General features: G+C 45.4%; 7 protein-coding genes across 7 annotated transcripts in view; 1 reads left to right on the top strand and 6 right to left on the bottom strand.

Annotated features, from left to right (window-relative positions):
• The window catches only part of ZNF830 (zinc finger protein 830), a 19910-nt gene extending 14332 nt beyond the window's left edge, over positions 1 to 5578 (bottom strand). The window contains exons 1-4 of the mRNA XM_056857259.1: positions 5448 to 5578; positions 4170 to 4269; positions 1962 to 2079; positions 1024 to 1057 (exon numbers count right to left, since the gene is read on the bottom strand). Of these exons, the coding sequence (XP_056713237.1) occupies positions 1024 to 1057; positions 1962 to 2079; positions 4170 to 4269; positions 5448 to 5578 (383 nt within the window). The remainder of the gene's footprint in view (positions 1 to 1023; positions 1058 to 1961; positions 2080 to 4169; positions 4270 to 5447) is intronic.
• Positions 5579 to 8862: 3284 nt separating this feature from the next.
• BAG1 (BAG cochaperone 1) lies at positions 8863 to 25418 on the bottom strand. Its single transcript, XM_056857633.1, has 7 exons — positions 25370 to 25418; positions 21905 to 22033; positions 18608 to 18690; positions 17642 to 17755; positions 15603 to 15710; positions 11644 to 11706; positions 8863 to 9257 (listed from the first exon to the last, which is right to left on the bottom strand). The coding sequence occupies exons 1-7, from the start codon at positions 25416 to 25418 to the stop codon at positions 9168 to 9170; spliced, it is 636 nt and encodes a 211-aa protein (XP_056713611.1). The 3' UTR covers positions 8863 to 9167.
• A 3500-nt stretch (positions 25419 to 28918) lies between these two features.
• CHMP5 (charged multivesicular body protein 5) lies at positions 28919 to 50161 on the bottom strand. The gene is made up of 8 exons (XM_056857324.1): positions 50067 to 50161; positions 36563 to 36667; positions 35643 to 35689; positions 32619 to 32712; positions 32461 to 32532; positions 31949 to 32057; positions 30713 to 30825; positions 28919 to 29431 (listed from the first exon to the last, which is right to left on the bottom strand). The coding sequence occupies exons 1-8, from the start codon at positions 50133 to 50135 to the stop codon at positions 29381 to 29383; spliced, it is 660 nt and encodes a 219-aa protein (XP_056713302.1). The 5' UTR covers positions 50136 to 50161; the 3' UTR covers positions 28919 to 29380.
• A 2229-nt stretch (positions 50162 to 52390) lies between these two features.
• On the bottom strand, positions 52391 to 68977 carry FH (fumarate hydratase). Its single transcript, XM_056857330.1, has 9 exons — positions 68848 to 68977; positions 67697 to 67807; positions 65885 to 66061; positions 63234 to 63416; positions 62841 to 63006; positions 58762 to 58965; positions 56998 to 57125; positions 53759 to 53912; positions 52391 to 52553 (listed from the first exon to the last, which is right to left on the bottom strand). The coding sequence occupies exons 1-9, from the start codon at positions 68884 to 68886 to the stop codon at positions 52411 to 52413; spliced, it is 1305 nt and encodes a 434-aa protein (XP_056713308.1). The 5' UTR covers positions 68887 to 68977; the 3' UTR covers positions 52391 to 52410.
• Positions 68978 to 85859: 16882 nt separating this feature from the next.
• On the bottom strand, positions 85860 to 113097 carry SDHA (succinate dehydrogenase complex flavoprotein subunit A). The gene is made up of 15 exons (XM_056857858.1): positions 113056 to 113097; positions 106966 to 107055; positions 106069 to 106230; positions 102738 to 102881; positions 101542 to 101706; positions 98112 to 98260; positions 96022 to 96146; positions 95156 to 95324; positions 94440 to 94635; positions 93784 to 93955; positions 92464 to 92582; positions 91126 to 91237; positions 89247 to 89377; positions 86807 to 86920; positions 85860 to 86004 (listed from the first exon to the last, which is right to left on the bottom strand). The coding sequence occupies exons 1-15, from the start codon at positions 113095 to 113097 to the stop codon at positions 85918 to 85920; spliced, it is 1977 nt and encodes a 658-aa protein (XP_056713836.1). The 3' UTR covers positions 85860 to 85917.
• Positions 113098 to 118103: 5006 nt separating this feature from the next.
• Positions 118104 to 120683, top strand: CCDC127 (coiled-coil domain containing 127). Its single transcript, XM_056857773.1, has 2 exons — positions 118104 to 118264; positions 119973 to 120683. Exons 1-2 carry the CDS (start codon positions 118144 to 118146, stop codon positions 120641 to 120643), a joined length of 792 nt encoding a protein of 263 aa, XP_056713751.1. The 5' UTR covers positions 118104 to 118143; the 3' UTR covers positions 120644 to 120683.
• A 15363-nt stretch (positions 120684 to 136046) lies between these two features.
• Positions 136047 to 139641, bottom strand: LRRC14B (leucine rich repeat containing 14B). Its single transcript, XM_056857795.1, has 2 exons — positions 138719 to 139641; positions 136047 to 136761 (listed from the first exon to the last, which is right to left on the bottom strand). The coding sequence occupies exons 1-2, from the start codon at positions 139621 to 139623 to the stop codon at positions 136116 to 136118; spliced, it is 1551 nt and encodes a 516-aa protein (XP_056713773.1). The 5' UTR covers positions 139624 to 139641; the 3' UTR covers positions 136047 to 136115.
• Between the last annotated feature and the right edge of the window lie 3598 nt (positions 139642 to 143239).

Genomic DNA, 143239 nt, shown 5'->3' on the forward strand with positions numbered 1-143239 from the left:
GCAAAATGGGACAGTCCTGACCTGTCTTTCAGGACTACTGCGAGGCTTAGTGAAATAACGTCCAGGAAAGTTCAACAGAACCTTAGCCATCTTTAAGTGCCGCATGCAACTAAGGGCTCATTTCTGAGCCTGGTGCCGAATGGGCTGAGGAGGCGACCAGCCCCCTACGCTGGTGTAATGACACTTGTGGTGGTGCCCCATGGACACCGGCTCAACCTCCCACCGGCATCCTGCCAGCGCAAGTACTTGCGCCGGCATCCTGGGAAGTGTTCCTGGGGCATTCCAGGGGTGGGGCTGTTGGTAAGCTGCCTCCTAACCCCTTCCAGCCCAGGAACGCCCCCCTCCGAAATAGCGTTGCTGCACCAGGTTTTTCCTGGCGCAGCCTTGCTGTTCTCTATGGGGGAAAATACCCCATTTTGAATTTTTAAATTTAAAAAGGCTTTTTTTAGCCTTTCGGCAGCCGGGAAACCTCTTTGGAGGTGCTGCAGCAGTGCCATGGCTATGTTGTCCCTGGCCGCCGCAAAGCTCAGGAATGAGCTGCCCGGGCTCCAGCTAGGGTTGCCAACCTCCAGGTGGGGCCTGACTCCAGTACACCAAACGACAACATGGAGGGGGTGTGAAATGGCTCCCCTATGGCGGTCACCTCCAGGCAATGAGCTGCTTCTACACAGGGGCTCACCATGAGACAAAGACACTTTATCCAAAAGCTTAACTGTAGAACAGAAGCAATGTCCCAAAAGCCTCTAGCACACACACCATCAGAGAGTATCATTCAAACCGCCTGTTTTGCACCCTGCCTGCAGGCTACACACTGGGGATCATTGTCCTAGGGGAGGAGTTTGCCTGTAACGAAAGGAAAACTTCACCCATCGCAAGACACAGGGAAAGGCCCCATCTGCTGGAGGAAAATGCCTCCACAAGCAGAACGGATCCACAAGATCCCACCGAAAGACTTTACATACCAAATGGAGGAGAAAGGGTCTCGTTTACATCCATTACCTATCAACAAAATATCCAGCTTACCCAGATGCAACCGTTTGCAGGCTGTCGACTGCAGCTGGGGGGGGGAAAGACACAATTTTCAGAGTTTTGTACCACATACATCCAACTTCTCACAAAAAATAATTAAAAGGTGAACTTCACAAGACCAAAGCTGAGCTGCAGTGATTCGTGCCTGGGACTCGTGTGGCTAGAGGCTCCCTCCACAAATGGAACACACCTCGGGCATTTCTAAACCTTCTCAAGCCTGAAAAGGCCCTTTAAGGACAGGCAAGGGAGAAGCACAACTACGGGGCTCCATCATGGCACTGGCGGAACACCATAGATGACCTGGTCCTAACCTATTGTTTACAAGGCTGCTGTGGACACAAGCTTGGCATCTGCAGCAGTATAGTCTTCATTTTTATTTATTTGTTCCACTGATACCCTGCCTTTCTCCCCAATGGCTTACAACTTTCTCCCGGCCTCCATTTTATCCTCACAACCCTGCAAGGTAGATCAGGCCAAGAGTGTGCGACTGGGCTCAAGATCACCAGCATGCATCCATGGCAGAGTGTGGATTCCAACCAAAGTCTCCCAGATCCTAGTCTGATACTCTTACTGCTACACCACACTGCCACACTTAATCAGTTAGCATCAGGGACGGGTAATGGGCCAAGACCCACCTAGTTCACTGGGCTCAAGTGCTACATGCTTTTCCAGTACCAGCAAACACTAGCAGATCCGTGCATTATTTGTGTGACCTGTACTCACATACCAGTTGTATTATCTAGGAATATTACACTGGCAAATACAATACGTATATCATTGCTATAGCTTGCATGTACAAAAACATTCCACCAAAGACAGTCAGTTTTGCTGTTTTCGTACATTTATCGAGGATGGGCAAAAAAAAAAAATTCAAGCAATAGAAAAATAACAGATTACAGTGTAGCAAACACCCCATTAAAGTACTATTATACCTTTTGCTTTTTTCTGCTCTGGAGATTCTGTATCTGCGACTTTCCTTTTGAGAGAAGATGAAGCATCAAGAGTGGGCCCCGGTGCTGACTGCTTGAGACCCTTTACCTGTGCAACTTTCTGGGGATAAAATTTTGAACCAGAAGATAAATGCCTGGGTTTTTATTTCCAAGGATTAAAGTATTACTTTATTGGACCATCTCAGAGTATTTGACAAATGAGAAGTTTTTTCACAATCAACCATAAACGCCACTGGTAAGATTATAAACAAGATTAAAAAACACCCAGCACAGCAGATAGCAAAAAGCTCCTTTTATGCAACAAGCTTAGAAGACTATTTAGAATTTGGCACAAGTTGACATTTTCGGACTATGATAGTCCCTTTATTACTGGCAAATCATCATCTCAGGTATGGTCCCTCCAAATGGCATCAGTGGCTGCCTTCAAACATCACAATAAACTCTGGCTTTTTTAATTAAAGGTTTTTATGTAAAACCCCAGTTTAATCTATTACAGTGGTCTTCAAATGTTCTAAATCCAAGGAGAAGTGTAGGAGTCACTGAGCTGCAAGCACATGACAGTCATATCATGTGACATCATAATCATGTGACAGGAAGGACAGAAGCTGGTGGCAGGGCTTCATCTATGGGCAGCAGCCCTGGATAAAAGGTGACAGAAAACATAAGCTGAACAACACCGACTGCCCCATGGTGAGGAAGAAGCCAGTACAAGCCGGTGAGGAAATACATAACCCTGCTCTGTAAAGGTCTTCCTTTGCCTTCTCTCTTTCCTTGCCTAGCTCAGCCTGGCCATCCCAGCAGGTGTCACAGCTCAGTGGAAAAGCCTCTGTTTGGCAAGAGAAGTTTCCAGGTTTGATCCCCAGCATCTCCAGTTAAAAGAACCAGGCAGTAGTTGATGTGAAATGCCTCTGCCTGAGACCCTGGGGAGCTGCTACCAGTCAGAGCATGCAATACTAACTTTGATGAATCAGGGGTCTGATTCGGTATAAGGCAGTTTCGAGTGTATGTGTTTACCTCTACCAGCTGTTCAAAACTTCCCCTATGCACACAAAAATTAAATTTCTCAGGGAGGGGGATCCATGCTGCAAACAGGTAGGTGGAGAACTGACTGGTGGGAGTGGGCAATGACCGGGCATGTACCAGGGAAAGAGAAAAGGCAAGCAGCCAGCCTCATCCCAAATAGCTCCCTTCTAGCTCGGTCCCTCCAGTTTCCCACTGCTTCAACACATGGCTCACAGTTGCCATTTTTGACTTCATGGTCCTCTGTCCAGACTGTGGTGGTGATCTGGAGTTCCCACGTACCACTCCCTCAGGGGCTCCTTCTTCAATTGTCACATTCCCCACCCCTGACTTGCTATCAGCTACCTAACAACCAGAATCTCCTATTAATCTGCATCTTCCTCGGGGGCCATTTTCTGTATAAAGCCCACCGCAAACAGATAACCAAACAAATATATTTTTTAATAATTTCTTTCTCAAAGGAAAAATATCCAGTCTTGCTGAAGGTTCAAAGTATCCATGTGGGACAGCAATACTAAAAATAGAGGTTATGAGTAGGGGACTTGCCGGGGGGGGGGGGGACTCATTTCCCCCTATTTCTAATGGCCTGTGTTTCTAAACGGCTTGTGGTTTTGTACTGTGGTTTTCACTTGGAAACCACCTCAAGCAGGATTCTGACAAAATGGATAGAAATATTTTAAATAAATAACTAATCTGCAATATTTTACAGCAACTGCTACAAAATATGATTTATAAAGCTAAGAAACAATGATAAATGGAAATAAGGAAATAAGACAAAGACAATCCAACCAAGAATCAATGAGCATTAAAAAAATGTAGTCCAGAAATTATACTTCTTTACTACATTTCTTATATAAAAATAACTTAAAATCTTGTGGAGTTTTAGATGTATTTATTGTGGCATACATACATATTCTGTGTGTGCATCTGCTGAATGCTGGACTAGGTGAGCTGATGTCTTGACTAAAAAATCCTGTTTTATGAATGCTCCGGATGCTTCTTTACACCATCCAGATATACAACGCACTACATGAAACAACTGTTTTATCCCAGTACTAATAAAAATCTATTGTTTGTTAAAAGGGCCAAATCTGCACAGCCTGTATTTTTCTTTTTGCTATATAGCAGACATAATACAAATATGCCGTCACACAAAACATGAGTTCTCACCTCTTTGTGTTGCTTTCCAAGAACATGTGTTTGCCACAACAGTTCACTCTTCACAGGCACATTGCACAAAGAGCAACTTAAGTTTCCCAAACTGTTATATGTAGAGTTTTCAATTAAGGAAATACTGCAAAAAAAAACAATTTCTCAGAACTCTTTTTTAAGATCCATTTTGCAAGGGAATGCTCTGGCTTGTGGTTCCATTCTTGTGGAATGGCTCAAGGGAAAAAGAAAGCAGGGCTCCTATTGTTCACCTTCCAAGTGTGTTAAGAGGCAGCATTATCAGGTAGGGCTTCTTTTCAGTGATTTAGGTGGCCCAGGCTAGCCCAATCTCATATTTTCTTGCAAGCTAAAGCAGGGTCAGCCCTGGTTACTACTTGGATGGGAGGCCGCCAAGGAAGTCCAGGGTTGCTACACAGTCAGGCAATGGCAAACCACCTCTGCTCATCTGCTGTGTGAAAACCCCAGGAGGGGCTGCCAAATGTTGGTTGAGACCTGAAGGCACTTTCCACCACCACAGGTGGCTGAAGAAGCAGACTTTGTGGGGCAGAGTGAGGCCGAGGCCTTTTGGTTTCAGTGGTTTGAATTGCTTATATTTGCTTTTATTGTTGTTATAGATACCACTGGATAATTTTCTCTAAAACCACCTTTGAGGGAAAGGCAGGAGACATACTTTAAAGAAGAAAATGGATACCCGCAGTTGAACTAATACATGCATTTGAGAGGCTAGATATTGATGAGATTTTGAAGGAGCAAAGAAACGTTGTGTGCCCAAAGTGATTAAAGAGATCTAGCTTGTTTCCCACCATTGCCCTGCATTTTCCTCAAGAATCAGGCTGCCTTTCTATTTTAACCACTCAGACGAGGACTGGCAAGGCCACAATCCAAAGCCCCCAGCCTACCGCGAACTTTACTGGAAGGCACCTGGGGAATTCTCTCTCAGCCTAGCCCACCTCACAGGGTTGTTAGGTTAAAATGGAGTAGGCATCGTATACCCATCGTATTTTGCCCCCGCCCCAAGGAGCTCAGGGGGGGGGCGTTCACGTTCATCCTTTTATCCTCGCAACCACCACCCTGTGAGGTAGGTTAGGCTGAGAATGGGTCACCTAGAGGGCTCCGACCCGAACCCGGGTCTCCCTCGCCCTAAAGCCCCGCCGCCTCCAAGCCCGAGGGGTGAGGGGGGCTCGTGAGCTGCTCTCGCCCCGCAACCGCCCGGCCAAACCGACACGGAGGGCGCGAGGAAGGGTCGGTGGAGCCGAGCCACAGGGCGGGGCAGGATATCTGGCGAAGGGCGAGTCGACTTTCTTCTTCTTCCCCGCCGCCTCCGTCTGGCGCTGCTTCTCCCTCATGAGCCGCCGCAGCTCATCCTGCCCCACCGGCGCCGGCCGCCGCCGCCCCGAAGCCGCCGCCATCACCCTTCTGGCGAGTGAAACCGCCGCCGCGTCGCGGGCAGAACTGCGTCACCGGCTCCGAAGGGACGCGACACTTCCGCATCACAGGTTGTTTTCCGTTCAACCTGACAGACGCCACCCTCGACGCCGAGCAGGCTGGGAGGAGGCGGGCCCTGTTACCAGGGAGACCAAAGAGGGCGCGCGACGTTCGAAGGAAACGTCTCACGCCCTCGCCCGCCGCTCTAGGCCTTCACATTTCTATGGTGAAAGCACCGCCCTTTTGCCAGGCCCGTTGCAGGCGAGAGGCGGCCTGGGCTGTTCCTACCCCTCCCTCCGGGGCGGACCGTGGAGTTCAGAGCCATCACCAGCAGGGTAGTTCAGCTGTCTGGAGAGGAAAAAGCGAGCACCGCTCATGGAGGCATTCCCATTTTCATACCACACCATCGCACCTGCCTGGCTCCTGGGCTGCCAACCTCCAGGTGGGGCCTGGTGATCTCCCAGGCTTCTGCTGGATCTCCAGCCTTCGGAGATCTGTTCTGGAGACAGGGTTGCCAGGTCTCCCCCTGGCCACCAGCAGGAGATGGGAGGGGTAGGATTGTTAGGTACAGGTTGGGAAACTCCTAGGTTTGGGGATACAGGCTGGGGAGGACAGAGACCTCAACGGGGTACAATGCCATAGAGTCCATTTTCTCCAGGGGGAACTGATCTCTATCGTCTGGAGATGCACAGTAATTCTGGTGGATCCCCATGTCCCACGTGGAGGCTGGCATCCCTTCCTGGAGAAAATGGCTACTTCGGATAGTGGGCTCTATGGCATCATATCCCTGCTGAGGTCCCTGTCCAGGCTCCACCCCCTTCCAACTTTTGAGTTGGCAACTTACAAGAGCTCTTCCCTCATGGCCTCTTGCACCATAGCCTGCATGAGATAGAAAACTGCCTTTGCACTCCTTCCCATGGGTGGCAGCATGCAGGTGCTTCACCTCCAGGGAGACGAAAGCTCTTCTAGCCTTCGGACCAGGATCTTTAAAAAAAAAGGAGGCAGTAGGAAGTGAATTTGTCTTTTCATCAGGATTCTTTCTTTACTTAAAACTCTACCTAGGGAAACAATTTCACCAGTATACAAAACTGATGTGAGTACTAACTAGTCCAGAAACACAAAACAGAAGTGATCTTACTTTACTTATTTTTGTTCACTGTTGCACAATAATATCCATACACCGTCAAAGCTATTTCTATCAATCAAGATTGATTTCCAATCAAGAAAAAACCATGTTGTTCCACACATACATTAAAGGAGAGCAGATTTGAGTCATCAAACTATACTAAATATTTCAATAAAAAATCGTCCCACCTTACAGATGGAAAATTGACGGCAACATTTATTCGTTCACAATTGACCTCTCTCTCAGTCTTTTCAACTAGATTAGTCTGTGGATTAAACCAGTCAAGTGTTAACTTCAATAACTTAAGCTAGAGGAACGTTGGGAGAAGTTAAAAAACGTGCAACACTATAATAGAACAATTGGTAGCCATGGAATCCTTTGTGCATCAAACATATTTAACAGCTTAACCTTTTAAAAACATCTGTGAGTGCAAAATAAGATTCTGGTACAGAGAAAATGTTCATCCGAAGCTACTCTGTAGCTCTAAAAGAAGCACTTTTAAGCATCACTTGCTCTGAAGTAATCACCCATCCACACTGAAAATGTACATACAAGACAATCCATTTCCCATTAATGCCATCCTAATACAAGCAAACATATTTAAAACAGTAAGGCAACAAACGGAAAATGCTGACAATATGTGGAACTTTGAGTGTCTGATACAATATTCTGATAGAAGGGGCATGTGTACACAAAAGGAAAGATCTTAGTTTGCCTGCTTTCAGTTCCTAACGTTCTTTTAGATAATTATGAGGAACTGTTTTTTAACTAATCGTATTATTGCTTTGAAATACAGGTGTAAATCTCACCTTTAAGAAATGATGAGATACATCATTACACAACAGGATGCAAAATACACCAACAGCTTATTTTATATTACACAAGCAAAACTTAGCATCTTGATTAAATTCATCTTTTTTGAAAAGCTCTCTGCAGCAACGGATTGCCATTTCCCCCTAGTGCAACAGAACTGAGAAGGTTGCATTGTTGTTTTCATCTGTTTCTACAGGTTTTACTGAAGCAAGAAAATGGTGGAGGTAGGGCAAGTCCAACATTCCTGTTGACCTATGGCACCACAAATGCAGGTGTCTATCTGGACAGAACATACGCCATTCTGTACACAGTCAGCTTCTGCTAGCCATGGAGAAGCTCTTCCTACAGCTAGGTAAACCCTCATTTCTGCAACTTGGCTACCAAAAAAAAAGTCTGCCTGCTTTATCTTGATCTCCTAGCCTCTCCTCTCAGGCACTCTTTGATCTTTGACTTCATCTGGTGCCACTTACGCTGTGCCCGCTGACACTGCGCTAGGACAGGAACTGGCATCATTATATTCATGGTTGTCGGACGGCAAAAATACTGGTAAGCTGCTGAGCCGAGGCTTTGAGTGCTTAGAGACACGAGGTGTTGGTAACTGCCATAAAGTTGCAGCTGATTCATGGCGACCTGTAAGGTTTTCAAGGCAAGAGACAAACAGAAATGGGTTGCCATTGTCTGCCTCTGTGTAGCAACCCTGGAGCCCCTTAGTGGTCTCCCACTGAAATACTAACCAGGGCCAACCCTACTTAGCTTCCGAGATTTGATGAGAACGGGCTAGCCTGAACCATCCAGATCAGGGCAGAGTCTTACTACAGGTCTAAATGTTAGCTTGAAGCAAGCAGAACAAGTGTGTGACAGCCGTCATTAGTGAGATCCTAAAGCCATATATGCATTTAAAGCTATATGTTGGGGGGAAATGTGCTGCTACTAACATCATAGCCAAAAAATATTTATCTGCAAGGATAAGAAATTGATTTCATTTTGCCCGTAAAAGCCAGCTTTATAGCCCCAACTGAAGGCAAAAAGTCTGAAAGAGTTCGGCAAACTCTTGATAATGGATTATCCAAATTTATTTGATGCAATGAATTACCTATCTGCATTTTCATCATCATTCCAAGGGAAACTGTACTTGAGAATGCAAAATGTATGCACCATATATCATGACTATATAAAGATTAGGATCAAGCTTACTGATGTACAGCCACTAGTTGAAGTACAAGACATCTTAACATTACATTCCAATTTAGGCATTCGGAAATTAAGACAGAGAGAATCCTTGCTGCAGTTAAATCGTTCCTGCATCCAAGACCATGTACAAGTACTCAACACTGTCAGCGTTACATTACTTATTGCTCTGAATGGTTTACAAAATGCAACATTTAGTTAGCTGAAACATATTTGACCACACAAAGGCAGGTTTTGAACATATTAAAGAACTGCAGAATTTTTGTGGAAAGAAGAGCTCTAAGGAGTGCATACAAACCAGCGAGCAATGACCAACATGCAATAATTTTACTGGACTCCGCTTAAAATAAAATCTTGAACACTAACACAGGTGCTCCAAAATCAAGAGCAAACTCTTCTTCTTGCTCACAGAGCAATTATTTCTTTTAGTTACTTAAATGAATGCCTCATTCTGCCAGAGCCATGTTCTTCGACTGTAGCTTATCCATTTCTTGACCAATACTTCCTTCCACTGTATCGCACTGTGCAAGAAAAGCCTGAAAACAAAATCCAAGAATTAAACAGGATATTTAATACAATACTATGCCTAAAAAAAAAAGTGGTATTTTTACCATACGAAAAGCAGCAAGAACAAACCCCAGCTTATTATTGGACGACTAGACTGGAGTCCCCAACGTGGTGCCCACCGACACCTTTCCTGGCCCCCACCAAGTGTTTTTAGAAAGCGGCCAGGGCCAGGTGGAGCTCTTGGCCAGCAGGGCTTTCGATTGGCCATTGGAGACCTGATTGGTTGTGCAGGTTTTTAAAAACTTGTTTCGGCAGCAGCTACCACCACAACACAAGGAACTACATAGCATGAATGAGAATGTGTGAGAAAATATTATTAAATGACATTCATTTTAAAAGGCATCCTGTTAAACAGCTTCTGCCTGAAATGTTGAAGGGTTATTGTCAGTGCAGATGTTCTGTGGCAGCCATATTTATGGGGTCACCCACCACCCCGTGACAGAATTCCAAAGGAGCCCCTGGGTGTCTGGTGTGCCAGTAACCAGACTTACCAATCAAAAGACAGCTTTGGGAAGAGGTCCCCCTCCCACTTGACCTTTCACCTCTCCAGCAGTAAATGAAGTCCAAGTTGCAAGGAAGAGGGGAGGAGTGAGGAAGCAAAGCAGATAAATCCTGCTTGCCAGAGAAGGAGAAGTCTGCTGCAACATCCAAATGCTCCCTTCTGTTCTTTCATCCAGCTTAACCACGATTTTGCATTTCATCAGCATCAGTGCTAACCAGGGTTTTCAAGAGGCTTAAATGAGAGTGGGTTTACAAACCGTGGTTAAGATGGAGCTTGGTTAGTGGTAATCATGGTTAGTATTGGTGCAGTGCTAAGCATAGTTAAGGCTGATCGGGGGGGGGGGGAGCTCCAGTTCACACCAGAGAGGCAACCATGTACATTCCTGAGGCTTACTTTGCACTTCCAAATTATGGTTTGCTGGAGGAGACATACAGTCCACAAACACAACTTTTAATACATTCACCTGACTAGCATTAAGACACCAAAGAGCCCTGAAATCCATAGGATTCAACAACTCCATCATAAAAGGTTGGCCTCTACAACCAAGTATGATCATCAGGTATTTGCCTCTGTTTTTTTCTTAATAGTTTGTTCTCACTGTAGAATGTGGATCAATGCTTCCATTTCGGATCTTTTGGATTCTCAATAGCCTAGGCAACATTGTTAATGCCAAGAAACCAACAAATGTTGAATCTACATACAAATGTTCCTTCTGCACAATATTCTAGGAGATTCCAAACTGGTCCACTTCAGAAGTACCTGGCGTAAACCCCGACAGTGACAGAAATGCAACAGAGCCACTTCACACATTCACACTGCCTTAAATCTAGGTGAAGCCTAATTTATGTGTGCAAGGTAAAGAGACACACCCAAAATCCTGGTTGTGCAAGACCCTCAATTTCAACAGCTCAGCCCTACCATCCGCCTCTAAACTCCAAGCCTAGATATTGTGGTTTGCTATCTCCTTGAAATCAAAGCAGTCTTCTTGTGCAGACTCACAACGGAAGTGCAGATTGTTACCATCATCAATCCAGAGTGTATTTTCTCATATAAAATATGAAACAAGAAGTTTCAGGTGCATTCACATCAGTTTGTTTTCAGTAAAGGCAATGCCACAATTAGGCAGAATGTCACTCTTTCCTCAGACAGACCAAGGTAGCCACCCTTTTCTTACCCTGGATAAAAGATTATGAATGTTTTTGAGGTTCCAGTAAGCATCTTGGACAGCATGAAAAAGAAGGTTCCAATGCAGTACTATATGAAGAGAAACTCCCCAATCCTATTGTTTTAAAAATTATAGAATTCTTCTACCATGATCCAGTCATGTTTGAGCAAAGATCAAACCAACAGTATGACTTCCAATTAATCTTGTCAAACTGCCATTTAATACTGCATTGCTAATTCTTTACATTTTTTGGGGAAAATGGCTTGTGATGCCTTAAATGGGTAAATGTAGTCTGCAAAAACAGAGGCTCCGCTGTGTGTGTCCACATTTCCTTGGGTGCCTGTAAAGAGGCTCAACTGAACTGGAGCTATATGCTTGGAAACCAAACTTGCCAACTTTAAAAGAAAATTACAGGTTTCCAGTCTTTTACTTCAGGGTATGTAAAACTCTAGGGTCACCTATAGCTATTTATTCTTGAGACAAGCATGCATATAGGTTTGTTTAGTTTTTAAGTAGTACTACTCTCTATTAATGAGATCTGCCATCCAAATTCAACCCTCTTAATACTAGCATTTTGATGCTAGTAGAAGCAGCCTCTTCCAGAAGTGATGCCGTTCCCTCTAAGTCTGGAAGTTGTACACCCTAATTTTCTTGCATTTAGAAAAATACGTTTCAGCCCAGGCCTTACCTGAACCTTTTTCACGAGCCCCTTCTTCTTCTGTTTGCAGTCATTGAAGTTCTCTGGGAGAGCCTGTGAAAAAAACAAATGAAACCACAAGGCTGACATTGCTTATTCTTGAAAAAAGCAGAGGAAGGCCTATGCCCAAATACGCCACATTGAAATGTTCAGCTGTGTCCCAATATATGCCTCAACTGCAATCCAAAGTAAGCACCCCACAGGGATGATTAGCAAAACAGAGTCAGCTGTACAACCTTAAGTCACTGAATAATCAGTTCAACAGCCCAGCTAGCGATCTCCATAAGCTACATTGCAGAGTTAGCAAATGCCTCTCCCAAGTGCTGGGCAGCTCCTGGCACATTCAGTTTCCATACAGCCATTGCACAGAATTGGTGTTGGAAAGTGCTGTCAAGTCACAGCCGACTCATGGCAACCTCGCATGAGGTTTTCAAGGTAAGAGAGGAGAAGAGGTGGTTTGCCATTGCCTGCCTCCATGTAATGACCCTGGACTTCCTTGGTCTCTCATCCAAGTACGAACCAGGGCCAACCCTGCTTAGCTTCTGAGATCAGGCTAGCCTGGGCTAACTAGGGCAGGGCTGAAAGGAATTACCAAAGCAAGAAAAAGCTCACAATAGATTCTGAAGTTTTAAAGATGTTTTTTAGGGTGTGTTGCTGATGCAGCCTAGTTTTCTAGAGAGCATTACAAAACTTAATGGAATGTCAAGTGCCTCCTCACACACACACAATTTAATGAATAGCGCATATTTGTGGATAGTTTTCAATCAGAACTATCTAGAAGCCATTCAGAAAGTGGATTTCAGGGTCCCTGGGTTAGGATTTGAGAATGGATGAAATGCACATTTCCTGGGGTAGGGGGTTTCATAAACTGGGGGGCCACCACTGAAAGTGTCCTGCTGTGCGTGCTAGTTAAGCTGGCCTCCTTCCCTGCGCACCAGATGATGAACTCCAATCATGAACAGGTTGCACTGGGAAGAGGTGGCAGCCACAAACCATTTAGGAATGTAAAGTTCGATACCAACCCTCTGGATTGGGCCTGAACATGACCAGGCAACCATTTAAAGTACTGAGGTAATATGGGCCCCGCAGCGAGTATCAGTGTCTGGCCAGGACTCTATAGCAAAGTCTTGCAGAGCAGAGCAACCCTGACTTGAATAGTTCTCCAACCTGAATTTCAAGCAGGTTCAATAAGCATATTGCATAATATCTGAGCTGTTATAAAAACTCAGTGAGTTTCCAGGTAAAGATCCACTGCAAATAATACCTTATTGGCAGGTGAAGAATGACCTGAGTGTTTGCATTATGCTATGAGCATACAAAAATATTCAATTACTCACAAAACTAGCTACACCCCTAAAATTATGAAGAGCATTGACAAACAACCAGCATACTGAATACAGTATTAAATAGTGGAAGAGTGGGGAAACGAACCTCGTTCTCCAGATTAAAGTCTGCCCCTCTTAACCACTACATTCAGAGGCAGTCAATTTCTGAACCCCAGCGCCAGGAGGCAACCTCAGGGGAAGGCCTTGGCTTCCATGCCCTGCTGCTGGACCTCCAGAGGAACTGGTTGGCCACAGCGTGAGACAAGATGCTGAGCGAAAAGGACCACTGGTCTGATCCAGCAGGGCTCTTCTTATGTTCTTATTTCCTCCCAGGTAAGCGTGCGTAAGACAGCACGCTTGGCAAGAAACAAACATTTTTGAGTTCAGTGGGGCTCAGTGCAGAGTAATCAGGCACAGGGTTACAGTGTCAAGGAAGAGGAAACGGGGAGGGATGGGACCCACCTCTCTGGAAGACCGTCATCATATGTGAATGATCTGTTCCCAGGATCAGTGTGAATGGCAAAAATCAGTGAATACTAAGAGCGCGGGGGTCTGCTGCCCCCCAACAGCAATATAATAAGACTGCGATGATGGCATCGTGGGAGTAAAAAGCAGCATCGTGTGACTGGGCTGCAACTGCAAGTCACAACTCCACAGATGGCGAGGGTTAACGGCACAACCATTTTTCAAGAACACAGCAGATAAGGATACTGCCACTGCCACTTTTTTCTGCTCCTACAGAAGTTCAACAATGTAGGCCGCGCTCCCCCTCCATGCTTCCTGCACATGCTACGCAGCTCTGCCTCAACCCCTGCACAATGCAGCCTCCTCCTCCTCCTGCCAAGTCTGGAGTCAATCGTTTTTGACTAGACTGAAAAGCGATTGCTGAAGGCTGCCCAATGCTGCACGGCCCTGGGGCCTGTCGGCCTGACAAGAAAGGGTCACCTGGTTCCACAGAATTTACTCACCAGGATGAAAAACATCCCCAACACTGGGTGTGTTGGTGAGTGCTTCTGTGGAAGGCCGACAACGAACGGCAGCCATGCTGGGATGGCTTCATCTACTGCGGCTTCTGTTTAGCCCCGTTCCCGGTCTCAGCTCTATAAAATACGACATAATTAATAGTCAGTCCAGTTACGACTATTAAATTATATCTTCATCCAAGAATTCATTACTCAGAACACAAGATTATATACTGGGTTATCAGTAAATAACAAATAGTTCCTCTCCCCAGTTCTTTTTTTTTGGGAAAAAAGCTTGTAACTAGTCACTGGGCGACCCAGATTTGTGCCATGAAATCTTGTTGTGATGTTAGGCCAGTCATTCTCTCTCAGCCTGGCCTACCCTCGCAGGATTGTTGTTGTGAGGGTAAAGCAGAGAAAGGGGAGAATGTTGTAAGCTTCTTTAGGTCCCCACAGAGGAGAAAAGCAGGATATAAACAAAGTAAATAAAATAATAAATGACATGTGCATTTAACAGACTTGTTTAACTGAAACCTAGCCAAATCAGTCTGGTAGTCATTTTATTACATTTAATACCAGTTGGGTATGTAATCCTCCATTGTTGATGGGGGGAATTTTTCTGAGTCTGTCTCCTTTTAACAGGGTTCTAACTCAAAAAGTTGCCAGTTTTGATTATACATATCTTGCGTTGGTTGCCATCCTATTGTTACAAAGCCAAGCTACACTGAAAAACAAAACAAAGTCCTACACCTTCTTGCCATTGGTCTCAGGGACCCAGAGCATATTATTTCTGCGTTTGTAGAGCACTGCTACCCAGTGGGTTCTTAAAGCGGCTAAAACACAAAACAATTTTCTGTAATATTCACAAAGCCATCTGAAAATGCAAAACAGGCCCAGGGGTGTATTCCGCATAGGAACAGGCTTGTGTAGGTTCCCCATTTTTCTCTGCAGCTGCTGATCCAGAGCAGTGGAAAGAGGGTTTTGGCATGGCAGGCCATAAGACATGAGTACTATTCCATATTGCAGTCCAGCTCAAAGGCCTTCTGGAAAGGAAAAGTCCTTTGCTTGGTGGGAAGGCCTGCGGAGGCAGCACCAATCTCACTTCATAGGGGAGGGAACTGAACAGACAGGGGGCAGCAACAGAAAATCTCTTCCAGGTGTCCAGCCAGCCTAACCTAAGGCTGGTTTCCTACCAGAAGGCACTGTGCATTGACCACAAAGCCAGGGCAGATTGGTATGGATGGCAGCAGTTCTCCAGATAATTCGGTCCTTTTAAGGGCAAAACCAGCACCTTGAATTAAGCACAGAAACCATCTGGGAGCCAGTGCAGCTGAACAAATACTGCTTTCATATCTACATCAGGTAGATGTAAAAAAACATGAAGGACCAAGCCTGAACTCGACATCCCCATGCATCAGTGGCCAAGGGTTCCAGCGAAGCCTAGAATCCCCTTCTGGAACCCGAAGAAGGAGCAAAACCAACATCACGCTAAACCTTCCAGCCCCATCTTAGCAAGGAGATTCAGAAGGATACCGAGGTCAGTGGAATCAAAGCCTGCAGTGCAGAGTCCAGAAGGACCAGCAGGGTCAGACTTTCCATATCAGTCGACAGACACTCAGGGCAACCGCAGCAGTTTCTGCACAGTGACCCGCTATTCACTCACAATGGCATCTATCTGTTCCAGAATCTTCATAAACTGCTCAGCAGTTCCCTTGATTCGCTTGTCCAACTGGTTAAGAGCTTCGTTTTGAAGATTCTTCGCTAAAAAACCCTGCACAGAAAATATATTGTACAAGAGATTTAAGCGATGCATACTGAAGGCAGCTTCTCTAAATAATATAACTAATACAGAATAGTCTATTGTGCACGGTCAAAATTTAATTTCACTAAATTTCTTCCACCTCCATTGAATGGCTATAAAGCTAATTTGCATATATACAAGCAATGGATGCACATTTATTTTTCTAGCATGCAACAAAACATTCTGATGCGATAATTAAAAATCTGGGCTCTATCCAGGCAGCTTTTTCACTCAAGTCTTAGCCAATTCCCCTCTTTATTACAGCCCCCTGTCCCACATGGCATTTGGGAGAAAGAGAAGACTGCACCAGTGGGCAGGAGGAAAAAGGAGGGCAACGGGCAGGGCCTGGGAGTTTATTTAGCTCCTCTAGATCCCTACGCATATTGCATTTTTAAAGGAATAATTATTTACCAATGTTATATATTTTAATTGAATTTATAATTGTAGTTTGTACTAGATCTCCTGACGAAGCAAAATGCAAAACGCATAGAGATCTAGAAGAGCTAAATAAACTCTCAACCTTGCACCCTGCTCTCCTTTTTTTTCTCCTGCCACATGGCATTTCTCCACTGAGGTCCCAAGAAACCAAACATAGAAGTCAAAGGTGACTCCTTCCTCTCTTTTCCAACAGTGGAAAAACTGGTTGGATCAAAGCTTTGTATTTCCACTGAAAACTGCCAGGACGCACTACAATAAAATTACTGCTGAAATTCCTAGGTGCCACAATGATTTTAGGCTCCAAGGAAACCTAGAGTCTGGGATTTGTTGAGCCCTGCCTTAAATTTATCTCACTTCTGGCCCATGGGATGACATCACATCCTGACATTTACTAGGCAGACTTTGTTTACGACGTGGTTTGCCATTGCCTTCCCCAGTAATCTACAATTAACCCCCGCAAGCTGGGTACTCATTTTACCGACCTTGGAAGGATGGAAGGCTGAGTCAACCTTGATCCAGCTACCTGAAACCGACTTCGGTTGAGGTCAAACTCAGGTTGTGAGCAGAGCTTGGACTGCAGTACTGCAGCTTACCACTCTATCATGGTGCTTCTTCAGAAAAAGGTAAATATGAGGGGAGGGATTGAAAAGGACACAAAACACTTGCTGTTGAACAGAACGGAATTTCTAACTGGCACTTCAATATAGCTTAACAGAATCCTGCATTGAGGGAGACTGCAGGGAGATGTGGGGGGCTGTGCTATCCTGCATTGGAAATATGGCTGGAATTATTTTGCCAGTGCCAAATCAATTTTTAATTACTGGTGGCATTTCTTCTGGCAAATGTAAACACACTCTTCTTGGTTTTGAAAGGGTGAAATTAGCAAAAATGTCTGGGTGGGACAGAACTGAGATGGCTTCAAATTAGCTAAGCCAGGAAGCAAATACTGGGTGGAAGTTCATGGAGCTGGACTAAACTTAAGGGGAACGGAGGTTTCCTAACCTCCCAACACCACCACAAAATTGAATGTATGTCGGTGAGACAAACAATCCCAACACAGCAGACATATAAATATTGTAAATATTAAAAACAAATTTAATCAGGAAAAAAAATCTACCTACCCCTTCCCAAACTTCAGAATCTTTTAGGGCGCTTCCACACATCCTGAATAATGCACTTTCAATCCACTTTCAATGCCCTTTGCAGCTGGATTTTATTGTGTGAAATGGCAAAATCTACTTGCAAACGATTGCTAAAGTGCATTGAAAGTGGATTCAGGACGTGTGAAAGCGCCCTTAATTTTTAAAATATATATAGACTACTGCTTCTGGCCAGGCAGGCTCTCAAAGCAGTTCATGAATGTTTGAAAGAAAGGGCATCAAAAATATCAAGACGGGTCAACCATCTACAATATTAACTAAAAATATAAAGAAGGTGAAATGTTGAAACTCGAAGCAACTTACTTTCTGAATACCTCCAAGTTCTTTATTAACTTCCTCTATTCTTTTGGCTATCTGCTCCACTGATTTCTCCAAATCTTTTAATTTCTTTAATTCCGTCTCTTCTTCAGGACTGTTCTGCATCCATTCAAGGAAGACAACACCCTTTTACATTCACAAGACTACAGATATTTACAAGAGAAGAGTACGCTAAATTTTTAAAAGTTTTAAAAGTACAATTATCAAAGATTCACAGTGCTCACCTAAGCAGAGTTATTTATAGACGTCTAAATGCATTGAAGACAATGGGTTTAGAAGGGTGCAACTCTGTTTAGGATTACACTGTTAGAAATCCATTATTGTTCCAATTCAGCATCCTGGCCTCTGTCTCTACGTGGTACCATTACTCATACCCCAAAACTCTTGTAGATCTCTAAGGTGTTCCTGGACTTGAGTCATACATTTTGTAGAGTGCCAGCTGATGTCACACCTGGCTTTTTGCCTCGGCGGGTGTGACATCATTTCCACCACCCACACTGCTTCTTCTACTGGCCCAAGGGCAGGTGGGAGGATCCTTTCTGCTCATTTCTCTCACAGATAATGAACATGGAAGACCGAAGGGCAAACTCCTGCTAAGCAAACCACCACCTATACACACTGTCAGCAAAAACTTGCCCACCTTGGGCAACATAAATGAGTAATTAATAATCTCTGCTATGGTGTTCCTGCTACAGGTCACTCTCCTATTCCTCTGTGTTTTATTGATCCCCTGCATGGCCCATTTTACCTTATCTTTTCTTTAATTAGCATGGAAAGTAAGGAAGGTTTCTGTCCTCTCTGTACTGGAGTGCAATTAGCAAGGGACCAGATTCCCTGCCAGTCCCAGAGAGGAAAAAACACTGCTTACGTCTGGCAGCTTTCTGTAGACATATTCTACACTGCCATTGATTGAACACCCATAAAATGAAATAACCATAACTTGAAAGGTACCCTTTTTCCAATCAGCATAACTTTACAACCGTTTTTAACTCCGAACAATGATAAAGGCTGTTCCATTTCTTTCAAGGATTTTCCTAAAAGGAATGGAGAGAGAAAACTCTCAGTTATTTCATAAACTCTAAAACAGCATTTTACATATATTCAAGAAGACTGTCAAAATTACTTAATGCTTTCTACACACATTAACCTAATCTCTGCTTCAGATAAAAGATTTCGAAACTTCTCTACTGATTTGAATCTCCAAAGTCTCATCTGAAAGAAATATATGAAATTTATAGTCTGCTTCTAACCCGAGAACTTTTTAATGACTCATTGTGACACCATGTTATATCTGCCCAATAGTACAAATCCTGAATATTGCAGAGCCTTTATGCTTCTTTGGCATAACGCCCTGCCTCCCAAGTTCATAGATGGGATATATAATAAACGCCCATTAGAAACACGTAGATGCATATGCAAGCAGGATGCTCTTGAGGCCACCGAACAAGTGCTATCTGAGTATAAATTATATGATCATATCAGCACAGGTTCATTGATTCCATTATTAGTGGACTGCCTCAGATCTCTGAGAAAACAACATCTAGCGCTCCTCCTATCGGACACTATAGTTAACTTATTTGCTAGCATGGCCAGATTTGCTCGGTTAGCAATGAAAATAAGGCAAAGATCGCTTAAGTCAATACAGTAGCCGAGGAAATTGAGAATGTGTATTCTGCATACTGTATTTATAGAATCATAGAGTTGGAAGGGACCACCAGGGTCAAGTCCAACCCCCTGCACAATGCAGGAAATTCACAACTACCTCCCCCCCCTCACACCCCTAGTGACCAGAAGATGGCCAAGATGCCCTCCCTCTCATCATCTGCCTAAGGTCACAGAATCAGCATTGCTGACAGATGGCCATCTAACCTCTTCTTAAAAACCTCCAGGGAAGGAGAGCTTACCACCTCCCGAGGAAGCCTGTTCCACTGAGGAACCGCTCTGTTAGAAAATTCTTCCTAATGTCTAGACAGAAACTCTTTGGATTTAATTTCAACCCGTTAGTTCTGGTCCGACCTTCTTGGGCAATAGAAAACAACTCGGCACCATCCTCAGTATGACAGCCCCTCAGGTACTTGAACATGGTTATCATATCACCGCTCAGTCTTCTCTTCTTCAAGCTAAACATACCCAGCTCCTTCAACCTTTCCTCATAGGACTTGGTCTTTAGACCCCTCACCATCTTTGTTGCCCTCCTCTGGACACGTTCCAGCTTGTCTACATCTTTTTTAAATTGTGGTGCCCAAAACTGAACACAGTACTCTAGTTGAGGTCTAACCAGAGCGGAGTAAAGCGATATCATCACATCGCGTGATCTGGACACTATACTTCTGTTGATGCAGCCCAAGACTGCATTTGCCTTTTTAGCTACCGCATCACACTGCTGACTCATGTTGTGTTTGGTCTACTAAGACCCCAAGATCCTTTTCACACACACTACTGCTCAGACAAGTCTCCCCCATCCTATAATTATGCATTTGATTTTTCCTACCTAAATGCAGAACTTTACATTTGTCTTTGTTGAAGTGCATTTTATTAGTTCTAGCCCACTTCTCCAGCCTGTCAAGATCATCCTGCATCTTGGCTCTGTCTTCTACCATATTTGCTACCCCTCCCAATTTAATATCATCTGCAAATTTAATAAGCATCCCCTCTATTCCTTCATCCAAATCATTTATAAAGATATTGAACGACACAGGGCCCAGCACAGATCCCTGAGGAACTCCACTAGTCACTTCCCTCCAAGTGGATGAGGAACCATTAACAAGCACTCTTTGGGTACGATCTGTCAACCAGTTGCAGATCCATCTAACAATAATAGGATCTAAACCACATTTTCCCAATTTGTCAACTAGAATACTATGTGGAACCTTATCAAAAGCCTTATCTATATTTATCTATACTTAATGTATGTTCTTTCTGATTCTTATTTTACCAAGCTTTTGCTATTATTAAGCATTCCAATTTTAATAATATACAGCTTTCATTCTACTTGATATTAATTAGCTATGTACCTCTGCATTTTCTTTACATTTTTAAGCATTTAAATTTAAATTTTATTTTGTACATGTTTTACTATATATTATTCAGTTATGTAAATTCAATTTGTTTGATGGTCTATGACTGCAAATAAAATGATGATGATGATGACTCATTGTGATGGACAGGATAGGTCCCGCCTCTCCCTAAGAGCAACCAATGAGAGCTGATGGAATGTTGGGGAGAGAGGGTTGGAAAGTAGCCGTTAAGAGGAGCAGTCAGGAGTTGGCAGCTGGGGAAGCTGAGCAGGAAAAGGAGGAAGTCTGGCTGAGTGAAACTGTGGAGAAGAGTGGCTTAAAGTGGGCTGAAAACAGCCAATTTGTAAGTAAAGGATCCTAGTTGTGGGGGCAGGACCACCATTCAAAAGTTCAATGGAAGTGAAATGTTGTAACTTCTACCTTATCTTCTTCAGTGTTACATTATCTGTGTAAGGCAGCTTCATATGTTTGAGGATGAGCCACTGATCGAGATCACCCTTGGCATTTGGGTTCCAGGTTCAATCCCTAGCATCTCCGGTGAAAGGATCTCAGCACAGCTGATGTTGAGAAAGACCTTTCACCACTGGAAACTCAGGGGAGCCACTGCCAGCTAGCGAACGCTACACTGATGGACCAGTGCTTTGGTTCAACATCAGGCAGCTATGGATATCTTCATACAAACTGTGTTAATGGAAAACTACTAATTAAAAACCCAAAGCTAGAGGAATTAATAGTGCACAGTTATCTTTTTCTATAGAATTAACTCACACACAAACACATGAAGCTGCCTTATACTGAATCAGACCCTTAATCTATGAATATCAGTATTGTCAAAGACTGGCAGCAGCTCTCCAGGGTTCAGGCAGAGGTCTTTCACATTAACTACTACCAGATCTTTTAACTGGAGATGCCAAGGATTGAACCTGGGACCTTTTACATGCCATGGCAGATGTTCTACCACTGAGCTACGGCCCTTCCCTGCACAATATGTATTTTGGAATGTTAAACGTTTCACAGTTTATTCTGGGAATTAAATAAAATATTGCTGTAACTGTTCAGAAGGGAAATCAGTCTTTACCTTGCTGAATATGGTGTCAAAAGATTATTCACATATGGATGTTTAATACTTAATTCAGAACACCACTGACGCAGAAGAGTTTGCAATCCGCCATGGGTCTCAGTGAGAGAGGTATAAATAGGCGAAATAAAGAAATATACAATTGTTACATACCTTTATATATCAATTTCTGAAAAGAAAGTGGAACTCCGGTTACTTGTTCAATTAAGAGAGCCATATCACGTACTGTTGGCTGGCTATCTTCTTCTTGAGAAGCGATCTGAAGATTATGCTTTTCACTACCTAAAAGCCATAATAATAGAATTTTAAAAAAAATTGTGGCCTGAGCCAGTCTGCATTGAAATTAACACTTGCAACTGGTCATGCCCCTGAGCCTGTAACAGACAGACAGGAGCTCAGCAGCAGCCTGATTATTTATTCAGTACTTTTTAATTCTGCCCTCCATCCAAGATAATAGCGTGCATGGTTCTGCCATCCATTTTAGCCTCACCTTTTATCCTGTGAGGCAGGTTAGTCTGAGAGAGATTGGGTTGGATCCGGTGACCCATGGGTGCAAGGATCACATATCTTCCTTTCTTCCCCCTCCCTCCAGTAGTCCTTTCAGATCCTAGAAGTTCATTTCTATAATCATGGGGCCCAAGGGGACTAATACTCATGTGGGTGGATGGTCTGAGCTGAGGAGGGGGAATGGGGGGAAACTATTTGAAGGGCTATCACTTAGAGGAGGGCAAGGAGCTGTTCCTGTTGGCAGCAGAGGATAGGACTTGCAATAATGGGTTTAAATTGTGGGAGGAAAAGTACCACTGAATATTAGGGGGGAAAATTACATTAAGAGTTGTTCAACAATGGAATCAGCTACCTAGGGAGGTGGTGAGCTCCCCCTCACTGACAGTCTTTAAGCAGCGGCTGGACAAACACTTGTCAGGGATGCTCTAGGCTGATCCTGCATTAAGCAGGGGGTTGGACTAGATGGCCTATCTGGCCCCTTCCAACTCTATGTTTCTATGAACTACCCTCTTCCCTCACTGCAGCTCTGCAGACAGAAAAGGCAAGAATGCTCATTTCAACCCTTTCCTCTTCCTGCCCCACATGCCTATTAGTCCCCAAGGGTCTCACCTATAGCCCCACCTATCAACTTTCTCAGTCAAAAAGGACTGCTGGGCGGGGGAGAACAACAAGAAAAAGATCCACATCCTCCAGCCCCTTCTGCTGTCGGATTACTACATCCAACCCAGTGATCAATTCAAGATGACCCAGTGAGATTCACAGTAAACTGTATTTATTTGTTTACTTCATTTATATACCACTTTTCTCCTCAATGGGGACCAAAAGCGACTTGAGTTGTTCTCCTCTCCTCTGTTTTATCCTCACAACAACCCTGTGAAGTAGGTTAGGCTGAGAGTGCATGTCTGGCCCAAGGTCACATGGCAAGTTTCCGTGGCAGAGTGGGGATTCGAACCTGGGTCTCTCAGACTCTAATCCAGCATTCTAACCACAACACTCACCCGGAACCATACCAACTGTCCCTGGAAAGGCGCAGGAAAAGCTGAATTTCTGCATCCCAGGGGCTTACCTCAAAACACGTGAATCCCTCACTAGGGCCCACCTGAACCCCTTTTCCCAGAGCCAATCCATGACTGATGAGCCTCACGGAGACAAAATGGTTTGTTTCACCCCAACAGAGGTCATCTTACATACGTTTTGAGTCCTGTTAAGGACAAGGACAATCCAGAATTGGGGGGAGGAGGGAGGATTTATGCTTAGGGCTGCCAACTCCAGGTTGGGAAATACCTGGAGATTTTAGGGGTGGGGCCTGAGGAGGGCGGGATTTGGGGAGGAGAGGGACCTCAGCAGAGCATATTGCTGTAGAGTTAACCATCCAAAGTAGCCATTTTCTCCAGGGCAACTGATCTCTGTAGTACGGATATTAGCTGTAATTCGAGGAAATCTCCAGACCCCACCTGGAGTTTGGCTACCCTAGTATATGAATGACTATGTATAGATGGAGGTTTATGATTTGCCACTATTGGCACCCCTGCCCCAATCTCTGCATACTGATTTATACATATCCCTCATGAAACTGCCATAATCAGTCCCGGTAATAAACAATCAGTGTTGCTTATTTGTTGTGCTTGATTTGATGTACTCAGATCTCCAGCCACCACCTGGAGGTTGGCAACCCTATGCTGTTCTTATTATTACATACTTCATTTATACCTCACCTTTTTCTCCAATGTAGACCCAAAGCGGTTCACGCTGTCCTCCTCTCCTCCATGTTATCCTCACAACAAGCCTGTGAGGTAGGCTAGGCTGAGGGTGTGTGATTGGCCCAAGGTCACCCAGAGAGCTTCCACGGCTAAGCAGGGATTCGAACCTGGGTCTCCCAGTCCATACTCTTGTGTGTTCACAAGGCTTGACAAGTGTGTTTGTCAACAGTGCTCACAAGCAACCTCGGACAGGGATCCACATCGGAGCAGAGAATGGGGGCAGGTGGGCAGGCCCTACCTAGGATTGCCAGTTCCGGGTTGTGAAATACCTGGAGATTTTGGGGGTGGAGCCTCAGGAGGGTGGAGTTTGAGGAGCGGAGGGACTTCAATGGGGTATAATGCCAGCCAGAGAGCCAGCATGGTGTAGTGGTTTGGAGCGGCGGAGTCTGATCTGGGTTTGATTCTCCACTCCTACACGTGAAGCCGGCTGGGTGACCTTGGGCTAGTCACAGCTCTGTTAGAGCTCTCTCAGCCCCACCCACCTCACAGGGTGTCTGTTGTGGGGAAGGGAAGGTGATTGTAAGCCGGTTTGAGTCTCCCTTAAGCGCTAGAGATTGGCCATTGACGCACGGGAGGTTTTGCCTGGGATTTGCTGACCGGTAGAGGCACATTTTCCCCATCTGAGTTCTCAAAGCTCAACCATCAGCCCCCCTGCAGAGTTTTGAGAATCTGGATGGGGAAAACGTGCATCTACCGAGCAGCAAACCCAAGGCCAAACCTCCCGTGCACAAAGGGCCAAAGTCGGCCTAGCAAAGCCGACTCTTCTTCAACCTGCCAAAGCGGCCCATCTTCTCCAGCTGCACTGATCTCTTTTGCCTGGGGATCAGCTGTAACCCCAGGAGATCTCCAGCCGCCACTGGAGGCTGGCAACCTTCTCTGGAGATCAGCTGTAATTCCAGGAGAGCTCCAGGCCCCACCTGGAGGATGGCGACCCTAGCAGGCCCGCCTCTCCCCCCGCCCCGCCAGCGTCCCGGGCGGGGGGAGCCTGACCCAGCTCCACCTTCGGAGCCTCCCGCCGGGCCGGGCCTGGGGGGGGGGGGTCCGCCGACCTCCCGGCCAGGAGGCCCTTTCCTCGCCCCACGTCGCCACCGGGCTCAGCTCCCCTGGAGAAAATGGCCGCTTGGCCGGGTGGGCTCCGCGGCCCCCGCCCGGAGAGGGCCGGCCAAGCCTCCCCTCGCGGCCGGCGCTCCGCACGCGCTCAGAGGCCCTGCCCGCCCCGCAGCCTGCCCTTCGCCGGGGAGGGGGGCGAGGGAGGCCGCCCAGGGAGGCCCCGGCGCGGGGGAAGAGGAGAAGGCGGCGGCGCCCCCCCTCCGGAGGCCCGCCCAGCCCCCCGCGCGGGCAGAGCCCTTACCGTAGGTGACGGTCACCGACAGGGCCGCGCTCCCGCCGGGCACCGCCATGCTGCGCCCGCCTCCTTCCCAGCGCCGCCTCCGCCCGCCGCCCCGCTTCCTCCCCGGCCGGAAGCCCGGCGGAGGAGGAGGCGGAGGAGGAGAGGGGGGGCTGCCGGAGCCTCCCGCCGGCCTCCCCGGGGGGCCGAATCCCCCCTCCTCAGGGCCGCCGCCCCTTCCCGGCCTTGCGGCTGCCCGGCAGCGGCTCTTTTCCCGGCCGGGCGGGAAAGGACGAGGGCAGAAGGGGCGGCGGCGCCTCCCTCTCCTCCTCCTCCTTCTCCTCAGGGGGCGGCCTGGCGGGCCGCCGGGGTCGCCAACCTCCAGGTGGGGCCTGGAGGCCCCCCCCCGGGGTTCCAGCTCCTCTCCAGACGACCCGGGGCAGTTCCCTGAGGGAAAAGGCTGGCGTTGGAGGCGTCGCTTGACACCCTGCCGAGGCGCTCGCCCAACCGCCGCCGCCCAACCGCCAGGAATGTCTCAGCGTGGAAGTGGCAGCCCCCCCAGGCCCTTCCGTTGCTGCTTTAGGAGCAGCAGTTCTCTCATGAAGGCATTTCGAAGGGAGAAATGGGAAAGGGAGGCTGCTGAATTACAACTCATCATGAAGCTCAAGACAATGTCTTCTCCAGGATTGAATAGCGACCTGAGATTCATGTCTCGTTACCAATGCTTTCTCCATGCCTACAACCCCACTGCATATCACACCTAATCCAATCACACCTGCTAGTTTCATTTACCTGCTATTGCCATTGGGGGTCTGAATTGACTCTACTTAAGGACGGACACACATTTTAGCGGTATCTGAAGTCACCGCTCACAAAAGCTCCTACCCTGCCAGAAATTTTGTTAGTCTTTAAGGTGCTACTGGACTCTTGCTCTTTTCTACTACCAGGACAGTGTGCTTGGAAGTGGTGGGTGGTGGATTTCCACTCAAAGTAGCCCCTTCCCTTGAACCAAAAGAAACTGGAGTCTCTCTTGTGGCAGAACCAAATTTTACTCCAGCTTTTGTTGAGCAGAGAGCCCACTTCTTCAGCTGGGGATGAGCAGATCCTCTCTACACCAGCATTTTAGGTTACTTAGGGTTACCAACCTCCAGCTGGCACCTGGGGGTCTCCCAGGATAACGGCTGATCTCCAGAGACAGAGATCAGTTTCCCTGGAGAAAATGGCTGCTTTGGAGGGTGAACGCTATTGCATTATACCCCACTGAGTTCCTTCTCCTCCCTGGCACCTCCTCCAAATCTCCAGGAATTTACCAGCCCAGAGTTGACAACCCCAACTTAGGGCAGTGGTACATAAACAACAGGGTCAAGAACCCAGAAAATGCAGGGAGCAGAAAGCAAGATGTAAAATTCAAATCAAGTAAAACAGAGACAGTTGATTCAGCCCAGGTTTTGCAACAACTGTAACAACTGAGAAATCTTACATCCTTCTTCAACTGAGTGGGCCCTTGGGTGCTTCCAGATGGGGCCCCCAAAACAGGCCCTGCAGCAGCAAGGAGGAACAAGCACCCTTCCAGTTTCCCTTTTGCTTCTGATAAAACGAGGTTTATGTTTTCTCTGGGGAAAAGGGAACCAGAGTAGTTGTCCTAATTGTGTGGATGCTCCCCTTTTCTGAAGGGGCTTCTTGCTGGCTATAAAGGGGGGGGGGATCCCGTAGAAGCAGCCCTCATCCACAAAAGCAGAAGTCAAATTTTGCTAAGCTACTGCTAAATCTGGCCATCTCTCAGGTCTCTCATAAGCCCTTTCAAATCCTTACTGCATGGAAAATACACCATTCTTGACTCAACCCGACTGAATATAGACCCCCCCCACCCCAACCTGGATATGCATTAGGTAGAGGACATTGCATGATGCTGCAGAAAAGAAAAGCACAACCAACCAATCTCATGAGGAATGCAGCTGTAATCTGAATTAGGTGAATTAACTTGCGATCAACTGATGTATGGAACATCTCAAAGGACAAACCGATGAGAATTCTGGTTCAATTCTACCGCTCAACTTTGAATGCTTATTCAACCATAGCGCTAAGCTTTGTCTAGGATGACCAAAATCAGAGGTCTCACATACATCAAGATCACATACCTCAAGATCACTGAAGGAACAATTTCATCAGATACAGCTTTTTCTATCACACTCCTACCAATGAAGTGCCTACCAATACAGAGTTTTCTGTCCTAGGCTTCGTAAATCAGAAGCTCCCACACCATTCCTGTTTCTTTTAAACCAGTTATTGAAACCCCAGTTTCAAAAGGATTTGCAGTCATGGACTCAGCTTCTATCTGATTTGTGTTAACTGTGATATGGGGAGGGGGGAGCAGGGACGCTAGCAGAAGAGCATACATCTTTTCCAAATTGCTTTTCCATGGTTGAATCTGTACCACCAATATATAATTTCTAATTTGTAAGTACAGGATTCTGCCAAAAATTGCTGCTGTTTTAACGGTCAACTAGAATTCTTTAAGATCTATGATGTCTCAGTACACACTAAGTACTTCTGACCATATTTTATCTCTATTGAGGTTCCACTACTAGAATCAAACTTGCAATCCATTCTCTTTCTTTCACAGAAAAATATTTTAAGACAGGTAATTAAGCACTATTGATTTCCAGATTATGTACAGCTGCAGTCAAAGCAAGAACAGATAAAACCTTATTAGTTATGGAGGCAACAGGTATTTTCTATTGACCTTTGTTTTGGAAAAAAGTTGTCTTAAGTGCCCTTTTCATGCAGTCTGTGTCAATGTAGGACATATACTGGGCAGTAGATTCAGGATGGACACAAGGAAATGCTTCTTTACACAGTGAGTGATTAAAATGTAGAATTTGCTACCAGAGGATGTAGTGATGGCCACAGGCAGAGGCGGCTTTGAAAGGGTATTAGGTGGATTCATGGAGGAGATGTCTGTCAATGGCTACTAGCTATGGGGACTGAAAGGATCCTCCACATTCAGACACAGTCAACCTCTGAATCCCAGTGCCAGGAGACTGTGTCAGGGGAAGGGCTTGGCCTCCATGCCCTGTTTTTGGACCTCCAGATGAAGCGGCTGGCCATTGTGTGAGCCAGGACGCTAGACTAGAGAGACCACCGGTCTTGTTCAGCAGGGCTCTTCTTATGTAGCTCCAACCCTTAATCAATATGAATTTTTCTGTGTTCAGTCTGTGTGTATATGTGGGGTGGGGGAGGTAGAGGTTCCTGGCAACGGGACATTAGACTGCCCCTCACCACAGCACCTCCCTCATCGAGCAGAGACTTATGTTCTTCAAAAAAAGGAAGAAGTGCCGTACAGCATTTTAAAGCTTGGAGGACCCAAACAAAATTATAAGTCGTTCCCATGTGGCATTGGAAAGAACTGTACATTCATAATCAGCAGCTCAAGACCAATAATGCTAAACAATTGACATTGCAGTATTTAAAATAAAAGGAACACGTTCTTTAAAAAAAGTTCTGAACAACAGGATCAAGCTGCTCTACATGGTATGCATTTTATGTCAAAATGGATCACACAAGGCATTCTTCTCTGGATGTATTTGTTACAGTTACACTTAATGGTTATGGCAAATAATATTACAGTCATCTTAGAAAGATTACAATCAAAGCAAGCACAATGGAAGTCCTTGGCTGAAAAACCATAACAATCACCTTTTGTGTTTCAGAGAGCATTATCAATCAAAGAAAACTATAAATAGCCCAAAATATTCCCATACAATAACTTCTACAAGAGTGATCAAGCCAAGATTTAGCACTCTGAAGGGTTCTCAGCAAAGGAATGAGCCGTGCCAACCTCTTGCCATTAATACAAAAATCTAGTAGTAAAATGTCTTCAAAAGGAGGGGAATTATCTCTTTGTCATTTAATCCACGTTCCATAATGTTGAGACGTGGAGCAGTACTGTGGAAAGCCACAATTTCCAGACCCTTGAGTGTTTTTGTTAAAAAGTTTGTAAAGTGAAAAAATAGCATTCCCAACGGACTCAACAAGTTATGTGGCAGGGATCTGCGGCAATCCGAATTCATCCACCAACACACCATCCTGTGAAAGAGGGGGGGAAAACACAGTTTAATGGTAAAAGTCTCCATGTCCAACTACTGAAAAATCTTCCAGATTGCCATCAGAAACATTTAATCCCGTGGCTCAATCCTGAGATGTCTGCACAACTAAGAGCAAACTCTGCAATAACACTTCACAAACCATTTATTAACATTTGCTGTCTTTTAAAACACCTGTGGAGGCTTACAAGACCCAAACACAGCCTTGTGGCATTACCATTGATTTGCAAAGATAAAGGAAGACTGAGGGATGTCTACAGATGCTTGGCAAGAGAAACGCATAGCGAGGGGCATCTACAGGAGCCAAAACTGAATTTGCAGTGTCAAAAGGGAAAAGTTACTTGATTTCCTTACAGATGTGGGTGGAGAAGAATACTGGATCAGTTACAGAATATTCTCCCACTGAAAGCACAACACATGCATACAGATTCCAGAAGTTTTCTGTATATATTGTTATATTATTTTAAATCATTGATGTGGTATTAGAAGTTAAACATAAAAAGGTGAAGGCTCAGTTCAGACATCACATGAGGCCATAGTTTACGCTAACCATGGTTTGGAACCCAACCCTGGTTTAAACACAACAGGCAAACTATCATTTAGAATGGCCTGTCCACTTGCTTTCTCCACATTCAGCTTCATAAGTAAGCGAGTTCGCTCCCATCTCCACAAGGCAGCAGCCTTTGGAGGTAGAGCAACGACTGTAATAGAGTTTTGTCAATTCAAACGTAAGCTGTGGCTTACGAACCCACTTCCAGCCGTGGTTTCCAATTCCAACATGCCAGCCATTTGCAAACAATGGCTGGTCATTTGGTGTGATGCATGAGCTGACCATTGTCCTTTCTCGTGGCTTGATGCCACATCTAAGTAAAATCAAAAGCCTTAATATCTCTTGTTGTTCGCTACAAGACTGCTCAGAGCAGATTTGATAAAAAAGCACATCTCTCATGCCATGTTCCTTTGGATTGAGATGAATTAAGCAGGAAAATTTTGATTCTGCTATGTTTTTGAAAGAGTCAAGGGGAACAACTACAAAGAATTTATAATCCTAATCCTAAATGCATAATTTCAAGATGAATTGTCACCCAAAGGTATCACCCTTCTCTCAATACAGTTCATTTGTTGACGTGGTTTTAGTTTTAAAAATCAATTCTCCTGCACACCTTCTAGCATAAAAAGTGACAAGATCATCCAGAACATAAAAATCCCAAAGACTCTGATGGAGGTTGTGATATTAAATATATTCTGCATTATAGTGGCTTACCTTGTTTTTTGATTCAGTTGGCATGCCTTCTGGAATCGACGGAACAGACGCTGCTTCGTCCAGATAGGAACTGTCCTCATCAGCTAGAAGTTCATCCCCCAGAGCCTCCAGTTCTAAAATAGTTAGTACACAGGATTCCTCTTGATATCCAACATGACAATGTAAGCAGGTGAACTTGCTTACACTTACAGAGGACACCACTTAAAATTAGCATTTGCAAAGATTGCTCTCTGGCTATCACACAGCTAACTTGTGTGATAGCCAGCGTGATGTAGTGGTTAAGAGCAGTGCTTAGGAGCGGTGGACTCTAATCTGGAGAACCAGGTTGGTTTCCCCACATGAAGCCAGCTGGGTGACCTTGGGCCAGTCACAGCTCTCTTAGAGCTCTCAGCCCCACCTACCTCACAGGGTGTCTTTTGGGGAGGGGGGGAGGAAGGGAAGGTGATTGTAAGCCGGTTTGATTCTTCCTTAAGTGGTAGAGAAAGTCAGCATATAAAAACCAACTCATCTTCTTCTTAAGTCCACTAGTCCATCTTGCTCCTGATTTGCTGACCAATGACAAACCACAATTTGTTGATCTCAATATGGCCCCAAACTCTAGTTAAGCTTCCTTAACCTTGGTATGGTACCATGTTTGCATGAAGGCTAACTTGTCTGCTCTCTCATGCAAGTTATTTATGAGTTGTTCCTAATGACGAAGAACCCACTCGTTGCATCTGGACATCACAATAAATCATGGCTTGATTCAGTTCCAGTGAGCTGTGATGTCCCAAATGCAGACAGTTCAAACAGATTTCAAACTAGTTCATAAGTGTCTTGTTTTGATATCTGAATTCGCAAATCACAAGTTGAGAAGTGCAACCCTGTGGCCACGGGAGATGGCAACAGCTGAATAGTCCTCATTCAAGCCTTGAGCCACCAAACTTCGTAAGGTAAAGGTCCAAAATGTTTCCCTTTTTCATAGAATTTGTTTCAACTAGAGTGTAGGAGCAGACACCACCTCTATCACCCAGAATCTAAATTGTTCATCCGAATGTTTTAGGGCCAAAAAATGTTTCACTAGAGGCAAAAAGCAGGGAAACGGGGATTGGTGCATAAACCAGGATTTGTTGCTTACTTCTGGAAGGCTAACCAGATAAGTTATACAACTGCTTTTTGTACAGTTTATTGTGATATCTGTAGGCAGCCACTGTCACGATCCAGACAAAGTGGACCTAGAAACTATCTGCAACTCACCGGCCTCCAAGTCCTCTTCATCAATCTCTGGGGTTCCATAACTACGACCCAGGGCTTCTTGGATCTCACCGGCATCTTCCATCATGTCCTCCAGTTGATCTTGTAAGTCCTGCAATTTATTAAAAAATGCAGACTCAAATGACAGCAAGCACAGGCCCTCCTCGGTAGCTAACAATATTTTCAATACCAGCAGCGCTTCTTTATCTCCCTGATGTAAACTTACTGCTGAGTTAAATTGTTCAATTGGCTGATTTACGAATCCTTATAATCGCTCATTTTGCTTTACATTCCTGTCCCCAGAAAAGTCTTAGCCTCGAAAAGCATCAGAGCGGCCATCCAACTCATACAAGAGGTCACTTGTATGCTAATTATTCCTTGGGGCTAGCATGGAAATAAGATTCATTCCAGAATGACTGCAGAGGTATAAAAGAGGGAGCCTATTTCAATCCTTACAGCAAGTGCTGACAAGAGGTTGTGTGTAACTGAGCCATATATAAAATTGTAAGACTCACCTCAATCTGATCGATTTTTACTTGTTTGTAAGCTTTTTTCATTTCTTTCACTCCCAGTTTCATAGCATCAACCTACAAAAGGAACCAGAGAGCATTTACAGCCACTTATGATGCATGAAAACTGTAGAAGTCAAAACTGAACTGGAAACCAAAGTTACCGTTGTTTTTGTGTCTTTCAGAGACTGGATTGTGTAATTGGCTTGTTCCATATTGAAAGACTGCTGGGCGAGATTATCCCGCTGGTTTTCATACCTATGTACCAAACAGACGGTCTTCAGACTCTGAGCCATCAACATTATTTAATTGTAAAATGTGTATCCCACCTTTCTGCCCTTACAAGGGCCGCTAAGGCAGCTAACATTTTAAAATTTACATGATAAAATCACATTATAAAACCATTAAAATCAATCCCCCTCCCAAACGTACTTCATTAAAACAATATAAAAAGAGTTTAAAAACAGTTAAGATACATACAAAACATAAAAACATTGGTTAGGAAGGAAGGATTGTTGAGCGAATGCCAAACAAAACAAAAAAAGTCTTTGCCCACTGGCAGAAGAGGGCAACAGAAGGGGACAGAAGAATCTCCCTGGGGAGAGTTCCAGAGCTTTGGTGCCACGACCGAGAAGGCCCTTTCCCTGGTTGCCACCTGCCCAGTCTTAGAAGGAAGGCACCCGAAGCAGGGCCTCCAAAGATGACTGTAATGAATGGGTGGGGCCATAAGGGAGTAGGCGGTCCTTCAGGTATGTTGGTCCCAAACCATACAGGTCCTTGAAGGTCAAGACCAGCACCTTGAATTAAGATGGCTTACACACTCTAAGCCTGGAAACATGTCACACGCTGGGCTGTGACACCATGAGCTACCGCAATAGAGTCTTGTCTGCTTTTCAGACAGAGAAATTTTCACTAAGCGCCTGCACAATGACTGAGGCCCAGTCCCCAAGATTTAGGGCAGGGATGGTAAGTTGATAGGCCGCAGGCATAAACAGTCCCCAGAGCAATTTTAGTCAATTTGCCTGCCATTCCACTGGTGAAGAAAACACAAACTGGTTTCACATTCTAAGAAACAGAGACCGCTCACCCTTTAATATTGCCTCTCTGTGTGTCATGGCCCAGCTATATCTCAGCAAATCTGCCACTTCAATGGCTGCAGATTTCCTGAGGTATGGCTGGGCCGTGACACACAGAGAGATGCACTATGAAAGGGTGAGCGGTCTCTGTTTCTTAGAACGGAATGGCAGCATTATAGCAGGAGGCTGGAACTGCAGCATCATGAAGAGGACTCTCGGATTCTTTTCAGCATCGAGATGTTGGCCTCTCCCAGTGATCTCCCAAAGTGCAAACTTAAAAAGCATATCCCTTTGCTTACACAATCTTGCAAATTGTGTTTACAAGGCCGAATCTGGGAGGAAAGGTTTTCTGTTTGTGTAAGCAAAGCCTTGACAACATACAAAGGGTAGATCATCCAAGCGCTTTCCTAGAATAGCTCTGAATTGAGCAGATCACTTACAGATGACCGAAGAACATGGCAGGGATACTGATCAGCCTAACCAAGAGCCTTATACTAAGCTACTAAGACACCATAAGAAGCAGAACCATCATCCAGGGCATAACCCCAAAAAGAAGATGATTATGTAAGAAATGGAACAACACTTGTGGTGCATTTTAAAAAGTAAAACCATCCTCATTCCCCTGATCCACAAGCATTCGTTAGGTTTCAGCTGAGAGTCTCAGCATTAAGAACTGAAAAACACCTCAGTGTCTCATCCTCAGAGTTCGACATTTACTTCTGATGCAGAAGAAAGAACCAGGTATTATGCACAAGCCCCAAGAAATGATCCACACTCAGTAGTGACTGCAATCAACAGCAGCATTAATTTCCCCCACACTGTCCCAGGCCCATCAGGTCCCAGCAAATCAAAACAGGAAAACGGGACTAAAGCACGTAAAGCTGTCTCTCTCTATATTTGCAGACAGATAATTAACCTCAAAACCACAGCCAATCTGCTTGCTGCTTGTACGTACCTGCATGAAATAAATTCAGATACTTGCACAAGGAAAGAGGATGAATTCCAATCAGAAGCCCACAATTCCGCTCTCCCCCCTCTTCTGGTGACCCACCCCCCTCCCCCAGACACAGTCTTCTGGGATGGGTCGGTCCCTCTGGCTTTGGGCAGGGAGGCACAAGAAGGCTGAGGTGGGCTTCCTTTCCCCCGGCTGGTGGTCTTGCTGCTGTGCTGGCAGGAACAGGAGAAGTGACAGCTCACACACTGTCTAATCTTAGCCAGAGATACGGGAGGGAGGAGCCAGACACTGGCTCTAAGCTGCCACTGCTCCTACCCAGCTGTTGCATTTTTGTCCCACTCCCGGGAGTTTGGAGCGGCATGCCCAATTTTCCATTTGATCCGCACAACCACCCTGCGAAGTAGGCTTGTCTGAGATGGAATGGCCCAGTGTCACCCATGGTCAAGTGGAGAGGGGAATGCAAATCTCGCCAGTCCTTGTCTGATATTCCAATCACTATCCCATGTTGGCTCCTCCGCCTGTTCTCTCCAAGTGCATCTAAGGATCCTCACTTCTCCTCCTGTCATCTCCTTGCTGAGAACCTCCTCACCACGCCAGCCTCTTTGTTTGTCTGCTGTTGAGCGACACTGCAGAGAGCTGAGACTGGATCAACGGCCAGTGCTGGGACCCACCATGTTTGTATATAGCTAAGAGCAGACTTGGGCACATTACAGGGCAGGAGGCACCCCACTATTATTATTGCTGCCATCAAGGCCTCTGCGTCACGCCCCTGGTATTCCTTGAAGGTCTCCCATCCAAATACTTGCCAGGGTCGAAGCTGGGAGTGTGTGCCTGGCCCAAGATTACCCAGCAAGCTTCCATGGAAGAGTGGGGATTCAAACCTTGGTTTCCCAGTACCTAGTCTGACACTTTAACCACTACACCATGGTAGCTCTCGCACCCCTTGATAGCAGTGCAATATGTGGGGGGAAATACTTCCTTCCCCAAGTTCTTCACATGCACCAGTGAATTTGGAAGGGGTTAGAACCACTGCAAGGACAGGAAGAGCCCTGATAACGGCTGGTTAATAAGGCAAGCCCACATCGGAGAACCTCTGCTTCCACTTCCTGAAAGGAAATCAGTTTTTCAGTGGAAAAGGTAAACCATTTGAAACTTACATTCGCTTCTGTTTTAACACTCTCAGTGCCTTCTGTTTTACCATGTTCTAGAAGAGAAGCAATAATAAGGATTAAGAGTTTATCTGCTGAACGCATCCCTTCTCAAGTGACAGCAGTTTGTTTGTTTTTTAAGACTGACACGCCAGGTTTCTGTTCCAATGAGCTTAGGAACGCAAATGTTATCGTTCTCTGACAACATTAACAGTCAGACTGGCAGCATGTTGAATGAAATGCTTAAGTGAGCAAGCCTGACCTTTGGACCCTGCCTTTCCTCTAAGGAAATCAGGGCAGTGTGCCAGCTCCCCTCCCACCAATTTATCCTCACAACAACCCTGAAAGGTCACCCAGTCAGAATCACAGTGGAGCTTGGCAGGTCTCAGATACTGAGATGACTATGGGGGAAATTGGCAGTGATGCTTCGAAAAACCTGGAGAAATAGTTTTTTTTTAAAAATCAAATGCAGGTTGGGTATCCCTTATCTGGACATCCGATACCTGGACTGACCTGAAAACCAGATTGTTTGAGCCGGCATGCAGGCAGATCCACGCTGCCCAGAACAGGGTACAGAGGAGACAGGAAGGAGGATGGGAAAGGGTGGGGAGGGGAAAAAAAGGAAGCCAGCTTTCCTTCTGGGAAGATGACCACAGGCGCATCTGCTAGAAGCTGCTTCACTCTCTCTGCCTCAGGCTGGGGACCAGATATTCCAAAATATTCCAAAATACGGAAAGATCCGAAATATAGACCACTTCTGGTCCCAAGCAGTCTGGATAAGGGATGCTCAACCTGTAGTAATTCTACAAGTGCTTCTGATTTTATAAACATACAGAAGTCATGTCTTTTTGTCATTAAAATGAAACCTGCAAAACTGGCTGAAGTCCGGTACAGCGTGAGTCACCTTCACCCTACTGCCCGCATCTTACCTTTGCCGGCCCTTCCCTCATCTTCTTCATTTGATCTTTATACTTCACCAGTTCAGCATCAAGCCTAGCAATTTTCTTGTCAATGGACTCCGCTCTGCTATCCACCTTTAGCAAGGAAGAGAGAAAAGAGAAGGGGCCCCCCAGTTTACGCAAAGGCATCTGTGGACTTGAAGCCAGGGTGGAAATTACAGCAACCCTTAACCACATCAAGTTGGCCACACTGCAGTGTGTACACCTCACATACCACACACATGATCCATAGCATTTAATTAGCAGCTTTGGTTGACGAGGAAGGGCTCTCCATAAGGAACAGACACACTAGGGGGTCAGGGGCCAAAGACAGCTGCTAGGGCCCTCAGTTACCAACCTATTAGACCAGGGATCCCCAACATGGTGCCCATGGGCGTCATGGCACCCACTGACACCTCTCCTAGTGCCCACTACGTGCTTTTAGAAAGTGGCCCCGGTCCATGGACTTGGGTCTCTGCAGGTGGGGACGACATGTTGATATTAGATATATAATGTTGTAAATCATCTGACATAAAAGTGTTCATACTGTAAATTTTGAGCAAGAAAAACCTGGTCTTACAAAGCATTTGATTCATTCACTCAAAGGAAACAAATATTTCATAGGAGGTTTTCCCCCAGTGCTCCCCCAAATTTCCCAGTTTTTCCATTGAAAGGATTTAAAAAAAATGTCTTTGGAAGAAAACTTTTTTCCTCCCACCCCACCCGTCACATCTCTAGTTAGTGCTACCCAGCTCTAAACTCTTCACAGTTGCTCATAATTTCATTAAAGTGATGACAAAAGTGTTACCGTATATAAATAAATATGGGGCAACTATGGTTGTCATAGAAGATACGAATCACTGGAAAAGACAGTAATGCTCAGAAAAGTTGAAGGCAGCAGGAAAAGCGGAAGACCCAACATGAGACAGATTGACTCGATCAAGGAAGCCACGGTCCTCAGTTTGCAAGATATGAGCAAGGCTGTTAAGGATAGGACACTTTGGAGGACATTGATTCATAGGGTCGCCATGATTCAAAAGCAACTTGATGGCACTTAACACACACACATGGTTGTCATAATCACAACAAAAGACTAACCTCTCACCCTAACCTAACTTCTCCTCAATTTCTCATGGTTTTATATTATTGCTTTAAGAAGCTCTGTTTAATGGAATATTGGAGCCAATGTAGAAAGCGACCGTTAAGAAATTAATTTATCTACCGCCATGGTGTTTTAACATATAGGCAAGCCAGGACAAGAACTTCAATGCACAGGCATTTTTACATGATATTACAAAACTGTAAGGTCCGAGTTCACCTGTCAGATCCCAATCACCAAACGTCCAGACAGGGTAGTCTAAGAAGCCGGTTTATTCAGGTAGCAGGAGGTGAGTAGCAGAAACTTACAGGGAAAGGTACGAGGACTCTAATGGGGGGGAAACGAGCAGGTTGGGACATATACAGAAAACCAAAGGCACAGTTGGATACCAGGCCAAGCCTGGTTCCCATGGCAGATTACAGTTATCACGCAAACGGAGAGCAAGCGGTCATAACAAACTTCTGAGCAACACAACCTTGGATGCCAGCTGCGCTCCCAAGCCCGGAGCTCACATTCTCCCCCCCCCAGGGCCCCCCTCCCCTCCTCGTTCGATGGGGCGGGCTTATCCGGATACAAGGCATGGAACTGGCGTAATAGGCGAGGGGCGGAGATATGACGATGCTTAACCCATTCGTCATGGGCAGGGCTGAAATGCTTCCAACAGACTAGGTACTCCAGCCCCCTCCTATGGATACGGGAGTCAAGAATTTTGGAAACCTCACAGTGTTCCTCCCCCTCCCCCACCATTTCGGGAACCTCTGGGGGATCTTCTGGATGCCACTGAGGGGCTGGCACGTACTGTTTCAGTAAACTGACATGAAACACTGGATGGATTCTCTTTAACGTTTTAGGGAGTTGCAACTCCACCGTTACCTCGTTAATGATTCGAGAGATAGGAAAAAGCCCAATGTACTTCTCACTCAGTTTTCTAGAGGGTCGTAGAGACCGCAGGTTCTTGGTGGAGAGATATACCAGATCACCCACCCTGAATGTCCAACCAGGGGCCCGATGTTTGTCAGCCTGGGCTTTATATTTTCTTTTGGCCCGTTCTAAGTTTTTGGTTAACCAAGGTCATGTAGATTGTATGGTTTGAATCCAGTCTGTTATCTCTGTGCCCCCCTCCTCCCCCGATACATCCACCTGACCGACAGGACCAAATTCTTTGCCGTGTACAATGCGGAAGGGGCTGAAACCAGTGGATTGATGAACAGAATTACTATACGCGTACTCTGCAAAAGGTAATAGGTCAACCCAATCATCTTGATGATAATTCACATAACAACGGAGAAAACATTCTAGTACAGCATTAACCCTTTCGGTTTGTCCATCCGTTTGGGGGTTGTTCCACTCCAGCTAATTTGAGGAACGCGTTCCAAAATTTGGCTACGAATACCGATCCGCGGACAGAAATTATCTTGCGTGGGAACTAATGATATTTGAAAACATGTGTTACAAACAAATGAGCCAGCCTTTGAGCAGAGGGCATGCCAGTGCAAGGGATTAGATGTATCTGTTTGGAAAAAAGGTCAGTAACCACCCATAGTAGTTTTCCCCTGACTGCACGGCAGATCAGTCATGAAATCCATGGCGATGACTTCCCATGGCCCCTGAGGCACCTCTAAAGGTTTTAGTAGGCCGGTGGGTTTGCCGGTAGGATGTTTTGCGGTGGCGCATATTGGACAGCTGCGGATGAAGGAGTCCAGGTCTGAACGCATACCCGCCCACCAGAACTGACGATGGAGCAAATGCAACGTTTTAACGAAACCAAAGTGTATAGCGGTTTTCGCTCCATGAGCAAGTCCTAACACTTCCGCCCATAAGGCTTTAGGCAGGTACAATTTAGTGTCCTTAACCCACATTTCCCCCCGCTGTTCGAGACCTGAAGGTAGCACATAAGGCTTTAGGCAGGTACAATTTAGTGTCCTTAACCCACATTTCCCCCCGCTGTTCGAGACCTGCAAGTAGCACGTTGGCATCCAATTCCGCTTGTCATTGGTGGATTAGAGCATCCCAAAAGGAATTGGGCAGTCCCTCTGGGACAACGGTTCCGTTCCCTCTTGGGGGTGGGCTGAAGGGTGGCTGTTCGTATCTCCAAGTGCCGGCAGAGAAAAGGGGGTCGTCCCCCCAGTGGGCGAAGAGGAGTTATCAGCTGTCTGGGTTTGCCGCGCTTGGGCGCGCGTTTGAACCGCCAAGGTGGGCAGACTACCCCTTTGCTCTGGAGTAAATAGGGATTCGGTGGGGCGTTCCACCTTAACTGGGTATTGTGGAAGTCAGGAAAGAGCATCTGCTAACAGGTTCTGCCTGCCCGGGATGTGTTTTATCACAAACCGGAATCAGGAAAAGAAGTCCACCCATCTAACTTGTTTTGCTGTGAGTTTGTGAGTCCCGGTTAAAGCCTCAAGGTTCTTGTGATCCGTCCACACCTGGAAGGGAGTTTCAGAACATTCTAGAAAATGCCTCCAGACTGTTAACGCGTGTTTAATCGCTGCTGCCTCCTTTTCCCAAATAGGCCAATTGAGCTGAGATTGGGAGAATTTCTTTGAAAAATAAGCACAGGGGTTCAACCGGCCGCCCTCCCCTTCTTGCAAGAGGGCCCCTCCCACGGCAACCTTGGAAGCGTCCACTTGGACAATGAATGGGCGGTCACAATCCGGATGCTTCAGCACCGGCTAGGTTGTGAATAAACGTATCAAAGTCTCGACAGCTACCTGACATTCCGGGGTCGTCTACTTTAGCGGAAGGTTGGGTAGCAGCAACCCCTTTCCCCTTGGTTTTCAGGAGATCAGTAATAGGAAGCATCACTTGTGCAAAATTGCTGAGGAAACCCCGGTAAAAATAACGAAGCCGAGAAATCTTTGCACCTATTTGCGAGTGGTTGGTGGTTCCCAGTTTACCACCGCCTGTATCTTGTCAGGATCCATGGTTAATCCATGGTGCAAAATCCTGTGGCCCAGAAACGTTAGCTCCTCTCTATGGAACTCACACTTGGAAACCTTAGAGTAGAGATGGTTTTCTCTGAGACGTTGCAGAACCTCTTTGTCCAAAGCAACGTGCTCATCCATGGTTTTGGAGTAGATGAGAATGTCATCTAAGTAAACCACCACCCCGTTAAACAACAGGTCATGAAGGACTTCATTAATCATTTGAATGAAAGCTCCCGGAGCTCCTTTTAATCCAAAGGGCATCACAAGGTATTCAAACATTCCGAAGCAACTAGAAAAGGCTATCAATGGCTCATCCCCCTCCCGTATACGAATGCAATAATACGCTTCCACCAGGTCCAGTTTGGTGAAAATGCGCCCCTCCTTCAGTTGGCTCAATAAGTCCGGGATGAGGGGGATGGGGTAGGCATTGTTTTGGGAAACTGCATTGAGTTTGCGAAAGTCTATACAGTCGTAAGTGGCCTGTCTTTTTGCGCACAAAGAAAGCAGGGGTGCAATGGGGGGCAGTGGAGGGGCGGATAAAGCCCCGTGCCAGATTTTTGTCAATAAAGTCTTTGAGTACAGTCTTTTCCTTGGGATTCATTGGATAAATCTTACTCTTTGTTAGTTGTTCTCCCACCACCACCTCTATAGCACAGTCCGTTTCGCGGTGGGGGGATAGTACATCACACTCTTTGACGTCAAAGACATCTGCAAAATCTCGGTATTCGGGAGGTAATTGCGGATCAATAGTTCCTGACGTCAAGGCAGGACTTCAAACGGCCACTTCTCTTAGGTGCCATTCGCATTGCGGCTGGGTGAATTCGAGCGTTTGGGCTGCCCAATCTATAGTGGGACTGTGTCCCCGAAGCCAATTTACTCCCAAGACCACCTGATAGCGGATGCCGGGCACTATAGTGAAATGAATTTGTTCCCAATGGTCCCCCACTCCCATGGCGACTCTGCCCGTTTGCCGGTCAACTGACCCCCCCTTAAAGTCACTACCATCCATCTGGGCGAACTGAATGGATTGGGGTAGGATGACGGCTTTCACTTTCAGAGCTTTGAAGGTGTCTTCACTGGTTAGGGTATGAGCACACCCAGAGTCTACTAACGCTTTAACCGACAATTGGGGGCCCCCCTTATGGTGTTGTAACACTATATCAAGAAACACAGAGTCTTCAACTGCTCTCACCATTAGCGGAGATGTGGGCGGCGCGGACGCCTGGGTCTGCGGTGGCGCTCCTCGCCCATTTTTTGCCTGGACTTGGGTTGGAACGAGGCTTAGTGCTGGCGACCCCCAGGTTTCGTCCTCCTCCGAAGAAAGGTTCTCAACGTCGGGGGGATCAGAGGTATTTGTAATCCGAGACCCCGATGGGTCGTTATTTGTAATCCGAAACCCCGATGGGTCAACAAGTGATGCTGATGGCTCCTTGCGAGCCCCCTTGGTTGCCGTGGCGCCAAACCTCCAGGCAGCAGCACCCCCGGTTGACCTGGTGCTGGCTGAGGTGCTCCAGGTAGTCCTGTTGCTCCTGTCCGGGGTCCCACTGGATGGGGTAATCCCGGTTGTAGAGCTGGGAGGAGTGGAGCAGAGGTCCGCTGCGACCCACAGGACGATGGTTGGATCAGCGCTCCTGGCTGTCCTGGTTGTACAGGAGGCAGCGGGGCCGGTACAAGAGTTTGCTCCCGCTGCATCTTGCCTTAGTCCCGCCATATTAAATCCATTCGATTTTGCATCCGAGCCACACGCTTCTTCAACGACTGGTTTTAAGCCTGCAGACGTTGGACTTCGTCCGTGGCCTCCCCGGTCCGTCCGGGTCGTGGCCCTTGGAAATTTGTAATCCAAACACTGAGATCTTCCTCAGCCGGCGTCTCCAGCAAACGATCGTTCCGCTTCTTGGCAAAAACGGGGTTGAGTAGGACTTGCCGTCCCCACTCGTTCCTCCATGAGGGAGAAGGGTACGGGATCGGGGCCCTCCAGGAGAGAATCGTTTCCCCTGGCCGCATTCTCACCCACGCGGCGGCACCGATCCAACAGTCTGTCCCTACTGTCCCTCAACCTCTCTGCGCTGCCAGCAGGTCTCCTTCCACTGCGGGGCTTGTGAACTCCTGTCAAGGCTTCGGTGCCGCCGCAGATCCAACTCTCCTGAGCCGGCGGCCCATCGCAAGGACTCTCCCTCCAGGAAGGACTGCTGGAGGCCCCTTCCTGCAGCCTCCTCTCGGGCGCGCAGGGTCTGTATCCTCACCTCCTCCCAGAGGAGTTGGCGGAGTACTTCTCTGGCAGTAACTGTTCTGGGTCTCCCTTCCTGGGACGACCTGTCATCCCTCCCTCCAGGGGAGTGGGTGAACTCAGCCGCTGCTGCCATGCAGCACTTAGGAAAGAGGCTTCAGCCTCATTCCCCCCAAAAGCCCAAAACAAAGAAAAAAAAGCTAAAAGAGAATAAAGGATGATTAGAGTCCTAATCACCAAACGTCCAGACAGGGTAGTCTAAGAAGCCGGTTTATTCAGGTTGCAGGAGGTGAGTAGCAGAAACTTACAGGGAAAGGTACGAGGACTCTAATGGGGGGGGGGAAACGAGCAGGTTGGAACATATACAGAAAACCAAAGGCACAGCTGGATACCAGGCCAAGCCTGGTTCCCATGGCAGATTACAGTTATCATGCAAACGGAGAGCAAGCAGTCATAACAAACTTCTGAGCAACACAATCTTGGAGGCCAGCTACGCTCCCGAGCATGGAGCTCACAAAAACATATTCTGATGTGAAATAATAAATAAGCTTTGCTTTTAAAAAAACAAAAAACACCTGAAAATCCTTTATAACCCTAAAATTTAAAAAAAGCTGACTTTCCCACTTATGACAGTTTTTAAACAGTTCTGACTGAACAGAGAAAAATAGCTGCCACAGAGAACATCCGAGCTAGGAGAACAAAGCGCTCTTGTAACTAGCAGCAGGCTTTTTAGCATGAAGCAAATTCTGCTTATCCTCTTTGTGCCCCCAGCACCATGTCTAAACCCAAGAAGCAGACTGCTTTATCCCCGGAGATTGTCCGGCATTTCAGACATTTTACACACACACACACACACACACACACACACACCGTCTCCTTCTTTCTTAACAAGAAAGAAAAACGGTACAAGGTTCAATGAGTGGAAAGGGCATATGCCATGCTTTCATAGAATCATAGTGCTGGAAGGGACCACCAGGCTCATCTAGTCCAATCCCCTGCACAATGAAGGAAATTCACAACTATCTTTGTTTTTTAATTTGTTCACTATGTTTATAGTCCGCCCTTCTCACCAAATCTCAAAGCGGATTACACAGTGTAAATCGATGCAATCAACAGGATGAGACATCTAATCAGCAGCCTATTAGGACTAGGATTACAAAACTCTGAATAAGCAGAACACATGAGACATGCTACAGAGGACAAATGCAATGCAGAAAAATGGAATTACACCAGTAGACGACAACACAGCGACAACAGGGTAATGTGTGAAGCAAGCAGATATTCTATACACAGTGGTATACAGTCCCTTTCCCTTGATAAAGCACCTTCCTGAACTATTCTGTCATAGTATAGACCTACTATCTTTATAGAAAATTCCTGAAGGTTTGCAGAATGACAGAAGCGTGGGAGCCTTCCTGACCTCCCAGGGCAGGTCATTCCATGAGGTGGGGGCAGTAACAGAGAAGGCAGCTGTCCATCTTGCCCACACGCAGGGCGGCACCTGCAGAAGGCCCCAAAAAGCTGGGCGAAGCTGTCCTGGCAAACTATAGAACTACCAAAAGCATCACAGTTGAATTTTGGACATCAACTACCGTATATACTCAGGTATAAGCCGACCCGAGTATAAGCCGACCCCCCAAATTTGAGGCCAGAAAAGGGAATTTCTTATTGACCCACGTATAAGCCGAGGGTCAATAAGAAATTCCCTTTACTGGCAATACTGCGCTTAAAATAGCGGCCGCCATTTTAGAGCGCAGGGCCCCTGCCCCAGGTCGCCCTCCCGCCGGCCTCCCGGGCCCTCCCGACCCACCCCAACCCACCCCGACCCCAGTGCCATCCAAGTGGGGGAGGGGGAAGAGCCCCTGAACCCCCTACTCACCCGGAGAGGCGGAGAGGTGGCGGGGCCTTCCTTGGCCGGCAGGAGGCCCCTTCAGGCCGCTGCCGGCCGGAGGAAGGCGCCTGGGTGCGTGGGCGGCGGTGGTGCGGCCGGCAGGGGCCTCCTGCCGGCCCAGGAAGGCCCCTGCCGGCCGGATGAAGGAGCCCGGGCGCGTGGGTGGCAGCGGTGCGGCCGGCAGGGGCCTCCTGCCGGCCCAGGAAGGCCCCTGCCGGCCGGAGGAAGGCGCGTGGGCGGCAGTGGCGCAGTCGGCAGGGGCTTCCTGCCGGCCCAGGAAGGCCCCTGCCAGCGGAAGGAAGGCGCCCCGGCGCGTGGGAGGCAGCGGCGCGGCCGGCAGGGGCCTCCTGCCGGCCCAGGAAGACTGCCGGCAGGGGAAAGGTGCGCGGGCAATGTCGGCGGTGATGGCGGTAAGTTCCCCCCTCTCCCCCCCACCGTATTGACCCCCGTATAAGCCGAGTTCGGCTTTTTCAGCCCTTTTTTTGGGCTGAAAAACTCGGCTTATACACGAGTATATACGGTAGGTTTTCTAACTGAAGAATACTTTAAATTTTTTAGTGGTAATATGTGTTTCTCTCAAAGAACGTCATGATAAAATGGAGGGAGGATAAGGAAGAAGGTCGGCTGAGAGTAGCCAACGAAGGCTAGTGGACAAAGCATTGAAAACCTTTCCCGGCATTTCACGTCTGAATCAGTAATAGGAAGTGATGAAAGGTTTTCAGATGATTTTCTGCAAAGATGAGGACAAGAAATCTCTAAAAAAAAAGAGCAGCAGCAAAAGCTGACATACCTAGTTTAAGAATCTATATTCCACCCCGGTACATGCAAAATTTCACTGTTTCTCACCATCCAGAAAATGAGTGCATTAATGGCACATATAACCCTGCTTTCACGACACTCTCCAAAAGTGTATCAAAAACAATTGGGACTCCTTGTGCAAAATAAGGAGCATGATAGAGGGGCCTTGTATATGATCACTTGCATGGCTGCCTAGCCAGAAGGAATGACCTCCACCTTAACATGCAGCGAAGCATTTGCAAATTGGGAAGAAAGCAGATTCGTTTTTTTCCTTTGTTTGCCAACCAGCCATACATCACTGGGATAGATAAGAGCGGCTAAGCAGGTTAGTCAAAATGTTTACCTCTGATATAATTTTTTTGGACAAGGCTGTGATTCAGGACCAACCAATTTAACATTAAGAATTTCCTTATTCATTCAGGTGTGCACCTGAAAATTCTTTAAAGTGTACACAACACTGTCATGAGGAAAATGTTTTTGGAAAATGCATATCCATGTGTGTGTAAAAGTGTAAAGTGCCATGAAGTCACCGCCAATTTATGGTGACCCCAGCAAGGGGCTTTCAAGGCAAGTGAGAAGCAGTGGTTGTTTGTCATTGCCTTCCTCTGCAAAGTCTTTCTTGGTGGTCTCCCTTCCAAGTACTGACCTTACTTGGCTTCTGAGGTCTGTCAAGATTGGGCTACACCATGCCACCTTCACTTCTTGCATATCCACTTTTTTCTGCCCTCAAGTCACAGCTGACATACGGCAACCCCGTAGGGTTTTCAAGAAAAGGTATGTTCGGAGATGGTTTGCCATTGCCTGCCTCCGAGTCAAAACCCTGGCATTCCTTGGAGGTCTCCCATCCAAATACTAGCCAGGGCCAATTGCGCCCTAAATGTTCTGGGGCCATTGTACCTGAGGGACCGCCTCTCCCGTTATGTCCCCCAAAGAGTTGTTCACTCTGCTGAAGAAAATCTGCTGGTGATCCCTGGCCCAAAAGATGTCCGGCTGTCCTCAACCAGGGCCAGGGACTTTTCACCTCTGGCCCCAACCTGGTGGAAAACTCTCCCAAGTGAGATCTGGGCCCTGCAGGACTTAAATTAATTCCACAGGGCCTGCAAAACGGCCTTGTTCCACTGGGTATATAGTTGAGAACAGCAACCGTTTCTGCCTCCCTTCTCCTCCTGGAATGTTATAAATGAATGAAGGGCACAGTCATTTTTAACTGATGTTTTAGCTAATTTGTGAGTTGTATTGATTTTAAAGTGTATAACAACGTTGTAAGCCAATCTGAGCCCTATCTGTCAGGATAGATTGGTCTAAAAATCTAATTTATTATTATTATTATTAGCTAGATTAGGCTAGCCTGGGGCTGCAACTCTGTTACACATCCAGCCACATTTGCTGCTGCATAATGTCTGGCATGGTCCCCTGAAGCAGATCAAAAAGACAAAAACAAGAGAGGCATAGTGAACTAAGAAGTGTACATTTAGAAAAAGCTCTGTTCTGAATTAAAAGCTGGCCTTTTGAAATGATGCTTTGGCTTAGCCCTTCACACCCTAACTGAAAAGCTGAAAATGTGCATGTTCATCCCTTGTTATCACTGCCTCTCCCTCTTTTTTTCTCAGCTGTTTGTTGCTCTGACCCCTAAATGCAGGTGGAAAGCCCCTCAGAGTCAGGGCCTGTCTCACTTACACACATACAGTGGGCACTAACCCTGGAGAAGGACAACCACCATCATGAGTGCCTTCATTCAACAGCAAGAAGAGGCCGCCAAAAATAAGGCCCAGGTATGGGGTGCCAGGCAGTCCCAGGCCACAGGGCTTAGACAGCAGACCTCATTCCAGTTATGGTCCACTGGCCAATTACTGGTGGGCCATCAAGTGCCAGATGGTTGCATGGATTTTTGCCAAGAATGTTGGTTGTATATTTTTAAACACCAGTTTATACTCAAGGCAAATGAACACAATTAGTTATGCTTTAAATTGGTACAGATTATGACTTCTGTAAAACTGCCAGATGAGTCCAGCAGCAAGTTGGTCTCTAAGATGTTACAGGACTTGAACCTAACTGTTTTACTGCAGACCAACACAGCTACCTTCTGAAACTATCTTCCGTTAAACTGAATCTGATGATCACAGGAGGCAGCTTTTACTGGCAGGCTGTGAATTTCTTTTTAATTCGGAATGATTAGTGGACGTGTTTTAATATCCTATGAAACTTCTTGGTCTATCAACACCTTAGGGCTTGTGTGTGTGTTAAGTGCTGTCAAGTTGCTTCTGACCTATGGCGACCCTATGAATTAACGACCTCCAAAATGTCCTATCGTTAACAGCTCTTGTAGACTGTGAGGGCTACGGCTTCCTTTATAGTCAATCCATCTCATGTGGGGCCTTCCTCTTTTTCTGCTGTCTACAACTTTTCCTAGCATTATTGTCTTTTCCAGTGACTCTTGTCTTCTCAGAATGTGACCAAAGTATGATAGCCTCAGTTTAGTCATTTTCACTTCTAGGGACAGTTGAGGCTTCATTTGACCTAAAACTCACTGATTTGGCTTTTTGGCAGTCCAAGTATCCATAAACCTCTTCTCCAACACCGCATTTCAAAGGAATCAACTTTCTTCCTGTCAGCTTTCTTCTTTGTCCAACTTCCACACTCATAAATAGCAATGTGGAATATTATGGCATGAATTAACTTGATCTTGATTGCCAGCAACACATCCTTAAGAATCTTTCCTAGCTCCTTCATGGCTGCCCTTTCCAGTCTCGATGTTGTCCTGATTTCTTGGTTGTAGCCTCCCTTTGGGTTGATGATGGAGCCAAGGAATAGTAAATCTTGAATAATTTCAATTTCTTTATCACCAGTCTTAAAGTTGTGTAATTCCCCAGTAGTCATTACTTTTGTCTTCCTGATGTTCAGCTATAATCCTGCTTTGGCACCTTCTGTTTTAACTTTCATCAGTAGTGTCTTCACTATTTTTGGCCAGTAACGTGGTGTCATTTGCATAAAACTCAAATTGTTAATGTTCCTTCCACCAATTTTCACTCCTCCTTCATATAAATTTAATCCATCTTTCCTTATTATATGTTCTGCACACAGATAAAACAGACAAGGAGATAAAATACATCCCGGTCTGACATCTTTGCCAATTGGAAACCATTCTGTTTCTCCATATTCTGTCCTAACAGTAGCCTCTTGTCCAGAGTATAAATTGCACATCAAAACAACCAGATGCTGTGGCACACCTTGAGACTTAGGAAAGGCATTATACAAAGATATTTAATTTAAGCCACAGGTACGGATCTCACGGGTTCTAATAAAAGGGCAAAGAGATGTCTCAGGAGATTACACCTGGTTGGATTCCAAGAGTTTCTAGTCTGGAGAACTGTGTGATATATTTTGACTACCTTATACAGACCACAGCAACAACTGGCAACCTTTATGGGCCAGAGGCTCATAGCCTATCTCGAACTTCACAACAGGCTATGCTGGTGGTGACAGAGCTCTTCTCCTTGGAACAGCCATGCAGAAGAAAGAGTTGTGAATATCAGAGGTGCCCTGCCAGTGGTCCTTCTAATCCAGTGTGCTGTTTCACAGAGCAGCCAACCCACTGTCCTGAAGGGCCACAACAAACAGTGGGAGACCTTGGTCACTATGCTCTGATGGTTGCCTCTTATCCTGGGATTCAGAGATTTATGGTCTCTTGATATAGAGTAATCAACGCCACGAACTGTAGCATAGATGAGGGAAATGACAATTGCCAAAATTCTCTCTTCACCACCCATTTTCAAGGAAAGGAGCTCAGCTGTCTTTGGCATCTGATCACACATACCCCTCTCTTAAGGCTGCCGATGTCCAGGTAGGGCCTGGGGCTTTCCCGGAATTACAACTGGCCACTAGACTACAGAGATCAGTTCCCCTGAAGAAAATCACAGCTTTGGAGAATGGACTCTATGGTATACCGTAGTCTAGGAGAAACTGAAGTCCTTGTATGACAGCCCATCCCTACTGAGCTCCCTCCCCTCATTAATGCCACCCTCAAATCTCCAGCATTTTTTAATCCAAGAGTTTGCAACTCTATCCCTCTCTAGGGTTGCCAACTCTGACTTGGGAAACTCCTGAAGATTGGTGTGTGTGTGTGTGGGGGGGTGTGCAGTCCCTGGGGAAGGACTTCCATTTCTCCTAGACTCTACAGTAAGAGACGTGTACAGCTGCCATATTTTCCAGGGGAGCTAAGGGTGTCAACTCCGGGATGGGAAATTCCTGGAGATTTGGGAGGGTGGAGTTTGAGGAGGAGAGGGAGCTCAGAAGGGTACAACGCCACAGAGTCTACTTCCCAAAGCAGCCACTTTCTCCAGGGCAACCGACACCTCTGAGCAGCAGCTGTAATTTCAGGCCCTCCACCTGGAGGTTGGCAACCCAACCTTTCCCCCTTGGGAAAGTGAAGACGGAACAAAGGGGAAAGGTAACCTGGGGGGGTGGGGAGGGGTGACCAGGGGCGGCCCAGCTCGGGCGGAGGGGCTGCGCCGCTTCCATGGCGACGGGGCCCGGCAGCCCTCCCCGACAGGACTCACCGAGCCAATGCAGTCCGTCAGATTGGGCGGCGGCGCCTTCGGCTTCGCCTTCCCAAAGAAGCGGTTCATGGCGGCGGGTCTCGTCGGCGACCCGAACACCCGGCCCACAGCCCGACGGGGCGACCAGGAAGTTTGCGCCGAGGACGCCTCCGCCCGCTGGAAGGAGCCCACTGCGCCTGCGCGCGCGCGCACGGCGCCCTCGCGATACGGCGGCCAAACCAACCAGCGGCAAAGACGTCACGCCGCTTGTCTGTCACGCGCAGGGGCGGTGTGGGCAGGAGGAGTCGCGTGAAGCCACTCTTCCGCCCTTGCTTGAGCCGGAAGTGGGAAATCCGGACGGGGGGAGAGGGGGGGAGGCTTCTTTTATGAAGGAAAGAAAAAGGGCCCGTTCGCGAGTTATGGGAGAATTGCCCCCCCCACCACACACACACACACAAAACCTTTGAAGCGCAGCCCATTTGTGACATTGAGTTCTGTGGTTATCGGATGGACCCGAGACTTCCCCTTTCCCCCACTGAACCTAGGGTTGCCACCCTCCAGGTAGGGCCTGGAGACCTCCCGGAATTTCAACGGATCTCCAGACTACAAAAGTCAGTTCCCCTGAAGAAAATGGCTGCTTTGGAGGGTGGATTCCGGATTTCCCAGCCCAGAGTTGGCAATCCTAACTGAACCCCAGCACCCAAATTGCATTAAGACCACAACCTTGCGCCCACTTACGTGGCAGGGTTAACTCCTCTGGGTTTGGAAATACCTGGAGATTTGAGAGTAGAACCTGGAAGAGTGGGTTTAGGAGGGGAAGGGCTTCGCTAGGGTGTAATACCACGCAGTGCACCTTCCAAACCAGCTATTTTCTCTAGAAGTGAATATGTCTTAAATATAATAAATAAGTGGTTTATGTAGTCTGGAGAGCAGTTGTAATTCCAGGAGATCTCCAGCCCCCACCTGGAGGTTGGCAACCCTACTTACATGGGAATGAGGGCCATTGAAGGCAGGGGAGCTGCTCCTGAATTAGCACAATTTTGCTACCTGGCCCATCCAGGGCATGTCACTCCTAATCACACAGACTAGGGCTAGCGGGAGTGCTTGATGTAGAAAACCATGTGGAAGGTAAGCAGGTCTGGGGCTGGCCAGTGCCTGGATAGGAGGTGTGAGAGACTCTTCAAATTCCATGATGGAAGAAAGGCAGAGTATATATGCAATCCATCAGATAAACAGCTTCATAATATTATTGGTGGGGGGGTTGGTAAGAATTTTGTCAAAAATTAATGGTGCCCACTTTCCACTGAACTAAAATCCAATATTTACAGATACGTTTTTTAGGCATAATCTGTCCATGTGGAGATGGCACCATCTGTTTTGTCTGAGTTTTTGAGAAAGCGAGGTAACACTACAACAAAGAATACCACAATGGAAATTAGAGCCAGGGGAAGTATCGACTTCCACACCCCTGACACAAGGCAGTTAGTTGAAAGTGCATCTTGTATTCCTATGAATAGTTGCATCAAATGAGTTTTGTTGTTGTTGAAAAAATGCATTCTTTAACAAAACCGTTGACAAGTAGGCTTGGACTGACCCAAGGGCCACAATCAAATGCAGTGACATAACTTTTAAGGCTAATGTGGAGTCATTCAAAGCCTCCTCCTCAACCACGTGGTTGGATTCTTTGCATAATCACTCAGGCCACTTTATGTTTACAAGGACAACTCAAAAGGAAAGTTTTAACCTGGTGAAAGCGGGCATGGTGTAGAGTAGGAGCATATTCTCATTCTGGATTTTACTTACCCAGCTCTCACTTTTTTGCCTTAATTCAGTGTCCCCTCTACACAGAGATTGTACCAAATGGGACTAGTTTCCACCATCACTGATGTCATTTCCACACAGTTGATTTGCCCTGGGTTCAATGTTGTTGAATTAATGTCCTGGGTTCAAGGCTTCCCCACAGCATTGTGGTGTTTCTGTGCACCACCCAGGTTTGACTTGGCTTTTCTACAGTTTTCCCAAGCCTGAAGTTTATTGAACCTCCAGAAGAACTGGATGGCCACTTTGTGAGACAGGAGATGCTGGATGAGATGGACCACTAGTCTGATCTAGAAGAGCTCTTCTTATGTTCTTAACTATATATTCAAAATTAATAATAATTTGGAGTTTAGAAAAAATATAAGTAAAATGAAATATTTTTACAGTATTTCCAGCATACCTTCAGGGATTATGTCGCTACACCTAGCATGATAGTTGAAGAATCCCTAGTTTTGTAACAGACACATGCAACACATTTTGTGTGTATATATATATATTTATATATATGTATTTATTTATTTTTTAATTTCTGTGAGCTTTATTAAAATTACTTAGGTCCTAACATATCTTCTGGCTTTACCCACTGATCAAATTGTTCTGCTGTAAGAAATCCAAGCTTGATAGCTGTTTCTTTTAATGTTGACCCTTCTTTATGTGCAGTTTTCGCAATCTTGGCCGCCTTGTCATAACCTAATGTAAAGCAAAAAACAAGATGAAAAATTTAATTGTCTCCTTGGTCACTGAGAAACAGACCAATGACAAAAGACATTTCTGCTTCCTCAACCTACTAATGTTGTAAGAAACTCAACAGCAGCTCCTATTCCTGAAAGTAAGATGAATAAAAAAAAGCTCTTCAAATACTGGACTTGCTATGCCTACAGCAGGTACATTTCATTTACTAAAAAACTCTGATACAATTATTTGATCTTTCGATATAGAGTTACACTGGACACTTCCTCCATTTTATTACATTTGATGGGACCAATATTAAATGTGTTGCTGGCATCTAAATCATGTGGGTCAGCATTCAGAAACGGATGGCACAGTTCTCTAATGTGTGTGTGTGTTGCGGGGGAGAACTGCATACTGCTGAACTGGAGCAGCTTACTGACGATATGTAGACAAAATGGTTTAAATGGGAAAACAGACTTCATTTATTTGTTATTGGAACACTCATTGTAAAGGAATTTTGTTGTGACATTATAGTTTGTTGTTGCTTAAACATGCTTTGATCAATTTTTTAATTTTTCATAATAAATGACAACAATGTAGGTGATAGCTACATGAATCTTCGCTTTAATGCTTACTTGTATCAAGTATATAACTGAGTTTTGAAGTAAAAAGTATCGCTTGACCTGTAATACTGTCAGATAGGGCTTCTGACAGCCCCGGTCCCAAACAAGATGGTTTCCCCGCAAACAAGATGGGGTTCTCCGTGCACTCCTTCCCCCCTGTTTTGCACTCGAACTCCGGCCAGGGATTTACAATTGTATTGGGACCCGCCCGTGTAAATCTCCCATCTGATATCGGGTCCCGCGCACAAAGCCGAGAGCGCGGCCATCTCCTCCACTGATTGCTCTTAATGGTTTCTGTTTCAGTTTTACTTAAGTCGTTACCGGCAGGAAACGACTACATTGTCTCTTTGTTCCTATAACCCTATTGTATCAGTCCTATATATGTATCCTCTCCACCCCAGTCATGTATTCCAGGCTTGCTTGCCTCCTTGCTGAAATCATTGACTTTCGGAATAAAACTTTGAATCGCTGCTCTGCCTGGATTTGAGTTCTATTGCCTGAAACACCGTGCATTTGCTGAAGCCTGACAAATACATATAAAAACACTTGCATGAGCAAGCAAAAAAGCACAATATATTCAAAACAGGCTGCAAGACTTACCTATGTGAGGATTCAGGGCTGTCACCAGCATCAGTGACTCACTCAGTAGTTTGCTGATCCTCTCTGTGTTGGCTTGGATTCCAACCACGCAGTTGTCAGTAAAAGAAACACAAGCATCTCCTAGGAGCTGTGCAGACTGCAGTACATTTTTAATCTAAATAAAATAGAATGCAATTAAAATCCAACATAACACCATCTGATGGGAGCTCACTGAACAGGACTGTTAAACAAAAAAGTAAATTTCTGTGCAGTATAAAAAGGATGCCAATCTGTTAGAAGTGATTTTGTAATTATAAATGTTTCTTGATACAGTACCAGCCAGACAGCAATAAATATATACTCTTATAAAATACAAAGTTATAAGGTAGAAGTGATTTTGTTTTAACACAATTGGAAGTGTAGCACACTTTAAGAAAAGGCCATTTGTAGATTTTCTAAACCATGTTTCTAAAGCAAGAAGAATAATCTAAGAAGAGCTTCAGGACATTTTTCAGCACAATATGTCAATCAATCCAAATCCTATTTCATTGTTTACTGAATGCCCCATCCTGTTGATTGTACTGACTCACTCTGTGTAATCCGCCTTGAATCCCAGTGTGAAAGGCGACGATAATGTAAATTAAAAAAAAGAGAAAGCAGAAGGTCAAGAAGAAAATGCGTGACACTTTTACTAGCCTCAATATGTTGACATATGTTGAGTTTTTTTATTGCATCTCAGAAGTAGATGTCAGGAAATCTGTTAGGGAAACTATAGTGACGGAAGGCAGGGACAATAAATCCTGTGAGGTTTCTCCATGCTTTTAGAAGCATATGTGAAATTTTAACAGCCGTAAAATTTCAAGATTGAAAGAAAATAATCCAGGAATCCTGGATTTACTATGCAAACGTATTTTGAAAACCATGGCTGCAAAAAGCCCAGACACTAATCATTTTGCTCCTAGAGCCTCAAGATTTAAATACTTTCCCCTGCCAACTTAGCTCTTGAAAGTGGAACACTGGCTTAAAATGTGATACCAGCTGAATTCTGTAACCTAGTTTTTAGCTGTAACATTTCTTCCTCTCTCTCATCTGAATATCCAAGACAGCAAACAGTAAGTATATAAAACATTAAAAATGCCAAAGAAGCAGGCTCCTTGCCATTTGGAAACAAGCTCTGGTGAACAGCACTGCACGGGTAAAATGGTAGTGGACAAATAAGCCATAATCAATAAGCTTTAAAATAGGCTCTAGAGCCTAGACATGCCCTTTCCTCCATCATTTTTTTTTACCTGGCCCTTCCCTTTCCTTGTCCTATATTCCGTGGCATATGTTTGGGTGTAGTGAAGAACTGACTGGGTAATTTCACTATTCCAAATGTCAACCAGAGAATTCCCCAGAGCCAACAAATCGATTAGGACCTCTCAGTCTCTGAGCAGACCATTCTAATCCCCATCTGTGACAGGCCCTTTTTTGGAAACAAGGGGACCCAACATCCTCTTATGATTTTGGGAAACCAGGTTTGCTCAGAACTGTAGATCTTCCCCTCAGTTACAAGATGTTATTAAGGTAGTAAGTGTAAAAGGGTTTGGGTTTGGTGCCATATGGTAAGTTTTGTGTCCTCTCCCAGAGGCGGAGCTAAAACCACTCTGCCATGCTACCAGGCAGAGCTGCCCTTCAAACTATGTCTGCCCTTTTGCTGAGGCAGATCCAAAACTATGACTGCCCTCTCTCTGAGGCAGGCCTGAACTAACACTGCTGTTGCGCTTCCCTCCAGCTTTCCATCCCTCGCTCCAAAAGGTGGCTGGATGCTAGAGCAGCCCTCCCTTAGGCCCAGAGATTAAACAGCTGAGTGGCTGCTTCCTCCTGCAGGGGCAGGGCAGCCTCCTGTGCATCACACCATCCTCAGAGAGTGCGGTCTCTTAGTGTGACACTGTTCAGAGCCGAATTGGCTGTATGAGCAGTATCGTTAAAGAAAGAGAGTGAGGTCCACATAAGTAAACTCCCCAAGCTAGAGATCTCTACATGGAAAAGGAACTATACCAAATCCCCTCACAAACAGAGCACTTTCTTCCTGTTCAGGACAGAACACCAAATCAAGATAGCAACCATTTGATATAAATCATGGTTGTCATGGCAAGCGTGTAATCCTGAGCAATTCCAGAATATGGAGGTGGCGGACCTCTAGGACAATCAGTCTAGGAGTCTTCAACACCACCCGACACCACCTCCATTAATGAAGGCAAAGACCTTACAGGGCATCAGGATGGACAGCAGCACACCAACAGAATCTGAAAATTGTCTTGAGAGTCCAGCATAAGATTTAAATTAAGCTGATGACCAGCCACTTGGAATGGTCTGTAGGAACCCCATCTCTCTGCTCACTAGGTCTAGCCCACTGCTGCACTGAGAAACCTAAAATACATTGCAGTGATAGATTCACACACACACCCCTTGTTGCCAAGTTTCAGACATGCATGCCAAATTAACTTGCTCACCCAAGATTAAATCTTGGATGCTGCATCCAGCAGCAGTACTCCATTACTGTCACAGCATCCTGGATATCTCTGACTGAGAGAAGGAATAATAATAAGAAAAGCCTAGGCCATATAGCCTTACTTTCCCTGTTCTTGATTATCTCCCTGTCACCACACTTGCGATAACCATGCCCACAGTAATTTGCACAATGTTGTTTCTACACAATAAGCTGCATGTTTCTTGGTTCTGAATAATTTATTCTACTAGTTGCTGTGAGGAAAAAAGGGTAATGAAAGGTAGTGAACGCCTGCCTCCTGGACATCCTGTTTGGCCCAACTTGTAATTTGAGATTTCATCAAATATTGCCTATCCTTTTTTAATCTTCTGTTTGAAGAAGACATAAAAAATAAAAGTTACGATCTGTGTTCCTGCCAAAGACTGCACTTTTAAAAACTATTAGTGATGCAGAAGTGAAATAGTGAACAGCTAATGGGTCACAATAAGAATAGTCCATAGGACTATTCCATAGTCCATCATCCATAGGAGGGCATGGAAGAATTCCAGTTCAAACTTTAATTCTGCTCCAGATAGACAGCAGCCAGGTTGCTGCAATGTCTATAAAAAAAGATATATTGGAATGTTGCAGACAAGTCAAACATTAAGATAAACATCTGCATAAGAATCTAACAATTCAACCATCTAGTACCACCATTATTCATTACGACAAATATTTACTGAAATAACCGACTGCCATCTAGGTGATATCACCAGGACTTCAAACTTACAATCAGAGGCTTGAAGACATTCAGCTCAAAGTGGCCATTGCTGCCTCCTACTGTAACAGCAACGTTATTTCCCATCACCTGAGCTGCCACCATGGTCATGGCCTCACACTGAGTAGGATTCACTTTTCCTACAGGATAAAAAGATTCCTCACATTAATTTTTCATCAGCTGCTTCCTTTTAAATATCCCTTCCCTGCCTCTCTATTTTTTCTCCTAAGCAGCTCTTTTGAATAAAAATCAAAGAATGTTTTCACTTTAAAAACACAGAGAAAAATGACAGGATCTAAATATGTGATCCCGGGACACATTTATGTGGCCTATTTAATCCCAAAGATTCCAATGAAAGCAAGAAGACCAAAAAACATGATTTTCAGCTCTCAGACTCAAAAACATACATGATTTTTTTGTGTGCCAACTAACTGTAGTCAGGCACCTTCTGCGTTTACTGAAATTTTGACAATTCAAAGCAATTATTCACATTATGTTAACTGTCTTCAGCTAAAACGAATCCTTTTCTAGCTCATGTTGCGTAACTGAAAGGACTATAAATACTGAACATGTTAATATTGTATGAGAACCACACACAAGATTGCAGGAGAGCCAGCCCATTTTATTTACTGCCCATTCTTATACTGCCACAAAAATCCTATCCAGAGATCTCGGAAGTACATTACCAACATTTCCATGTAAGAGGTTGGTTCCAGCCAGCTTTTTCACGCAATCTCACCCCATTCCCTTCGACATTACAGCCGCCACCCCACATGGCTTGGTACATAGAATCATAGAGTTGGAAGGGACCATCAGGGTCATCAAGTCCAACCCCCTGCACAATGCAGGAAATTCACAACTACCTTCCCCCCCCCCCACACCCCTAGTGACCAGAAGATGGCCAAGATGCCCTCCCTCTCATCATCTGCCTAAGGTCACAGAATCAGCATTGCTGACAGATGGCCATCTAACCTCTTCTTAAAAACCTCCAGGGAAGGAGAGCTCACCACCTCCCGAGGAAGCCTCTTCCACTGAGGAACCGCTCTAACTGTTAGAAAATTCTTCCTAATGTCTAGACAGAAACTCTTTGGATTTAATTTCAACCCGTTAGTTCTGGTCCGACCTTCTTGGGCAACAGAAAACAACTCGGCACCCTCCTCTATATGACAGCCCTTCAAGTACTTGAACATAGTTATCGTATCACCGCTCAGTCTTCTCCTCTTCAGGCTAAACATACCCAGCTCCTTCAACCTTTCCTCATAGGACTTGGTCTCCAGACCCCTCACCATCTTTGTTGCCCTCCTCTGGACATGTTCCAGCTTGTCTACATTTTTCTTAAATTGTGGTGCCCAAAACTGAACACAGTACTCTAGCTGAAGTCCAACCAGAGCGGAGTAAAGCGATACCATCACTTTGCGTGATCTGGACACTATACTTCTGTTGATGCAGCCCAAGACTGCATTTGCCTTTTTAGTTACCATGCAGGACCCATAATTCCCAGCATAGCCTTTTCATGGGCAAAGAGGACTCTGTCTTCCTTTTCTCATTAGCAGAAGAGTTGGATGGATCTAACCCACTGCATTTGTATCAACAGAAACCCTGTTCTGTCCTACTGCCACATGTTCCTACAAGAAAAGTAATCTTACAAACATATATGCTTGACCACAAGAATGGACAAAGCTGTGTTATCATGAGTAATTGAGAGTAACTTCATGGTATACAATCGCTCTCTCTGAAAAGAAAACTAAGTAGGACTGTCACTCTTTGCTGTATTACCTGGCATAATGCTGCTTCCAGGTTCATTTTCCGGCAAGATTATCTCCCCTAGACCGCAGCGTGGTCCAGAACCCAGGAAGCGGATGTCGTTGGCTATCTTCATCAGGCTGCAAGCCACCGTGTTCATTGCCCCGCTCAGCTCCACTAGAGCATCATGAGCTGCGAGTGCTTCAAATTTGTTTGGAGCAGAAACAAAAGGCAGCCCTAAGAGGAAAAAAACCATGGCAACAAATCAGTGTTATTAGTTATATAATTTTTTGTATTTATAACCCATTGTTCAGCCAGACTGATTCCCAGGCAGTCTGGGAACCGAGACCCACAACATCCAATGAGGCCCAAGGAGCTTTAGTTTACTGCCAAACAGTCAAGTTAAAATGAACAGGGGGGAAAACAGGGCGCAAAGTGAATTTGAGAGGAAGAGGCTGGAATGTAAAAGGCATAGGTTACTTCTTGGCTTGCCTGTGATTGGTCAGGTTGGAAAGCTGAGGTCCTGCTTGGTGAAAATGTGAAAATTCTGAGGCAGCGAGAGAAAGAGTGTGTGTATTGGGAGCGGGGGGAGGCTTGACCTGTGTGTGTGAGTAAAGTACCATCAGGTCACAGCCAACTTATGGCAACCCAGTAGGGTTTGCAAGGCAAGAGACCAACTTACTATTGCCTTCCTCTGCATAATGACCCTGGACTTCCTTGGTGGTCTCCCATCCAAGTACTAGCCAGGGCTGATCCTGCTTAGCTTCTGAGATTGTTGGGCTGGGAAGCAAATGTATCAGGAGGAAAAGGAAACAGGATACCAATGCATTGGGTTAGATCCATCCAACACTTCTGCTAATTAAAGTAACCAAACACACCGATAATAATTTCTAGGCAGGTCATAGGCACACATGTCAGGAAACTCATGTTTTAATAATTACTGCACTGACATAAGAACATAAGAAAGGCCCTGCTGGATCAGACCAAGGCCCATCAAGTCCAGCAGTCTGTTCACACAGTGGCCAACCAGGTGCCTCTAGGAAGCCACTAACAAGACGAGTGCAGCAGCACCATCCTGCCTGTGTTCCACCGCACCCAAAATAATAGGCATGCTCCTCTGATACTAGAGAGAATAGGTATGCAGCATGACTAGTATCCATTCTAACTAACAGCCATGAATACCCGTCTCCTTCATGAATATATCCACTCCCCTCTTAAAGCCCTCCAAGCTGGCAGCCATCACCACATCCTGGGGCAGGGAGTTCCACAATTTAACTATGCGTTGTGTGAAAAAATACTTCCTTTTATCTGTTTTGAATCTCTCACCCTCCAGCTTTAGCAGATGACCCAGTGTTCTAGTATTATGGGGGAGGGAGAAAAACTTCTCCCTGTCCACTCTCTCCAAACCATGCATATTTTTATAGACCTCTATCATGTCTCCCCTCATCCACCTTCTTTCCAAGCTAAATAGCCCTAAGCGTCTTAACCGCTCCCCATAGGACAGTTACTCTAGTCCCCTAATCATTTTGGTTGCTCTTTTCTGCACCTTCTCAAGCTCTGCAATATCCTTTTTGAGGTGTGGTGACCAGAACTGTACACAGTATTCCAAGTGTGGTCTCACCATAGATTTGTACAAGGGCAGTATGATATCAGCAGTTTTATTCTCTATTCCTCGTCTACTTATGGCCAGCATGGAATTTGCCTTTTTTACAGCAGCCGCAAACTGGGTTGACATCTTCATTGAGCTATCCACTACCACCCCAAGATCCCTGTCTTGGTCTGTTGCTGCCAGCACAGATCCCATCAGTGTATATGTGAAGTTGGGATTTTTTGTCCCAATATGCATCACTTTACACTTACTCACATTGAATCTCATTTGCCATTTTAATGCCCATTCTTCCAGTATGCAGAGATCCTTCTGGAGCTCTTCACAGTCCGATTTTGTTTTAACCACCCTAAATAATTTGGTGTCATCTGCAAACTTGGCTACTTCACTGTTTAACCCCAACTCCAGGTCATTGATGAACAGGATGAAAAGCTCCGGTCCCAACACAGATCCCTGCGGCACCCCACTGCTCACATCCCGCCATTGTGAGAACTGACCATTGATTCCTACTCTCTGCTTCCTATTTTTCAGCCAGCTCTCAATCCATAAGAGGACTTGTCCTCTTATCCCATGACTATGAAGTTTGCTTAGCAGTCTTTGGTGGGGGACTTTGTCAAAAGCTTTTTGGAAATCCAAATACACAATATCCATAGGCTCATTCCTGTCCACATGCTTATTGACGCTTTCAAAAAACTCTAACAGGTTGGTGAGACAGGACCTACCCTTACAGAAGCCGGGTTTTGCCCAGCAGACCTTGCCCTTCTATATGCTTGACAATTTTATCTTTAATAATGCTTGCCACTAATTTACCCGGAACAGACGTTAAGCTAACTGGCCTGTAATTTCCTGGGTCCCCCCTGGAACCTTTTTTATAAATTGGCCATTCTCCAGTCCTCTGGTACACAGGCTGATCGAAGGGACATATTACATATCTTTGTTAGAAGTTCAGCAATTTCCTATTTGAGTTCTTGAAGAACTCTAGGATGAATACCGTCTGGTCTCTGTGACTTGTTAGTTTGCAGTTTGTCTGGACGTTCTAGGACTTCCTGCCTTGTTACCACTATTTGCCTCAGTTCTTCATTTTCCCCTCTCCAAAATCTCTGTTCAGGAGAAGGAATCTGCCCTGTATCTTCAACAGTGAAGACAGATGAGAAGAATTCATTCAGTTTTTCAGCAATCGCTTTATCCTCCCTTAGAGTTCCTTCCATTGTCATCCAATGGTTCAACCGCTTCCCTAGCTGGTTTCCTACTCCTAATATACTTAAAGAATTTCTTATTGTTTGTTTTGATGTGTTTAGCAATATGCTCCTCAAAATCTTTTTTTGCATCTCTAATTATCTGCTTGCATTTCCTTTGTGCAAGTTTGTGTTTGCTTCTGTTCGCTTTGTTTGGGCAAACCTTCCAGTCTCTGAAGGAAGACTTTTTTTCTCTAATTGCTTCCTTCACCTTACCTGTTAGCCATGGTGGTGACCTCTTGGACATATTACTACCTTTCCTTACCTGCGGTATACAAGCTAGCTGAGCCTCTAGTAATGTGGACTTGAGTAACCCCCAAGCCTTTTGAAGAGGTTTAACCCTCCTAACTGTTCCTTCCAACTTCCTCTTTACCAGTTTTCTCATTTTAGAGAAGTTCCCTCTTTTAAAGTTAAAGGTAATTGTGTGAGATTTCCCAGTCACTTTCCCACTTGCATATAAATTAAATTTGATGCCATTGTGATCACTATTGCCAACTGGCTCAACTACATCCACATCCTGCACTAAATCACTGGCAGCCCCACAGAGTATTAAATCCAGGATCGACTCCCCGCTGGTTGGGTCTATGACCAACTGTTCGAGGGCACAGTCATTTAGGATGTCTAAACATTTTATCTCTTTGGCTTGACTGGAGCATACATTTATCTAATCAATATGAGGGAAGTTGAAGTCCCCCATCATTACTACTTCATTACCTTTACATGCTTCCCCTCAGTTTTTCTCATATGGTTTTCAATTTACCCATCACAGGGTCACATTGGTTTTCTATGGAGAAAGGGGGCGACCTCTTCCAGACCCCATAAAATCTGACCCCCTAACCCAATCTTCACCAAACCTGGGGGTTCTTGCGCGGAAAGTCCCTTCAAGCTACCCTGAAAATTTGGGACCTCTACCCAAAAAATGCCCCCCCCAGGAGCCGCGAAAAACCACAAAAACTCCTATATTTACCAGTATGGGAAATTCAGCTTTTTGGGTTTCCCGAAAAAAATCAGGACCAATAAGCCCGAACCTGAATTTTGTTTTTTTGCTCAGCCCTACTGCACACCACATATTGATTTACATTTATTCTCTACCTTATTATAATGACTCAGAGTGAGTAGCAGTAAATCTCGATTGACAGGCTCTAGGCTAATCAATGGGTGAACACAGATGTGAATCAATCAGACCGGTTACCTTCATATTTATTTATTTATTTCCATTTGTTACCCTGCTCTTCCCAGCCAAAGCCAGACTCAGAGCGGCTGTTTCTTACCTGTGAGCGCAGCCACCTTAGCAGCCACCTTCTCAGCAAAACCAATTCTTGTGTTTAGGCCGGTGCCAACCGCAGTGCCACCAGCTGCCAGCTCATAAACCCTTGGCATGGCCGATTTAATCCTAATGATGCCATACTTGACTTGCTGCACATAACCGCTAAATTCCTTGGAAGAGCAGAAAAAGCAGGGACATAGACAAGATTATACTGCAAGCCAAGTTAGGTTTCCAAAGGTTTAACACAAAGAAGAAATTTCTAACTAACCAAAACACATGTTTATGGAGTTACAATATCCGACTTTTCAAGGAGTCCTGTGCCATAAGACTAAGAAGTACAAATCTAGACAAAAGGATAACATTTTCATCCAAGGTTCAATGTTAAGTGATTTAGTACCTGCCCAAGGGTCAGAGGAACAGCATCTTGAGTATGAGTGCGTCCAATTTTAATAATTTTGGAAAATGCTTTTGACTTGGCATCAAGGGCATCATGAAGCTTCTGTAGCCCTGGTAACAACACTTCATGAACTTCCTGGGCAGCAGCAATATGCATTGCCGTTGGAAATGTGTCATTTGAGCTCTGTTTGAAACCAAAAATAAAACAACTGGTTATACAAAAAATATTGTGGCACCTTAAAGAGTAATCAATACATTGTAGCATACGATTTATGGAACTAGAGCCCACTTTATTGGATACATGAAATCATTAGCCTCAGCTGGCAAATTTTTCAGTATTACATATACACAAATTGTAAAGAATGGAATTGAAGAGCCATAAAAGGCAAGATAGTCATGCCATAGACATCAGAGCTTTGCAAAAAAAAAAAAAATCACAACCGAAAACAGTGACCATTCACTACAACAAAAATAATGATTTAAAATACTGATATCCAGCTCTCTTTCAGTCAAAGTTTCCGAACAGCCTACATAAATAAAGCAAGAATTAAAAACGCCTAGAAATTGCAAACCCTAACAATATAGCCATCAAAACAAACCACTAACAAAAGTTAAAAATTCGAACAAAACATCTATTCAGCAGAGAGGCTGAGAAGTAAAGTTTTCACCTGGCTTTTAAAACAGGAAAGACCAATTTCTACGTGACCAAGACCAGGAGAGGAAATTCACAGCTAAGATTCTACCACAGAGAAGGCCCCGTCTCTAGTGGCCACCTCCCACTCTTGAGGGCTGGACACACAAAGAAAGGTCTCTGCCGAAGATTATAAATGGCAGACAGGGTGCCAGTGCAGTAATTATTAAAACGTGAGTTTTAATAGGGCCAAGAGATCCCTTCAGCATCCTGGCCGTAAAACCATTTAGGACTTTAAAAGGTAGTAACCGCCACTATGGATTGTGTTTGGAAATGGGTTGGCAGCAAGAGTAGTTCAAGACAGGTGAGACACATTCCCAATAGTCTGTACAGATCTTTCTGCTGTATTTGGTTCTCATGAAAGCTCCAAGGCGGTCTTCAAAAGCAGCCCCAGAATTGAGAGTACTGCTTGATGTGATGAGAGCACAGACAACTGTGGCCAGATTGTGCTTCTCAAGGAAAAGCTATAGCTGGCACAGTGTTGAGTAAAGCCACAGATGAAGACCTACACCTTCATCTATAAGCGTGGATCCAATCGTGCCCACCAAGTTACAAATCTGTTCCTTTAAGGAGAGTGCAGTCCTGTCCAGAACAGGATGATTCCTTAATCCCTGACTGGTGGAATTTTCAGCCAACATAACCTCATTATTGTCTGGTCTGAGCCCATTACCAACCCCGTACACCAGTTCAGAACAGTCTGACTTGGTTGAAAAGGAGAAACAGAGTTCAACGTCATCAGAATGCAGATGGCATCTCATGCCAAATCCCCAAATGACCTTTCGTGGAGATCTCATCTACATGTTAAACTGTATGTGGCAAAAGACAGAATTCTGTAGGATTCCATAGCACAAAAGCCAAGCAGCTATCTGCTGCCACCCCTCCCCACCACCTTCTAATATCAGTGAACCTGCCAACCAGGTCAGGTTACTATGGTCACTGGTAATGTTAGCAGAAACATCTGTTGTTATTTATACACTTCTCTGATTATGGTAACTCAGAACATCTCCCATAAATGGAATCATCCACTGCATAAAGAAGGAATGCACACTAAGTTACAAAGGAGAAATTACGATGTTACCAACCAGCAGCAAAACCTACATACATAAGATTCAGTCCATAAGCACCAGGTATTTTACTTTGTGTACATGCCTTAACCTTGATGGCCCAGGCTGATCGATGTTATCATATCTCAGAGGCTAAGAAGGGTTGGCCCTGATTCATACTTGGGTGGGAGACCACAAAGGAAGTCTTGAGTCATTATGCAGAGGCAGGCATTAGCAAACCACCTCTGAATGTTTCTTGCCTTTAAAAAACCCTATGGGGTTTCCATAAGTCAGCTGCGACTTGACAGCACTTTCCACCACCACCACCAGTATATAACACTGAAGAAACCATGTCGCTTAGTGATTTTTTAAATCATTATTTTTACCGGATGTTGATGCTCAGTGCCCAAACTACAGCCAGGTTCCCAACTGTTGGAAGACCTGCACTAGCCACGCCCCCCCAAAGCCACATTAACAGTTTGGTAACCTGTGGAGTTGAGTGTTTCCAACCTGGAACCCACTATCGTGTGTTTTTTCCCTATTGCTTCCCATGTATTTCAAGCCTTCGTGGTGTTAATAATTTCCTTTTATCTCCTTTTATTTTGGACTGGCTCTCCTTCTTAATCAGAACCCACTGCTCCCCCTTTGTCATTTTTTCTTAACTCTGCTTACCCAGTGGGCTACTTTTCTCACTTTCCCTCCCAACTGCCTTTTAAGCCTCAGCATTCTTTTTTTCCTTCTCCTTACAGAACATTGCTGGTTCATTTTTTCATATTAAAAATGCAGGATTTGTGTGTGTGAAACACCTTGTATATTGAATACCTAGCCAAACAACACCAATCTGATGACGATTCTGAACTCTTAGAGACCTTGTCTAATGTAAGAATAGCAAGAATGTCTGGAAAACTGAATAGTGACCTGGCTCTTATTAACATGGTCATTTGGATGCACTGGATCCTTGCTCCCCAGTTTGCCTCCCAGTATCTCAATGGCTCTGTTGCTGATGACTTCATTGACATTCATGTTGGTCTGAGTTCCAGATCCAGTTTGCCACACCACCAAAGGAAAATGATCGTTTAATTTACCTTCCGATACCTACAAAAGACATACACATATTATTGCTACTTACTGTTTTCAAGGTACAATCAACTTTACTAAGCTAGTCTTTATAATGCTAAAACTGAACCCCAGAGTTCACAAGTTTTAATTTCACCAATACTGCAGATTACATTTAAATCCATGCCATAAGTGACTACAGAACACATTTGCTACATTCATTCTGTGACAAACTCTCCCACTCGGTTCCGCCTCATTGGAATAACATAAGGTTTTGACTTTTGTTATCTTCTCAGAATAAGTATGATGACCAGTCTAGAGAATCTGGGTTGAATATTTACAGATCCAGTTCTTTTACTGTTATCAGACAAATGTTTGTGCAAGTGAAGTACTAGACGAAAGGAGTTTTAACAATTTAAATCTCTTTGCATCAACTTTTCCCTACATTCTTCCCCCTACAGTATTTATTTATTTATTAGATTTCTATCCTGCCCCTCCCTGGCTACAGCCAAACTTGGGGGCAGCTTACAATGTATTCAACAATTAAAACATAAGTTACTGTTAAAATATCAAGTAACTATAAAACTCTATTGGCACCCTTAAAATTATCACAACAGTGGGAGGTTCCCCAAACAGAGGGGAAGGAATAAAGAGAAGGGGAAAAAATAACAATCATCATTCCAATAAGAATTTAAATTGACCACATATAAGCAATAATATAACCAAACTGGGGGACTGGAGACCAGCTAGATGGAAAAACCGTCACTGCCCTCAACCATAAGCCTGGTGGAACATCTCAGTCTTACAGGACCTGCAAAACTGCATCAGATCTCGCAGGGCCCGGGTCCAGTTCCACCAGGCCGGGGCCAGAGCCGAGGGGCCAGGAACCACCAGCAAGTTGTCCACAGCTGAATGCAATGTCCTTTGAGGGGTATACCAGGAGAGACGGTCCCACAGGTACGATGGTCCCGGACTAAAACCTTGAACTTGATCCAGTACTCCACCCAGAGCCAGTGCAGCTGGTGGAACACCGAGACCAGCTGAAGTTTCCAGGTCAGCCTCAAGGTTAGCCCTTCTACTTTGTAGAAGAAATCTAGAGCTTGCACAGCACTGACTGTGATATCTTTTCATGTGAGAGCCAGTGTGGTATAGTGGTTAAGAGCAGTGGATTCTAATTTGTAGAACCAGGTTTGATTCCCCACTCCTCCACATGAAGCCTGCTCGGTGACCGTGGGCTGGTCACAGTTCCCTCAGAACCCTCTCAGCCCATGCAGAGGCAGGCAATGGCAAATCACCTCCAAAGGTCTCTTGCCTTGAAAGCCCTACGGGGTCACCATCAGTCAGCTGTGACTTGACAGCACTTTCCACCACCAACACCATCTTTTCATCCGCTGGAAATCACAGAGCTGCAACAGACGAAGGCCGATTATACTCCTTCTGTGTGCTGCCTATGTTACTTATACAGCACATGTGGCATCTCTTATGACAAAAACAGCACCCACTTTTGAGACATTTACCTTGATATAAGCAATTATTATACCTCAAAAAAGCAACTAAAAAGAGACTTCCCAATGACTGATGCTATATGATTTTTGTACAGGATTCCTACAAAGGTTTGCTAAGTATAAAAGAGAACCAGATTAGCCGCTCCACACATACACACTCACCCCATACCTCATCTGCTGCCTTCATAATGGCATTGGCAATCTTTGGATCAAGACCATAATCCTGATTTACTTCAGCCGCTGCTCGTTTTAAGATGCCAAAAGCTCTTATTACTTGGACCTAAAATTTAAAAGAAAAGAATTGCAAACATATAAACTGGGAAAGCAATTTCACATTAAACTATTACAGAATAGTCTCAACTACATTACAAATGTATTCCTATGACTCAACATTATGCTACATCATTCAACAAAAAAGAAGGGGTAGCTCAAAGGGCAAGTAAAATCCTATGCAAGTAAAATCCTAACTTCCCAAGAATTCCAACTCAATTAGCTGTCTCACAGATGGATGAAGAATCAAACTAGTGTTTTCCCGCAGTCACAAAGCTGCCACCAGTATCTCGAATTCCTGGCAAAAGTACTGGTAGGAGGAATTCTCCTCTCCACCCCCCACCCCCCACCCCCAGCACTGTTACACAGGGCAAGCTTGAAACCATGGCTAACAGAAGCAGCAACTGCTGCTTTTTTAGCTTGCTCCCGCTGGGCAGAATCACTCCTGGCAGCCTTCACTGCTTGCTTGAGGTCAGCAAGCCAGTGGCCCTCCATTAATGAGGAGGAAGATTTGCTCCTGTTTGCACCAGCACACCCAGCCATTTATTCTTGCCTATATGAACTAGGCCTGACGGATTTACACTCCTACGCATCCAATGAGCCAACTCACGGAAACATACGCTGGAATAAATTCTGTTCATTTTTAAAGCACTGTTGGACTCCAGTTAATCTAAATAGATAATTCAGGGGAAATATTTTGCACAGTAGGATATAAAACATGTTCAGGCATAATGGGGTTAAGTTGCTTTTAACCATGCTGATAACAAGAGCACAGTGCAGAGAGAATGACAGGAAGAGAAGGAGAATGTATCTAGGATGCTGATTCGTGCAGTGGTTGAATGAGCACAAGGAATGAATGCCCCTACCCTCATTCCACAATCTTTCATAATTTCATTGTTACCCATGACTGGTCTTAACCTGTGTTCAAATAATCACATGACCACTCCTAAAATTCATTTCAGGCAAGCAGCAAGAAACAGGAGGAAACATGATTTGTAACGCCTGATCTCTTTACCCCAGCCCCAATCCCTTCAAGTCTGAGTTACTTACTGGCATCCGTTCTGTCACACCGCCAATCTTAAAGTTCATTGTGGATCTCACCGTTTGGGCACCATAATACTTGTCATTTGGAACTTTCAGTTCTCCAAAAGTATCATATTCTATTCTAAAAGAGCCCGGACTGGCCTGAGGAGAAAACAAAACCACAGTTAAGAATGAAGACACTTTTTCAGTATATCAATTTATTTTTTTTACCAGAAACCTGCAGATAAATGTTAGCAATCCCTGCCATATTTTTCTTATCTGAGAGCCAGTGTAGTGTAGTGGTTAAAGTGACAGACTAGGATCTGGGAAACCCAGGTTCAAATCCCCAATCTGCCATAGATACACACTGGGTGACCTTGGACCAGTCACACACTCTACCCTACCTCACAGGGTTGTTGTGAAGCTAAAACAGAGAAGGGAATGATGTAAGCAACTTTGAGTACCCATTGGCGAGAAAGGCAGGATGTAAATAAATAAATAAATTTAAAATTATCCCATAGCTGAGGCCTGTGAGTTCTAATACAAAGTAGAATTCAGACACTATGGATCAACTAGCAGAGGCAGAACTCACAAAATAATGCTTCAGCTGCTAGCGGTCAGGATCCCCCCACCATGTAAAATTAATTCCATGAGATGTGCAGCACAATCCTAAGAGCCCAGATTTAGAAGGATGTATCACTGCTTAGAGTTGCGATGTAGGGAACCTGACAATGCAATCCTACGCATTTTTATGCAAATTTAAGAACCACTGAGCTCAGTGGTGCCTACTCCCTAGCAAGAATGCTGAAGGTTGCAGCCTGTGATTTTTTTTAAAGTCCAAAACAGCTGCCCTATGACCCTTGATAAACTGCTTACAAAGTGGGGAGAAATTTATAATCTGGCCTCAGAGCTAGTGTTCAGGGGATAAGTCAATAATTCTTCCAGACCTCTTGGGGTCTCCAAACAGCTCCCAGCCAGGATACAGAGGAGTTTATGGGCATTTGTGTTCACCAAAAAACATCTTAGGCTAGTAAATAAGATATTCATTCACCCTTAAAATCAACTGAACAATCTATTCATCTAATTCTCAACATGGCGCAGGACATGTCCCCAGGTCTGCAGAAAAATTGGGGGGGGGGGGGACAGGGGACGGTGGTAGATAGTCAAAATTCGTCCAGAATGGACAACATTGAACAAGGTCTTGCAAACCCTTTGAAGATCATGATTGGCATTGTGGGGTTGCCTACCAACCCTTCTGGAACAGGAAACTTTCAGCCTGGAAAAGCACTCAAAGCAGCAACTAGGAAATGCAACAGAGGTGAAAAGCAATGAGGTGTGGACAATGGGAGGGGATGGAATTTCTCTCTATGAATCTCACTGTGTCCCCACTTGCATGTAGCTAAATGAATACCAGCATCTTATTAAACAGGATATATTCTACAATCTGGGGCAGTTTTCAAAAGAAGCAGCAGTTAAACATGTACACACACAAAACCCAGCCAATATCTATGGAATGTAGTTGCTATAGTATGAAAATCAATTGTTTTCTGAACAACTTACTAGACATTTCTCAGTGCTTTTCTTAGGAAAAACACACACAAGAGGTTTAGTGACAAATCCAGAACCTTTTACAGGTGCATATCATGAGCACTATACCATCAGGGCACAAAGCTAAATTATGAAGTAGCACTTATTATTTACCTGCAAAGGGCTAGTTTACTGATTAAAAAAGTAGAATGTTTCACTTTATAGTAAGAAAAAAAGGAATCGCCAAACTGATAATGTGAAATAATAGATACTAATCTTGCTCAGTCATAACCTATAAGCCCATACATTTTCCTTAGATCTACCCCAGATAGATGTTTCTGCACAACTTTTTATGTCATCTTGCTTGGCCACAGAGAAGTAGGACTAGCTCACACATGGCATGTGTCATTTATAAATGGGAGAGGTGAGCAATCTCAAAGCGGCACATAGGACCACTAATTGCATAAAATGCGTCTTTCTATTTGCTGGCACAAAACTTCACAGGAATAGGTCACATACGATCATCTAGTTTTTTATTCTTCACCTCAGAGAAAATTAGATAGGTACAAATGACTCTGTGCCATCTATTTACCAAGACATAGTTCAGAGTGACTCAACCACATTTGCGCCACTGCCTCTTAACTATTAACTTTGTCCATGACGCCACACCACAAGGGTCACAACAGATGATCAGCAAGAGTTAATGGAGTGTTTGCTTGACATTCAAGTAGTTAGACTTCATTTTCACAGGATTTAGGGTGGATTTTTTCTTCCTCTTCAGTAAAGGCTGCTATTTCAATACATACAAAACCAAGAATAGTAGCTTACAGTGCTGGATATTCAAAAATGCATATCTTGCAACGGCTGAAGGCAAAATATTCCTTGCTCAATTTTGATATATTGTTGAAAACAGACCACAAAATGCAAATGTGGGTTGGGGGCATTCACCGGGAGAACTGATAGGCAGGACAGATTGCTTAAAGCTTGCCTAGGCCTGCTGAGTCCCCCACATTGTCTCTAACCCTGTTTTCTCTCATTTTTTGACTGAACACAGGAAATAAACGCAAACGGGGGAAATGCCTTCCTCTCCCATCAATCACTATGCATGCGGTACTAGTTCTGAGAACAATAGCCTACCCAATCTCGGAAGCTAAGCAGGGTCAGCCCTGGTTAGGACTTGGATGGGAGACCCCCAAGGAAGTCCAGGTCACTACACAGAGGCAGGCAATGGCAAACCACCAGGCTAGCCCAATCTCATCAGATCTCAGAAGCTAAGCAGAGTCAGCCATGGTTAGTACTTGGATGGAAGACCAGCAAGGAGGTCTAGGGTTGATCCACAGAGGCTGACAGGATGACTAGCCTGATCTGGTCAGATCTTGGAAGCTAAGTTTGGTGGGATCTGGTTAGGACTTGTAAGGGAGACCACCAAGGCAGTCCAGAGTTGCTATGCAGAGGCAAGCAATGACGAACCACCTCTGAATGTCTCTTGCCTTGAAAACCCCTTGAGTGGCTGCCATAAATCAGCTGCAACTTGAGGGCACTTTACCCACACAGCACTAAAACTATGGGGCATCCAGCAAAGTTGATGGGCAACAGATTCAGGATAGATAAAACAAATTGTTATGCAACAAATGACTAAAACGCAGAGGTAGGAGCCATGGGGACTAAAGGGAACCTCCACATTCAGAGGCAGTCAACCTCTCAATACCAGTGCTCAGGAGACAACATCAGGGGAAGGCCTCATCCTCTGTGCCCGTTTGCTGGACCTTCAGAGGAACTGGTTGGCTGCTGTGTAAGGCAAGATGCTGGACTAGATGGACCACTGGTCTGATCTAGCAGGGCTCTTTTTCTGTTCTTATGGAGGCCTTGGCCTCTATACCTCTATGCCGTTTTTAAAAAAATAATAATAAAATCTTTATTACATACATAAAATTGACAAAGTTGAGGCGAAGAAGAAATGAAAAAAATCAATCAAAATTACATACCGTTACAGATAAAAGTAATAATAGTAAAAGAGAACTAACTCAAAATTTTGTCGAAGGCTTTCACCGTCAGAGTTCATTGGTTCTTGTAGGTTATCCGGGCTGTGTAACCGTGGTCTTGGAATTTTCTTTCCTGACGTTTCGCCAGCAACTGTGGCAGGCATCTTCAGAGTAGTAACACTGAAGGACAGTGTCTGTTCCTCTGAAGGTCCAGAGAGACACTGCCCTTCAGTGTTAATCCTCTGAAGATGCCTGCCACAGTTGCTGGCGAAACGTCAGGAAAGAAAATTCCAAGACCACGGTTACACAGCCCGGATAACCTACAAGAACCAAAGAACTAACTCAGCTACACATATTAAAGTCAGCAAAAATATTACTCGTATTTCTCTCCACGTTCTAGATTTTTAAGGGTTTTTTTCCATTCTGGAGATTACTGGGATCCAGACAGCATCTAGATCTTCCATGTCTTTATAATTTTTATAAGTCATCTTAATTAATACATAAGTTTGCTTAACCTTATCTATCCCGTTATTTTGATCTGGAAGTTTGTTTCCTTTCCAATATCTTGCAAAGTTAATTCTCGCTGACGTTATCATATGAAGGAATATGTCTGGAAGATCTTGTTGGATATCTGGTAGATAATTTAGTAAAATTGTTTCAGGATTTGCTGGAATATTTATTTAGATATAATTTGGATCACTTTCCTCCAGCATGCATTAGCTCTTCTACAGCCCCACCACACATGTAAGAAATCAGCTCCGACAAGGTTGTAGAACTAACAATTACTAGCATCTTAGGCTCAGCATTTTTTGTATTCTGCTGGGAGAAAGAGGCCGCATACGTGTCACCTCTATGCCCTGTTGTTGGACCCCCGCCCCACCCCCCAGGAACTGGCTGGCCACTGTGTGAGGCAAGATGCTGGACTAGACGGACCCTCACTGGTCTGATCCAGCAGGGCTCTTCTGATGCTCCTAAGGCACACACACACACCCCGAGAGATCCTGGGGTGGGCATCCTCCTGGCAACCGCAGGATCATCCACGTGGTAGAGCTGCCCTGCCAGGTAGAGGGGGCGGCGGATTTCCCCACACCTGTTAGCAGGCCTGCAGGGGCGGCGGTGGAGACGGGCTCCGAGGCTGCCCAGCTCCGCCTGCCCAGGGGCTGCGGGCACATTTCGCCCCCCCCCCACAGGGGCCCCTCGCCCCAGAAGCCGCGGCCAAGCGGGGAAGGCAGAAGGGGCGTCGAGCGCGCCCTGCCCCCCCCCCGCCCGCCGCAGCAGCGGCCGTTAAAGGTCACCCTCAGAGTTCCTCTCTCCCCTCCCCCTGACCCGGCGCGCGCCCCCGCGGGAGACGTTCGGCCGCGCGCTCACCATGGTCCGTTGCGGAGGGCGGCCGGGCGGCCGGGCGGCGCGCGGGGGCGGCTGGAGCGCGCGGCTGCCGCGGGCGCAGGTCAAGCGGCGCAGGGAGTGCCAGGAGCGGTACATGGTGGCGGCCGCGGGGAAGGCGGCGAGGGGAGGCGGGGGCCGGGGCGGGCCAATGGCACGAAGAGCCGTGGGGGAGGAGCCAGACGGGCCAATCAGCAAAGCTCAGCAGGGGAGAAGGCGGGGCCGACGGAGTCAAGCCCGAAGGAGCAGCCGCGGACAAAAAACGCGACGGTGGGACGGGCTCCCCTCCCGACCAGCGCGCATGTCCCGCTTTACGGGGAGCATGCGCACGAGCGACCCTGAAGCTTTAGGTGAACTGTTTGAATGCCCTCTCGGAGTGTCCAGGCCACCTTGTTGTAAAATCACGCATGCGCACACGCGCATCTAAGTGGCCTTGAATTTCACGGTCGGCGCGCTTTTACATATTCAGTCTTTTATGTTGTGGCGCCTGAGCGGCAGAGAGGGGAGGGGGAGAACTCCAGCTGCCCTCGTACAGGGGTTTCCCGCAAGTGGCCGGATGGCAAGAAGCAGGGGGCGTTTCCAGGCGTGTTCGGAATTCCATCGCGTTTAAAACAAACCAACGGAATTTTCCATTTAACCGGCCGACGGTAGTAACGGGAGTCTGGGGTTGAAGCGGGTGGGCAGGCCCGGCCATAGCGCAGGTCAACGAACTAAGGCCGTGAGAACGGGCCTTAGAAGGACTTGCTTCCACAGCAGAGATTACAAATAGGAGACCATCCTCAATAGCCCAAAGGGCCTTTTCGTTAGCCAGCGTGTCAATTAACCAGTCAGTGAAGAAATTTTTTAAAAAACCCTTGACCGATCGTTCTGAGCCACAGGGCCAGAAATCACTGCTGGGGAGGTTTGCAACTTCAAGGCGAGGGCTGGAGAGACCCCAGACTCACAACTGAACTCCAGACTACGTAAATCGTTTATTTTAAACATTTATTCCACTTCGGGAGAAAACTGCTGCTTGGGAAGGTGAACTACATCGCCTCCAACCCTCCCGAAACCCCACTCTTCCAGGCTCCACCCTGAAGTTCCAGTGTGAAGTTCCTACCCAGAGCTGGTAACCCTACAGAGGTGGGCCCGTAGAAAGGAATGACTGAGGCCTTGTGAAGGCAAGGGCAGTAAACATCCCAAAATAACAATGGGGTCGGGGGGGGGGTTAAATCACTGGACTACGTAAACATGCCACGTGTTCTATTTTGCAGAAGAAAAGTTGAGTGTTGGGTTCCTAGGCTTGCCAACTCCAGGCTGGTAAATTCGTGATTTGGCAGGAGGCGCAGAGAGGAGTTTCGTAAGGGAAACAATGCCATACAGCCCCCACCCTCCCAGGAAGCCATTTTTCTCCAGGGGGGCTGATCTCTGTGCCTGCAGATCAGTTGTAATTCAGGGACATCTCAGGCCCTAGCTGGAGGTTGGCAACCCTACTTCTACCTAGGGTTGCCAGGTCCCTCTTAGCCACCAACTGGAGGTTTTTGTGGTGGAGCCTGAGGAGGGCAGGGTTTGGGGATGGGAGGGACTTCAATGCCATAGAATCCAATTGCCAAAGAAGCCATTTTCTCCAGATGAACTGCTCTCTATTGGCTGGAGATCAGTAGTATCTGGAGGTTGGCAACCCTACTTCTACCACCTGGGCAGAGTTGATCCTTGGAACATGGAAGATGTACAAACATTCCCTAGGCTAAACAAAGGGGCTTGGTTAGTTACGTTTGCTGGGGCTGCGGTTGAAATACAACACATTTTGTCTCTGGCAATTTTGCTGAGGATGTGGAGTGAGCATTGGCGGAAACAGGTAAATATCAGACTCGCACCTCATCAGGAAGAAAGCAGCAATAGTATTCTGCCCTGCTGCGGAATCAGGGATGTTGGTATTGGCCATCAATACAAAGGCATCTATTGTTAGTTACACACATCAGTCAACATTGATCTCAGGTAAGTCCTTCACAGGAATCTCATAGAAACCACTTTCCACTGAGGGCACCCAACGTAAGGTTGTCCTGGCTTGCTCTAAAAATTACCAGTGGTGTCACTTGGTAGAGTGCACACACACCACTGTTGATCTGAACAGCAAGGTGCAAGAAACCCATTCGCCACTGTTTGTTGACTCAGAATGTTGTAGTGATATTTTCATTGGTTATTTCCACAACTTTGTCATGGACTAGTGGAAAAGCCCAAAGAGATCTGAACAGTACCAAGTGGTCTAGAACACTGATCTGGACAACAGACGAAGTTTGCAATCGTCTCCAATGGCTGTATCTGCTGAGGTGTCCCTCCTAGTTTCCAAGGCATATTTATTCATTTACTACATTTCAATACTTTTCCTTGTCGCACAAAGAGGCTTACCATGAAACAAGCAAGTTAACGCTCTCCTCTCCCCATTCCTAACATTCTTGTTACTGAGATGACAGGTCAGCTCCTACTGACCAGATGAGAGATGTCTAGAGAAAAGAGGAGTCAGGTGCTGCTCTGCCTCTGAAGGTATCAAAATCACCAAGTAACGAAAGAACAGGACGGATATTGAACCAACAAACCTGGCTCTTAGAGAACAGCATCAAGGGCACAGTTACAGCAGGAAAGTTGGAAGCCATGTTTTATAAGGCTGAGGGCATAATAGTGTCTGCTGCTGCAGCTGACTGCAGTGTGGGCGAAATGGCTATGATCAGGGTGCTGAGGCTTGCCACCTGTGCTACAGAAGTAGGCAACTGGGCTGATGATGAGGCCATTACACAAGGTGATACCAAAACTCCTCCTTTGAATTCCTAATAAAAGCACAATTGTCCAAGCAGTGGTAGTATCTACGGGGGGAACCTAACCTTAGATGCGAAAGGTGGAATAGGCCCAGTCTTACTCATATCACTTGGTACCTTCCCCAACAGGAGTGGGAACACTGCCAAGAGTAACCATAGCATGAGGATTTGTCCCCAGATTAGGACATGTAATATGGATACCCATGGATACTAATTCCAATGGATACTAATTCCAATGTGAAGACAAAGTCAGATATCTCCCAAACCTAGGAGTGATCATCCACATAGTGTCAGGCCTAGCCTGTGCAGTATACAGAGAATGCCAGGCATGATCTAACAGAGGATGTGCTATCTCCAGGTGCCAACCAAGGTCGGCTCTACTGCCAACTATTTGTTTTGTCTCAATATTCTGTGGGAATCTTACCTCAGTGGGAGGGGGGTTGCCATGGCGTCCTGAATAGTTCTATGCTTTCTGATATAGGTCCTGCACCATGCTTTTAGTTTCCATTAGTGCCATCTTGACTCTTAGCTGCTGTAAACCTGTGGATCTTCCAATAAATCAACTCTCTTTTGAACTACTTGTCTGTGGATGTTGTTTATGGGATTGTCATGGGACAAGTGCTCACATTATGGCACTAATCTTCTCACCTCTTTGACTTGGATTTTGTCAGATAGGGCTTCTGACAGCTCCGTTCCCAAACAAGATGGTTTCCCCACAAACAAGATGGAGTTCTCCGTGCACTCCTCCCCCCCCCCCCCGTTTTGCACACGAGCTCCGGCCAGGGATTTACAATTGTATTGGGACCCACCCGTGTAAATCTCCGATCTGATATCGGGTCCCGCACACAAAGCCGAGAGCTCGGCCATCTCCTCCACTGATTGCTCATAATTGTTTCTGTTTGTTTTACTTAAGTCGTTACCAGCAGGAAACGACTACATTGTCTCTTTGTGTGTTCCTGTAACCCTATATGTATCCACACTCCCCCAGTCATGTATTCCAGCCTTGCTCGTCTCCTTACTGAAATCACTGACTTTCGGAATAAATCCTTGAATCGCTGCTCTGTCTGGATTTGAGTTCTATTGCCTGAAACGCCGTGCATTTGCTGAAGCCTGACATTCTGGCTGGAGCCCTGGAGGGATTGCCGGGATCTCGGGTTAGAGCAGTGGACATGCTCCCCGAGTGAACTGTTCCTGGCTGGAGCCCTGGAGGGTTCACCCGGATCTCGGGTTGGAGCATAGGAAGTGCTTCCCGAGTGTCTCTGGCTGGAGCCCTGGAGGGTTCGCCTGAACGCTCATTTTCTTCGTTGGGAACGCCGGACGAGCTCCCCGACGATCCTAACTTATTGCAGGACGTTTTGGAGGAAACACTGCGAACGGAAACAGAAGCCTCCTGGCTAATTGGGTTTGTAGCTGACCAGTGGCGTCACCTGGCTGCAACGTCCCCCTGGAAGACACCGGACGCTGATCAACGTGCCCAGGATGACCTCCGGCAACTGGAAGTACTCCTGGAAGAGGTCCGACTGGCACAACAGGACTTGGCGACACTGACTCGTTTGTTGGCGAGACTTACGCTCTGCGAGACTCCACCGGCGCCAGTGGCCCCGATCCAGGGACCTGCCAATTGTTTGACCATGGCGGGAACTATGGGGGAAGCTGTTCCGCAATCCGTTCCAGATCCTGCCCTGTGCCAATGGGAGGCACGGAACGTGGCAGCCCGGACGGTCATGGTTCTTCTGGACTTGCCACCGGCTACGTCAACAGCGGCCGACGTCGAGAAACTGCTGATCCCTGAGTTCGGCTCGGCCTCGGCGGATCTGGCTCCCCGGGTCCAACCGCTGTTGGGCCAACCTAAAGAAATTGAACTGCTCTTGCAGCAAGAGGCCTTACCGATCGTGACGGCGGCTGCAGCCGTCCAACTAGAAAAGGATCAGGCTCTCGCCAACCAGAAGCGAGCGGAGGAGCAACTGTTGGCTGCCACGGCTGCCGCTCGGGCGCGGGCAACGGCAGGAGCCGATGTGCGACCGAAGGTGGTCGGGGGACTGGGACAGTCTTTCTTCTCATTTTTCCCGGATGGTGGCCTGCCTCGAGATGTGGCACGCAGACGACTCGCTTTTGCTTCCGGCGTACTGGAGTACTCGGATGACGAGGACTTATACACAGGGGAGGAATGGAATACCCATTTCCGAGTCAGTCAAACCCGATGTACGGGAGGATCCGAGGAGGAGATCCACGTCCTACGGTTCCAAAATCAGGACCTGGCAGACTGTTTAGCCCGTATGCAGGACCAAATGGACGTACTGATGCGGGAATACGACCGTCTGCAATGAATTCAAGCAACTCCGGCGCAACCGCCGCAAGCGCCCCCGGATCAACTACAAGCGCCTCCAGTGCTGCCGGCTCAACCGCAAGCACCTCCAGTGCTGCTGGCCCAGCCGGTGCCAGCCCTGCCACTCCCTGGGCAACCTCCGGTACCACCGCCGGCGGCGGCCCCCATTGTGCAATGGAATCAGCCTCGTCTGCGAGTGACTTATGACGGCTCTGTGGATACGTTGCCCTGTTTCCTGCACCAAGTGGACAATTATATGAGGGAACGGGCACAACTTTCCCACGGAAAATAGAGTATGGTTCGTTTCCTCACTCCTGGTAGGGAAAGCCGCGGATTGGATGGTCCTCCAGTTTGACACCCGGGTCCGATCAATCTGCTCTCTCAACGAGTTTATGCGCACATTACGACGACAGTTTGAAGACCCGTTCCAAGGGGAGAAGGCCAAGGCTGCCCTCCTACAGCTCCGTCAAGGATCCTCTTCAGTCAGGGACTTTGCTGATGAGTTGCGAATAAGATTATGGATTGGACTGAGGCTACCCGGGTGCATTATTTCCAAGAAGCCTTGCACCCTGAAATATTGAACTGGGCTTATATGCAACGGGATCCAGCCACCCTGGAGGAATGGATCCTACTGGCAGAGGAAGTAGAAAGCCGCCGCCAGTTCATATCCCTGGCCCAACGTCGGGCCAAAGAGGGGAGGAAGCCAGAAAACCTCTCCAAGGGCCGCAGCTCCTGCCCCGCAGAGACCGGCTCAACCCGCGCCCGACCGTCGCGCTTTCAAAGGGGAGCCTGCCTCGTTTGCGGTGCCATGGGTCATTTTGCTGCGGCCTGCCCATTTCGTTCGGAACAGCCAACTCCCGCCCCCCGCCTGGAGGAAACACCTCGTGGAAGAGGACGTGCTCGGAGAAGCACCGCAACGGATCGCAGTGCCGCACCGGGACGGAGAGCACCCCCAGCCCTCCACATCGAGGAGCCGGAACACGAGACTTCGCCAGCGGACCCATCGGGGTCCCGGATTACAATTGCCCCAACAGGGGAGGGTTCTGCATCGTCGGATGAGGACCGCCACTGGGATTCTGAGTTAAACCTAGTCTCCCCTGGATCTCTCAAAAAACAGACTGGGTCTGCAGTGAGTGGAGCGGCCCCACAGACCCCTGCAGACATTTCTGCCAAACCCAAAGCTCCTGTAATGGTGAGTGAAGTGGAAGAGACTGTATATGTGGATGTGGTCTTACAACATTATAGAAAGGGACCTCAGTTACAAGTTAAAGCCCTCATAGACTCGGGATGTGCCCGCTCTTTGATCAATTAAGCCACTTTCAAGGCACTCAAGGTAAAATCAGTACCTTTACCGACCCCTGTTCAATTCGCCCAGATGGATGGCAGTGACTTTAAAGGTGGGCCCGCTGACCGTCATACTTGGGGTGTGGCGATGGGCATAGGCCATCATTGGGAGCAAATCAACTTCACTATAGCCCCCAATATACGATACGCTGTGGTGTTGGGAATAAATTGGCTAAGGGGACACAGCCCTTCCATCGACTGGGGGGCCAAGACTTTGACATTTTCCAGCCCAAGTTGCGAACAGCATCGGTATGAAGTGGCTGTTAAAACCACACTCCCGATAACCCCTGCCTTGGCTTCAGACACCCCTGGGTCACCCCAACTACCTGCCGAATATCAGGACTTTGCGGATGTCTTTAACTTACAAGAGTGCGATGTGCTACCCCCTCCCCCCACCGCAGATCTGACTGCTATTGAGGTGGTGGGGGAGGGGAAACAGCCCAAAAGCAAGATTTATCCCATGAGCGCTTCTGAAAGAACAGTGCTTTGTGATTTCTTAGACAAGCATCTAGCTCGAGGTTTTATCCGACCCTCTACCGCTCCGTATTTAGCCCCCGCTTTCTTCGTGCGCAAGAAGACCGGTGACTTGCGATTGTGCATTGACTTTCGAAAACTCAATGCGGTCACTCAAACCAATGCCTACCCCATTCCTCTGATCTCAGATCTTTTGGGGCAGTTAAAGGAGGGACGCATTTTTACCAAGTTAGACTTAGTCGAACCTATTATAGAATCAGAATTCGAGATGGGACGAACCCCTCACAGCCTTTTTCAGTTGTTTTGGTATGTTTGAATTTTTGGTGATGCCTTTTGGATTGAAGGGGGCTCCGGGGGTCTTCATGCAACTCATTAATGAGATACTACATGACTTGCTGTATAAAGGAGTGGTGGTTTATTTAGATGACATTCTTATTTACTCTACAACCATGGATGAACACGTTGCCCTGGTTAGGGAAGTGTTACAATGGCTTAGAGACAATCAACTCTATGCTAAGGTGTCCAAATGTGAGTTTCACTAAAACCAGTTGGCTTTTCTGGGCTATATAATTTCACACCAAGGACTCACAATGGACCCGGAAAAAGTACTGGCCGTAACCAGTTGGGAACCACCCTCAACCCGTAAGGTTCAGAGATTTCTCAGGTTTGCACATTTCTACAGGGGGTTCCTCCCAAACTTTGCTCAAATTGCGCTACCTATCACAGATCTCCTTAAGACTAAAGGGAAGGGAAGCGCAGCCGTCCTGCCCTCGGCGAAAGTGAATTGGACACCCCAGTGCCAAGCTGCTTTTGACAGTCTCAAACAATTGTTCACTTCCGAGCTGGTATTGAAACACCCAGATCTGGAACAAATGTTCATAGTACAGGTAAATGCTTCTGATGTTGCTATGGGGGGTGCATTACTACAGCAAGGGAGGGACGGTCAACTTCATCCGTGCGCGTACTTCTCTAAGAAGTTCGCGCAATCTCAGCTCAATTGGCCGGTCTGGGAAAAAGAAGCGGCCGCAGTTAAGCATGCCCTCACAGTGTGGAGACAATTCTTAGAGGGTTCTAAAATGCCTTTTGAAGTATGGAGTGATCACAGGAACCTGGAAGCGTTAACGGGAGCTCGTAAACTGTCCGCAAAACAAGTACGCTGGGCGGACTTCTTTGCCCAATTTCGCTTCGTATAAAAATATGTGCCAGGGAAGCAAAACCTGCTGGCTGATGCTTTGTCTAGACTGCCTCAATACCCTACCAAGATTGAGCACCCCACCGAATCTCTCTTCACTCCTGCTCAGAGGGGTTTACTGCCCACTTTGGCAGTGCAAACCCGGTCGCAGACCCGGCTCCCAACGCAGTCTCCGCAGGGGGGGAAACCCAAAGCTAGACCACAACGGTCGGCCCGTCTACCCCACTCTCCATGCCAACTCCGGCTCCACCCCTCAGGCCGTCCCGCATTGCCAGTCCCGAGAAGCACGGGCTCGTCTGCCCAGGCGAACAAACCGCCCAAACCCCCCCGACGGCGACGGCACCTTCCCCGGTGTCAAGACCTGCTAGCGTGGCGCCCACAATGCCGAACATAGAGGGGCTAACCGATTCCTTTAGGGAATCCCTCCGCCAGAATTGCCGAGCTGAACTCTCTGCGAAAACCCTCCCAACTCAGTTGGTTGAATGCAGGGGCTATTGGTATAGAGACGGCAAGTTATACATACCTAAGGTACTACAGAGGGAAGTTCTGCATTTGGTTCATGGGGCCAAAACCGCGGGACACTTTGGTTTTCTTAAGACTTTACACTTACTAAGGAGACAATTTTGGTGGGCAGGCATGCGAACTGACTTAGATTCGTTCATCCGCAGTTGCCAATTTGTGCTGCTGCCAAGAGACCCCAGGGCAAGCCGCCCAGGTTGTTGCAACCTTTAGAAACCTCCTCCAGACCCTGGGAAGTGATTTCAATGGATTTTATGACTGACCTACCCCTCAGCGAGGGTAAAACTGTACTATGGGTAGTCACAGACCTGTTCTCGAAACAGGTGCATCTTGTGCCTTGCGCAGGTATCCCATCCGCCCCAAAACTAGCCCGCCTCTTTGTGACGCACATCTTCCGATTACATGGATTTCCGCGCAAGGTGGTCAGTGACCGCGGAAGTAGTTATGTGGCTAAGTTCTGGAAGTCGTTCCTAAAATTGGTTGGGGTGGAGCAAGGACTGTCAACCGCCTTCCATCCCCAAACGGACAGCCAAACAGAACGGGTGAATGCTGTATTGGCATGCTACTTACGCTGTTATGTCAATTATCACCAAGATGATTGGGTAGAACTGTTGCCCTTTGCTGAGTATGCGTACAATAATGCTGTGCACCAGTCCACTGGCTTTAGCCCTTTTCAAGCTGTGTATGGACAAGACTTCGGCCCCATTGGCCATGTTGACATGTCTGGGGAGGAGGGAGGTACAGATGTGGCTGCCTGGGTGCACACAATTCAAACAACCTGGCCGTGGTTGATAAAGAATCTGGAACAAGCCAAGCGCAAGTATAAAGCTCAAGCTGACAAACACCGGTCGCCGGGCAAGACTTACGGGGTGGGGGATACCGTTTATCTGTCCACCAAGAACCTCCAGTCAACCCGCCCATGCGGCAAACTCAGTGCCAAGTTTGTAGGTCCATTCCCCATTTCCCGCATCATCAATCCGGTTACTGTAAAACTCTCGCTCCCGAAGTCACTGAGACGGATTCATCCCGTGTTTCATGTCAGCCTGTTAAAGCCGCATTGTCCCTCCCCGGAATGGCATCCCGAATCACTGCCTGAAGTGCCTATACTGGTGGGAGGGGGGGGAGAACATTTTGAAGTTGCTAGAATCTTGGACTCGCGTATACGTCATGGGTCCCTCCAATATCTAGTTCATTGGAAACGTTTCGGTCCTGCTCAGGATGAGTGGGTACTCTCGTGCGATATTTCCGCCCCTCGCCTAGTCCGTGATCCATGATGCCTACGTGCACAAGCCTGCGCACGGAAACTGGGGGGGGGGCCTTTGGGGGGGCAGAATGTCAGGCCTAGCCTGTGCAGTATACAGAGAATGCCAGGCGTGATCTAACAGGATGTTGTGCTATCTCCAGGTGCCGGCTAAGGTCGGCTCTACTGCCAACTATTTGTTTTGTCTCAATATTCTGTGGGAATCTTACCTCAGTGGGAGGGGGGTTGCCATGGCGTCCTGAATAGTTCTATGCTCTCTGATATAGGTCCTGCACCATGCTTTTAGTTTCCATTAGTGCCATCTTGACTCTTAGCTGCTGTAAACCTGTGGATCTTCCAATAAATCAACTCTCTTTTGGACTACTTGTCTGTGGATGTTGTTTATGGGATTGTCATGGGACAAGTGCTCACACATAGGAATAAGCTCCAAGAGAATCCTCACAAGGATATATAAGGGGCTCAATCCCAAGGCAAATGAATCCATCGTGTTTCCTGAGAGCATGAATCAAGGAGCTAGACATCACAAAGCTGAAACTTTAGGGGGCTGGCCTAGGTAGCAGAAGGTCCTGCTGAAACTTCTCCAGGATTGAATTACCAGAAAGAGCAGAGTGTGACAGCACAGCTCAAGTGGTAGGTATCAATGAAGCCACCAGCAGAATGGCAGCAGCTGAGGAACTAGGCTGTGAGACTTCATCAAGCGCTGGAGCAGACAGTGGAATCTGCTTAAGAGAAGAAGCTGCCTGTCTGTCCTGCAGAATCATAAACCTGGGGCCACAGGCTGTCTGCTTCTTGGAATGTAATTTGTAAAGGAGAGAAGGCAGAAAATGTAGCTTAAGTACCTGCTGACCAAGGAGAAATCTTGAAATGATGCTTCTCCTCCAACCCAGTAGGCAAAAAGGAACTTAGTGGAAGGCACAGCCCCGACTTTCAGGACACACACTGGCACCCACCCCCTCAAGATGGGTGGGGCCTAACACCCCCTAAATTTTGTAATTCTCTCCAGAAATTCTAATTAAGATGTAGAGGCTATTATACTGAGGCTCTACATGTATGCCCATATACAGAGGCCAAGAAGAAAACTATTTCCTTGGGCCTGTAGGGATTTAACTTCCAACTATGTTTAGGACTGTAGTCTTCAGTAAAATTAATTGAACAGAGTGAGGAACAGGCAGCCAGAGTACAAGACATTGCATTTAGTGCATGCTGGGTTTTCCATTGAAGAGATCTGAAACACGCCCCAAACATTCTTATTCACACAGCAAAGCCTCTTGTAAAGATTTTGCTCAGCATATGCTGCAGTTCTCGTCACAGGATGATGGCTGAGCCACCTGAGAAAGGAAACAACATTCATGAAAGGTAAGAGACATTTATATAATTGTCTGACGTTACACAAACTGTACTTGATTATTTTCCTGCTTAATTTGCTGAAATTATACAAAGACAAAAGGACAATTTAAATTACAATAATATGCATTAAATAAGAGCATATACTTAGGAGACAGAAATGGTTTTTGACATATACATTTCACAACCTGAACTGTAGCTCAAACCCTACTGGTATTATATCTCTGACAGAAAGATTCATTCTATAAGGCCCTTTCTAGAGATATATATATTCCCAACAACCCTCTCTTATCATGAATATTTGTTTTTTAATGTGTCTGCTAAGAATGTAACCACGGCATAAACTCCCATAGTTTCAACCATATATTGTGTTACTTTGAAAATGGAGAAAGAAATATTTAGTGGGTTACACAGAAGACTTACCAAGCTGTTAACATATTTGCTATGGTACTTTATATGCTGTTTAACTTGTGGCAATTTTAGCATGAATTCTGAAGTTTTACAATATAGAAAGCAGAGATATAAAAATAAGGCCACGATCCAGTGGTTTTGTGCTGAAGCACATTTAATTCTACTGGAAGGTGCCCTAAAATGTTGTTTCATTTCAACAGAGAGACTAATTTTCAACCATTTTTAAATGTGTAAGTGAATTAATACGAAAAGCAGTCAGAATCAAGACAATACCTTACATGCAGAGCTTGAGATAATCAAAGAAAGCCAGAAACTGACTAGCATGCATACATCCTGCTAGATATTTATTGAAGCATGAACTGAATATTGCTAGGTTTTATCACACATGAAGTGACGGCCAGCAAAAAGTTTCCTGTATTCTGTGCTATGGAGCAGACTCTTGGAGTTGACATAGTTTCAACCACTATTGTGCATGACAGTTGTCTAGTAGGATGTTCATCCATACCAAGCAGCTTTCAGGTAACAAAAGGTGAATTAAATCACTAATAGGAACGAATAGCAGGTGGAACTGTGGCACAGTCTTCTTCGTTTAGAGTGCTGTCAATGACAGGTCTGTATTCCAAAGTAACCTTTGAAGAAAAGAAAAAGAGGACACCATCCCTGTGTTAAAGTGTAGAAAGCACTTCAGAAGCCAAGCAGGGTTGTTGTTTTTAATTCTGCCAAAGCCTCTTCAAAACCTTTGCTCTTTCATCTCACACCATCCAAAAAGGGTAGACATAACACTATTAAAAATCCACCACTGCTTTCCCTGTGCTGACTGTCTCCTTGATCGTGTTGCTGACTACAGCGAATGAGGAAACAATGAGGTTCAGGCTTTAAAAGTTTTAATTACTGCTTCAAGGTTTAGCTCAAAATTCAAAAGACAGAGAGAGGCTTGGATCCACTGGAGCAGTTCTGCGAACAAAAAGATATCATCCTGTACAGCACAGCTGTGCAGGTTTCCCTATTCTGCTGCAGCCTCAAATGCCTGAATATTTCAAAGAGTATTTTGGGGAGGCAACAATCACACTCCACAGGTGGAAACCCTTTCATTTGCAGAAATGCTTCAGTGGATCCAAACTATAGGAAGCTGGGTTCATCATTTTCAAGAACCATTGGAGAAGGGAGGTGGGGCCAATTATCTTTGCTGTGCAGAGCTAGCAAGGATTCTAGCCTAAAAACGGGGGGGGGGGGAGATGGGAGTACGCCAAGCAGTCACAGTTCAGATCATTACCAAAAATCTAGTAACGAATAGTATGACTTTTGTTTTAATTTTGTCAGCCTGTCAATTCTCTCTTTCTGTAGTTAACTTCACAAGCACTCCTAGGAGCCAGTGTGCAGCATGGGTAAAACTCCTAGCCCAACTTCTCTGTCCCAGAGGGACTGACATACCTGTCCAGTCCCGATGTCTACATATGAGAGGGTGTGCTTTCGCCAGTGCTGTTCGAATGGTTTCTTCTGTTGTCCTTGGAGTGGTTTGGAATAGTCGTATTCATCTATCCTAACCTAAGCAATGCAACCCAAGTATTAGAAAATAGCTTGAGGTGCCTCTGAAGAAGACAAAGTTACCCACGATTCAAAACAACCTTCAGTGTTTTTAAATACTCTGGAAAACTAGTTTTACTTGGGAGTTTGAAAAACCCAGAACCGGACTAATGGACACAATGTATGTTTCTTGAAATATGGAGTCAATCCTTTAATCACAATTAGATGCAGCCATCTAAAAGCAGCATATTCCTAAATCTCAATGGTGTTCTCCCCTCTGGATTGTAGGCTTTTAACAAAAAAAAGATATTCAATATTCACCCATCTTATCCTTTTGATAAGCTATCCCAACCAAGAGAGAAAGAGAGAGATGGTGCCGTGAAACAGAAAGAACGAGGGCTGAGCTCCTCAGCCGCTTCCTTCCCCTTACAAGGTATCTGTGGTGAATGGGCAGGTATTTGATATGGGTAGAGATGTGCAAATAAAGCTTTTTAAAACAGGTTCTCAAAACATTTTAAACTCAAGTCTCTCTCCCAAATTGCCATCTACCCCCCTCCAAACCCCAACACCAGTAATTTATTTCATGGGTTAATGTGCGGAAATTCTTGTATCTGGTTGCATCTAATGCTGCATCTGGATGTGAGGATCTGTGGATTGGAGTACTTTAACACTGGCATTAGAAGGTGGGGGAAAGGACATCTTTGACCCCCCCCCTCCTAAAGTCAGAGAAACACAGTGTAAATGAGAGTGTCTGGGAGACCCGTCATCAAATCCCTACTCTGCCATGAAGCTCACTGGGTGACCAGGGGGTAGCCACACTCAGCCTAAACTTGCAGAGTGTTATTCTGAAGATAAAATGAAGAAGAATCATGTGGGTGAAGTGCTCTGGCACAGTGGAAGAGCCTCTGCTTTGCATGCAGAAGGTTCTAGGTTCAGTCCTCGGCATCTCCATTTAAAAGGCACCAGGAAATAGGTGATGGGAAGGGCCTTTGCCTGAGACCCTGGAAAGAGCTACTGCCAGTCTGAGTAGACAGACTTGATGGAGTGATGGTCTGATTCAGTATAAGGCAGGTTCATGTGTGTTCACATTTACGGGAGGGGCCATGGCTCAAAGGTAGAGCATCTGCTCAGCATGCAGAAGGTCCCAGGTTCAATCCCCACCATCTCCATTTAAAAAGCACCAGGCTGTAGGTGATGGGAAAGTCCTCAGACTGAGACCCTGGAAAGCCACTGCCAGTCTGAGTAGACAAGACTGGACCTTGATGGGGTTCACCAAGAGAGCATCAGGACAGGGTCGCCTAATGCTGCTCTAGCTTCAATCTGCTATCCCTGATGGGGGCACGGAGGATCCAGTCCCATCCACCAATCCCATGTAGCTCCTCTGTCCAAAACCAGCTGACCCACCCGGGCTGCTGGGAGGAGGAGAGCTTTCTTTGCGATTGAATGCTTCATCTTCATGCAACTCTGTCTCTCCCCAAGAGGCACCCACCACACTGCTTAAAAGGAAAACACAAAGGCCCAACAGCTAAAAGAAACAGCAGCCAGGATGGAGATATATGTGCCAAAATGTCAGCAAGGGCCACCCCAGGTTGGTGATGCTGATTGTATTCTGATCTCATTTTTCAGACAAAAATGGTTTCCGATACTTACAATTTGTTTATTTATTACATGTTACAATTTGTTTATTTATTTACCTCATTTATACCCAACCTTTCTCCCCAACGGGGACCCAAAGTGGCTTACATCGTTCTTCTCTCCTCCATTTAATCCTCACAACAGCCCTGTGAAGTAGGCTAGGCTGAGAGTGTGTGACTGGCTCAAGGTCACCCAGCAAGCTTCCATGGCCAAGTGAGAATTCAAATCTAGGCCGACACTCTGACCACTACCCCATGCAGACTCTCCCATTACAGGTGAGGAAGCCAGAAACAAAGTACTGATCAGGGACAGAATAAGGAATGAGGTGCAGCTTACAGGAGCTCCTCATATTAATGTTGTGCCTGTGAGCAAACAACCGGTGTGGGCGTATCCTAACACGGAACGTACTATTTTCATACCTCCACCCAAAGACAGCAGTTTTATTCTGACGTCAGTTATGATTTTGTTTTTTGTTTTTTTCAGGAGAGAATTTGCCTACTGACCAAAACTGCAACTGAGGGAAGCCTTTAGGGGAGATATGAATTCTGGGAAGGATTCAAAGGGTCGCCCAACAGGAAGAAGGAAGGCACAGGTAGCTTTCTCCTCAGACTGAACTAAAAAAAACAACACAACCAAGACGACACCCGTCTTCGGTCTTTCAGAGACCACAGTGGCTTGACAGAAGGCAGCTGCTAAAGTGACGCATGCCTACCTTGTAGTCCTCCCTGGCGTGGGCACCACGTGACTCCTTCCGTGCTTCGGCACTATAAATAGTTTGCAATGCACACAGCATCAGGTTTTGAAGTTCCAAGGTCTCTACCAAGTCAGTATTCCAGACCATCCCTATGTTGCAATAAAAGATGTGGAAAGCGCTTTAGACCTTTTAGGGGGAGTGATGCTCTGGCAGATTAGCTGTTCAGATCACACTTCCAACGGTAGTGGCACATGGGGAAAAACAGAAGCACTGTGTTGTATGCCACACAGTGCAAGTTTGTCATATCAAACTATAACTATCACACGCTGGTATGAAGTCCAGCATCACTCATCAACAGTACCAATGTTTTTTCACTTTAAATTTGTGCTGTATCTAGAGGAATGTGTCCGCTGTTTTGAAACAGCGATGATAAGAAGGACGGATCTCCCCCACCCCCTTCCCCATGAAAGGGGGAAAGAGATCAAGCAGTATATAAAGAATGAAGTAGCCACCAATTCCGCTGCACCACAGGTCCTATCAAATCAGATGGAATCGCTGCATTAATTTGTCCGGCTGGTCCACCAGATTACAGAAGGGACTCCAAAAGGGTAATGTGTTCACAGGCAGAAATAGCACAGAATGTGGAATTGCAAGAAAAATACAAAGTTTCTAAGAATCTTTTTAAAACACATTTCTAGACCTTATGTTTACAAAGACAGGCATGTTGATAACGCCTACTGAAATTCCAAAAGCCCAAAGGGATTGCTATGATTTTCAGTAGTCAGGGAATGTGGCTATAAGTACCCTGCTTAGACTTCTTTCAATAATTATGAAACCAGAATTATATTTAAAAAAATAGAACAGGGCAAGTTTGCTTCAAACATACTCTTTATTCTCCCAAGGTAGAAATATTGGCAACTGCTACTCTCATGGCCTCCTTTTGGTATCGGCCAAACTGATATTTACAAATGCCCTCTACTACACTTGTTTTGTTACCTTTGATACATTTCTCTGCAAATCGATCATCACTTGTTTTTTAGCTGAATTGTTGTGGCTAGGTTGATATATCTTTGACTAAACAGCAACATACAGCTGCATCTTATTTTATGTCAGGGATTCTTAACTTGTTTTGTGCCACGGACCCCTGTGGCAGCCTATGGACCCCTTCTCAGAATAATGTTTTTAAATGTATAAAGTAAAACATGTAGGATTACAAAGGAAACCAATTATATTGAAATACAGTTATCCTAAATTTCAGTTAGAGGTTAATGAAAATATGTAATTTTCCCCCCATCCAAGTTCACCTGAACTCCCTGAAATCCCTGGTTAAGAACCCCTGTTTTATGTATTCCACCCCCACAAACAAATTTCTTTCCAAGATTTCAGGACATAGAATCATAGAGTTGGAAGGGACCACCAGGGCCATCAAGTCCAACCCCCTGCACAAATGCAGGAAATTCACAACTACCTCCCCCCTCCACACCCCTAGTGACCAGAAGATGGCCAAGATGCCCTCCCTCTCATCATCTGCCTAAGGTCACAGAATCAGCATTGCTGACAGATGGCCATCTAACCTCTTCTTAAAAACCTCCAGGGAAGGAGAGCTTACCACCTCCTGAGGAAGCCTGTTCCAGTGAGGAACCGCTCTAACTGTTAGAAAATTCTTCCTAATGTCTAGACGGAAACTCTTTTGATTTAATTTCAACCCGTTGGTTCTGGTTCGACCTTCTTGAGCAACAGAAAACAACTCGGCACCCTCCTCTATATGACAGCCCTTCAAATACTTGAACATGGTTATCATATCCCCTCTCAGTCTTCTCCTCTTCAGGCTAAACATTTAGGAAAACATTAAGGCAGCCCCCATTCTGCCAAAAATACCATGCTAGAGTCAGTTTACCTCTGTCAAATGTCTTCAAGTCATCCAAATCCTTATAGATGCTGCTCAGTTTCTCACAGCCCTCCTGGAGGACAGAGCCTGTACGGAACACAGCAGCATGGCTTTGCATTGTCTGTAAAAGACACCCGTGTTGAGAGAAGATACACTGAGTGAAGGTTTTCAGAGCACCTGCCGTGTAACCTCCTGGAGCTAGTAAATTTGTACAATCAGTTTTATCAAGACATGATTGAATATCAATGTTATCTGTTCCCATCAGTCCTCAATTACGCAATCATATCCATTCCACAGTCTATGTCCGTTACAGCCATCCTGTGAGGTAGGCTCGGCTGAGTGACAGGGAAAGCAGCCTCACAAACAGCTGAACGGGGCCTGGGTTTAAACCATACTCAAACCCTACATTCCAGCAACTGCATCACCACTTGAGGTTTCTGTTCCTTTATCTCATCCTAGGGCTGCCTACCTCCAAGTGGTGGCTGAAGATCTCCTGGGATTACAACTGATCTCCAGGTGACAGAGAACAGTTCCCCTGGAGAAAATGGCATCTTTGGAAGGAAGACTCTATGGCATTATACCTTGCTGAAATTCATCCCTTCCTCAAACCCCACCCTCCTTAGACTCCATCACCCAAATCTCCAGGTATTCGCAATGCAGAGCTGGCAACCCTATCTCACTCCCTAAGTATACTTTGGGAGATATTAATTAGCATGGTAATATAATAAAGAGGGATTTCCACTGAATGCATACTAAGAAAAGAAAATATTAGGGAAAAACCCAACACTAACAGTCTGTTCTGTCCCACTGGTATCCACCACATGCAATTCCCTTGGGCTGCTTTGATAACCAAGCCTTTCTAGGACTTCTTTTCTCAACAGGACTTCCTCCTCTGTCTTCTCTTCTGCTCTCTCATTTGCCCAACTAACTCTCCCCAGCCTTAGATTTGTCGCACTTCCACCAATCAGGGGCACAGCTTTGCAATCTGACCAATCACAGGAAGCCAGGCTGTGCCCAATCCTCTTTCAGTTCCAGCCTCCTCCACTGTCACCTGAATTTTTCTTATTCCTTTTTAACTTTTAGTGTTTGTGGTTTAACTAATGCATTCATTTTGTCACACTGGCCATTACCACCAAATTATATCACGGGGTCCTGTGTCAATTTTTAGACTGCGGTAGGGTCCTCAATGCTATATTGAGAGACAACTGGAATGAAGTCTTCACAAGAAACCTTGTTTTTTCTTCCTGAACTCAGAAACCTACATTTCAAACTTCTTCATTAGACTTCAACAGGCCCCCGTTCACGTCATGCTATCTTAACAGCCCAGCCCCCAGTCAAACTTCTCACCTTCTGCATATTAAGTCGCAGTTCAGATGTCCTTATGTTTCCTTTGGCATAGCGCAATTTGTCCAAGTTTGCAACAGATTCTTCCCCTGCATTTGGTTTAATTGACGGAACTGGCTCTCCTAATCAGAGTAAACATACAGGCATCAGGTACCAATTTCAGATCTGCAAACACGGCAGCATCATTTTAGGGGACCAAGCAAGAAAAAGGTAGCACTACTTACTGATTAGCAACTCCATTCCCTTCCCCCACAAAGCTGCCAGAGCCTGTCTAGCTCCTTATGACAGGAGAAAGGGGGAAAGAGCTCCCTCATAGGAAACCAGAAAGCCTCTTAGTAGAACCAGAAGAGGCTGGAACGGCTCTGACTAAAGGGCAAGGCAAGGTCCCAATGATCAAGTTGCTGACAAGAAACGTTAATCCCTTGATTTTGGATTTTGATTCTTGCTTCCAAATTGGGCAGGTATCGGTCAATATTGATCTTTGCTAGTTCCTAGCAGATGAAGTATTGGCCACCATGAAAATATTACATTATACTTTCATTGTACAGGGACAAGACAGCCAATCTGTGCAGCTGTTACCGGTTCAGACGGTGATAGTGCTGCGCTGTTCTTACATCTGAATATTTGTTAAACACTGTTTGCATTATCAAGTTGGTTCTGAATGAAGTCAGAACACCAGCAGCGGCCCTTCCCCCCACATGCCACTTCTCCACCTTTGAATTGTAGCCCCCTCAACAACATTCCATTTTCAATAACTTTTGGGTCTAGATCAGGGGTCCCCAACCCTTTTCAGCTTGCAGGCACATTTGGAATTCTGACACAGAGTGGTGGGCACAGCCACAAAATTACTGCCACAGCTTACCTTCAGTCACACCATGAAGATCCTTGTGCTTTGGTGGCAGCTGCTGCCAAATAAACCTTTTTAAAAAATCTGCACAGCCATCAAAATTCCAATGGCCAGTCAGAAACCCTGCTGGGCAAAAGCCCCACCTGCTTTCTAAAAACACTTGCCAGGCACCAGGAAAGGTGTTGAGAGTCACCACAGCGCCCAAGGCACCATGTTGGGGACCCCTAGTCTAGATAATCAGGGAATTACAAATAATCCATAGTTCCACTTCTGCAGAACTACAGTGCGAACATGTTGAGCCGGATCATATGACTCCCTCCTGCCAAGCTAGATCCAGTGGCGGGCCAAATTCATCTCCATCAGAAAAACATGTCTCTCTGTTGGAGGAAGCCTTGCTCCATCAAAGAAAGCAGAAGGGAATTGTAGGATCCAGCCCATTATACTTGGGAGACAATCTGAGTAACAAGGAGGCTTACCTGGTTTGCAGGATTCAGCAATGCTCAGAGCACACGCACGGCCAAAGACCACCAAGTCCAAGAGAGAGTTTGCCCCCAAGCGGTTGGCCCCGTGGACAGACGCGGACGCTGCTTCACCACAAGCATACAAGCCGGGCACTACCTGATCTTGGCCATTGACATGTGTGATCACCTGCCGTCAACAAATTAATAAAAGTAAGTGTGGCACCGTCTATTTCTTATAGCAACTGAGAGCAACTAGTAGTAGAAGAAAGAGTTGGCTTTTATATGCCGATTTTCTCTGCCTTTTAAGGAGAATCAAAGCGGCTTACAATCTCCTTTCCTTCCTCTCCCCTCAACAGACACCTTGTGAGGTGGGTGAGGCTGAGAGGCTGAGAGAGCTCTAAGAGAACTGTGACTAGCCCAAGGTCACCCAGCAGGCTTCATGTGGAGGAGTAGGAGACTGACACTCACTTTAAGAGGTGGAGAGAAGAGCGGTAAAGTGGCACAAGGGTGGGATACTGTACTACAAGGGGGTGGGATTGTCGTCGTCCCCCCAAAAAATACTTTTTATTTCCATGGCTGCAACGAACAGCTTGCAGGGGAAAAAGACCTCCACAACTTGCAGTTCAAAATACCTCCCATAATAAATAATATAATTTTTTTGAAAAAGCTACCTGTCCTTTGTAGTTCGTAGGGATCCCCCCCATATTGTAATGCACAGTGGGCAGAACAGGAATGGGCTCCTTGGTGACATCCACGCCGGCAAATATCATAGCTGTTTCCGAGATCCCTGGAAGGCGCATGGCCAGCTGCTGAGGGGGCAGGTGGTGCAGCTGCAGGTACACGTGGTCTTTCTCAGGCCCACATCCTCTGTGAGGAAAAGAAATATGTGCCGAAATTTAGACTTAAGCCGCTGTCAGTTTTATCAAACATTTCAAGTTGCACATCATCATTTAACACCTGGGAGGCCAAAAATACAGCTGTCATAGCAACTGGAATTGACCATCTGTCAGTCCTTGTCACAAAGTACCATCAAGTCGCAGCTGACTTAGGGCAACCTTGTAGGGTTTTTAAGGCAAGGGAAGAACAGAGGTGGCTTGCCGTTGCCTGCCTCAGCATAGAGACCATGAACTGCCTTGGTGGTCTCCCATCCAAGCACCAACCAAGGCCAACCCTGCTTAGCTTCCAAGATCTGACGAGACTGGGCTAGCCTGGGCCACCCAGGTCAGGGCTATGTACACACTTTTATGAGTACATTACTCCCCACACAATCCATGGAACTCATGCACAGGAATCTGTACATTCAGTCAAGTGGCAAGAGTCTACGCATGGCCATCCTAACTCCAAACCACAGTGAGAAATGCTGCAAGTATAGAACACTGGGACTTGCCTTCCTTCACGCATCTCAATGGTCATAGAACGAGATACCACATCCCTTGAGGCTAGATCCTTGGCAACTGGCGCATATCTCTCCATGAACCTTTCGCCTTCACTGTTAATAAGAATGCCTCCTTCGCCACGACAGCCTTCCGTAATAAGGCAGCCAGCCCCATAGATGCCTGCAAAACAGTAAGTTGTGTTATAAATCATTGAGAAGTCATGTTCTTCAGTAGCACAGAACAAGGATGACTCCCCTGCATTTCAATAGGTGGTTCAGCATAGAGACTAAGTGAGCTAAAAAGTGTTGGCAGAGTCTGCTAAGAACACAAACACCAGATTCACTGATTAAACAAAAAGTTACTCTTTATTGTGGAAATACATTTAGAATAGAAAGCAGAGAATCAGAGAGCCTCTAGCTGCCTAACTGACGAGGGAGAGAGAGTTCCGAGAACAAGCAGGCAGTTAGGCCTAAGAATAGTGGTCTAAAGACAGACAAGAGGTGAGGAAAGAGTGAAGGTCTCTGGCCTTACAGCCCTATCTAGCTGACTACTTGTTCGCCACCTGCTGGATCATCTTCTCTCAAATTCCTTTGCGCTCTAGACATTGCTATCTCCAACACAAAGGAGGGGTATGAACTTGAAATCTTGGCTTAGTCCCCATTCAGCAAGTAAGCCACTACTATTGCCAGGCTCAGATATGCAATATTTATTTAAATAACCTATAAAATTCTCAAGGGGATAACCCGGCTTATCTTACAGGTCCTTCATAAGGACTACACTTTTGAGAAGCACAGAGCATGCCCTACTTTGTTCCAGTTTAATGAGCTATTGCTTTTCGCCAGCCTTAATTACTTTTGATCCAACAGAGAACTTTTACCTGTAGGATGGAACTGCACAAACTCCAAGTCCTGGCAGGGAAGGCCAGCCCGCGTGACGATCGCTGTGCCATCTCCGGTGCAGGTATGGGCAGATGTGCAGCTGAAGTACGTGCGCCCGTATCCTCTAGAAAATGGTTCACAATTAAGAGCTGCCCAATCCATTTCCTACTCGTTAAGTTTACGTGAAACGATTGCCCCGACCCACCTCCAGTAGCAAGCAGCTCCATCAAAAAGACGCAGCCAGCCATTTGAACGGGGGCTCAGATAGGCATCGTAATGTAATAAATAAAATGTAATAAATAAAATTGTAATACCGACTGGGCTATATGTCCAGATACAGCCACACTGGCTAAGCATCCGGAAAGCTGCTTCCGCACAAGGATATCCCTTGATGGCTCAAAATAAATATTTCCCCCTCCTCAATCTACAACAATTTTTTAAAAATTTACAATATTTCCCAAAAACCAGACTTTTGTCTATTCTATATCTAATGCTCAACCTGCCCCCAAGATCGATCAACAGACCCAGAGAATGGGGCCATGTTCAGGAAGGGGTTAAATCCCCCACCAAAATAATCCTACTGTGAGTGGGGAGGGGGAAGAACCATCCAAACAGAGCTGCTGAAGAGCCTGTCGGTGACCCCAGCCCTACTGACACTGCCTTTCCTCTGCGGGCGGGGGAGGCGAGGGAGCTGCTGCCCCTTCCTACCGAGGCCTCTGACACCAACCCCACAACACTGCTGTCTCTTCCCCACAGATAGGGGGAGGAGGAGAAGGAGCTGCCTCTCCCACCCACCCCTGCTGCTGAGGAAGTAGCACGGCAGTTGCTCACCCCCTCCTCCTGCCCCCCGCTGCCTCTCCTCTGCAGGTGGCCAGGAATGGGAGAAAAAGGAGCTGACCCCCCCCCCCGGGTGAACCAGGTGGTTGGGGGAGGCACTGTATGAGAGCAGGGTGGCCAGTGAGTGGCGAGCCTGGCAGGCGAGCAGCAGGGGAGGAGGGTATTCCCCCACCATGAGCCCTCCGCTTACAATAATTTAATTTAATTTAGTAAACCTAGCTCACCTGTTTGAACGTAACCGGATCACCTAGCCAAATACCTTCTTATAGTTATAAACCCTGGCATCTAATATTTCTAGTATAAATCAGAGCCCATTAAATAAGAAAGACGAAAAGTACGCCTATTCCAGTGCTACCACGCTGCCTCTTTCCAAAGAGTTTTTAACACTGTTTGGAAGAGCTGTTCTTCACCTAGTGGATACATGCCTGGAATGAATACTTTTATAATGCATAACTGCCAAAAATTCCACTCCTTTGCTGTGAAATTTTTCACTGAGGAACATAAGCCATTGATAACACAGCCATCCTCAACACACATGAACATCTAGTATATAATTTCTGAAGTACACAGATTTTATTTTCTATTATGGAATACAAAGAGGAAAATCCCCCTGTGCAGCTCTCAGAGAAGAGCCAAAGGCGAGGCAGTTCAGGCAAAAGAAAGCTGGAGAATATGATTTCTCCCCCCACCCCCCAGCTGTCAAATTATATGTTGCAAAGAAAACACAAGGCTCCCCAGCACTGTATTTCCTTTGAAATATTTACACAAGGTGCAGGTGGAAGTTGCAGGAAAGAACCCGTGGGCCCTGAAGGAGGAAGTGAGCTCAGCTGGAGGAAAAACAAAAAAAGTTGGGAGCCGTTTTCTGTGGTGGATTGCCTGGGGTTCTGCACACCCTCTCGATCATTTCCTGAGAAGGTTGGAATTATGTATTTGCCATGGAAGTCTGGCCCTCGAACATGAATGAGAAGGAAAAGGAAGCTAAATAAAAATGGCTGAAGGCTTGCATGGTGTGGGGTTTAGGGTATAATAAAGCAGGGGGAACAAGACTTCCCAATGAGCATGTTGGGAATCATTTGACCACCAAGGAAAACCCTGCAGAGGACTGGGGAGGAGCACTCTGCTCTCCTAATCTGTCCCAAGAAAGAAAAGGAGGCACAGTGTGAATAATATCAGCAGCTCCTCTTCTCAAGTCTGAGGGCAGTGTAAGGACAAGGTGAGGGGGTACTTTTCCTTCAGTACAATTGTTAGTTACCCAGTGGCAATGATGGTATTCTTTGCTCTCAAACGATGTATGGTGCCATCTTCTATGCAAAGGGCAATGACGCCGTGACAAGCTCCATTTTCCATAAGGAGATCCAAGGCAAAATATTCCACGAAGTAGCTGGTGTCGTATCTAAGAGACTAGAGAGGGGGAACAAAAACCACATGTAAACCTTTCAGGAGCATAGAGATAAATCACGGTTTTAAGGCATATGCTCAGACAGTAAGCCTGCGTTGAAGAAACTAGAGCAGCATCGCTGAAGGCTCCAGGCCTGAAACCACAGCTGAATAAAGCAAAGACAAAGCAAGAGAGGAGACAGAAAAGCAAGGATGAATAGTGGCTGTAAGTCAAACAATCTCCAGATGGATGATGGTGGGTGTCAGGGTACCACAAAGGTATATGTGGCACAAAGAATGGGGGGAGTGAGCATCAGGGACAAACAGCAAAGTAAGAGGCCAGTCAGAAAGGAATCTTGGAAAAACAATAAAAAATAACATTTTCCTTACTGAAGGCAGAATTCCTTAGGACCCTACCTAAACTTGGCAAAGCAAGCCCCTCTGTGACATTAACTTCTGGTCAGTCTTAATCAATGGTCTGTTCTCACAATGGAGGGGTGTGAGCAGTGGGGTCCCTCAGGGATCTGTGTTGGGACCGGTGCTTTTCAACCTGTTCATCAATGACCTGGAGTTGGGGTTGAACAGCAAAGCAGCCAAGTTTGCAGATGACACCAAATTATTTAGGGTGGTTAAAACAAAATCGGACTGTGAAGAGCTCCAAAAGGATCTCTACATACTGGAAGAATGGGCATTAAAATGGCAAATGAGATTCAATGTGAGCAAGTGTAAAGTGATGCACATTGGGGAAAAATCCCAACTTCACATATACACTGATGGGATCTGTGCTGGCAAATTCCATGCTGGCTATAAATAAGGCAAATTCCATGCTGGCTGTAATTAGACAAGGAATTGAGAATAAAACTGTTGCTATCATACTGCCCTTGTACAAATCTATGGTGAGACAACACTTGGAATACTGTGTACAGTTCTGGTCACCACACCTAAAAAAGGATATTACAGAGCTTGAGAAGGTGCAGAAAACAGCAGTTAAATGATTAGGGGACTAGAGCAACTGCCCTATGAGGAGCGGTTAAAAAGCTTAGAGCTGTTTAGCTTGGAAAGAAGGCAGCTGAAGGGAGACATGATAGAGGTCTATAAAATTATGCATGGTTTGGTGAGAGTGAACAGGGAGAAGTTTTTCTCCCTCTCCCATAATAGTAGAATGCGGGGTCATCTGCTGAAGCTGGAGGGTGAGAGATTCAAAACAGATAAAAGGAAGTATTTTTCCACACAACGCATAGTTAAATTGTGGAACTTCCTGCCCCAAAATGTGATGGCTGCCAACTTGAAAGGCTTTAAGAGGGGAATGGACATGTTCATGGAGGAAAGAGTATTCATGGCTACTAGTTAAAATGGATACTAGTCATGATGCATCCCTATTCTCTCCAGGATCAGAGGAGCATGCCTATTATCTTAGGTGCTGTGGAACACAGGCAGAATGGTGCTGCTGCAGTCGTCTTGTTTGGGGGCTTCCTAGAGGCACCTGGTTGGCCACTGTGTGAACAGACTGCTGGACTTGATGGACCTTGGTCTGATCCAGCAGGGCTTTTCTTATGTTCTTAACATTAACTATCAGCAAAAAGCAGTTTATAAGTGTGTAACTAAAATAGAGGAAACTGAAAATGGCAAATTGAAACGGGGGGAGGGGATCCATATGCATCTTGTACACTCCAATAAAACTTCTGCGCTGAAAACACATATTCTGTACAGCCCTCTCTACTTTCCCTGAGCATACAGGAAAGATATGGACAAGCCAGCAGGGTGTTTTCCTGGGTAACCACATTGTGGCGATACCCCTGCATATCCAGCATTCCTGGCACCCATGAACCAGCGCGCAGGACTGGAGCAGCACCATCCAGAAGGCCCCCCGTGCTGGAAACCTATGACAGGACCCAGAGCCCCTGGCACACACAGACTATTGCACAGGACTGGACAAATGACACACAAGGATACGCGTGCAGGACAATTACAAAGGCACGCAGTGCTGGACACCAAGGACAGGGAGAGACCTGAACTCCATCTTGGATGAAGTTTCAAACCACTGGAAAAAGAAACTTCTCCCTTCGCCTCGCTACCCCCTGGTGTATGGAAAGAGGACGCCCTTGTAAGACAACAGAAAGAACATTGCTACATTTTGCATAGCTATCAATAATGTGGTGGCTCTATCAAGATCATCCCAAGGACCGAAGCCAGCATAATGAACGCTCCCGTCACACCATGAATTCATTTCTGGGACAGCCTGGGAATGGGCTAATCCCATCTTCTTCTTCCTCCCTCACCCACATACACCTGGAGGATCAATACTTACCGGATATCAAACCTCTATTATTCTCTGTATTGCTTAGCTCCGTTTTTTCTCTCTGTAATGTTTCAGTAAAAGAGCCCCATGGTGCAGAGTGGTAAGCTGCAGTACTGCAGTCCAAACTCTGCTCACGACCTGAGTTCGATCCCAACGGAAGTTGGTTTCAGGAAGCCGTCTCGAGGTTGACTCAGCCTTCCATCTTTCTGAGGTCGGTAAAATGAGTACCCAGCTTGCTGGGGGTAAAGGGAAGTTGACTGGGGAAGGCACTGGCAAACTAGCCCATAAACAAAGTCTGCCTAGAAAACGTTGGGATGTGATGTCACCCCATGGGTCAGGAATGACCCGGTGCTTGCACAGGGGACCTTTACCTTTAATGTTTCAGTACTTGAGAAGCAATCAAACCTGTGTTTGAGTGGCAATGACCAGTCATTCTCAGCCATCACCAGGCGTTGCCAACTGCAGGGAGACTATACCTGCTCCTCCTCCCCTCCTTGGGTATAAATATATCCCCATTTTGCCACAGTAGCTGGCTGCCATTTACATAAGATGTGAGCCCTACACCTGGCATGCAGTCCTTTTCCCCTTCCCCTCTCGCAGCTTCCATTCTGGATCTCGCATCTGCAGGAAAGTAACTACAGCCCACTTGGGAATCTCACACCTTTACTTTCTTAGTTCTGTATATGTTGAGAATTGTGTGTGTGTGTGTGTGTCTTTACCCTATTTGATTACCTTTTTAATGAAATCCTTAACATTCATAAAAGCCTCATTGCTATTGGGTTGCTCTCCATTTGGTTCACTCATCTGGGGCAGAATTGGCTCAAAGACCCCCACGCCAGCCTCTCGCAGAGCTCTATCTAGTCTCCAGCTAATTTTCCCCAATAAAGGAGACCCCTGTGTTTCGCATAATGTGACACAAAAATAGCTCAGCGATCAATTCTGAAACTATTCCTGTTAGCTCTTAACCCAAGGAGACTGATTCCCCCCCTCCCCAATAGGTTCTTACCCGGCCATAGAGGGTGTGCAGCAGGGAGTGGCCCGTCCTGTCCGCCACACAGCAGCATCGATGGGCTTGCCCCCCCTTCCCAAACTTCAGGCTCTGTCCCCCAAAGGCCCGCTGGTAGATCTTTCCTTCTTCTGTCCTGCTGAAGGGCATGCCATAGTTCTCCAGCTGAGGAATCCAAGCAGACAGCACGTTCACCATTTAACTGTGAACATCAGGACAAGGACAGCTAGCAGCAAACAAGTGTCGCCTAGGCTTTAGAGCATGGCAACTTCTAAAAGAAGCCTGCCGTATACAGGAAAAGGGAGAAAGAGAAAAGAACAGACTACACACATTTCTGGTCCATGTAACATGCCTTGGCTCAAACAGGCTATGCTGGGGGTCCCCAACATGGTGCCCAGGGTACCATGGCACCTACCAAGTGTTTTTAGGAAGTGGGTGGGGCCAAGGTTTCTGATTGGCTGTGCAGCTTTTGTTAAATGTTGCTTTGGCAGAAGCTGCCACCACAGCACAAGGATCTGCACTGGTTACCAGCTGGGGCAATCATTTTGTGGCTTGCTCCACCTCCTGTGGCAGCCATTCTGTTGCTGAGCCCACCATGCTGTGTCAGAATTCCAAATGTGCCCACAAAAGGTTGGGGACCCCTGGGCTACTCAGAAGAGACCAGGAAGGCGTACACCATCACATAACCAATGAAAGAGTGCCACTTGGGTCTTCTAAGCCACTGTCAGAGCCAAACCGCAAGCACTCCTGGTTCCACCAGCAGTTCTCCTTTGGGCACAACTCTGCTGTGAAGCAAAAGATAACCCCAGGAATTACAACTCGCTCTTCAACTTCCATAATCTACTAAAAAATCCTACAGAATGAATTTACACTTCGGGGGGGGGGGGGCTGCTCAGCATGCAGAAAGTCCCAGGTTCGATCCTTGGTATCTCCAGTTAGAAGGGAATCAGGCAGCAGACTGCCAGTCTAACCAGACAAGACTGACCCTGATGGACCAAGGGTCTGATTCAATATAAGGCAGTTTTATGTGCGTTTGTTCAATCTACCCTACCTAACTTTACTCTGCAGCAACACCACACAGGAACTGCTTGCAGAATCAGAGGTGTGTATTTATTTTAACAACTGATATAGCCATGAAAGGACCCCCCCCCACCATCCACTGCCAGAACTCCCATTTAACATCTTACTACTTATACCTCAATAACCGCCGCAGGGGCCTGCTCTGTCATGTAATGAATGGCATCTTGGTCTCCCAGCCAGTCCGAGCCTTTCACAGTATCATAGAAATGCCATCGCCAGTTATCTTCTTCCATGTTCCCCAGAGCAGCATTGATTCCTCCCTGGAAATTAAAAGCAGACATTTGCCCGTAGCATTTTCACCATGATAATACAACAGGTAATTAAAGAAACAACCTGTGCTGCAAATCTACAAGATACTGTGAGCCCTTGGTCTAATCCAGGGGTGGGGAACCTTTTTCCTGCCAAGGGCCATTTGCACATTTATAACATCATTTGGGGGCCATACCAGGTGTAGATCTCCCGGTGGAGGGGAGAGGCTAGGGTTGCCAGGTCTCCGGCCACCACCTGGAGGATGGCAACCCCAGGGGAGGCCACACAGAGAAGGCCCGGAGGGTGCCCCCGCTCCCCTGGTCCTCCCCCCCAGGCGGGAGGGCAGCCAGCGGTGGGCCCGAGCAAATGAGGTGCCAGGGGGGCACAGCCCACGGTCGATCGGCAAGGGAGGAAGGAAGGAAAACAGAGAAAGAGGAAAAGGGAGAGAGAGAGAAAGAAATGGAAAAAGGGGGACAAATAAAAGGATGGAGGGAGACTGACAAAGAAAGAGACAGAAAGAGAGGGAGAGAGAAAAGCCTTTCCCCCCCCTCCCCCACACACACACACCTGCTGGCCCCACGCGACCTGGCCCCAGGCTCCATGCCCCCCCAGAGTCCACAAAAGGCCCCCCGAAGCCCGATCGGCTCCTGCGTGCATGCTCTGCCACTGGGAGCCGCAGGCCTCTTCCCCCCCCCCTCTCGCTGCTCAACAGCCGACAGGCAGAAACAGGGGCTTACAGTGTGCCCCAGCATTCCTGCATACTGCGGCTATAGTGGACAGCCTTGGGGAAAGCGTCCCTCCCCCTCCTCTCGCTGACCAACAGCCGTCAGTCAGTGAGAGGAGGTCCATAGGGTGCCGCTGCGCCCCTGCAAGCCATGGCCCCAGGAACACCCTCAGGGAGGGCCGCCTTGTGCTGTGCCTTTGCGGAGGGGTCCCAGATCTTCCGAGGGCCACAAAAAATGTCCTCGGGGGCCACATACGGCCCCCGGGCCTGAGGTTCCCCATCCCTGGTCTAATCTGAACCATAAACCACATCAGAGACAGTCAGGTCCAAAGAAGCTGGTTTTTACTGGTCAAAATAGGTTAACAGAGCATAAAGAAAAAGTGACAGCAATGAGGCTTGCTGGCTTGCACTTGGTAATATAAAAGCATAGAAAAAAGCAAGAGATTACAAAATACAAACAGCGCTGAGGTTCCCACAGCTTCAAACGGATTCAGTTATGCATAACAGTCCTTGAATCTGGTCAGTGGGAAAACGAAACTAAACAAATCAACTGAGACACAGGCCTGACAGAGACACAAAAAATCACAACTTCGGCCAAAAGTTATAAAGAATAATACTCATATGCATTATAAGTGTGTATGTATTAAATTGGAAAATAAGAAAATCACCTGGTATAGCATCAACACATAAGCAGAAATGTCTTCAAAAACAATATAACAATCTGAAAGTGTGAATGTACATCCCTGGGTGAGTTTCATGTTATGGTTACAAGTTTCATAGGTGTATATTGTATTATGTCATTGTTTGTTCATTGCTGTAGAGTTAGAATTTAACACAGTACTTGGGAAGAAGACGCAAAATAGGGTTATTATCGGATACCTGTCTGCTCTTCATTCTTCAGCATCTCTTCTACGTTCTTCAGTCCCCTTCGGTTGGAGACTTACATCAGCTCACCTGGATTTTGGACTATTGAGAGTGAATCAATCATTATTATTTTCACAAGAATTTTATTGTGGCAGTTACTGAGTTTAGAATACAAGCTTGTGTATTTGACACCTGATTGTTATACTGTATTTGAAGACATTTCTGTTTATGTATTGATGCTATACCAGGTGATTTTCTTATTTTCCAATTTAATACATACACACTTATAGTGCATATGAGTATTAGTCTTTATAACTTTTGGCCGTAGTTGCTGTGATTTTTTGTATGCAGCGTTTTCACGGCAAGAGACATTGGGAGGCGGTCTGCCATTGCCTGCCTCCACGTCACGCCCCTGGGATTCCTTAGAGGTCTCCCATCCAAACATTTGCCAGGGCCGAGGCTGAGAATGTGTGACTGGCCCAAGGTCACCAAGCAAGTTTCCGTGGCCCGAGTAGGGATTCGAACCTGGGTTTCCCAGATCCTAGTCTGACACTTTAACCACCACACCACGCTGGCTCTCTTCTGTCCCTTACTTCCTTTTAATGTGAAAATGGGTACATTCAGCTATTGCTGAGAAATGTTTTACATGGCCTACTGTTCATATCATTTGTAGATTACTTCCATCAACATGGCAAGTTCCTGACTGCAGATGACAGCCACTTTTCTTGCTGCTCTCTGTTAAGAAAAGCTAGCCCCCCCCCTTTTTTAATGGAAATCCTAAGCACAGATTTCAAAATTCTATGGAATCAAGTAAAGTGCTTCAAAATAAATCAATGCGTTAAGGATGAGACAGTCAAGAGAACTTAGCAACCTCATGAATTTTGTTCCAATGCATCATTTTTGCAATGACGTTTCCATACTTTCAGCAAAGCCTCAGCATGTTGCTTTATTTTAGTTTAGCTTTCACAAGTTTAGCTTTCACAAAAGGGGAAACCTTGTGCTACTCAAGCAAGCGTGGCTGAAAACTCCTTTATTGAGGGAAAAAATCACTATAGTCACATGTCAGGAAGACGACTTTTCCTCCAGCATTTAGTTTTCTATATGAAAAGAACTATGTGTAATTATAACCTAGACACAGGTCGACTACCTGCAGGAGAATCAGACTTCAGAATGATAACATGCTTTTATGATACATTCATTCACATCCCACTTTTTTCCCTACAGATGGGACTCAAAGCAGCTTTCATAACATCATTCTCCTCTCCTCCATTTTCTCATAACAACAAACCTATGGTGTAGGCCAGGCTGAGAGTTGTGATGGACCCAAGGTCACCCAGCGAGTAGGGCAGAAGTGGGGATTTGGATGCAAAAGTGGGGATTTGAATGCAGGTCACCCAGGGTCCTAGTCTGCAACTCCATCTCCTACGCCACATTGGCTCTCAGCAAAATGGATGACTGAAGCCTAGAAACCCAGAATCAGGCCCACAGATTGCAAGTTAGCAGTTTACCAGTATTCTGTAACCAATGCCTATCATCCAAATCCTGAGGGCATTTGGCTTGTTACATTCCCCAAAGTGTGACTCTCAAACTGGAATGCAAAGGTTTCTTACCTGTGCAGCAACGGTGTGGGACCTGGTGGGGAACAGCTTGGAAACACATGCTGTGTTAAAGCCGGCCTCAGACAAACCAAACGCAGCACGCAACCCTGCACCGCCTGCACCCACCACAACAGCATCAAATTCGTGGTCCACAACAGGATACTGAGTTGAAATCTAGACAAAAAGAAATAAGGATGAACTCTTATAAACATCCACAATGCCCCAGCAAATGAAACCTCTAGTGCAGACTTTGACATAGGCCTTGGGGAGCAGCTGTGGCTCAGTGATAGAGCATCTGCTTGTCATGCAGAAGGTCCCAGGTTCAATCCCCAGCATCTCATTAAGGGTCTGGCAGTAGATGATGTGAAAGGCCTTTTCCTGAGACCCTGGAGAACTGCTGCCAGTCTGAGTAGGCAATACTGACCTTGATGGTTCACTATGAGGCAACTTCATGTGTCTGTTCATGGGAGTTTTATGATGCTCCATTCAAGAGCCAGCTGGAGGACACCCAACAGTGCTGAATCTCAGCAAGTGGAGGCTTGATCAAGGCCTGATTCAGTATACGGCAGCTTCCTGGGTGTTTTTGTGCATGAGACAAATATGACCCAGCCCAAATATTTAGAGGCCAGTCTCATTTCAGTCGTCAGGGTTTTGTATTTGTTCTGAATACTATGTGCCGCAATGAAATGTCTAGGCACCATGGCGATCTGGCACCTGGAATTTGTCGAGCCCTGCTCTAGCAGTTTCATACATAAACACCTAGAAAGCCAGACAAGCCATGTTTATAAGAGACATCCCAGGATCTGGTGTCCATCACTGACACTCTCTTAGTGGTGCAAATGTAATGAAGTATTTTTTGTTTTTTATGTAGCACAACAGGACAGAGAAACTAGGTGAATCAAAACTTACTGAATCCGATACTTTAGCAGATGCACTTTTCTTTCCATAAACTGTGAAGTGAAAGTTACGAGAAAATACCTGGCACGCTGCTGGGCCCTGCTGAAGAAAGAAGGAAAAAAAGGAGAAATAAACAATGTTTTCTTTCAAGATATTTATTGTTGTATTTTCAAAATCTGTATCCTATATTTCAGCCCAAACAGGGCCACAAAGACCACTAACAATTAAAAGCAGAACTTTATAAAACCCATCAAAAAAATCAGTTAAAACCAAAAATAAAACATGTACAAAAACCGCTATTTTAAAATATAGGACAGAAAGAAGAGGTTATTGGAACAAAAATGAATATTCACCATGGGTGGAAGATAGTGGTGGAAGGGGGAAGACAAATGCCCCAGGGGAGGGAGTGCCACAGTTTTGGTGCCACAACTGAGAAGGCCCTTCCTTGGGTTGCCACCTGCCTAACTCAGAAGGCAAGAAAACCCAAAGCAGGACCTCAGAAGATGCCTGTACCGTACGTATGTTATCATATATAATACACACACTGTCTTCAAAGTACACTCACTCAAGGTTATAGGCAATCTTAAGAACATAAGAGCCCTGCTGGATCAGACCAGTGAACCATCTGATCCAGCTTCCTGTCTCACACAGTGGCCAACCAGTTCCTTTGGAGGAAAAACAAACATGTGAATTAAGTACATATTCTTCTCGATTGTTATGGAATTCACCAGCTTTTTTGGCAAGCATGACTACATTACCTTCTGGAGCTGCGTGGCAGGCAGACATTCAACAGGTAAAGCTTTCACCCACCGTTGTCAAGAAAAGCTTGACAAGGAAAGGGCGAGGCCAACCATCAGTTATATTTACTTTTATTTCAACTAAAAATTGAGATCTTTGTGGCTCAAAACACAACCACATTGCCCATGTAAAACTAATATGCCTACCGTTAAATGTTTATTCTGGAGAATACAGACCTATGCCCTAAACCAAAAGAGTCATAACAAAATATATTGCACCACATACAATTTCTTTGATCCAAAGTCTAATGTCAAGAAGTTTGCCATTATGTTTTACTGTATCAGTCTATTTGCTCAGATAAAGTTAACATAACTTTACTTTGTTTTACTGCTTAATTTGATTCACCCACAGTACAGAAAAGAAAACAATTATCCATCAGTCAAGTTATTCTAAATCCTTTAATGGATTTTTTAAATTGTTAAAATGTCCAACATTACGTACTGGCTAGAATTAACATCTTATATCTTCAGGGTAAGTTAGTTAAGTTCAGACTGACCTTTTCCCTCCCACAGAGCCACCGGATAGCATAAGATTTTCTTAGTTTATGACAGATGTGGGGCTACACACAGCTCAAGTTTGCCTGTGAAATTCATTCTTCAGAGATATTTGTAGCAGCTTTAATGCTCCATTCCTCAGAGACTACAAAGGAGGCAGGACAATCAGCAAGCATGAACAAAGGAATCTAAATGTCCTTGTCAGTGTAGGTATCTGACAGAAAAAGTCTCCCATCTCATGTCTACAGATAAAGTGAGTTGGACTGAAGGAAACCCCAAGCCAGCCTGCCTTTATTCAGCAAAACAGAACACTAGAGACACCACGCAGGAAGTTCAGAAATGGGTGTGTGTGTGTTAAGTGCCATCAAGTCGCTTCCAACTCATGGCGGCCCAATGAATCACTGTCCTCCAAAACATCCCATCATTAAGAGCCTTGCTCAGGTCTTACAGATTGAGAGCCTTGTCTTCCGTGATGGGGAATCCATGTCATGTTAGGTCTTCCTCTTTTCCTGCTGCCTTCAACTTTTCCTAGCATTATTGTCTTTTCCAGTGACTCTTGTCTTCTCATAACGTGACCAAAGGATAGCCTGGAAACAATTCTCTTTCACACCACAAGCAATTAGATAAGTGGTTATTTACAAGCTTGGATTAGATGGCTCTCAAGCATAGGGGTGTGTGTGCGTGCTGTCACATCGCAGTTGACTTATGGCAACCCCATAGGATTTTCAAGGCAAGAGACATTCGGAGGTGGTCTGCCATTGCCTGTCTCAGTACTGCTTAGTACTGGATCCTGCAAGATCACCTCCAACTTCTGATACAGTTAATTATTTAAAATATTTTTATGCCACGCTCTCCATCGGTATTTCTGATGCAGTCAGCAACAATCCTGGCCTACCTACAGCGTGGGGAGCACCACTGAGAAGCTGTATCAGTCCCCCTCCCATTTAACATGACTCTCATTGAGTTCCTTCTTCAGTGTACGACCAACAGACGCTTCCGCTCAACTCAAAAACCAACCCCAGAAAGTTCCACAGCCAACTGCCAACTGGCATCCTTCTAAAGAAGATTCTTGGTTATCGTGGAAACCTTCGGCAAGCCCTACAGCCCCTTCTACGGCACACTCCACAAAGCCAAGATGCAGGTCAAAAGAACATAAGAAAAGCAATGCTGGATCAGACCAAGACCCATCTAGTCCAGCAGTCTGTTCACACAGTGGCCAACCAGGTGCCTCTAGGAAGCCCCCAAACAAGACGACTGCAGCAGCAGCAGCATCCTGCCTGTGTTCCACAGCACCCAATACATTAGGCGTGCTCCTCTGATCATGGCGGTCACAAACAGGCCATCTTGTCAGCGTGCTTGGTTGCCAATAAGCAAAGAACAAGAGATTTAAGGGGAGAAGAGGCCCAGAAGAGTTTGACATCAGGTGATGGAAGAAGTTCAAAGCAGACTCAGGCAGAAACAGTGCAATCCTAAAAAGAGTTACTCCAGTCCAAGCCATTTCAATGTGCTTAGACTGGAGTGACTCGGCATAGGACTGCACTGAGAATTGTGTCAGATCAGCGGCTTCACACCATTCACCCCTTAGTTGCCTCTCTGACACACCTAACAAGGCAAAGAACAACAGACACATCCTCTGAAGTCTCCTGATGCAAGAAGGCAGCTGCAGACCCATCCATTTGCTCCCTTCCTGGTCCCGAAAGCGAGTGTTGTGTAGTGGTTCGAGTGGGAGACCAGGATCGGGGAGACCCAGGATTGAATCCCCGCTCTGCCATGGAAGCTCTCTGGATGACCTTGGGCCAGTCACACACACTCCCCTAACCTACAGCACAGGGTTGTTGTGAGGATAAAATGGAGGGGAGGAGAATTATGTCAGCCACCTTGGGTCCCCATTGGGGAAAAGGGTGGGGTATAAACAAAGTAAATAAATAAATCATCCATCCTCAGCCAGCATCTCGCTATAGTGAACAAGATTCCAGATGTGCCACGTAATAAGGCAGATCACAGGAGGGCAGGAAGGGATGAGTCAGTGTTTAGATCTCATGGTCCTTTCTTACATGCCCAGGGTAATGCTGATTGCCACTTTGAGGTCAGGAAACAATTTTCCTCCAGGCTAGATTGGCCAGGGATCATGGAGGCTTTTTGCCTTTCTCTGCGCATAGAGCAGGGGTCACTGGGGGGGGGGGGAGAGGTAGTTGTGAATTTCCTGCATTGGGCAAAGGGTTGGACTAGATTACCTTTGAGGTCATTCCAGGTCTGTTTCTACAATGGGGGGCATGGTGCGCAATGACAGCATTAGGGAAAGAACAAACAGAAGTAGGGAAGGCTGCCTTGGCTGCCACAGAACTGGAAGATGTAAAAGCTCATGTCTGATATCTAAAATAAGAGGTGGCAACTTTCACACGCAGACTCTTCTTTGTTTAGCCTCTTCTCCTTTGTGGAGTTGACAGTACAACCATGTAATTTGTCATGTGCCTGGTGAAAGCAGCAGCCTCTAGGAGTGGCAAAGAATTGTTACCCCACACAGAATGGGCTACATTTTAAGGCACAAGGCACAGTATTTATTCTAGCTGCATTTATATGCTTTCTGAGCCTTAACATAATGCCAGAGGAACATAGAGCGCACGACAACCTCCATTACCATGGCACTGTAACATGCTTTCTCTGAGTAGGAAATACATCAGTGATCTGGCAAATGCAGTCAGGCATTTTTATTGTTTGCCATCAAGTCACAGCTGACTCAGGCGACCAAAGTGATTAAACTCTCCTACAACACCACCTTTCAAAGGAATCTACTTTCTTCCTGTCAGCTTTCTTCATTGTCCAATTGTCACACCCATATATAGTAATAGGGAATACTATGGGGACGAATTAATTTGATCTTGGTTGCCAGTGACACATCCTTACACATAAGAATCTTTCCTAGCTCCTTCTGATTTCTTGGTTGCAGCCTCTTTTTTTGGTTGATGATGGAGCCAAATAATAGAAAACCTTGACCAATTTCAGTTTCCTCATTGTGAACCTTAAAGCTGAGAAATTTTCCAGTAATCACTACTTTTATCTTCTTGATGTTCAGTTGTAGGCCTGCTTTGGCACTTTCTGCTTTAACTTTCACCAGTAGTCATTTCAAGCCTTTACTATTTTCTGCCAGTAACATATCAGTGTGATATAGTGGTTCAGAGTGGCGGACTCTAATCTGGAGACCCGGGTTCGTTTCCCCACTCCTCCACATGAAACCAGATGGATGACCTTGGGCCAGTCACAGTTCTCTCGGAACTCTCTCAGCCCATGCAGAGGCAGGCAATGGCAAACCACCTCTGAACGTCTCTTGCCTTGAAAACCATATGGCAGGGGTTGTCAAATGTAAGGCCCAGGGACCAGGTCCAGCCCCTTGAGAGCTCTTATCTGGCCCACAAGCCAGCCAAGGCAGCCATCCCACCCCCCGTCCCAATCTGGACTGGTGAGCCCACTGCAGGCTCGCCAGCCAGGACAGCCACTCCCCTCTCCCAATCTTAACACTGTAAGAGTGTTATGGTTTTAAGCATGTTTGCATTTTAAGTAAAAAAATCATTAATTGGCTTTGCCTGTGTCTTCTATAAAGTTTGTATCTCCGGTACCTAGCATTAAATTTTATGATACACATGACCTAGCCCAACCGATAGGAATAATTTTCTAACAGTTAGAGCAGTTCCTCGGTGGAACAGGCTTCTTTGGGAGGTGGTAAGCTCTCCTTCCCTGGAGGTTTTTAAGCAGAGGCTAGATGGCCATCTGTCAGCAATGCTGATTCTGTGACCTTAGGTACAGCTCATGGGAGGGAGGGCACCTTGGCCATCTTCTGCACATGGAGTAGGGGTCCCTGGGGGTGTGGGGGGAAGGTAGTTCAGAATTTCCTGCATTGTGCAGGGGGTTGGACTAGATGACCCTGGTGGCCCCAGCTTTATAATTCGATGATTCTTAGTGACCTTTATGTCATATCCAGCACTTGTAACAAATGAGTTCGACACCCCCAGTTTAATGGATACCATGGACCACCAGAAAGACAAATCAGTGGGTTCTAGATCAAATCAAGCCTGAACTGTCCCTAGAAGCTATCATGACCAAACTGAGTCACATTATGAGAAGACAAGAGCCACTAGAAAAGATAATCATGCCAGGAAAAGTTGAAGGCAGCAGGAAAAGAGGAAGACCCAACATGAGATTGACTCTATAAAGGAAACCATGATCCCCGGTCTGTAAGAAATGAGCTAGGCTGTTAAAAACAGACTGTTTTGTAGGATCGCCAGGAGTCGGAGGTGACTTGATCGCACTTTAACATACACACATAACTTACCTCATGGGATTGCTTGAGAGGATAAAAAAATTTTAAAAAGAGAGAATTATGTATTTCCCTGAGCTCCTTGGGGGAAAGTTGGGATAATAAACGCAGGAGATAGACACCGGTAGGAATGTCGAGGTGGGGTGGGGGATGTGGGTTCAAGTTCCCATTCAACTATGAAGCTCGCTAAGTGACCTTGGCCGGCCACATGGTCTCAGCCTGACCTACCTCACGGGGATGTTGTGAGGAAGGGGAAATCACTGTATGCCTCCCCAAGCATGAAAAATGTAACGGAGAGGCGGATTCCCTTTGCAAAGCCTCGTCGGACCCTGAAGCGCCGCTCCTCCCACCTCTGTCACGCCTTCCCCTGGCCCTGCCGCCCAGTCCCGCCGACGCGGAGGGCGGCCATCCCCCCCTGCCAGGACGGAGGGGCGGAAACTCCACCGGCAGGAGGCCCACGTACCTCACGAGGTTTTGGTTTCTGAGTCCCACACTTACCGAGCGAAGCGCCCGCCAAGAGCCCCTCAAGGCCGCCGCCATTTTGGCCCGGCTCGCCACGGGGTCGGACCTTGGCCTACTGCGCGTGCGCGAAGGGGGTGTGCCTCCCTGACGGAATAATAGTCACCATCCATGCAGTGGTTCACTCCGGGGGGGGGGGTTGTCTCGCGCAGGCGCAATGAGACGACGGTGCTGGCTGGAGCGGCCTGGCCTGGCCTCAGAAGTTCTCCCCGCTGCTTCCTTCTCGGTGAGGAGAAAACCTGCCCGTTTAAAGCGGCTGCTTCGTGGCCCGTTAAGAAAACAAACCTTTTTTAAAAAGCAGCCCTTCCCCCCCCCCGGGAGTGAGCACTCGTGGGCCTTGAGAAGCTTTCCTTTCCCTAGTGGCGGAGGCCGCACCACCTCAGACCGGGGGGGGGGGGAGAGTGACACTTCTCCTCTGTAGCGCGGGAGAAAAATAACTTTTATTACAGGAAAACGGCACGTTAAGAAGGAGGCTCATTTAAACTCATTCGTCCTGACACGCTCGTTTTCGGGGGAGAGGTCCTCTTTCATCCAGCTATTGGCGCCTGCCTCCCCCACAGTCTGGAGTGGTACAGCCCAGGCGGTGGCCCGCCTCATTGCCCAGGCCCTGCGATGGGGGGGGGGGGGAGGACGGGCAAATTGGGGCCCCCACGAAGCCCTTCATAGGAGTCTTAGCGGGGGTCTCTTTTCCCCGCCAGCTATGCGGGGAACTCTCTCCGGTTGATCTTGGCCCGATCACTCGCTTTCTCCTGGCCTGCCTCGCAGGGTTGTTGTGAAGGTACAGTGAGGAGGGGGGGATTTGTACAAGAAAGCAAGGCTGGACCGATGCTTTAAGAGACTGAGTTGCTTTCCTCTATGACCTTCTTTTTAACCTTGTATTTTAGACCTGTAATATGAAAATAGGTCTGTATGTGTATTTGCAGGTCATTGACTGTATTATTAAAGATTTAGTTGCTTTGCGTTTTGCATGCACGCACACGTGTATAAGGGAGGCCATTTCATACCTGTGAGGGTAATTGCAATAGTATTATAACTAAAGTTGTCTATGAAGTGATGTTGCCTCCTTGATATATAGTACACCTGAAAACGTTGCATGTGTGTTATTATAGTAACAGATTTAATGTTCAATTAATCTTTATTGTTACAGTCAAAGACCAGCATATATACAAATTACGTTTAACGTTTGTAATTTTATGTTGTAATGTCTGTGCTGGTTGAGAATTGGCAAAATATCCTGGCCGGGACTCAGTGGATAGGGTTAGGAAATTGTTAAGCGGTGAGAATCCTCAGGTCACAATCAAGGTCGCCAAATATTATGAAGCTTCGTAAATCTCTGTTTAAATTATGTTATCTGCACTTAAGGTGCCTTGTTTTCTCACTCAACCTAGTTTTTTATGTAAAGTGTTCTTGAACTTTTTTGCTCCACCTGGTTAAAGTCGCTTTTATATTGTTTTTGCTGAGTTTTATTGCTGTAAAAATTTTTACTGGTCTGACTGTTTTTTTAAATAAATTTGAAGTGATTAAGGTTTGTGTGTAAATGAGTCCCAGCACAGCTAACTTCAGCAAGATAATTTCTGTATTGCCCAGCATCACCTCAAATGTGTATGCAGTTAGTGGTGCAGGTTCATATATGTCTGAAGTGACTCATTGAAAATCACTGTTTTCATACATGCTGAGTAATGCACTTTCAATCCACTTTCAATGCATTTTGCAGCTGGATTTTACTGTGTGAAATGGCAAAATCCACTTGCAAACGATTGTTAAAATGCATTGAAAGCGCATTACTCAGTATGTGTGAAAGCGCAGTGCAAGTGTTCATTCATTCATGACATAAAAGCCATCGTCTACAGTCAATGAGTGATTTGTCATGCGAGAAGCAAGCTTGGGCTGTTTCAAACACCTCCTAGTTAAATAGATTATATACATAGAGTGGGGTACAAGTAAACCACAGTTTGTGTTACATCTCCCATTGTACAGATTATCTTTAGTGAGAATCTAAGCAAATGTGTGTATTGATATAATCCATCCTTACCTATTTCAAGTGGTTAAAAAAGGGACTCCTTTCAGAAGAAATACAGCAACATTTATTGATTGATTTTAACAGGATGGTGGTTGTCCTAGACCTAGGGGGTTACTGCACTTTGTATTCCCAGCGATGTATTAAGAGTTTGAAAACGTTATAAAAAATACTGTTCGCACTTTGTTTGGCCCCTTTAGCTGTGAAGACGTCTTCCAACCATTTATTAGCTGTGGTATCCAAAAACCCTTTTAAAGCGATGTTTTTTATAACATTTTCAAACTATTAATACATTGCTGGGAATAAAGAGTGCGGTAACTCCCCCTAGTTATTTCAGGAATTTTGTTTTGTTTTTCTCCACTTTGTCAAGCCATGACAAAAAAAATTTGACTGTGAACCAGCCCAGAAATTTAGAAATTTTTTATGGTCTTCAGGGTTTTGTATTTTAGTTTTCCAATTATTGCTACCACAAAACTAACTTTAAAATCTAACCTTAATCTTAATCATAGCCTTTTTTGTAATTTCATTAACACTGTGATGACAAAATGTTGTATTATATGAATGTAGAGGTAACCCTAGTTGCCATCACCACAGCAAAAAGTTAACCCAGATACAAAATCCCATTTCTGAAGATGTGCAATAGTTAATTCATAAATATGATCAAGAAGCTGTTAGGATCATAGTGAAGTTGGGTACCCAAAAGTTTGGGTGAAATAAAATGCGATTAAACAGTAAATTAGATTTTTTACAAAGCTCTATATTATATATTAAAAACAAGCCCTTATGGCAACAAATACAGGGTTGATAATCTAAAACCACATGCCTAAGAGAGGAATGGCTTGCATATGTTGAAATTACTAGAAGATTTGGTTTTTATATGCTGACTTTCTCTACCACTTAAGGGAGAATCAAACTGGCTTACAATCACCTTCCCCTCCCCACAACAGACACCCTGTGAGGTGAGTGAGGTTGAGAGAATGTGACTTGCCCAAGGTCACCCAGCTGGCTTCGTGTGTAGGAGTGGGGAAACAAATCCAGTTCGCCAGATTAGCCTCCACCACTCGTGGAGGAGTGGGGAATCAAACCCGGTTCTCCAGATCAGACTCCACTGCTCCAAACCACCACTCTTAACCACTACACCATGCTGGCTACTAGGTGTCACAATGAAGTTTCTAGGGTCATGGTGACCTGGCACCTGGAATTTGTCACATCTCTGAGTTACAGACTTTATTTTTCATAGTATACTGTAATGTCAACATAGTGACAATGCACAGGTGAGAATGAGTGTGTATGATTTTGCCGTCAAGTCAAAGCTGATTTATGGCAACCCCGTAGGGTTTTCAAGGTAACAGGTGTTCGGAGTTAGTTTGCCATTGCCTGCCTCTGTGTAGGCCGAGAGAGTTCTGAGAAAGCTGTGACTGGCCCGAGGTCACTCAGCAGGCTTCATGTGGAGGAGTGGGGAATCAAATCCTTTTCTCCAGATTAGAATTTGCTGCTCTTAACCACTACACCATACTGGCTCTCGAGGATAATATAGTTGTTAATTACTTATGAGGACTTCTGATTCTAAGAGCCAGCGTGGTGTAGTGGTTAAGAGCGTTGGAGTCTGATCTGGAAAACTGGGTTTGATTCCCCACTCCTCCACACGAAGCCAGCTGGGTGACCTTGGGCAAGTCACAGCTCTCTTTGAGCTCTCTCAGCCCCACCAACCTCATAGGGTGTCTGTTGTGGGGAGGGGATGGGAAGGTGATTGTAAGCCGGTTTAAGTCTCCCTTAAGTGGTAGAGAAAGTCGGCATATAAAAACAAACTCTTCTTCTAAGAAAACATTATGACCTATAGCTACACAAACACCAAGAACCAGAAATCATATATGTTCAAAATTTTAAACATTTTAAATTCATTGTTTGAAACTTGGATCAGTTCTGTTTTTGATAGAATGGGAAAAGTCTGTGCATTTGCATTGGAATGAACTCAGACCTCAGTATGGTGTCATGGTTAACCAGTTTGGTTTCCCCACTCCACATGAAGCCTGCTGGGTGACCTTGGGCTAGTCACAGTTCTTTCAGAACTCTCTCAGCCTCACCTATCTCACAAGGTGTTTCTTATGGGGAGGGGAAGGGAAGGTGATTGTAAGTTGGTTTGAGACTCTTTAAAGGTAGAGAAAATCAGGGTATAAAAACCAACTCTTCTTCTATTACAGTGCTTCACATTGGAATATCTAGGTTTGAGTCCAGCAGCACCTTAGAGACCAACAAGATTGTCGAGGTATAAGCTTTCTAGAGTCAAAGCTAACTCTTGAAAGCTTATACCCCTAAAATGTGATGGTCTCTGAAGTGCTGCAGGACTTGAATTTAGCTGTTCTACTGCAGACCAACATGGAAACCCTCTGAAACTACCTTGGAATATATATGTGGTATATGTTTGGGTTTGTTCCAGTTGCTTGCTAGCTCTTTTAGCATACAGAAGTAAATTTCTATCTTAAAGCATTAATTGATATTATATTACTGGTAAATAGAAATATTTTAAAATGTTCCATTTTGCTTCCAAAGAAAGGACACAATGGTGGATTAATTAAATATTTAAATATTAAAATAATAATTTAATTCTAGGATGGCTTTGATCAAGAGGCTTCTTTTGATATTGGAGTGACAAACTTTGCTTGACTCTTAAAGAGGAATTACAGGTAAGGATTCCCCGTACATGCGCACACACATTTCCTTTCTTTGGCTTTCATTTTTTAAAATATATTGCTAGAAAGGCAATTAAATATAATGCTAGGCCGGAAAGGGGGCAGGGAAGGAGGCATATGGGGAAGCAGACCAAGGAAAGGCACTTCGAGGAAGGAGAGATGGAGAATGCTGAGGGGGCCAAGGGAAAGGAAGTAGGGCAAAGGGAAATGGAGACTGGCTTTACCAACCCAGCTATATTGTCTACCTTGGTGAGCATATTTCTGAGTTTTCATGGCACCGTAGTGATTTTAATATCAATGTGTACAGGTGAGAGTATTGGATACCTAAGAGTTCTTTTCTCCTAATTTTAAGGTTTGTCCATGAATAATTTAAATGACCCTCCAAATTGGAACATCCACCCCAATGCCAGGGACGATGGAGGCCATGGAAGCAAATGGAATTATGCTTTGCTGGTTCCAATGCTGGGACTGGCTGCCTTCCGTAAGTCACATTTGGAATAAAAAATTTTTTTCTTATATTTCCTTACAATTTATGCGATGTGCTAACTTGGGAGGGATTAGCACAGGTAGACCTCACTTTGGTTAGTCTAGCAAGTCCATAGAAATGTTTGTTTTTTAAATTACATCCTGCCTTTAACTTCACTTTAATTGAATCACAAAAAAACACCATAAGATATCATCAAACATAAAATGGCATAACATTTAAACAGCTCAAAAACCTCTGCGCAAAGCTGCCTGAACAGCAGCATGGGAAAACTAAATCCATAGCCTCCAAACAGCAAGTAGTCTAAAGCCCAAAGTGTTCAGCCTTACGCAATTTCTAGACCCTAACTACAGAAGGCATTCATCACATCTCTGGAAGGCTATTCCACAGGGAGGGTACTACCACACAGAAGGCCAACGCTGTAAGAGACTGTGAACCGCCCAGAAAAAAAGTTAACCGTAGGAGGAAATGTTCAGTTGACCCCAAGTCGGCAGGCAGACCTAGAAAGGGCAAAGTGGTTGTGACAGATTTCTTGGGAGGTAGACACTTCTGCACAGGATTTTCTCTCTATCACATCACAATGTTCTGCCAACCACGCTACACCAGGATTCCCAGTGGGAAATTAAAAAGAGAAAAGTGGATTTGAGAGGACAGGATCTGGGCATGAGCATAACCCAGCCAAGTTTGGCTTGATAACTGAGGTAAAACTGACAGGCACAAGATGGTTTCTTTTTAAACTGAACAGGAACAGCGTTTATTCAGTAAAACACACACAACTGAGGTAACTATTAACACTTAACCAGGAGCTATGGAATGTTAGGGTGTAAACAGAATGTGTCTCAGGAAAACTCACTCTAAAGCACGTTTATGACATAACACGGCACTCTGCTGCAACTGAGTTATGCTCCAGGCCCAGCCAAACACTACTGGCCTCCTGTAATGTCTCAGTACCCTCAAGCAGGGAAGCTGAACCAAAACTCTGACACCTTCTGTAAATCTCTTAATTTTCACTCCTGTTAGATTAATACATCACTATCAGCATTCAAAATCTAATTTCTTCTAATAGCCTTCCCTATCAGAACTTAACTTTCCCAGTACTTATCGACTGATTTAGAGCATTGTGTTGATTGACGGCTGAGTCTTTAGGGCACATTTCTGTACTCATCCTGTCACAGTGGCCTTCGAGTATTCCAGTGAATCTGGGCCCATTCCAGCAGCTATCTAAAATAGTTAGGTGGTTGTATTTCTTGGCAGAAGAGGTTTTGAAAGTACCAACAGAACCTTTGGTATGATAGTTAGATTCCAGTCCAGTAAGAGATGGATTGACTCAATAAAGGAAGCCACAGCCCTCAATTTGCAGGATCTGAGCAAGGCTATCAAAGATAGGACATTTTGGAGGACATTGATTCATAGGGTCGCCATGCGTCGGAAGCGACATGACGGCACTTGACACACAGCACATTAGAGACGAACACAATTTTGGGGCTATCAGCTTTTGAGAGTAAAAGTTCTTGTCATCAGAAAAGCTCCTACCTCGAAAATCTTGTTGGTCTCTAAGGTGCTACTGGACTCAAATGTAACTGTTCTACTGTAGACCAACACGGTGACCCTCAAACAACATTTGTGTATGATGCATCAGTATTATTCATGAGGAATTTGTTTTTCATTTAACTTATACATGTGGATTATGTCTCATGCTTTGCAGGTTGGATCTGGTCCAGAGAATCTCAGAAAGAGATAGAAAAAGAGAAAAAAAATTTCTATCGAAAACTGTCAACAGTACAGAGAGAGCTTGAATCTAAATACCGTGATATAATTACTGAAAATCGCCGTTCCGTTGCCCACTTAGAGCTGGAATTGGAAAAGGAACGGAACAGAACGTCAAGTTACCGTGAGGCCCTCGTCTCGCAGAGCCGTAAGTTGGTGGAGGAAAGAAGAACCCTGGAAAAAGAGCATGCCCAATTGGAACAAGAAAAAAAGGCCCTGCAGCATTCTGGAGCCGTTGGCGCTTTGTACCAAAGTTGTCTGGAGAAAGAAGCGCAGTGGCACAAGAGAGCAAGTGCTTTGCTCAAAGAGTTTGAGGAAACTCTCACTGAAAGGCAGGAGATCTACTGCAGCCTGATGCTGCCAAGAACCCAGCGACTGGAAATTGAGAAGAATTTACTCATTAAAGCAGCAACAGATCCAGTTGCTTTGGACCTGGGAATGGAGACAGGCTTGAAAGATATTTTTAGGCACGATACTTATTGCAGCAACTTGTTAAACACAAATAAACGTCGAAACGGGAGGCTGATGTGGCTTTACCTTCAATACTGGGAATTGTCTGTGGAACTTAAGAAGTTCAAGAGGGTAGAGAAGGCCTTGTTGGGAAATTAGCGGCTGAAACCAGTGGCCATCCAGATCAGTATCAGGTACAAGTGAGTTCCTCTGGTATGCATATTGATTCTTTGTGCTTTTCCACCACAGCTGTTAGTCACATGATAGAGTGTCGTCTTAAGTCAATGCCTTTTCCTTTGAATGGCCATGATAAAGTAGTAGAAAAGAGCAAGAGTCCAGTAGCACCTTAAAGATTAACAAAGTTTCTGGCAAGGTATACCATGCCAGAAATTTTGTTAGTAACAAAAAAAGGTAACTTGACAGACTTAACACATCATGATCTGTCTCCATAATAAAATAGTTATATGATGCTGTGTGACAGGTGTTTCTGTCTTTATTAGGTTACTGGACTTAAAAGGGTAGGACAAAGCTCCCATCACCTGCATGGCAACCTTCATTTCTTTGAGAAGTTTTTTTCTCTCTGCTTGGAAGCAACTATCCTCCTTCTGTCTATCTATTTAAGGCTGAGATTCTCTGTATCGGTTGTTGTGCCAACTGGTTTGTACACCATTTGTGATCTGGACTGAGCAAAAACTTTTTGTGGAAACAAAATAGATACGATGCTAGCTGAAAAAATGACTTTGTGAACCTTGTGACAACCTGGTAAGACCTCCAAGGAATGTTACGTTTTCCCAGCTCACTGGTCATGTCCCTTAGAAACAAATCACATAACCCTTTTCTATTTTTTTGTTTCCTTCATTCTGTTTTCTCACTATCAGATCAGGATGTGTGTGTGTGTAAAGTGCCTTCAAGTCGCAGCCGACTTATGGCGACCCCTTTTTGGGGTTTTCATGGCAAGAGACTAACAGAGGTGGTTTGCCAGTGCCTTCCTCTGCACAGCAACACTGGTATTCCTTGGTGGTCTCCCATCCAAATACTAACCAGGGCTGACCCTGCTTAGCTTCTGAGATCTGACGAGATCAGGCTAGCCTGGGCCATCCAGGTCAGGATTCAGATCAGGATAGTGATGGGAAATAAATACAGCCATAAATGGGACGCTAGACACCAGAGAAATATATTTGTTTGATAAAGGCTGCAGATCAAAGCTATAAACAACCTCCTCCCTTTTTAAAGGACTGTGAATTTTTTATTTTTTTTTAATACCTGCACTTTCTCCCCACAGTGGACTTAGGGCAGCTTACAACATTTAAAACTACAATTAATACAAATGCCCCCCCTGTGCAAGCACCGGGTCATTCCTGACCCATGGGGTGACATCACATCCTGACATTTCCTAGGCAGACTTTGTTTACGGGGTGGTTTGCCAGTGCCTTCCCCAGTCATCTTCCCTTTACCCCCAGCAAGCTGGGTACTCATTTTACCGACCTTGGAAGGATGGAAGGCTGAGTCAACATTGAACTGGCTACCTGAAACCAACTTCCGTTGGGATCGAACTCAGGTCATGAGCAGAGCTTGGACTGCAGTACTGCAGCTTACCACTCTGAACTATAAAACCAATTAAAAGATTGACTTAATGGCAAATTACTCAAGAGTATTAAAGCAACTGGCCAGTTCCCTGGTTCATGATGTTAACCAAAGACCACAGGAAACAAAACAGCCTTACATTCCCTACAGAATGCAAGAAGATCCCGCTGGGCACAGACATCCCCAGGGAGCTGATTTCAAGAGAGAAGGGGCAACCACTGAAAAGGCCCTTGCCCTGGTGGTTGACAAGCGGGCAGTTGGCAGGCCAGCCACCTGTAGAAGGCCCTGCAATGATGATCTAAGAAGGCGAGGGGAGCCATACTGGGAGAGGCAGTCCCAGCTGAGGCTCCAGGAGTCACTGTCCCTTTCAGAACCGATGGCCCAATTCCTCTGACCTGCAAGTATTACATCCCAGTTGGCCTTGCAGCTTCATTTAGAAGACCTTTCACCCTTTTAATATTTGTAGTCAGTTGAATCAAACTTGGAGTCTTCTGAGGCATCCTACTCATCCCCTTAGGCTCAGTTGCAGTTCTTCTAGCCCCTTTCTGGGTGATCTGTACTCCTTCTCCTGCTTTTTGTCTGAGGGAATCCTTGCCTTTAGCTTCTCATTCATCCAGCCCTCTTAAGCTCTTGGCTTGTACTTCTGTTGACCTCCTTCTCCCTTCCTTCCAGCTACGTGTCTAGAGTGAACACGCGCCCCCTCTTTTCTCTTTCTGCTCAGGAAGGCACCAACCAATCAACTGCTGACAATTGCCAGGCCTCATTCAGATTGGTTCCTGTGTTGTCCAAAAATATTCCATACTGTAGAATCCTCCTCAAGTTGTCTCCCCCAGTTGAAACCCCATTCTAAACCTGAAACCCTCTTAGTGACCTTAGTTAACTTCCCCTTAGCAACAGATACTAGGTTAAAGCAACAGTTTAACCTAGTTAAACTGCAAATACATTGTATCATTTCAAACTATGTAAATTATGACTACAACTTCAAAAAGTAGTCTAGCACTTTAAAAATAGTGTTCACCTTTAATAATATTGAAGAAGTAGAACAGCCTGGAATTTCAACAGGATATTGGCCTGTTTCATCATAAGCCTTTAATCATGAAGTTAAGAAACAACTACAACGAGGTACAATACATGTTTGCTCATCTAATTATCAACACTTGTAAACAAATGGTTAATCTATACAATAAAAATCTGGAAATCTTTGTAAGGCACTTGTACTTAAATCCTTTTCTTAGTACCCTGGGGGTGGGTGTTGGTTGAAAATTAGGTATGAGGGTTTCCCCAAAAAATTAATTCAACTGCAAAGGATCGCCATTTCAGTTTTGCAAATGAAGTTTACTTCCAAGTCAAGTTTATTCAGTTTTTCAGTAGATTTCTAAATATTATGTATAGAAAGAGAATAATATGAGATCAGTTAGTAGCAGAATTACCTTTTTTTAAAGATGCAGGTCATGTTTTATGGATTAAAGTTTTGCCAAGTAAATCACTTCTTACTGTGCCATCGTCCATGTTTCTGCTACCTATTGAATAGTGGTTTGACCCTTTTGTATTTTTGTTCTTGTGGGCATCAGGTTCTTTGTATTTGGTGAATATATGCCTTTGCTTCCTTTACAGTAATCATTGTTGAAATAAATTATTATGACAATAAAATCTGGGTCTTGCAAGTGCTTTAACTGTGGGAGTTAACATTGTGCCAGATATGCAACTGAGCTCAATGTCTCTTCAATATGATATTACTCTTGACTTCTATATTGTGTAATTCACGTGCATTCTTGTAATAACTCTGCAGGGACCGCTGGTGTTTCCTCCATATTGGAGATGGGTTGGAACTGATGCTAAGAGGCTACTTGAGGAGCCTGTGACAAGGTTGAGATTCAAACTGTGGACTTTCTATTTGTAGCTCAGACATTACACTACACCAATGAAGTGTCCTCTTGTTTGTGAACAACATCTTGGCAGTGATATAGAGGCTCAGTTTATTCGGCACCCAAGTCCCCCTCTTGATACATAACAGAGGTAGCCTCCAGTAGCACCAGAGCCTACTTTGCTGGGGTTGCTGACATCTGTGCAGAGTGTCCATCTGCTCCCTGAAATTAAGTCAACCGTCTTTATTTCTTTGAAGGCTTTGCTTAATACCCCTGTCTTCACCAGCTCCAGTGTAAGTACATTAACTCACATCTGTCCTTTGTTACCTTTGCCTGTCCCATCGCTTCACTCTGGTCCCCCTCCCTCACTTATTTTAGAGTGTAACCTCACTGGGGCAGAGATTACATCTTTGCTTGTACAGAGTACCCTGTGCATTGATGGCACTGTGTAAATAAAGCAACAGTGGTCATTTATGCACGGGAGTGTTGCCTGAGGTTTGTTGCTGGCTGAACCCACACTTTCCTGTTGGGAATCTCTGCACCAGCAGCCTCCAAACTCCAATCAAGTCCCACCCCTTTAAATGCTGCTTTGTAATTGCAATGCTCATTGTGAGAGAAGATTCCCTCCCCCAACCCAGTTGCCACATTTTTAAACAAAAACCGGAGCAATCTGAAAGAAAGCGGGGTGGGAGAAATCCAAACCTCCATTTTAAAACGCCTTTCTTTTGCTCAGAAAGAGCTCAGAGGAAGCAGGAAGTATTTGAATCTCCACCTCTTTACACACTGCTTTGTGATTGGCTGTGAGAAAAGCCAATCTCTTTGTGGCCCAGTTTTGCCTTCTGCATGGAGATTTCAGCCAGACTGAGCTCAGTTTAGAGGGAAAAGGCAGATTAACAGAGGAAGTGAAGTCATTTCTAATGGACAGAGAACTCGTGCAGAGCTCCAAGGAACAACCGAGTCAGACCGGGCCAAGCGTGAGTCCGAGTGCCCATGCATAAATGACCATAGGCAATATTCGCACAGCCAGGAAAACATCCTTTGTGGATAGTTCCAGAGGGTAGCTGTGTCGGTCTGCAGTAGAACAGCTAGACTCGAGTCCAGTAGCACCTTGGAGACCAAGAAGACAAAGGGAGCTTTGACTTTCAAAAGCCTACACCCTAAAAATCTTGCTGGTCTCTAAGATGCCACTGAACTAGAATCTAGCAATCCTTTGTAGAGTATAGCATGAATTCTCTTCTATTTTAGCTTCCCTCATTTGTCCATGCGACGGGGTAATCTCCTGAACAAAAAACTCCTGGATGAATATTAATTAAATATGAATGTTGCGATACCATTCATTAATACATCAGCAAAGAGCATGATTTCAAAAGTTAAGTCTTCTAGAATTGTTTCTGTTTACTTCTGCCTTGGATACCGCCTTACAACACACATCTCTGTATATAGCTTCAGAAACATGAAGCCTTAACCATGGTGCTAAACTCTTGTCGGTTGGAGGACAGCTCAGTGTGGGCCTTGTCATCAACAGCAATGCTTCAGAAGCACCTGAATCTGATATATCAGCAGCATTTGAGAGAATACTTTGAAACTGTTTGGAAAAGAGAGGGATTTGCATGGGGCCAGATGAAAAACAAGTCTGCAGTTTCTGTGGCCAGCAGATGGCTCTGTGCTACATTTGTTGAGAGGGAAAAATAATTGGTAATGTCAGTCTGGAGTGTGATGGTATTCCTATTTTTCTGTACATTTAAAACAGATTTACATTTGCAAATACTGATTTTTAAAATTGCAAAAGCAACATAAAATATGAACAGGAATAATTGAGTAATGGTATAGAAAAAGAACAGGGTGTAACTAATGGCAAGCAGAGTTTGACTTGCAAAATGGAAGTTGCCCACCTCCATCCTTCCCTCCTGCAGCCAACTGCCCCTTAAAATTTTGTTTCAGACACACAGTTCAAAGTGTGAAGATTTATTAATGGGATTCACACCTAGACTTTCTGTCTCCTTTTCCTCACACAGATTTACACTTAAAAGATTCATGATGAAATTCACTCTCTGCTTTAACAACTGCTTCCCCACTTCCCCTTAAGTAGGGTTCCGAATTCGATTTCCACAAACCTGAAGAAGTGAGCTGTGACTCATGAAAATTCCTATTGAAATAAATGTTCTTAATCTTTAAGGTGCCACTGGAGTTTTATTTTGCTACAATAGACTGATATGTTTACTCCTTTGCCATCATCACCGGATACAACTGCAAAAGCCAGAAAAAGGTGTCATCACATTTTTATCCCCCCTTCCTCCAGGACAGTATACATGGCTTAAACCCCTTCCAATTATCCTTACAACAACTCTGTGAGGTAGGTTAGGCTGAGAAGCAATGATTGGCCAAAGATCATCCAGTGAACTTTATGGCTGAGTGGAGATTTGAACCCGGATATCCCACACCATAATTTGGCACTCTTGTTCATAACCACTATGCCACACTGGCTCTAATATCTGTAAAGAAGAAGAAGAGTTGGTTTTATATGCCAATTTTCTCTTATCTTTTAAGGAGACTCAAACTGGCTTACAATCTCCTTCCCTTTCTCTCCCCACAACAGACACCTTGTGAGGTAGGTGGGACTGAGAGAAATTGAAGAGAACTGTGACTCTCAAGGTCACCCAGCTGGCTTCATGTGGAGGAGTGGGGAATCAAACCCGGTTCTCCAGATCAGAGTACTCTGCTCTTAACCACTACACCACATCAAGGTCATACCTGCAGTCTATGCCTTAGCTGGGTCAAAAGGCAAATCCACAGGGATCTGGGAAGCAGACAGTGAACGGGTGCACCTGAAGTTGCGGAACAACCACCCAGCAAGAATCGTTCTGTTTACAAAAGCAGGGGACAGCTGAATGGGGACTGAATCAGCATTCGTGTTGGGTCAGCTGAAGACAGCAGCAAGATTTTAAAGCCTGCAGCAGTCTCTTAAGCAGATCCATACTGTGGTGCTTCAGACAATTTGCACACATGGAGGGGAACACACACTGTTCATTGGATTAAAATCTTTGGAAGCACCTTTGTCCATTGCCCAATCAGCTTTTTAGGCAACAGTCCAGCCTGCCTTCCAACCAGCAGAGGCAGCGTCAGGGTAGCTGGGCTATTTCCCCAGATCGTTCTGAAGTGCACTTGACTTTGTAATTCACCCAAAAGCAGACTGTCTACCCCTCCTGATGGACAATAAACATCATTTACAACCAGAGCACCTGCAGTGCCTAAGGGGCGAATCAGTCACAAAAATAGTAAGGCAAGCTGGCGATGAATCAAACTTTAGCAACTGTATTACTTCATAATTTAAAACAGGAAAAACAGCAAGTAACACAATTATAATAAATTCAAGAAAACAAACCCCACATCACTCCTGTTCCCAACATCTTCTGTTGAAGACTGGACTTGAGATGTTTCTTTCCGTCGCGGCCCTAAGGATGCTTTCCACTTTCAGTTTTCCTCCCTTTGGCAAACGTCAGTGCCGATCTGCTCTCCCTCATTCTTGCCCCTCTCTTTGGCCCTTCTTTGGCTCCCTCTTTTTATCCAACTGTTATCCACAGACATCTTCATCCTTGCTCTCCTCCACATTCTGGGCCCTTCTCTTCACTTGCTCTGCATTCAATCCATCAGGCAGCAATCTTCAGACTTGTTGATTTGAAATCTACTTCTAAACTGAATCTTCCTTTCATGCAAAGTAAATCCACACTGCTTCCCACTCCCCAACATAAGATGCAAGAATCTCACACCAGTTATTAACACTGAACAAATTTTAGATTCTATTCTTCATGCTTAATATTTCCAAATACTGAGCCAAAAAAGCTATATTTCATGGCCATATTGCACAAGATGCAGGCAAACCCTCAAATTTCCCCTTGAGCCTCCCACCCTCTCTGCTTGCCCTCTTCCTCCTCGTCCTTTCTGGCTTTATGACCCACATGTAAGAGAGTTGTAATCCAGTTCTGGGTCCTGATCCACAGTTTGAGAACCTCTGCTGTAAGATATGATACTTCCACTTCCAAGCTTCTGTAAAACAGCAAATTGTGGTGTTCTATGTTACATGTACCGATTGTCCAGGCCTCAGGCTTTTGCTGGTCTTTTCAAGATCTGGGACTTGCACCAAGTGATCACTGAGGAGGGTCTGGTGTGGGATCTGGTAGGCAGGGGTTGTGGCCTTGAGAACTGGTTGATCCAGCAAGGCTGTCTTCCCAGGCCCCAGCTTAAGCAGGCTGGGAGGTCAGTGGGCCCAGCTGTATTGCTACCAGGTGCTGGAGTTCCCGAGGGGGGCTCTGCACACCAGCCACGATCCTGCAAGGAATCACCGTCAGTGCACTGCTGTAGCTCTACCCTGGTGCGTGCTGCCAGCCTGGCACTTTGCCTCCTCTGTGCCACTTTGACCTGGGCCTTCTGCCACCCGTGTTCCTGCAGACTGGGGGAGAGTCCTGGGGGGCTACAAGGCAGGGCCAAGTGTTTGCCAAGTTTATATATACCCAAAGTCTCCAAGGAATAATGGGCACAAAACCAATCTTCTCGGGCAGTCCAAAACGCCAGACAGTCTCTCACGTAAACCTGAACAGCCTGAAAACGTCTGGCATTTATATCGGCAGCGAATGTAATGGAGCTCATACAACACTCATTTCCTTGGCCACATCTTCATTCTCTGTTCATCTGAGGAGTCTTCTTGGGATAGGTTTAACCTTTACATTTTACGGTTACACAACCTCCTCCCCAGGGAGTTGCGCCTGGCCCCCTCCCTGTTGATCTTCAAGAGGCAGTTGAAGCTAGTCTTATTTAGGACTGCCTTTGGCTGATTTATTTTTTAATTTATTGGCAGTCCAAATTAGAATTTTTAAATTGTGACCTTTTATGTGTTGCCCATAATTGGTTTTTGTTTTTATAATCCTTTCATTTATATCTTAAGCTGCCTTGAGTTCCACAAGGGAGAAAGGTGGCAAATGAATGTTTTAAATAATGAATAGATAACTACTCCTATAATAAATAAATAATTTCACATATCATAAAATGTTTGTTTTTAAAATAATAACAAGCAAAGTTGATTTCATCGTTCCACCACACTTACTCTTTTAGATGTCAGCTAGGATGACTGAAGAGAAATTGTACTTTTCCTAAATACAGAATATTCTTGAAGAAGAATGTGAATGCTGAACGTTATTTTTTCCTTTCTCAGCAAGGCCTGGCTCCTTCCAGAGAGCATTCATATATGAATGGCGTAAAGGTAGATAGGAACTGAAGAGCACACCATACATGGCAGTAGTGCCTAGAGGCACCTGGTTGGCCACTGTGTGAACAGACTGCTGGACTTGATGGGCCTTGGTCTGATCCAGCAGGGCCTTTCTTATGTTCTTATGTAGTTTACCGTAAATTAATTTAATAATTGAAGTTAATTTAAATTGCATGAATCCATTTGTTTAGAGTTGGCAGCAGAACATGAAAACATATCTTGATGCAATCCATCTGAATGACTAGGTGTTAAAAGGTTCTGACTGCAAACGTCTTCCTCATCCAGAACATTTGGATCCTGGCAAAGGCAGCTGATCATGCGTATTGTCCTGACCCAACAAGGGACACAAAAGCAGCCGATGGACAACCTGGTCAGCATTGCAAGGTTCTCACAAAACTGGATTTGATGTGCACAGGGTTGAATTTCCCTGTCCAATTCTAAGACAACTGTTTGCTGTGCATGACCAGTTGCCTAGCACCGGAGACTTATGTCGAAATCGTTTAAAGATGGGATAATTTCTAAAACTGGCCTTCATTGGGGCAGCCTTACCCCGACAAAACATTTAAAGCAACAAATCACAAATATGGCCAAATAAATCCTAGCAAGTGCTACTAATTAGGGCATTGATGGGCGCCACATATTCTGTTGAGCTATAAGGCTTGAAATCTGGAAACATGGTTTGGGGGGCGTAAGAGACATTGTAAGTTGCTCGGCCCGTTTTTTCCCAGTCGCAGGGGTACTCATGAAGACTTCTGTTTTGAATTTGCATTCTTGAGGTGCATACTGATGCTTACTCGGTAATTTGCTTGGTGTAAACAAAGCCACTGGGAGCACATTCTTGTAGGGAAGGTGATACAATTTCATTTTTCCCCCAAGCCTGCCCATTTGTATCTTCAGTGTAGGAGATCTCTGCACAAGGGAAGTGTCTTGATGTTGCGTTTCATACCTCTCACGACAAGCACTATTCCATTCCAGCAACATTGTCCTGTAGATTGAACATGTAAAACCACACTAAACAAATGGAATGTATTTTCACAAATTGAGAAGAGCCAGAACTCTGTTTATAATCACTCCCCTTCCCTCACATGCACACATCCTTCTGCTGTTCGCAGCTTTGCGTATGTATCTCTCTACCGACTGAGTGCAACACTTAATGCATCCATTGAAGTGTTTTCTAGCAGCTATCAAAAACTTGTGCCACAAAAAAATTGCTAATCCTCAAAGTGCCACAAGACTTCATAATTTTGGCTGCAGCAAATAATTCCCCTTCTGAAATTTGTGTAGATCATTGGTAGTCAATACCAGAATTTGCAACAAAGAGTCCACTTTAATTATTTTATATATCAACTTTTACTCTCAGTCTCCTCTCTCCTCTTTCATCTTGTCTTCCCTGTTTTTCCTCAAAAGACTGTCATGGTGTGGAACACAGCTTACGCAAGAGTGACTCAGTTGTAGGCTGCAGTCCATCATTTCTACAGTGTAGAAATGATCTTTTCCCTACAATTTAGATCAATTCAGACCCCTAGCATTGGTGGCAATATCTATTTACACTATCTGGTCACACATATGTATCTGTTTGATCCATTCTCAGGCATAGGGAATGCTGCACGGTTATTTTGATTCCTATTTTTTTTAAAAATTCCTAAACCAAAGTAGAGTATTAATGGCATCTGAGTTTATGAAAACCTGACCACCCATTTCTTTGGTTCTGGTCTTAAAGTCACTTGGCTCTTAACACTAAGGCCATTTATGCATGGCTATTTCCTCGCAGTCACCCCACCGACTACTTTGGGGCTTTACTTTGATTATGCATGCATTTTCCGACTGTTACTGTGCGTTTCCCCCACATTTTCTGGATGCTGGCTAAACACGAATCCAGAAAACACGGGCAAAACGCATGGGAAGGCATGGGGGGAGCAAGGTGACTGTCAGAAAATGCAAGCACAATCAAAGTAAAGTCCCAAAATAGTCAGCGGAGTGATTGTGAGAAACAGCCATGCATAAATGGCCTCATGGTTTAAACAGCAGGAGCAGACAAATGCGCTGATTTGTCTGAATGAAAGAAGCATCACAAAGATGATGCTCTAGAGACAATCACTTACAAACCCTCCCACCCCAATACTAAAGTATATGCTGATCCACAGGAGTTTAATTTCTCCATGCCGGTTGTAGTTTTTTTCAGATGTTTGGAATAAATTACTGGACAATTTTCTTTTTTCACAGTAGACAGAAAAGGCAATACGAATCAGTGTTATGACTGGAAACTGCCAATTAATCCATCTCAAAAATTCGAAGCTATAAATTCATAACATAAAAACCATTATTGAATCTTTAATGCCATAGATAGCGATGGAGAATATCAGTGAGTATTCTTAACCATCTCTCTCTTTATCATTCTGTTAATCACTGCTTAGCTTGGCCTCAGCACAAACGAAAACAAATCTAAAGCCATGATAAACCCTATTCAAACTTTACCAAATCTACTGTGTATATAAATGTTTAAAAAACACCCCACCTATGTAAATACAATAATGCCAGGCTTGTACCTCTCCTGCCGTCTCACTTCCATAGTCATATCTTCCCACCGCAAAGAGAAGCTCTCCTTCTTGGCATCATTTCTTTCTTCTACATCACAGTTCAAGACACTGACCTCCAGCGTGTCGGGGCTTTTTACCACAGGAATCAGCATTGCAAAACGTAGCTTACTATCATGAATAATAAAAAAAATCCCCCTTGGTCAGAGGCTCGATGTGTTAATTTTTTGATCTCTGTTTTGTTGTGGGAGTTCAGTTCAGATTACCACCCCTTAAGTATTTTAGTAGACCTATTTTTATATTTATGAATCACTTGGTGGGCAATAGATAAATTGGCACGCTGAATCCTCAGTAGTGTTTAGACGGAAAAGTCTTTGAGTGACTCACTGAGAAAGAATGTGACATTTGGGACGACTGGTCTGGCCTGACGCGTCCCTTTTGCAGGGGCCGGTCAGCAATCCAAAGCAGACCCTTCTGAGGCATGAAAACAGGACAAACACATCAATTGAGCCTTTCTGCTCTCCCTCCTCTGTAACTCCCTCCCTGATAATCTGAACCTTTGGGGTTTTCCTTTGTCTTCAGTTTTCTGTGGAAACCGAGTCCACAGGAAGTGCGGTAGGGGTTAAGGACTCCTTCAACTGCTTGTTACCACCACAGGGAACTCTGCACAGGCTCTGAGGAACCGGCTACAGCCTAGGTAATGTGTGTGGCTTAGTGCAAGTGTATTGCTTTTCATTTGAATATCTCTGTGCTGCTGTGTGCTTTTCCCTGCATTTTGTTTGCCCTTTTCCCACCCCCTTTTGAATCTATCCACCCTTTCCCTTTTGTTTTCTCTTTTTTACAATAAACCTTTTTTTAAAGACTTTTTTTGGCTTCAGTACAATCTATTTCTCTGGGATATTTCTTTTAACCTCTTCCCCATGTGCTAGACTGCACGGATGCTACCAGGTTGGCTCTAGTTTACTTTGTTATTGCTCTAGTACTGTGCTGGAAGACTGCTTTTTCATCGGGTCAGTCTAGAGGCTCTCAGGAGGTCTTGAGTGGTGGTGGCAGGTTGGTACCCTGGTAGGGTACTGTCCAGGGAATCCTTGGTCTAAGGGAGTTTACCATCAAGGAAATGCACCATTTCCCCCTTCCTACTGTTACAGAGACCTGTTGTAATTCTGGGGGATTGCCAGCCACCACCTGAAGAGTGGTAACCTTACTACTAACACATGATCCTTTCCTTAATAGTCAGGTTGTAACCATTCCTGAGAGACAGACAATTATTGCCAATGATGATCTTATGTAGGACAGAAATAATGAATAGGGTTGCCAGGTCCCTCTTTGCCACCAGTGGGAGGTTTTGGGGGCGGAGCCTGAGGAGGGCAGGGTTTGGGGAGGGGAGAGACTTCAACATCCAGGTGGGGCCTGGAAAACTTCCAGAATTACAACTGATCCACAAGCTACAGAGATCAGTTTCCCTGGTTGCTTTGGAAGGTGGACTTTGTGGCATTATACCTAGCTAGGGCTGCCAGGTCCCTCTTCGCCACTGGCGGAATGTTTTGGGGCAGAGCCTGAGGAGGGTGTGGTTTGAGGAGGGGAGGGACTTCAGTGCCATAGAGTCCAATTGCCCAAGTGGCCATTTTCTCCCTATTGGCTGGAGATTGGTTGTAATAGCAAACGATCTCCAGCTAATATCTGGAGGTTGGCAACACTATACCCAGCTGAGGTCCCTCCCCTCCCCTAACCCCACCCTACTGAGGCTCTACCTCCAAATCTCCAGGAATTTCCCAACCCAGAGTTGGCAACCCTACCCAAGCCTGCCCTATGAGGGATCTGCTCCTCAATTAGGGTTGCCAACCTCAAGGTGGGGCCTAGAGATCTCCAGACTAAAAGGGATCTCCAGACCACAGAGATCAGTTCCCCTGGAGAAAATGGCTGCTTTGGAGGGTGGACTCTGTGGCATTTTACCCTACTGAGGTCCCTCCCCTTCTACACCCCATCCTCCCTAGGCTTCACCCCCCAAAAAATTTCCCTCACTGTTAGATAAAAGTACCTCATAACCTAATGGGATGTAATAGGTTTGCTACCTTTCCCTGATGGAGGCTCTGCGCCTTTACCAACTACATCATGGACAGAAATTCAACAGATATAGATCACCATGCCTTCAATGCTAAGCTGATTTGTTGAATTTCTGCATGTCATATAATTGACAAAAGCGTATAATACTTGGTCCACTTTGAAGAAAGAGGCTTAACAACATTAAAAATTAGCATATTCACCCTTTCAGCTGTATTAATTTTGAACCACATTGCAAGGCATGTTTAACTCAGCAAAAACTTATTCTGGTACTTGCACTTCAGGCATGGTGCTTGAAGAGTGGGCCCAGGTTTAGGAACATTTTAATCTAGTGGGAGCCTCTGACTGGGAGGGGATTTTTGAGACCTTTTGAGATTTTTGGCAAGAGGAATGGGGAGGGGGGCTGACAGGTTCACTACTAAGGGAGAGATCCTGTGTGAGAGAAACCCACGGACAGCTGAGGTATTTCTGAGGTGGGGCTGGGCTTTCTACTGGAGAAGTGCAGTTGTCCTAGAAGAAACAGCAATACTGTGGAGTGGTTAGGGTTGCAAACTCCAGGCTGGTAAATTCCTGGAGATTTGGGGGAAGTGCCTGGGGAGGGTGGGGTTTGAGGAGGAGAGGGGCGTCAGCGGGATATAATGCAGTAAAGGCCACCCTCCAAAACAGCCATTTTCTCCAGGGGAACTGATCTATGTCATCTGGAGATCAGCTGTAATCCCAGGATATCTTCAGGCCCCAGCTGAAGGCTGGCAACCCTAGGAGTGCTTGAGAAGCTGGTGGGCAGAAGAGCAGCCATTTTCTTGTGGGGGTTCCTTTTGTTCCTCAACTCCAATGGCACTTCTCTTGCTGTGAGGGGAAACGGGTCTCCAGAACCTTCAACAGAAAGGAGACCTTTACAAGCATCCCACACTGACAGTGACTCTTCAGAGACTTTGGCCCACCTGCCAAAATCCAAAGGCAGCATCCATTTCCTTCAAGAGTTTGGCCCCAGAGACTAAGGAGATATATTTCCTCCTTTACGTTGACTTTGGGATTAGTCAGTACATCACTGAGTTACAATTAACAATATTTCGGTCAAAACTCCTAGTCAAAACTCCTAGTCAAAACTTCTTTTTAGGAGAAAAGAGAGTTAAAAATGCCATCAACAAATAAATCAAACACCCTGTTCCTGTGGCCCTTCCCCACCTTTAAGTAAAGGCTGTTTTAGGTTGGAATGGTGCAGCAGCAGCTCTATGATCAGAGACAGCATCACGACCAGGCCTGTTTTGCCAAAAGGGGTTAAGCTGAAAGAGGGACATTATTCCGATTCTTGACAGGGTGAGCACTGACCCCCTCCAGCACTCCAGTGCAGGAATGATGGAAAATAAAATATATAAATGAAATTAGAAGTGATAAAAACCAATGGCAATTCTCTCCCCCCACCTTGCAGTAATGGCCCACTATTTTATCTTTTCCACTCCACCAGTTTATTTCATTTTAATTTTATGCAATATACCTCTCCAGATCTACAGCACACACGTCCTCTGATTTTTTAAAAAGCAATGTCAAATGCAGCCATCCCCTGGACTGAACACCGTTAGCACTGAATTAAACTGTTCGGCTAAGAATAAAAACATAATTTAATATTCTGGAAAGGACCACAGAGAGAGAGAGAGAGAGAGAGAGAGAGAAAGAACAAAGCAACCACACCCTCTAACGGGTCAGAAAATAGTTAATCTGCAAAGAGTTCATCTTTCTGAGCCCTTTCTATAAAAGGTATGAACTCACAGCTTTCCTTTTCTAATTATAAATCTGTTTCATAAAAAATGCTGATAGCCAGCTAAATCAAACCAGATGCAGTGTGGGAAATCTGTGATCAGATCTTCCAACATATTTATTTAAAGGAGATGCAGTGCCTCACCAAATAGGCTCTGGGCAGTAGCACTGGAGGAATAGTAACCCCCCACCCCACCCCGCACAGCACGATTTCTACAATCTATATCACTTTCCAAACTATTGCAGAGTTTGCAACTTTCCAGACATTGCAGAGGTACCTGAATTTTTTTGGTTAATGGGATGAAAAACATGGGAATAGAGGGATAGGTGTAATTTAGACTAGGAAATCAGCCCAGGGAGAATAGGGCCAAAGATCTAGGTTACATTACTGGAAAGTACTCCACTTAAAGGGTGGGAGGAGAGGAGGCAGCCCTCTTTCTTTATTCCAATTGTGCTTGTACAAGAGAACACCCTGATAGACCACCCTAAATGCGGTACCTAAACAATATCAACCAATGAATGCTTGACTTTGATTCATGGATTTGAAAAGCACCATTTGTCAGCTTTAAACTTCAGTTAATTTCCTGTAGCGCCATACTGAAGCTTTCTAGGGCATCTCTGAAAGACTTCAGCAAAAAGCATCCCAGTTCATTTCCTGTTTCTTGTACTGCTGCGTCATAAGCACCATAGAGCGGCGTAGAAGCCTTTATGTCCTCGCGCTTTGCCTGCAGTAGAATCATACGAAGTTCCTCATCTATTCTCTCATATTGCTGGTGATCAAATTTTGAAAGATCAGCTTCATTTATTGGATAACTAATGTCGTTTGCATAACAGTCTCTTGGAACTGGGAATTCAATATATTTCAGTCTCGGAAAGTCAACAAAAATATTGAAAAGGCATTTCAACGCACGAGAAGACAGAGGATTTCCAAGGAACTTCAGCTCCTCTAGCTTCCGGCAGGGGACCAACCCCAAAATCAACATGTTGACATGGATGTCTTGGATGTTGCACTCCTCCAGGGTGAGGGTCTTCAGGGTGTGAGAAGAGTGGTTCAGAAGTTTGAAGAAGGTGGATGGGTACAGGTCAGTCACATCATGTCCACTGATATCTAGAACTTCCAGGTGGTTCGAATGAAGGCTATTGGCTAAATATGCCATGTCCACATGGTTTAAGGAGCAGTTAGAGACATCTAGGACTTTCAGAGGGGTTTTCAGTGGGCTGAAAAGTTAGATCCAAGAACAAAAGTTAAAATCTACAGAAATCCATTGAATATTTATCAAATCATCATCAAGTACACAAATTACCATAGCCACAATCGATGAAACTGCATCATCAGTTAAGCATTGGTAGGTTAAATCTTGTTGACATCACCACAACTTACGTATGAGAAGTGAGAGGCAGGTTTATGGACACAAAATCATAATACCAATGGGCTGTAAGAGCCGTCAAAGGCTTTGGTGCTCACCTGGCAGGCTATGCTGTGCTTAAACCCTATTTCACGGATTAGTCTGTAGGTGAGAAGAATATGATCAAATCAAGATAATGTGTCTCCACTAAATAATAAGATCAACCATGGGGAAGGAAGTAAACCACAATCCCCTCAATGATGCAGACTTTGAGGCAGGGAGGAGACCTCTCTTTGTGGTTCACTTAAACCTTAGGAACAACAATGTCTATGGTCATTTATGCATGGGCACTCGGACTCACGTTTGGCCCCGGTCTGACTCAGTTGTTCCTTGGAGCTCTGCACAAGTTCTCGATCCATTAGAAATGACTTCACTGCCAGCCCTCGCAATGTCCGGATCTTCCCATTCCTCTGTTAATCCACCTTTTCCCTCTAACCTGAGCTCAGCCCTGCTGAAATCCCCGTGCAGAAGGCAAAAACGGGCCACAACAAGATTGGCTTTTCTCACAGCCAATCACAAAGCAGTGTGTAAAGAGGTGGAGATTCAAATACTTCCTGCTTCCTCGGAGCTCTTTCTGAGCAAAAGAAAGGCATTTTAAAACAGATGTATGGATCCCCCCCTTTCTTTCAGATTGTTCCGTTTTTTGTTCTTAAAATGCATTTTTATGCGGCAATTGGGTTTTGGGGGGGAGGAATCTTCTCTCACAGTGAGCATTGCAAAGCAGCATTTAAAGGGGCGGAACTTGATTTGAGCTTGGAGGCTGCTGGTGCAGAGATTCCCAACAGGAAAGTGTGGGTTCAGCCAGCAATGAACCTCAGGCAAAACTCCCGTGCATAAATGACCTATGAGTCAAGCTGCCACCCAAAGGTAAAATTATCTGAGCTTCATCAGGAAACAAAGTCTCCTTCTTCCTTGGAGGAATCAAACCTCCTAACCTCTTACTTGCCTTGACCTGGATGGGCCAGGCCAGCCAAATCTCATGAGATTTGGGAAGCTAAGCAGGGTCAGCCCTGGTTAGTAATTGGATAGGAGACCACCAAGAAAACTGAGTTGCTATGCAGAGGCAGGCAATGGCAAACCACCTCTGAATGTCTCTTGCCTTGAAAATCCTACAGGATCGACACAAGTCAGCTGCGACCAACAACCTCTTAATAAATGGTCCAAGGATTGCTTAGTCCTTCATCACTTTGGGATCAAATTTGATGAAGCATGCTCTAAGGTGAGATGCTAGCCAGCATCTCAGACTTTCACAGTGATGATGTGTTCTCAGCCACAGATTCAATAGCTGGATTTGGGCAAATGGTTACCTCTTGTCTCAGACATGGCATGAATCAGATATCTTGAAAACCAGTAAAGGCCCTATGCATGTTGCTCACTGAAAACACTTTGTAAATTCTGCACAGAAAGTTTTCAGTGACAAGGTTCTTGGAAAAGAAGACTGAGATCCTGTTTTCAGATGAGAAACACAGATGTTCTATCCATAAACAAAAAGACACCTTGCCAACATAATACTTTAATTGGTACTCTGACGTTTGGCTATGTTGGATAAAAAATTAAGCAGTGTTTCCAACATGGTATGTTTTTTAAATGTATACTTCTAACAAAATGATAATAACCTTCTGCTTCTGGAAACCACAAAGATAACTGTTTTCAAAGATACATCAAGGATAACTGTTTTAAGACAAAGTACTCACAAACAAAAGCTACCTAAGTAACCAAGCCACACACAGACGCTGCCCATGGCAGCAAGAATTATTCCAACAATTTACCTGAGCAGTTTGCGTATCCTTCCGGTGAGGGGGGAAAATGGCAGGCTCAACTCAGTCAGTTGGGTCATCTGGCTTAGCTTTTCTCCCATTCTTGCAAGGGTGGCTTCATCCTCTGGAGTGAATCTTCTCACGTCAAATGTCCTGGCTGGGAGCATGAGCGCTGTCAGCTGAGGAAAGTGGACATTGTTGAACAGCACTTGCAAATGCTCCATTTCCAGCCGAACGTTGTGGACCACTTCGAATCTGCGCAGCAAATGGGGCTCTGCGAGTTTTATGATGTAAAAGAGCTTCCGTGGGGCCAGGTTGTCCGCTCTGAAGGCCACACAGCGAATCTTCAGTGGGCTGTGGCACCTCAACAGCAAGGCCTGAACAGCCAACTCATAACTTCTTTCCGTAACAAAGAGGTTGACAAGGAGGTCGACTGAGATCTCAGAAACAAAGGGACCAAGCTGCTGCCTTTGAATATCGATAAGCAGATCAAAGCAGATCTTGCAGAGAAGCTCCGTCCTGGCCCACCGCCCCAGGGCCTTCTTACACTTGCAACGTTGAACTTCCACATCTTTGATACCTGTTAGGTCCACCGTTCTGAGTCGCTTTGCATATGGAGAGGAACAATTTAACACGTAGTCTCTCAGACCAGCAAGACAGCTGGACAAACACACGCAGCAGGCTCTGCTACTGAGGTCCTCCTGGTCATCTGCTGTCTTGCCCAGCAGTTCCCCGATGTTCAGTTCTGGCAGTGGCCAGTTTTCCACCAGGTCATGGATCACATCCCCCTGCTCCTGTAAGTAACCAGCCTTAAAAAGAAGAGGGAAAAGGTTGTGGGCGACACTGCTGAGATTCCTCCTGACCTGCTGCGAGTTGGATACCAGAGCCTCCGCACTTAGGAACCGCAGAGAGCGCATGGCTACCCTCCGATTCTTCCTGTCATGGAGGATCTGTACCCAGACTGAGGCACTCTCTGGTTTAGCTGTCTCTATTTTTAGCTGCAGCTGCTGCTACATGGGTAGGTGGTCTGTGGGAAAGCAAACTGAGAAGTCACATGTTGATCTGATGTTACTACTTCGGTGCCAGACACTTGACAAGTTTAATACATTTACATTTCATTTATGCATGCACAATCACATTTGCATCTTTTGTAACCACACATTTTTTTTAACCGGCAGCTGCGAGTTAGAGCCTTGTTTGCTGAGGTGAAACACACACACACACACACTCACACACACACCACACCCCCAACACACACAAGGATTATTTCAATAAATATTCCGACAATTTATACATAAATCATATTTATTTAGATAGTGAGACACAGCGGTAAAAATCAATACCGTCTTGAAGACTCTCATATCTATCATCAGTTTTTAAAATACCTAATAAACCATAATTTGACATGTATTTTGAAATGTTCTACTCATCAATTCCCAGCCTAAGACTCTCAAGGCAGATTCCGGCATACAATTAAAACAGAATCAAAGCCAGATAAAAACATTCAATGCAATAAGACAGGGTATCAGTCATAGAATAGTCTATAATATCATGATAAAAACAGTTGGAAAACAAAATATAAAATCTAAGAGAGGAAATCAGCACTGCTGACCAATCACATAAACATCAACAGGTCAAATAAAGCAATTAAAAAAGCCTGAGTAAAAATAGGTTTGTTGCTTCTAAATCAGGTGCCTAAAGCTAAGTAGATTGAGGGGCAAAAGTACCACCACACAGAGCCCCCCCCCTCTGGTCAGCAGCCAACTCAGCTCTGCTGGTTGGCATGGATAACAAGGCCTGTTTGGAAGATCTTAACTCCTGGGCAGAGATGCACTGAAGCAAGTGATTCCCACATCCTTTAGGGTCTTCAATAATTGTATGTTGAGAAGGGTCCAACGGTCCCACAGGATCAAAGCAAAGGCCCATCTAGTCCAGCATCCTGTTTGTGGTAACAAGTGACCAGGTGTTTTGAGGAAGTCTCCAAGCAGGTAAAGAAGACAACAGGCCTCTACTGTCATTTTTTTTTCAGTATCTGGTATTCAGATGTACGCTGACTCTGTACATGGAGGTTCTATGAAACTATAAAGGGCTGAAAATTCTTGATGCACTTGTTCACCATGAACTTTCCTAATCTGCTTAAAGTCATCTGAATTTACTGTTTTATAAGCTGACTGTACAAGGATGTTTTTTTTAAAAATTATAAAACAGTACATACCACAGTAGTAAAAATGATACAAATGCTTTCTTTATTGTTCCATTTTAAAAGGAATTATACAAGAAAATTTCCTGAACAACAAAAGTAAACCTACTTGGACAAAAGTTGCACATAAATCCACTGTTCCCCAAGGGTGTGGTAGGTCTCCGTATGAAAGTGCAGATACCCGCTTCAGTCCTTCACTAACTCCTTTAACTGCAATTTATGTGTATCCCGGTTAGGCAAAGAGACAAAACACCTGTGTTGGCAGCCTCGGGTGGTTTTGATCCCTAGCCCTGCATCTTCAACACAGGACCAAAGATCAAGCTTATTTAGGAGGATCATATCAAACAAAAGATGAAGGAAGATCCAGTTTTTGAAGAGAAGTAAAAGGAGCTTCTTCACCCACTGCATGTGCCTGGCTTCCCTCTGGCTTCACAATCAGCACAACAGGAACATTTAATTCTGAGCATGGCCTAGGGATGCCATCCTCCAGGTGGGATCTGGGGATCCCCTGGAATTACAGCTCATTTCCATACTACAGAGACCAGTTCCCCTGGGAAAAAATGGATGCTTTGGAGGGTGGACTCTATGGCATCATACTCCACTGAGGTCCTTGTCCTTCCCAGGCTCCACCATCTCTGGGAATTTCCCAATCTGGATCTGGCAACCCTACCCCCCATCCCCCACTGGTGGCCCGGGGGGACCTAGCAACCCCATGGCCCCAGAATGTTGATCCAAAAATCCATACAATGGGGCCCTGCATGGGAGGGGGCTCTACAGATCTGGAGGAAAACCCAGGTTTGCAGCAAAATAAAATCAAATGTGAGTGGGGTTAAAATTCTCCAAAATGGAGAATGCCAGCTGAGATCTCATAGACTTTTGTGAGAACATTGTCAATACTGTGGGGTTGCCTAGCAACCAAGGCACTGGAGTCTGAGCCTTGGCAACCCAAATAGGACAGAAGGTTGGGAAAAGAAGCAGCAGTGGCTGGGAGAAGAACAAATTAGAGAACAGGATTAATCTCTTTATGTGGTTGTGATTCGCCTTAATAAAAAAAATTGGAAACAATTAAAAAACAGCTTAGCAACTGTTCTAGGGACTATGGGCACAGGCACTAGTCTACAGGTGCTAGTCAATCAGTGCTGTCCAGAGGTGGCTTTTGCGACACCTTTTTTCTTCACAGTACTCAACTTTGGATCTGTTTGGACTAAGCGTAGTGAAATTATTTCCAAACCTGCCCCATTACTTTATAAATGCCACATTTTTCTTCACCTAATTCAAACACAGTAATGTGACTATGACAGCTAAAATGTACTTTAAGTGCATACACACAAAGAGGCAAGGATTCTTAAAATTCTACCAAGACTACACAGACCACACATATAAGCCTGGTAGAGATTTCTGGGGCTGTGTGAACTGTACTTAAAAAAAAACCCCACAAAGTTCTGTGCTCAAAAAAGCTGAATTCTGTGCTTTGTATACATTATGCAGATTAAGCAGATTTGCATATATCCTTTTTTTGCATCAATTTAGTTGGCTTTGCTTGCCATGGAAAGGGGTAAGAAGCCTGAGCACTGGAAACCCTATTCAGCCATCCCTCTAGCTTTCAAATCTTCAGATAGGAGCCAAAATATAGAACTAGGATTTTCAGAAAGCAATGGACACCACAGAATCATGCACCACTGGCAGCCTGAAGGCTTTTCACCTGTCTTGATGTGCTTGGGTGGCTGGGTACACACCCTGACTGAATATTGGAAATCTATAATAGTATATCGAGTCTTTTTAAAATTCCTCTTGCTGAAGTTCAAGCAACTTTTGTTCTCAATATGGAAGCTTAGTCTGAGCCTGCTTAAGAACCTCTAGCATCTATGATTACAAAGATATCTACTTGTTCTTACTGCACAGAAACATTCCCATATTTTAATTCAAGTCCACAGACATTCTATGCACAACACAGTCACTGCTGCCTACTGGGTGTGCACTAGTAAGGATTTAAAACAAAATACTTCTATTAAAAAAAAGAACAACTCATATGGTGACACAATAAAATATTTACATGAGGGTCAATGACAATTTTTTCAAATTGTACACATAATGCTTTTCCGCATTTACAGCATTGCAAGAAATATCTAAATCTCATCAATCATGTACAAAATTCAGGTCCAAGTTGAAGAAACACAACAACAAAATGTACTTCTTACATACAATGATAAATCCCCTTCTCAGACGAGTGCCAGCTGGAATCCATAGAGCTGCAGGTGGGGAGAGGTTCTGGTTTTAGAAGGTCATGTTATGTACTCAGCACCAAATCATCCTGGAAAATGACAAAATAAGTT

This window comes from Euleptes europaea, chromosome 11 (genome assembly GCF_029931775.1).
Source record: "Euleptes europaea isolate rEulEur1 chromosome 11, rEulEur1.hap1, whole genome shotgun sequence".
Lineage (NCBI taxonomy): Eukaryota > Metazoa > Chordata > Lepidosauria > Squamata > Sphaerodactylidae > Euleptes > Euleptes europaea.

Coding starts and splice junctions, on each gene's coding strand:
- LRRC14B (XM_056857795.1), bottom strand. CDS start 139,623: ATGCGCTCTCTGCGGTTCCTAAGTGCGGAGGCTCTGGTATCCAACTCG. Junction 136,762..138,718: donor AGGATACGCAAACTGCTCAG/GTAAATTGTTGG, acceptor CTAACTTTTCAG/CCCACTGAAAACCCCTCTGA.
- SDHA (XM_056857858.1), bottom strand. CDS start 113,097: ATGGCGGCGGCCTTGAGGGGCTCTTGGCGGGCGCTTCGCTCG. Junction 102,882..106,068: donor CCCACACCGTTGCTGCACAG/GTAAGAAACCTT, acceptor TTTAATTTCCAG/GGAGGAATCAATGCTGCTCT. Junction 94,636..95,155: donor ATTGAGATGCGTGAAGGAAG/GCAAGTCCCAGT, acceptor TTTTCCTCACAG/AGGATGTGGGCCTGAGAAAG.
- BAG1 (XM_056857633.1), bottom strand. CDS start 25,418: ATGGCGGTGCCCGGCGGGAGCGCGGCCCTGTCGGTGACCGTCACCTAC. Junction 22,034..25,369: donor GTCGGTGACCGTCACCTACG/GTAAGGGCTCTG, acceptor TATGGCTTTTAG/GTAGTGAAAAGCATAATCTT. Junction 9,258..11,643: donor GGCTCGTGAAAAAGGTTCAG/GTAAGGCCTGGG, acceptor TTTTGTTTTCAG/GCTTTTCTTGCACAGTGCGA.
- CHMP5 (XM_056857324.1), bottom strand. CDS start 50,135: ATGAACCGCTTCTTTGGGAAGGCGAAGCCGAAGGCGCCGCCGCCCAAT. Junction 35,690..36,562: donor TGAGGGAAGGGCCGGCAAAG/GTAAGATGCGGG, acceptor CTTCTCTTCTAG/AACATGGTAAAACAGAAGGC. Junction 29,432..30,712: donor CAACTGAATCAAAAAACAAG/GTAAGCCACTAT, acceptor CCTCTTTCACAG/GATGGTGTGTTGGTGGATGA.
- CCDC127 (XM_056857773.1), top strand. CDS start 118,144: ATGAATAATTTAAATGACCCTCCAAATTGGAACATCCACCCCAATGCC. Junction 118,265..119,972: donor GCTGGGACTGGCTGCCTTCC/GTAAGTCACATT, acceptor CATGCTTTGCAG/GTTGGATCTGGTCCAGAGAA.
- FH (XM_056857330.1), bottom strand. CDS start 68,886: ATGAACTTTAAGATTGGCGGTGTGACAGAACGGATGCCA. Junction 63,417..65,884: donor ACCATGTTAATAAGAGCCAG/GTCACTATTCAG, acceptor GGTTTCAAACAG/AGCTCAAATGACACATTTCC. Junction 57,126..58,761: donor TGGAAGCAGCATTATGCCAG/GTAATACAGCAA, acceptor TTTATCCTGTAG/GAAAAGTGAATCCTACTCAG.